General features: G+C 39.3%; 4 protein-coding genes across 7 annotated transcripts; all 4 read left to right on the forward strand.

The window, feature by feature from the left end:
* Nucleotides 1-25258: 25258 nt before the first annotated feature.
* On the forward strand, nt 25259-45318 carry lingo4b (leucine rich repeat and Ig domain containing 4b). Of its 3 annotated transcripts, none has more exons than XM_059338532.1 (3): nt 25259-25361; nt 41566-41681; nt 42151-45318. In XM_059338532.1, exon 3 carries the CDS (start codon nt 42163-42165, stop codon nt 43975-43977), a length of 1815 nt encoding a protein of 604 aa, XP_059194515.1. In that variant the 5' UTR covers nt 25259-25361; nt 41566-41681; nt 42151-42162; the 3' UTR covers nt 43978-45318. The 3 variants fall into 3 exon arrangements, with proteins under 3 accessions (XP_059194515.1, XP_059194516.1, XP_059194517.1); XM_059338533.1 differs by lacking the exon at nt 25259-25361 and adding an exon at nt 39181-39297; XM_059338534.1 differs by lacking the exon at nt 25259-25361 and adding an exon at nt 39621-39649.
* A 7828-nt stretch (nt 45319-53146) lies between these two features.
* On the forward strand, nt 53147-102569 carry si:ch211-113g11.6 (uncharacterized protein LOC559008 homolog). Its single transcript, XM_059338531.1, has 14 exons — nt 53147-53519; nt 62200-62339; nt 65534-65596; nt 70958-71053; nt 71438-71543; nt 76380-76487; nt 76784-76923; nt 78479-78657; nt 81405-81513; nt 81759-81966; nt 96026-96141; nt 97225-97397; nt 97902-97957; nt 98441-102569. The coding sequence occupies exons 1-14, from the start codon at nt 53441-53443 to the stop codon at nt 98785-98787; spliced, it is 1920 nt and encodes a 639-aa protein (XP_059194514.1). The 5' UTR covers nt 53147-53440; the 3' UTR covers nt 98788-102569.
* A 9295-nt stretch (nt 102570-111864) lies between these two features.
* tlr18 (toll-like receptor 18) lies at nt 111865-127202 on the forward strand. Of its 2 annotated transcripts, XM_059338530.1 has the most exons (4): nt 111865-111994; nt 122248-123242; nt 123700-124882; nt 125007-127202. In XM_059338530.1, the coding sequence occupies exons 2-4, from the start codon at nt 122257-122259 to the stop codon at nt 125472-125474; spliced, it is 2637 nt and encodes an 878-aa protein (XP_059194513.1). In that variant the 5' UTR covers nt 111865-111994; nt 122248-122256; the 3' UTR covers nt 125475-127202. The 2 variants fall into 2 exon arrangements, with proteins under 2 accessions (XP_059194513.1, XP_059194512.1); XM_059338529.1 differs by lacking the exon at nt 111865-111994 and having other exon boundaries at nt 121976-123242.
* A 3142-nt stretch (nt 127203-130344) lies between these two features.
* Nucleotides 130345-134802, forward strand: s100a1 (S100 calcium binding protein A1). Its single transcript, XM_059338535.1, has 3 exons — nt 130345-130432; nt 133208-133360; nt 134497-134802. Exons 2-3 carry the CDS (start codon nt 133223-133225, stop codon nt 134671-134673), a joined length of 315 nt encoding a protein of 104 aa, XP_059194518.1. The 5' UTR covers nt 130345-130432; nt 133208-133222; the 3' UTR covers nt 134674-134802.
* The last annotated feature ends 9377 nt before the right edge of the window (nt 134803-144179 follow it).

Consider the following 144179-nt stretch of genomic DNA (forward strand, 5'->3'; position numbering starts at 1 on the left):
GTCTTCAATTAAAGAATTTAACTTCCAACCATTTTTGAGTAGCCTTGACATAAAATGTTTTTTGTTAGCAGATTTGCAGGTATGAAAAATTACTAATCATCCAGTCAATATTGTATATTATGATATTCACACACACGGTCAACTATGCACAGTAAAATCAGCTACCTACAGCCTGGCAGACAAAGCGCAGGGAAGCCTAAACGTTAATTTCAAATTAGCCCCGTGACTACCTGACAGACCATGCGCAGGTCAAACGCGCGGGGTGACAGCAGCCGGCGGCCGGCCAGCATCTAACGGACACTGATGCTGTGGATATATCTACATGGATATCTCTCCTGAGTTTTTGACAGCTGACAGCTTTACTCTCAGGTAAGTCTGCGTTTACTCCGCTTGTCATTAACACTTTTTTTCTGTCAAATCAATCAGGACAAAGTCAGCTTGTTTAACGTGTTTGTCTCAAATTCAAAGTTAAAACGCATGACGTCAGGCGCGGCGCCAACTCGCAAACCTAACATGCTAGAGCTCTTTGCCTGTTGCTGGGGTACTTTAGACAGCTCGGCTTTTGATTGGTGCATTTCACAAGTAGCGCAAACGTGATTGGTTGTTGTACTGACACTTGACAAAACCGACTGTTTCCAGAAATTTCTCCTCTTGTCCCAGCAGGACATTATTCGGCCGACAACCAGGACCTGCTAATGAAGTTAGGTGAGGTAGGTGTAATGGTGACTGAAGTCGCAGCCCAGAGATTCAGAGGTAACAGCATCATGGTAGGTGACATGTTGAGTGCTAACGTTTTTCTCGTTAGCCGCTAGCTAATTCAAAACGGTTACATAGCCCGCCTGCTAACGCAGCTAACGCTTATACAACTTAGTAACTTTAATAACTATGGTCGAATAATATAAAAGGTACATATATATATATATATATATATATATATATATATATAAAAGGAGGCCTTTCCTCCAAAAATGTTCCATCTCTCACTTGGGTGATATCAGCATTATACACAACCGCGGTCCGTTAGTTAAATGTAAAATGGCGCCCTGGGGTAACTTCTTTTCTTAGCTAAAGAAAAATTGCACAAATGGCTCAGCAGGATTGGATATCATTATTGTAAAGTGGCACATGTAACGTTAGCTCACAGGCTAGCCCTACTTTCAAATTCAGTATCAAATGTAATATCCACATTTAACTAGAACATTTCTAGATAAATTGAGTGTGCCTGACTCAGGCCCGTCGCCCCCATACATTAAATATCTGTCAGTGTGCTTGTGTGGTCTACTGTCTGTTAGGAAGAGTTTTCCCTTTTTAACATGGCGGTCTATGAGGCCGTTTGTGGGTGTGGCTGCAGCATCAGTGTGTCCCAAGCCCAAACTATAAGTCTGACAGCTTCAGCAAATGAATGAAAGGACAAATTTTCCTAAATTTCTATGTATAAATTATTTATGTAGAGTGCCATTTGTGGCCTCGGGAGCAGTTTACAAATGTATTTTTCAATAGTTTTTTCTCTATTCTCTATATGACTATATTCGTGCTTGTTTAACTACCCTGAGATGTTTTGCACTTATAGGGGGTGCTGTTGCCCACGACAGCGGGGGCTCTCGGGCTTAAGCCAACAAATTAATGAAAATGAATAAAATTACACTTATTAAAACATGTAGTTGTCTTTAAAACACGCTCTAAACCAACGCATTGTTTTAAATCAGCCTCCCAAAACTTTTAATGTTATCTGCTGCCTCTGTTCCACATTGACATGATTTATTGCTCACATCAATAACAAACAATTAACTAAAAGGGGTAATAGTAGTGGTAATGTACTTTACATATGTATTTGGGGTGTGGTTTCTGAAATTGCTGCGCTAAATATATCAACAGGAAATGCTAACTGTTGTAGAATTTTAATTTTGCATGTCTAAGGTATTGTATTGTATCAAAGGTTCTCAATCTGGCTTAAGGGAAATCCCTGCTGTCTAAACTCTACCTGGAAGCAAGACAAGAGGCTCTCACAGAGGATCTACCAGGTACTGTTTTTAAATAATAAAAATAATGCTGCCTAATCTTAAGGACATTGGAATGTGCCTTGTATTTACTTAAGATAAATCTGGTAAAATAATTGAGCATATTCTAATTGCAGTGGACCAAATGCATAGTTTTAAGTATATCTTATGTCTTGCAGATATCGACTTCAGAGCAACCCTCATCTTTCTGCCACACATCTTCAAGGAGAACATTGAGTGCTTTATTACTCTTGGAAAGGTATGTCTATCCTGCAAGCATCTTTTGTTGACCTCACAACACAAAACATACTTGACAGGACCCCTGATTTAAGGAAACCTTAGATTGTAGGTAGAAAAAAGTAACATTTTAAAACAAAACATCTCAAATTAAAGGGATGCTTTATTCACTTCAAATATTTAATTTCATGTTTGAACCCATTATAGTAGCAAAAGATCTGCAAATGCGTTTCTCAATCTTTGTGTGCGTAATCAGATTTTTACAAATGGTTGCAAATGTACATCTCAAACTGTTTGTCTAAATACAAATTTGCAGATTCTTGTACCATTCACAAATTGAATTGCGCATTTATGAATTTTGTATGCATGTGCAGCTATTTTGCTACCATAATGACTCCATACATACTGTGAGAGGTAAGTAAAGTGATAATTATGCTGTGCTGAATACTGTCTGGATGGTCCCATATAATTGTTAGCTTTCAACCATTATTCAATTGCCCAGTAAATTACTTCTTCGGTACTTACATAAACTGAATTTGAAAACTATATTTTTTAAATGCTTATCAAGTGCATTTGTGCACAATAATATTTAAAATCTTACATTATGGGGCCTGAACTCCACATCAGAACTGACACATTCTAATCAGAACCAACAATTTCAGCCATACAATGTCTAAAGAAAGACAGAATATTCAATAAAAATCAAGAAGGTAGATAATAAATGTGCTTATTATTCTATATAGTGTAAAATTACATTTTATAGTGGAAAGGCTATCATGTTAATCTGATTTGCTTGTCTTTTTTTCTTCTGTTTTTGAATAGTTCCTGCCACTCCATACCCAACTATCCAGTTGACGGATGAAGACTTGAAAATGGCCTTCACTAGGAGAACTCCGAACGCTGTGAAAGTGGACGGCATCGAGTCACAGCTCAGCAATTGACGAGGGAATGTTTTGGCAAATCAAGTACATTTTGAACATCGATACCTTGTGGATTCTTTGTGGTAAAATGTTGGTTCCTTTAATGCATAGAGTGTAAAGGTTGATTGAGAATGGACTTTACTAAAACCAGGTGATGAAATGGACTACCGAATATTTGACACTTATTCTGTGGATAACAGTTTTATGTCACACTTCAACATAGTATTTAAAAATGTACAAAATTGACAAAATCATGTGAAAATCTTAGATCTTCTGTCATGAGTGTTATTTTCATTTATGCAGTTTTAAGGTTGGTGGAGAATGGACTTGCTTGCAATGGACAATTTTACATTGTTTAGTGTAGATCATATATTGTTGAATACACAGTTTTTTGACAAAATTCATAGCAAAGCTCAGTAAAAGAGTTTTGGGAAGTTTAACACATAATAGAGCATGAACTGTTTTAATAATCATTTGAGTCACCCTAATAATACAGTGGAGGCAATTCAAATAAAACGTCTTCTAATATAGCTGGGAAGGAATACATGAAAATTCATGAAGATTGGGCACTTCTGGAAAAGTTATTTATTTTTGGCAGGGTGTTAGATATGGGCCTAATGTTTTCAAAAATCCATGGATACAAGTTGGGGCGGCCCCCCTAGTGGCAGTTATCCATAAAATCCAAAATGGCCCCTGCCGAAAATAACAAAAAAAACCAATACATACTTAAGTATGTATTGAAAATAACACATAAAAAAAATACATACTTAAGTATGTATTGTTTTTTTGTGTTATTTTCAATACATTGTATTGTATACATTGTATTTTCAATACATAAAACGGGACACACACCACATTCACAAAAAAAACAATACATACTTGTTTTATATTTTTGTATTTTGACAAAATGTGACATGAGCCTGAGAGCAGCTGTATTTGTTTTATATTTTTGTATTTTGCTTTAATTTTAAAGTGTTTAATTTGAAATGTGAATGCTGCTAACCTTAACCCAAATAAAAGTGTTTAACTTTTCAATATTGAGTATTGATTTTGCAATTAATTCTAATTACTAAAGATAAGAAATCTTAAAACTCCATGCTCAATTTGTTCTCAAATATGACTCATAATTCTCATATTTAAGAGAAATAATCAAGACATGGATGAGACATTGGATAGACAATGATGAGATCTCTTTTAAGGCTCATACTTCTCAGATTTGTCTCATGAAAGTCTCAGATTCATCTCATGTTCGTCTCTTTAATTATCCTTTAAAATAACTGAGACAGAATTGAGATCAGGGGCATACAATTTTGAGATCTCCTCTGTTTATCCCACTTCTCAAATATTGCTCAAATGGTTTTCTCAACTCAACCTCCTTTGTCTCAGTGATGTCTTGTCTCTTTTTAGCTTATCTCTTGCTCCTAAGGGACCCTTAGGAGAAGTTATTCAGAAACAAATGATCACAGAATGATACGAATATGAGAAGCTTAAATTTATCTCGAGATGAGATTGAACAACAGATGAGCAACACATTTTTCCTATGGGGGGTTCTTTTTCTAACCTTGTCACTTGTTCCAAAAAAAAAAAATCCAGGCTTAGTCAGAAAAAGGATGTGGTGAGTTTTGTGCCAACCGTGTACAAACCAAAAATAAACCAATAAATAGATAAAATAAAGTAAATTAGGCAAATTGCTATATATATACACCTTCAAAACAAAGAAAGAAAACAAAAACAAGTTCGTCAATAACTTGATTTTTGTCAATAATCAACAATTTGAAATGGGCCGTTTGATACTGAGGCTCCGAAGCCTGTTCAGGCTTACATCAAAGCTCCATGATCACGTGTCCGAAGCACCGGAAGTGATGTGACTGATTTGAATCTTTGGCACTGCTTAATTCGTTATAAGGAGATGCAAAATGATCTGTGTTCCCCCCTGCTTCGTAGCGTTACAAGAGATCTTCAATTGCAAGAGAACTGTAATGACGGAGAATGTGTGGTGGGAAAAGATCCTGTGTGTGGGGACACACTTTGATCTTGCCTCACCCACCAAGGTAGGTGTTGTATAGACCCTTTTTCAACCGACGTCACCATTTCAGAACAAACAGGCGATTAAACGTGTGGACTGGTGTTACGTCCCAAATTAAGGTTCAAGAGTAACCATTGATGTTATATAAAAAAACAAAGAAAAACCAGGTGAGTTAAAGAAAAATATAATTTATTTCCACATGGCGAACACAAAACTACTGTCCAATGGACAGCGACAATAACCTAAAATATCCTCCAACTAAAGCACTCTCTGAAAACAGAAACCAAAATTCAAAGACCAAGCACTCATTGGTTTTCACCAACAGCCAACACTTCCACAAACGGCGCAGCTCACAACGCGACAATGGCCCACCAGCCTCGTCTGCCTCAGGCTTCAGTCTATTTAACCCTTAATCAGCAATCGACCACAGGTGTGCCTGGAAACACACAGCAACTGGGAGGAGCAGGATGGACCCTTGGGTCCATCCTGCGTATAAAGTAGGGTCCATATATCGTATAAAGTAGTTTCTGACAAACGTGTCTGTTTAGCCTATTAATTATTAAGATTATAGCCTGTAATAAATGTAGGTTCTGTGCCTCATATGCTCCCAAGAGTTGGTGTATGGAAATAACACCTCATCTATGTTGCGGCATCTTTATGCTAAGCATGACTTGGGATTTCCACCGGCCGCAGAACGGCTACACCGCGGTTTTGCTCCGTCCTCTGCCCGGCGTCAATCCCACCGGGCGCCCTAAACAACAACAACAACAACAACAACAACAACAACAACAAACAGCTTACTTTGCTTCTCTGACGTGGACCATCTATCCTTATAAAAAGAATGTGTGTCATAAATTATTGTATGCTGTTCCACTTCAACAATCAGTCTCTCGTCCTCCATGTCGCTGACCCTCTAATACCCTTTGATTGATTGCTGATCTGGTGCCCCCGGGCAACACGTAATGTTGATATGAAGTAGTTTTAGGCTGCATGAACTGCGTGTTGTGTTTTATTTAGAAAGGGGGCGGAAGAGTATTACCTTGATTCTGTGTCGGATTTCCTGTCTGGTGCGATCTGCTCTGTTGAGCTTGACACAGTTTAGCAAGGACTCACGGCAAAAATAGAAGTGCTAAGGATTGATCACTGCAGAGCGAGAACACTGCTGAGACGTTCCGCGGCGCTCCAGGTGGAAATGGTCTCATTGATTAGAGTAGCAGGGATCAGCAACGGTGACCGTGGCACAGCCGTTCTGCGGCCATTCCACGCCTGGTGGAAATCAGGCTTGAGGAGGCCACAATTTCGCAGCCAAGCACCTCAGGTGAAACCCACTCTGCTGGCCCTTCTGGTATTGTTATTATTCAATACAACCCGTTCTTCTGTTGAATCCTAATAGGATTTAATAGTTGCACACATGTACATCTTGTAGAAATCACCTTTGATATATCTTTTGTCAGTTTCTGTCCTTCATAATTATATATATATAAAAAAACAACTTTTACCTAAAGCTTGGAAATCTGTTCTATTGACTACAATAAAATAAAATATATAATGTTATGTAATCTTTTTTTTTTTTTCTTTCGTCAGTGTGCAGGAAGCAACAGTTGGATAATGCCTTGCACAACCTTGTTACTATGGATGCACAGCCACTGGCTCTGGTGGAAAATTAAGGCTTGAGGGCCTTTGCCAACCTCCTGGATCCCACATACAGAATCCAAAGAAGTGAGGCCCTGAAACAAATGTTGGAAAAAAAATACAGGGCCACCAAAGACCAGGCTGTGGCACAAGTGTCAAAGGTGTCCACTTTCAGCTTAACAGCAGATACGTGGACATCAGTGAACATGAATGCTACTTGGCAATGACCTGCCACTTCATTACAGAAGAGGTCCAGCTTTCAACGGTTTTGCTTGGTGTAAAGCAATTCCCTGATCCCATACTGCAGCAAATATAGCAGAAGCCAAAGACACTCTGATGGCAGAGTGGGGAATCACAGCCAAAGTGAGGAGTCTGGTCACAGACGCAGCACCAAATATGGTGGCATGTGCCAATCTCCTTAATGTCTGCCACATCAACTGTTTAGCTCACATGTTGAATCTGGTGGTGAAGAAGTCACTATTACAGACGTCAGACCTTGATGACATTTGCACCAGGGCATGGAGGATTGTGGCGCATTTGATCAAGCACCACAGCCAAAGAAAAGCTGTCAGAAATACAGCAACAGATGGGAAGACCGGAGCATAAACTCCTACAAGAGAAACCCACTGGAACAGCACATACACAATGCTCCAGAGGCACTATGAGCAGAGGGAGCCACTTGGTGCAGCACTCACCAGTCTGAACACCACCCTCCTCCCATTCTCTGCTGAGGAGTATGAAACAATCAAAGAGTGTCTCTCAGTCCTCCCTCCTTTCCACCAGGCCACTGAGGAGATGTCAACTGAAAAGAGGGTCTCTGGATTGAAAGTGATCCCTATAGTGAAGATGCTGAAGCACCTTTCATTCAGACAGTGTGCTTCAGTTACACACAGAACTGCAAGTAACTTAGTCAGCAATATCCACAACAACCTCCAGGACAAACTTGCAGTCCTGGAAAAAGTCACATCTCTGACTCTAGCAACATTACTGAATCTACGATTTTAAGAGGTGGGCTTCTGTAGCCCCACAAGCTGTCAGGCAGCAGTGGAAAGGCTCAAGTGGCTGGGCTGGTGCAGGTCTAGTGCCTGGACAGCCATGTGGATCCACAATGTGTATCCGGTTGTACCGCCAGTGCCAATGCAGAGGTCCAGAGGTAAAGTTATTTTACTCTGTGTTTTGTATTCCTCTGTTGCTGAAATGATAATTGGCTCTCATATATTTTTTCTTTGTTTATCCAGATATTGAAAGAAAAACTGCTTCCAGGGACCAACGACCCATTAAGTTATTGGATCCTCCACAAGGCAGCTTACCCGCACCTACAAAGACTGGCTCTTCAGTACCTCTCCACACCAGCATCCTCCGAGCTACTCTGCCTTTATTTCAGATGGTTGCGTGTCGCTGAGGGGTCAGAAGGAGGTCGCAGTTAAAATACTGAGGGATACGAGTGCGCTACATACTGTTGTCCGTCAGTCACTTCTTCCATTCTCACCCGATACAAACATGGGAGAGATAATTTTGATGCGTGGTGTGGGAATGAATATTATGCCAGTACCAGCGCATAGAATGGAGTTACGCTGTGGGTTGGTGACTGGTGCTGAGGTGGTGGGGTCACGCCTGGCGTTGCCTGTGGAAGGAGTGGACATAATTCTTGGGAATGACCTGGCAGGAGATTGATTTTGGGCTGAGGCTCCCGTCCCCTAGTGTGGTCCCCCAGGTTCTGGTACCTCTGCCTGCTGTGTCACGGGCTGTGAGGACAGAGTAGGACCCTCGGCTGAGTTGTTTCCAGTTTTTGCAGTGGCTCGAGCGTTGAGTCGGGTGGGAGACGAACCTGCTCAACGCTTGATGGCTGAGGCTAAAGTAGTAGCCATTCAGAAGTTCCCGCTTGCAGTAACTACAAAGGATTTGATGCGTTTCCTTGGCATGGTAGGATATTACAGGACTTCCTGTATAAACTTCTCTTCAGTTGTGGTGCCCCTCATCCATCTTCTGAAGTCCAAAGTTAAGCCAAGGCCCAATGTACATTTGAAAGTGTTAAAACTTTCCTTTGTTGCTCTCCTGTTTTGGCAGTACCGCAGTTTGACAGGTCTTTCACGTTGCAGGTGGATTCATATCATCATTCATATCTTGATATCATCTAATATAGTACAATATAAAACATGCTATTACATCTGCAACAATCTCCTTATGTTTAGAAAGAGTCATTGCCATGAGTTAGCTAGCTAGCATTGCAAGTTAGCTTACTCACATTAGTTAGTCTAGATAGCTACCGCTAAATAACAAGCCTTACTTTAAAACAAACACACTACTAATATATTGATATTTTATAATATAGTTCAACATAAAACATGCCATTGCCTTGACTGCAACGATCTCCTGGGAAGTGATTAAAGTAATCCAAGTCCCGCCTACTAAAAATTTGAAATAATCCATGTTCCGCCTCCTGCTGTCTCTCATTGGGCAGCCGAAAGAACCAATGGCAAGCAATGCTGCCCTCCACTCTGCTAAATATTATGTTTTTCAGATTTATAATGGGGTGGTATTGTTAAAGTATGTTTAATGTATGTTACAATATTTTACGGAGTGCATGTTTAGTCCTTTCTAATGGGGGGGTATTTCTCTTCCTGTGTAGGAGGGGGCCACAGGTCATGCCATTCAGGAGAAGGAAGACCTGAATACAGTCACTGCTGAGGCTATATCAGGTGGCACCCTCCGGGTCTGAGCAGGGAGGCAAACCAGAAAGTGCCTTAACTTGCATTCTACCGAAAAATTCCAGTAGGGGGTGCTAAAACATTTTTGTCCATTCATTTCAATGCAAAATGACAAAATGACATTGATAAACATGCCACATCAGTAGCCATTTTTAAAAACAGATTAAAAACCTATCTTTTTCAACAGCATTCGGTTGAACTGTGTGCGTGCATGTGTGGTTGTGGGAGTGGGTGCACATGTGTGAGTAAGTAAGTGTATATGTGGTGAATATGGCATAGCTTGTCTACCTGCACTCTTCAATTAATTTTTTTAATTGTTTGTTTGTTTTTATGTGTTTTGTTCTGTGTGTTGTTTTTTAACTGTAATTATGTATATACATTGTGAAGCACATTGAATCTGCCTTGTGCTTGAAATGCGCTCTATAAATAAAGTTGAATTGAATTGAATTGAAGTATGATTTGGGGTGTGGCTACCTTTGATTGACAGGTCACTAACAAGGCGAGCCGTCATCAGGAGAGAAGCAGAACAATGTGTATCCATGGCAATGTGTTAAAGTTATATATAACATTATATAGATATAAAAAAAGGACGTCTACCAGTTTGATCTCATTACTTTGAACCCTTTCAAACTGTATTTTCACTTAATGACAGTTTATTTGAACGTTTTGTCCATTAAAAATGTCTTGTTCAGCGTTTGGTTGGACTAACAGACACTCTGAGGAGTCGCTGTTCATTTTTCTAAGGTAAGTAACATACAATTTGTTTTTGTTTTTTGCCAAAACTAACATCCCAGTTAAGGCTCCAGTATGGCTGCTAGAGGGCACCACCAACAACACACTTCGTCCTGATTTCTCCTCTTTCCGAATGCATGTGAATGTTTTTGTTAAAAAGTGAACAAAAAAACGTCCCTGTCATTAACTGTTGCTGCATATATTCTAGAAATAAAAATAGAAATAAAAATTATTTTATTATTATTACTATTTTCAAGCAATACATTTAAAAAAATGCATTTTTTGGTATATTAACTTTTTTGCAAAATGTTTTTTCTCTTTTGTACTGCTCAGTCCTGGAGGGAAATGAAACTAAATTGCTGCTTTAAATGCACTGATTAGTCATCAAGGTCATCTGTAGCCTGCTTTTATTTAACACTTTATTTTGGTAACATGTATTTTCTGCAAATTTACAGTTTTGAAGGCAACTTTAAGGTGAATGGTGCATTCATACCAGTGTTGAACCAGTGCAACTAGAAAAGGAGTGTTGAAACCAAAAAGCAAGAACAGGGATCCAGCATTAGTGCATTAGTGACGGTTAGGGTGTGCACATTGATTAGAATACTGTAGTTCTCTTTAACATTCACACCCCGGGGGGGTCAATGTATCCAAGCGGTACATCCAATATGTTTCCTTTAATCTACACCATTAATCAGTGTCTCCTTACTTCCTGGATTTGCTTGGTGCCAACATGAAAAACTTTTACAAGCACAGTGTAATTATTATTCTAAGAAAGTAATCTGCACCAACACTGGTCACTTTTAAGTTGAGATTGATAGCTTTTCATGTCAATAATGCAACCTGATCGAGTATGAAAGTGCGTTTCATGCATATGGAATTCTGACACTTCAGTTATAGTTTCCAGATAAATGGATGACAAAATGTGTATTCCTATTGCAATTTTTAACAAGTCTGTCTTCAATTTTGTTTCACCCCCAATCTGTCAGTGTGGGTGGTGTTTTAATATACAGCCTGCTGGTGGATCTGTCCCTAAAAGGTGCCAATTCTTTTTTGAGTAATGCTTCTGGACTTTGGCAAGTGTTGCTGATTTTTTTTATTTATATTATATTTTTTAGGGTTTTTCATTTTTTCATTTCCATAATGGTGCATTTGTTAGTGCACTAATATTCTCGTGAAGCTCACGGAAGTGCGAAAATAATGCAGAATCAATGACTTGAGACACGGGTTAAAAGTTTAAAGTTCAAATTTGTGTAAGAGAAAAGAATGCAGAAGAGCCAAAAAAATCATGAATAAGAGGTTCAAGGATGAGGAAACAGGCTGGACAGCTTACTGGCGCAGACAAAGAGGCAGACAGAATTCATGAGGGAGGCTGGTTAATGATAGACAGGTGAAACTAATCAAGAGAAGGTCAGGTAATCAACACAGGTGGGAAACACATGAGTAAGCTATCAGTGTTAAACATCCAGACTTCTTTCATCTAATGAATAAACCCACAAATGACATTTACATTGAATTTGCAAAAACATGCCAGGAGTTCTGTGCTGCATACCTCTTTTAAATTAAATTCTGTTCAGTTGACCTTTTTCAGTCCACATGTCCATTGGGGAAAAAACTAATGAAAATTTTTTTGGATATGCTGCATTTTTGCTTTTTAATAAATAGATATCACCATAAAAACATCCCCAGTTGATAACTTGCATTAATACAAATATTTTTGTAGTCATATTTAATTTAAATGTAATGTTTAAATATGCAAATGTCAAAAATGATCACATTAAATATATGCTTATTTTCCTACATTTCCACGAAATAAATTAGAAAATTGGATAAAGCCAGCTTAAAAATTCATTTTTTATCTGGTTGGTTTTCTGGAGATTTTTTTAATCACAATAAATCAATAATATCAATTTTAAAAAATCAAGCTATGAAAGAACACACTCCTGAGTAAAAACTGTCACAATATAAATAATTATATAATAATTAAATGGAAGGTTTGGTGTATTTAAGTGTTACTGAAGTGGATATTTCTGGCTAGTAGTATGAGGGATACATGGGTACATTCTTAATTTTGGTATTAGAATATTTAGTTTTATGTGTAAATATGCACATTATCTGATGCTAACTTTTGGTTAATTTAGGAGAAAATATAAATACAAAATGCAGTGAAATAAACACCTAAATGTGTATTTTAATGTATTTATTTCCACTGGTTTGAAAAAAGACATGTTATGAAAACAAATTAGCTTAAAAACACAAAACCCACTAATGAACAAAAAAGTATATCTGTTTTTCTCGAGTGGCTTGCCTTAATAAGCAAGATTTCATCTGTTGATAAGTAATTATGTGAATAAATTTGTAAAATAAATGTGATATTAGCATCCACATTAGACATCAACCAGGAAATACACACATGTAGGCAACCAGTCACTGCAGAGGTTTAATTCAGTGACAGTAAACAGAAAACAAAAACATGAATCATGTGCACTCAGACGTGAAGCGTGACTGTGAGCACTGAATCCAGTGCTGACATCTGTAGTGTGTGTGTGTGTGTGTGTGTGAGAGAGAGAGAGAGAGAGAGAGAGAGAGAGAGAGAGAGAGAGAGAGCCTTGGACCGTCAGCTCATTCTGAACCTTCCCTTTTTCCACCTTTGTCACGTGCCTTCGAGAAAATTATTAACGAATCGGAAACGGGCATCAAAGCAAAGTCATTCATGATTCCTGGCATCTAATCTGTTTCTATGGCATCTGTGCCTTCACTTGATGCACACATGTGCCGTGATGTTTAAGGGATTAGTATTTATTCTAAGCGGAGAGAGAGAAAAAAACCCATATCACGCACAATGAAATGAAAGCCCGATTCACAAACACAAGCTGCCACCGCACATTCATAATTTCTCCGATGGTTGATCTGTCACGTGCTGAGCTGTCTTCGCGGATTAGTCGTCGCCATGAGATTTCAAAGTGCCTCACGCTTCTGTCCTTTAATTCATATTTTTAGATGAGGGTTACTTAGAAATTGCTGACACTCGAAAATTAAATGAGCTCAAGGCTCACAGCTTAAGTGATACTCTCTTTATAGTGGTGCCAATATTTTAACCCTAAAGAAGACTTGAGCGCACCGCATTAGCTGGACTCTCATTAAGAAGGCAACAGCTGAGACCTCAACATGGATTTGAAAGCTAAAAGGTCTATTTGTGCTTGTATGCTTCGGTCTGTGGAATAGCATTAGTGTGACCTTTTGAAACCAGTTGATAGTCCATCACAGCTTCCATTCATAAAGATGGAGATTTACATCAGAGGGTTTACGGAAGGTTTAATTGTCAGGAGCTTCAGAGCCATGTTGGAAAATGTTTAATAGAACAATAATAAAAGGGGGATTAAAAATAACTGGCAACCTTTATGACACAACCTCTGCAAGAACAGCGTGTTCCTGCTCTCAATTTTCTGTTTTTTGCAGATTTTTGAATGCAGATTATTCATGTCAATGATATAGTAGTGTTAGGGAACAAGGAGTTCGGTATTTTTCTCAGTTTAATTCCCCAAAATAGCCCCGTTTGTCAAGAATTCGCCCCCATTATGCAACCAATGCATCTTACACTCCTTCCTCTTCACAATCTTGGTTTGAGGGACTGTCTGTTGTTGTTTTCTCTCCGCCTTAGTACAAAAAACATTACAAGAGGGACCGGATCTGCTAAAAAAGAAATAATCCCTGCATAATATTCATGGCTATAAGAACAAGTCGCCCTGCCTGTGCATAGCAGCAGGATGACCAGATGTCACTGGCAGCCATTACAAAAGGATGAGCACTTGAGAAGCCCCCTTTTCTCCTCCTCCCCCTCCTTTCAACTCCCAAAACACTTTCTACTGGCTCTCTGCGCTGAGGTGCATGCTGGGCAGAAGCCAGTGTTGCTTTGCTGATTCAGACATTCAATTTAATATTATATCAGCCAGTCAGCATTGTGGCAGAGAGTTTTCATACAGTTTAATAGACACACTGAGTCAATCTACCTTGAAGCAGTGTTGCCAACTCCTCAGTAAGGAAAGTAGCTATTGGCTTTCCTAAAAGTCGCTAGAAGTCGCTAAATGACATCATCGCCTAATTTGCATAATTTACCATCCGCATGTACTTGTAATGGACGCTGTAGGAGAGAGGAATAACGTTGTAGGAAAGACAAAAAGTGAGTTAAAAAACCCACCCTAAATATGTTTACAACTGCAAGTGCACTGTCTTCTGTCACAATTCCAATCCTCCTCCTCAGGACCGGCAAAACTGATGCAAAAGAGACACTGACTGTAAACCAGCCAGCGGTGACTTTGTGCATTCCCGATTTGCAGAATGAACGCTAAGGGGTTAACATCCCCTCTGGCTCTGTGACTGCAGCTGGGAGAGACTGCTGTGGGAGGACTGTGCCGCTTGTGAGTGCTTTGGGGTGAGGGAGGGCCAGCCGGCAGCCCCCACATCTCGTTAAGAAGAGAAAGAACGAGTCTCCAAAAGTCTCCAGTAACACCAGAAAAAGTTGCTTGATTTGTCGCTGGTCGCTTTTTTGAAAAATAGTCGCTAGGGCGCTCTGAAAAATCACTAAATCTAAGTTGGCAACACTGTATGAAAGTGAAATGCCAGTAGCATGAAAGAAGTTTCATGCTACTGGTTTTAGTGTCACATCCAGCCTGATCTCACAAAATAACCGAAAACTGAAAGCCGAAAACAATGCCAATGTAAACATCATTCAATGGGCGCCCACTGAGTCCATCTTGCTGACGTAGTAGTAATGATTGACGGCGATGCAAAGTTTAAATGGCGGATGTCACATTGGGGCAGGTGGAAGGGTCGACCAAATGGTGGTAACGCCTAACCAGGAATGTTTTTGTTCACAGAAACTGCAGTCTTTTTTAACAGTTGTGAACTATACGTGTATTTAAAATGACGTGTGCACTATTTTTCGAACGCTCTGCACTGTACCGTGAGCCGTAAAACAGTAAAAGTACTAATACCACACTGTGAAATTACTCCACTCCAAGTAAAAGTCCTGGATTCCAAACTTACTGAAGTAAAATAATAAAAGTATCAGCATCAGAATGTACTTAAAATATCAAAAGTAAAAGTCCTCGTTATGCAGAATGGACCCACTCACACTGTTTTATATATTCTAAATATATTATTGTATTATTATTATTATTATTATTGATGCAGGATGCAGTACTAAATTTGCTTAGTTACATCACTGGAACAGCTAAGGGATGTTGTTTGGTCTGTTTTTCACTTTCTGCAAGTTCCATGCATAATTTAATAAAAAGTTCAGGAAAGTTCAGGAAAACATTTACATTTAGGCGATAAAACTACTTGACTAAGGTATGGGTAAAAGAACAGGGCTGGGCTTGGAAACAACTTCTTCCGCACTGGGCTATTGGATGCAGATCTCCTGGTTTCACATGTGGACAGGAGCACCAGTCACCTGGGTCAAAGTCCAGGATTTGTTTGACCCATCCACCACCTATTTAACCCAGCCTAAACTGACTTTAGCGCTCTTCAAATTACGCCTGTCTACGTTTGTTTCGCTATTATTGTGGTGAGGTTTTACATTGGAAAGCTCAGTGCATCTCATACAGAAATTAAAGGGTGTCTCTGTATCTGACATCCTGGGATTGAAAGCGGGCTGGTTTGACTCTGGACAGATGCATTTCAATGGCTCAGTGTCAGAAGCAAGGATATTACTCCAACAGCAAGTTTTATCTTGAAAAAAAAAAAAAACCTAAATGCTGTGTTGTGGTTTTGAATATCATTCCTCTTCATGACTTTAGAAAATGTAAGCATCATTCCTCAATTTTTTTCCCATGACATTAAACAGAGATTACATTGAAAGTTTTCTGTTTTCAACATACAAACACAGAAAAGAAAAAACTGAAGAGGGCACTGGGAGGCAACCAACCTGCAAATTATCCTCCTCACATGCATATGGACACGATGGACGTCAGCTGTTGATTTCTGTCTAGCAAAGCGGCCACATGCTGTTGAGAATCTGGTCACGTTTCTGCCTAATCAAGCAGAAACTGCTCTCTACAAATTACACTAATTTAAAGGGTTTGGGGATGGGAGCAAATTAGGCCGATAGGTACATTGTCAAGCCAAGGAACTGATACAGTTTTACAGCAGATATTTATATTACTTCCCTTAACGGCTGCAGTGTGAATGTATAAACTAAACTGCTCTCTATCGACCAATCACTTGTCTTGTCTTTATAAGTGCTGGTGTTAGTTTTAGGATTTTGACAGGAGCTCCTCCTTGGGGGCCAAAGGTCAGGCTTCAAGATTCCTCCCTTCTAATTGGTACAGTTTCTCTTTGTTTGATTCAGGCAGGTCTGACCTCTCCTGAGGGACCAAATCTAATTAAAGCCCTCTGGAATTCAGTGTCCTCCCAAAACACTGACTGACGCAGTTTCATATTTAGATTGCCAGTTTACCTCCGGGCTAAACTGTACTTTCAATGTACAGCTATTGATTATTTTTCCAAGTCTTACTGCATCCAAAAATGTTTACAAATCAGGGACAGTATCTCAGCATACATCTAATTTATTAAATAGCGGAAGGCTGCTTTTACTATTTTATTGTTTGGATCTTTTCCAGGCAGTTGCACATGTCGAGGCTACCGCAAATATATTCCAACAAGACCTGATTTAACGCTGCTCTGTGCTGACTGTTGTAAAACTTAATAACCTTTTGCACCTTCCTGTGCATCCACTGCAGCCTCCATCCTCTCGTCTGTCAGGAGCTGCTTCCTGCCTGGCAGATGCTTCATGTTCTGCTTCGGGGAAAAGAGGAAGCGCAAGGCTGCCCCGCTCTAATCAGAGAACCACAGGCGAATGAGGATTAATTAAAATGGAAAGTGAGGTTGAGCCCCAATCCAGCATCGCCCACTGGGAGCCAAAAATGCAGAACTCAAAACATCCTGAAAATCTGCTTATGGTCTGAGAAAACAATCTCAGAGTCCCAAGGAAAAGCTCTGATTGCATATACCTTTTCCACAGAGTGGATACTTTATCAAAGTCCTCTCTACAAGGATAAGGTATGAATCTGTTGGAGAAATTAAATAAATATCCCACATTTTACTCTGGCAGGTGTTTGGCTCAATCCCAAATGTTTAAAACTTCAATATGGCTGGATCAATAGGAATAAAAGCCCACATTCACCTTAGTGGCCCCAAATGACAGCATTATTCTTTAAATTTTGATGTGTTGAATGGAGTAGCAATGATTTAAAACATGCTATTATAAAATGTGGTTGTTAAAGAGAGTTGTGCCTCAGGGCAGGTCACAGAAATGGATAAAGTTCATGTTCTGCATAAAGATTCAGCATGAAATTACTTTCTTGTCAGAATGCCCATTAGATTTTGGTATTTCTTGTGAGGATTGGAAAAAATATTTGAAAGTTGAATGGACCAACTGACCATCATTGGTCTCTCATCAGGTGAGAAACAACTTCTGTATGTATTTCTGACAAACACTGACCTCCTTCTGTTTCCTTTGTTCAGACATCCTCAGCGGAAACATACAGTAGGTCATTTTAAGTGTTTGCACCACTGACAGACAGAGATCCCTCCGTTGTTTGGACCAACCTGTGACAAAAAACAACTTTAACGAGCATCAAGAGTTTTGAATCCAACTTGTCGAAGAGAATTTAAATTATTTTCTATCTCCATAGGCAGCCAGGTTTTGCTCTCTGCTCTCACCTCGGTCTCTTTTTGCCTTTTTTTAAGGTGTACTCGTCTGTTCCTGCTGCTCATGAATGGAGCCCTGACAGGCACACATGCTTAAATCCAGAGGGAAGGTCTCTTTGGATGGGTGACTTTGCATTTTAGGCTGGGATGCATTCACTGTGAAAATGTTTCTGCACCCGTTTGCAACAGTTGAATGCTTGAATAGTTCAACTACGGACTTTGAGGTATGTTTGCTCCCATTTGGTGAATGTGTTGGGGCTGAAAACCAACGCAGCTGTGACAAAAACCCACAGGAGCAGTGGTTTTTAAAAAACACCACAATTTACCAGGGGGGCTTTCTTGCAGATGGAGCATTTTACACAGTTTTAAAAACCTTCACAATGTTTCCTGAGATTTATTTGGACGGAGTACACATCAGTGCGTCCATTAAGCTATTTAGTTGGGACCAACACTTTGCAACAGCATGTTCAGTTTTTTACTTTTACCTTGTTCGGGATGCAAAGATATATTAAGTGCAACAAATATTTTACAAAGGGCAAGTAAAGTGATGTAGTGTTTGTGCTCTTGCTTCTATGTTGTGAAGATGAACTTCAGTCTGTAATAAATAGGGACATATTTGGGTGATGAGAACAAAACAAGAGCATTTTTCTGGTCCTCTGTTCTTCAGTTGGCAGTTTAAGGCCTTAAAAGTGAAGCTAATGCGGAAGTGCCTTCAACCTGCATTTATTCTGTTGGCCAGCAGGGGGCGACTCCACTGGTTGCAAAAAGAAGTCTAGTTGTATGAAAGTCTGTATGAAAATGCCCCAACTTTTCATTTGATTTATTACCTCAGTAAATATTCTCACAATAAGTTTATGGTTTCAGTCTTTAGTTTCAAGTTTTTTTTCAATACAGCATATTGTTTATTTTGTAAATTAACAACTTGGAGTAAAATAGGCAGGGTATGCTTCAGGCTAGGGCTACTGTATGATTGACAGGCCACCACCATGACTACCTGTGTTTTTTTGTCTTTGAACTTTGACCCTTTCAGAGTGTGTTTTCAGTTCATCAGATTTCATTCACATTTGCTGCTTACAAATCTCCTGTTCAGTTTACAGTCAGACTAAAATGCACTTTAATGCAGGGGGGTCAAACTGATCCAGGGTCCAGGTGTGCTCAAAGAAGTCAGCTCTTCATTTGAAATAATGATTGTCGACTCTTCAGGCATCGATACCTTTTTTCATCATCTGTTGTACGAAAACGTCGATTTACACAAAGTAAGAGAAGTGTGTGTCCCGGTGATAGTTATAAAGTCCAAGCACACCACTCTCCAGACTGGCTGATGACAGGCTGTCAGCTGAACATTTGCTAACATTCAGCACCGGTCAGCTCAGAGCATCAGAGCAGCCAATAGAAACAAGTAGTGCTACTCTGCTTCACGCTGCCCTGCACTGGACCGCCGTGCATCACACCGCCCTCTGCTATACCATCACAGTTAGTTTTATAGTTAAGTCATTTTTAGACACTGTAAAAGTTTACATACAGTCCTGCTTTTATACTGCCTTACTTTGTGTACAATGACACAGCAACAAACAAAAAAAAGACAAGATAAAAAAAAAAAAGACGTCAAAATGTGAGTCAACTTTGGGGCTTCTTGACCTGAATTATTAACATTTAGTGGCCAGCCTTACTTCACACAAATACATCTCATGTGTTCTCGAGAAGAGAGACTGTCTGAAAGTCTGTGCCGTCATCCCTTATTAAAAACAGGAAATGCCTTGATATTTTGGTGCATAACAGTCAAAAAAAGACAAAAACAACACCTGCAAAAGTCAAGAATAAATATAAATATAGAAGAGAAATGTACAATTTGCATGGCTTGTGGAGTCTAGCCTGTTTTTATGATGGCAGGCTTCCAGTGTCGCCATTCAGAACAGCTATAAACACTTTTCCCATTGGACTTGGTCTGAGAACACTGCGTACCAGATAGTCCTCACAAGTACAGTAAGTACAAATGTGTGTGTGTGCGTGTGCAACGTGCGGTCCATGTTAAGCAGGTGACTTTTCCGCCTGCAGGACGAAGCGTCTTTGTTGTTCTGACTGGAGAGAAAAGGTCAGTCCACTGGGGGGAGGCTAAACTCGAGGGTGATGAGAAGGAGTCACTTTGTTCTGAACAATTCTCATTTTCTCAGCATCGTCTCTCTGAAGTGCTCTGACGAACAGCTGAACACTGTCGGCTCATTCACTTCACAGACTGATATCTGTGTGTGTGACCACAATGATCCTTGTTTGAAAGGATAAATGCCTCCCAGGATGACTGAAGTGAACTGACTTGAACAGATCTGAGAAGTATGGTAGGCTGTCACCACAGCCATTAAGGTTTTAAAACTAGGAATTTAAGTTTTTTTGTTTTGTTTTGGAAGCCTCATTCATGCATGAATGTGTTTGTACTTTAGTGGGAGGAAGAAGGGGGTATTCCTCGCCTCTACTACAGAGTGGGAGCCTACTCATCTTTATTGTACCCAGCTGTTGGTCAATCCAGAGATTTGGCTTACCCACGCATATCTGCCTATCTCTCCCTTCAAGCTGTGATAGTAATGTACTGTCCTGGAAACATGCCAGCACTCACTCAGTGTGGCGGATAAAAAAAAAAAAGTAGAGAGAAAAAAAATCACAAATCCCCTCAGAGCTGACAGCTTGGGGATTTTGCCACCCATATTATTATTATTTGCACGTCTCCGGCACTGTGGATGTGTTTTAACAGTTACTTTGTTGACAAAAAGCTGCTTTTATCTCGCATCAGCCTGTTGGGATTGTAGCTGGGTTCAGAGTGAAGCACTGCTTTGTTATTTTTCTGTACGAAGAACCCTTATCTCGTAGTCTGTCTTTTGTGTATTTCAGTGAAAGAAACACCATATAAATACAAATTCTGATTTATTTCTTGTTGTATTTGGGTCTTATTTTCATATCTTTTGCCATCCTATTTGTTGGTCATGATAACATTGTACTACACGGCAACAGAGCTAAAGGGAAATATGATAGAGCAAGACACAGTTAATGTGGTGAATGACATTTAAAACAGTGGCCCCTAACCTTTGACTTATACTGTATTATGATAATAATGGATATAGGTTGTGGACTCTGGATTTAAAGCCTCCAGTTCTGCATTTGGGCTGTCACCATCTTTTTTTTTTTTTTGCATCCAGTACATGCAAAACGAACAGCCGACTCCTTAGAGTGTATTGTAGTCCAACCGAACTATGAACAACACAAATTTCAGACCAAAATCTTACAATGAAATTTGATAAAGTGAAAACACTGTGAAAGGGGAAAAGTTCTAAGATAAAAGCAGTGCACTGTGAGCGAACATGCTTTATCTTCTATGTTACTCTAAAAGGCACCATAATTTACAAAATGAACATCATGCTGTATTGAAGAAGACTTGAAACTAGCGATTAAAACCATAAAGTCAATAATAAAGATAAAGAATTTAATATATAAGTAATAAAGAAGTCAGAAGTTGGGTCACTTTTCTATTGACTTTCATAAAATTGGACTTCTTTTTGCAACCAGCCGAGTCGCCCCTTAAGTAATCTATATCACAATGTTACCAAAGTGTTTAAAGAAAGAATCTGTCTGTGACCTGTCTAAAACAAGGGACGTTATTTCATTGGATATCATACAAACCAGGATGCAATAATTCATGAGAATATGTTGACAAGGTCCACAAATTCCTGCACTAAATCGCTTAGTAAACCATCCAAAGGTTGACCAAACCGGTAGACTGACTGACTGACTTGCATTGCCACAAAGCTACACCACTACAATGGCTAAAAAAAACATGCAGTAAGCTCTATTCTTTTACAGAATAAAGGCTAAAGTGCAATAAATTAACATTTTATTACTATTCAAGTTGCCAGAAATAAGGAAAAAAAAAACGTTTGCAGGAGTATCATCTTTTTATCTGGGTTGGTGTGTCTTCATTAACATGCGACGGGTTCTCTAAAGTTGTCAATTTAACACGTTTCCAGTCAAACTACTGCCAGCTGAGCACCTGGGTGACTTTAATTAAGCATTCAATTTTATGAGCCAATCTTATAACCATGTTTATAGGTTTATATGCAAACCATCAAACTCTGCAAAGTACAGAAACTTCATTTATCAAAGATGTGCAGCAGAGTCAAAAAAAGGTGCAGTTTTTAATTTGTAAATTGAAAGAAATCATGCAAAACACAAAACTAGTATTTGACTGAATGTTTCATTTCCTGCTAGTGGTTGTCAAGACTTCAGTTATTACCAGTGATGGAAAGTATTCAGATCCTTCACTTCAGTAAAAGTACAAATACCACACTGTGAAACTACTCCATCAAGATATAGGTAAAGTATCAAAAGTATGCAGAATTGACCGGACCCACATTGTAATATAGAAAACAGTGTATATACACACGTGGACAAAATTGTTGGTACCCCTCGGTTAATAAAAGAAAAACTCACAATGGTCAGAGAAATAACTTGATTCTGACAAAAGTAATAATAAATAAAAATTCTATGAAAATTAACCAATGAAAGTCAGACATTGCTTTTGAACCATGCTTCAACAGAATTATTTAAAAAAAAATAAACTCATGAAACAGGCTTGGACAAAAATGATGGTACCCTTAACTTCATATTTTGTTGCACAATCTTTTGAGGCAATCACTGCAATCAAATGATCCCTGTAACTGTCAATGAGACTTCTGCACCTCTCGGCAGGTATTTTGGCCCACTCCTCATGAGCAAACTGCTCCAGTTATCTCAGGTTTGAAGGGTGCCTTTTCCAGACGGCATGTTTCAGCTCCTTCCAAAGATGCTCAATAGGATTTAGGTCGGGGCTCATAGAAGGCCACTTTAGAATGGTCCAATGTTTTCCTCTTAGCCATTCTTGGGTGTTTCTAGCTGTGTTTTGGGCCATTATCCTGTTGCAAGACCCATGACCTGTGACTGAGACCAAGCTTTCTGACACTGGCCAGCACATTTCTCTCTAGAATCCCTTGATTGTCTTGAGAAAGACAGAAAGAAGTCTTGAGCAAAGCAGCCCCAGGCCAGAACATAATATGGCCTCCACTATGTTTCACAGTAGGGACAGTGTTCTTTTCTTAACATGCTTCATTTTTTCGTCTGTGAACATAGAGCTGATGTGCCTTGGCAAAAATTGCCATTTTTGTCTCATCTTTCCATAGAACATTCTCCCAGAAGCTTTGTGGCTTGTCAACAAATTCCAGTCTGGCTTTTTTATGATTTGTTTTCAACAGTGGTGTCCTCCATGGTCGTCTCCCATCAAGTCCACTTCGGCTCAAACAACGACGGATGGTGCGATCTGAAACTGATGTTCCTTGAGCTTGAAGTTCACCTTTAATCCCTTTATAAGTTTTTCTGGGCTCTTTTGTTACCATTCATATTATCCGTCTCTTTGATTTGTCATCAATTTTCCTCCTGCGGCCACGTCCAGGGAGGTTGGCTACAGTCCCATGGATCTTAAATTTCTGAATATTATGTGCAACTGTAGTCACATCAAGCTGCTTGGAGATGGTCTTATAGCCTTTACCTTTAACATGCTTGTCTATATATTTTTTTAAATCTCCTGAGACAACTCTTTCCTTCGCTTCCTCTGGTCCATGTTGAGTGTGGTACACACCATGTCACCAAACAGCACAGTGACTACCTGTACCCCTATATATAGGCCCACTGACTGATTACAATATTGTAGAGACGTCTGATGCTAATAAGTGGACACACCTTGATTTAACATGTCCCTTTGGTCACATTATTTTCAGTCTTTTCTAGGGGTGCCATCATTTTTGTCCAAGCCTGTTTCATGAGTTTATTTTTTAAAATAATGCTGTTGAACCGCGGTTCAAAATCAATGTTGGATTTTCATTGGTTAATTTTCATAGAATTTTTATTTATTATTACTATTGTCAGATTCAAGTTATTTCTGTGACCATTGTGGGTTTTTCTTTTATTAACTAAGGGGTACCAACAATGTTGTCCACGTGTGTAGAGTAAATGTACTTAGTTACATTCCACAAATGGTTATTACTCACAGAAAGTGGTCTTATACATATTCTAGTATATCTAGTTTACTACCAAATCCATGTCAATATCAATGTTTTTATATTCTATATCTTTGCAAAAAATTAATTTCATCATTCAGTATTGCAGGTTTTCCTGAAATAACTTGTTTTTGATCATCATAATCCTAATTTTTTGTTTTAATTTCTTACTTTTTGAATAACCCCCCCCCACCACCACCTTTTTTTTATCACACGCTTCTAATGCACAAGGTCATATAGAAGGTGTTTATATGTTGTGCATCAAAGGGTCCCCAATTCATCAATCACCACTTTAAAACCTGACAAAAAAAAAGACACAAATATTAACTATACTATTTTGTTAAATTGGTGTTTTTCCAATGGAAATTATTATTTGGTGGCTCTAATAAGTCTCAAATGTTCAAATATGTGATTTTCCAATGTAATATAGTGGTTAAAACAACTCTTTTAAAGTTAAACCTTAAAAAGAAGACAAACATAGTTACACATACACTCAACTTATTAATTTAGTGTATCACTTTTTGTGTCACCCTTCTAACACACAAGGTCATTTTTGACCCATGTGTGTAAACTTGTAACAATACAAAAACTATTTTTCTTCATAAAGCATGAAAGGAAAAATGTATATAATGATCTGTTGTAATAATAATAAAACAGATATTCAAACACACATCCAGCATGAAATAACATGGGAAATGAATGCAGGTCATTTTGTTGTCATGTCATCATGTTGTGCATTAGAAGGTGTTTATATGTTGTGCATAAAGGGTTAAAAGCGAAAATGGAGTTTTAAAAAAAGTAACGAGTTTCTTCGTGTGTAACGGAGCCATTCCTCGTTACAATACTGGTTACATGGGGATTTAAGGAATTACGGCCACAACACATGGCGCGGATCCAGCCTTAAATCTGAGGGTTTTTGCTCCCGCTGAGCAGCGGAGGGATGGAGATGCGGAGGGCGCAGCATCAGCAGAACCGGGCAGAGCGCAGCAGCTTCTCCTCGGCATCAGCACACACAACAAGGCTCACACAGACACAGCCGACCTAAATTATTTTAGTAGCGCAATTATCCCCCAAAACTCCCCCGAGGTATTCGGCAGTCGGAAAAAAAAAAGGAAATTAATGAAGAAGGAGGGCGAAGTCAGTTGCGCGACTGTGATGCGACAGATGTTGGAAAAGTCTGCTTGAATGTAGGCAGAAGAGGAAGAGGAGGAAGAGGAAGAGGAGGGAAAGTGTCCTGTACAGAGATGTTTTCCTGCTGGAGACGGACGATGAGCGTTGAAGAGGTGGAAGCTTTGTTGCGATGTTGCATTCTTTGAAAGCTTCAGCTGGTGAGTTCACTTTCTGATTCACGATTTCTCTACTTTGTTTGCATTTCGATACTTGTTCCTAAAAGAAAAAAAACAACCTCCACTTTTCACGTTTACCTCAGTTTCACTTGTTTGAACTGTATGTATGCATACACCTGTTTTAGGTGTATGCATCATTGCCATCATAGTTATTTATAGCACTCTATACGTGCCTATATGGTACATAGGACTGTATGATATTCATTATCCCCCATTTATTCTAATGGAAACACTTTAATAATCATCAGCGTGTTCCTGCTGGTGCTGCTTTAAGTGTGTCAGTGTGTTCTGTTGTAGCATTTGTGCAGTTTTTGTTGTTGTTGTTGTTGGTTTTTTTTCAACTAGGCTTACTGACATCCAAAGGGATATAACTCAAGACTTAATTATTTTCTTGGTTTATTCAAATTATAAAAAACAGACAAAACCTTGAAAATGAGCAGATTGGAAGTAGCTGATAGTGGTGTATATGGTTTCATACCTGAAGCAGTTTTCTGTTTATATGTTGTTGTTGACTAGTTGTTGTTTTTTTAACTTTGTATTTTTATGGTGGTTTGCACTCATCTGGATATGTTGACAAAAAGGGTTATGACCTATTTCGATGTTTAGGTGTGGGGGCTTATCTTTCTTTTTTTATGTCGTCCAAACCAAGTCTCATCAATGACGAATCCCAACATAAAAAAATATAAACTCATATTGTGTCTGGTAAATGAGAAGTTTGAATACTGCCCTTTATTCATATTTTACTTTGTGTGATTATATTAGGTCTCTTGAAACCGTCCTCTGCAGAAAACTAGAAAATGTGCCATTACTACTTTACTATTCAGCTGCTTTGTTGTTTATGTAAATCCATCTTTTTGTTGTTGTTGTTGTTTTTGTGTTAGTAACACTCTGTCCATGTGAATAGTAATCCTCTGGATATTTTGTTCCATAAACCTAAAAAGGGCCAGAACAGACTGTGTTTTAACTGCGTTTCAGCAGGATTACAGACATCACTAACTGCAGCCTCATTTCCCCCCTGGGACAGTGTGAGGCTTTTAAAAAATCAAGATGCTTCACTCTCTCAGGGACTCTGATCAAACCTTTTTTTTTTTGTCACCTATCATTTTTCAAAACTTGGCTCCTCCTGTTAGATTCGATTATCATCTCACCTGCAGTGTGATGTAAGCAAGGATCAGCATTTCAGTGAGAGGTAGAGGTGAACTCAGACCTCAGCAGCAAACTCTCTGTCCTCTCCTGCTGTCATAATGAGGACACACTCACATCAGTTGCAGTGTGGCTCTGGAGGAGCAGATCACCATCAAGGGAGTACCAAGGATTTGACGCTTGGGATTCTGCCAAATGGGCAATTTAATCAGAGGGCATTTTATGCACAGGAAGTATGTCAGTCTCCTTGTTAGGGGATGATTTATCTGCACTGTTATATTGGGCAGCTGCTCCAGACTTTAATTGATTTCAGCTTCAGGCAAAGAAGTATATGACGAGTCTTTAACTAGTTTCTTTGCTTTGCCTTCAATGCAGCTTTGTCTCTATGCAGTGTATTGTGGCTGAAGAAGACTGTCCCCACACCAAAATGACCCCATCAGTTGTTTGTACAGCAGCTTAAAATAACCCATACCACTGTTTTGTCCTTACCGGGGCCCTCTAGTGGCTGTAGCAACTATGAAGGACGCCAAGGTGGAAGTGATGTTTTGAGGATACAGAGTATAAAGAACAACATGGTCCATGATGGCTGGGTAGGAAGGGTTGGTGGATGGGTCAATCAAACACAGGGCATTCACCCAACAGACTGGTGTTTGTGTCCCCAGTAAAGTACCAAAATTATTATTATTATTTACATTAAATTTGTCAGTAAACTTTTGTGCATAGCCTGTGCTAGCTACGTCATGTCCTATATCAATTTTTACCTACATAACTACCTTATGTCTGTCCGTTATGTTACACCATCAATCTTTTCTGAAGCCTAACCCTTGGGTTTTGATTCCTAAACTTAATACCAGCAACACGTTTCAAGAAAGTTTCATGCTTGATAAGCAACTACAGTTGCACAAAAGTCAGGGGTCTCCATTGGCATATTTTGTGTTACATAATGCACCAAACTCTTTCAATGAGAGACAGCCCTGGAGGGCAGACGGGCCAGTCTAGTTCCTGGACTCTTCCGTGCTGTTGTAACACGTGCAGAATGTGTCTCAGCATTGTCTTGCAGGAACAAGCAGGGACATGCCTGGAAAAGACGTTGTCTGGATGGCAGCATGTGTTGCTTGATAACCTGTTTGTACCTTTGAGCATTAATGGTGTCTTCACAGATGTGACTCGTCAGACCACAGCACACTTTATCACCTTGTGTCAGCCCAGAGAAGTAGGCGGCGTTTCTGGATGTTATTGATATCTGGCTTTCTCTTTGCATGCTTGAGTCCTGACCTTTATGTTTGTAGATATAGTGACAGATGGTGTTTACAGAAAACAGTTTTTTTAAGTGTTCCTGAGCCCATGTATGCCCTTTATACAATCACATCAGTTTTCAATGCAGTTGAAGGAATCGAAAGTTACAGGTTTCAAATTTTAATGCTTTTATTGATGGTAATCCTGAAATTCCTTGCAATTGTGCACCGAGAAACGTTTTTCCTAAACTGTTGGATTGCTTGTTCATGCAGTTTTACACAAAGTGATGATCCTTGCCCAATCGTTTTTGCGAACAACTGAGTCTTTTGGGATGCCTCTTTCATACCCAGTCATAATACTATCACATTTAACCTTTGGGATGTTACAAACAGGTGATTTTTTAGAGGTTTTCACAACTTTCTTTTGTTGCACTTGTTCCAACTTTTTTTGAAATGGGATCAAATACTGAATACGTCTATATTTAAAACAAACAGCCTGCTTACACACAAGAGCTGCGTACACACTTTTTGAATAATTCCTCATGTTTAAATATATTCCAGATTAGCCATCAATGACTGTAGCAAAAAAATATTTTTAAAATATCCTTCCCCAAAAAGCCACATCCTGCTTGCACAGTCATTGTCATCTTTTGACAAAAAGAGAAAAGTGGGTGACAGAGTATTTCACTGCAGCTTTGACTTCTTTCCAAATGCAGCACCTTAATTCCAGGCTTAGCCAAAGATGTTGGCGAGCTGTCTGCAAGAAGATGTATCTGAGCCTGGAACAATGCATCTGCACATCTACCCACCACATGTTCAGTCTTAACAGTAATAAGATTAACATCACAGTCATGTTCAGGACTGTTTGGTAGAGGATAAATGTTGTCTTTTCCACATAAAGTGATTTCTGAGTTGGGTTAGTGGTCTTTTCATCTGAGCAACAACCAAGGGGCAGAATCTGTGTTGCACTGCACTTCTGAACCCACTGTGCATAAAAGCACTATTTAGGCCACACCGCCATTTGAAGTCTTTTTGAAGATGAAGAGAAAGATCCGATGTTGACAGCCACTGGAGGAATGTCGGGGCATGAATAAAGAGTTGAATGGCACTGGCCTGGGGCTTTTGTCAGCAGCATCCTTGTGTTGTTTGGCCATGAGAAAAGGATCTTTGGGCGGTTTCTTTTATGTTGCATGTTTTCTTTCATGCCATGTTTCCTTTTTTGAGATCCTTGTCCTTTCCAGTTTCATTATGTTCTTGTTTTCATTTCATGGGCTTCTTGCCTTAGATTATAATATATGCATATTATGCCTTTTTAAAGACCAACAGAACTGAAGCAGGACTGAAAAACATTGTATTCATTTTTGTTCAGTAGATTAAATTATAGGAGGAATTAGTGTTAGCTATTCATTGTTCAAATCACATATGCTCAGTCGCATGGTTCTCATCCAGAGGAAACAGGGAAATGGAGCCAAACACATTTGAGGAAGTTTAGCAGAATCAAAGGGGCAATGAATAGGATTGGCAACTTGTTAGCAAAAGGGACACAGGTTGGGAATTTTTGCAAAGCTATGGCATAAACAGTCTGACAAACTAGTGTGTGAAGTGGCAGGTATATATGCTGTTGCCTAATGAGACAACAAGGGGCAGGTGTGGCAGGGAGGAACTGGCTTGGGTGATTGACAAGGAGCAGGAAAGTCTGGTGGCATCTGGTGGACAGGTTGGAAATGACAAGATGTGGAAGCTGCAGGGAAACAGCAGCCCCATTCAGTGAAGTCCTGCATACTTAACATAGAAAAAAACACTCTTTTTGGTATCCATTTGTCAAGTTGTCGTTTGTTGAGGCATGAGGCTTTAAGGAAAAAATGATAGATACCTATAAAGAACATTATTTTAAAAAACAATTAATGAGAGTCAGAATCACCCAACAGCACCTGAACCACAGCTCTCCAGTGACAGAATCAGGGGCAGCGATGTAATACAGTTGTGTTTGGCCCTGGTGCAAAATTTATTCCGGCCCACAGTAGTGCATGCTTCTGCACACACACACACACACACACGGAGAGGCTCACCTCCGATGCCAAACAGCCTTTGATCAGCAGTGCTTCGGCTAGCAGTCTACTCATTATCCTCATTCGTACGATTAATTGAATAAAGACTACAAAGCCATGCAAAAGACTCAGAATCTTTGAAGAAAGAGAGGGAGAGAGATCGGTGTGAGGTAGTGCGATGCAGTCAGGAGGAGGCTTTCTGCACCTCCAGTAGAGCCGTTCAGAACAGGTACAAACACTTGCGATTTTAAGATACAAAGTACGAAATTGTCCTTGTCAATCACATCGACTCAATCATACAGGACAGCCCTCCCATTTCTCATTCTACTATTTCCTGACAAACTGCTCTTGTTGCTATTGGAATCATTCCTTTCTGTCAAATAGAGGAGAATATTAAATGTAAAAAGCCACCATTATCGTGCTGCATGTTCAATAATGATTTCATATCCACTTTCTATGCCTATTTAGCCAAGGTCGTGTGGGCTGGAGCATACTTAGCATGCAATGGGCCAGAGGCAGGGTCCTTGGAGAGGTGCTCAGTCCTACACAGAGGTCCAATCATACCTTATCAAAAGAATAACTAAAAGTAATTCATGTATGATGATGTCAGTGATGTAATTAGGGGCTGCTGAGAGGATAAGTGGAAGCAGTCAAATGGTCTTTCTTTAACTCCATCAGCTCCTGCTGGCTGGTCAAAATGATTTTACTGTTTCCTCCAAGTGCATCAAGTCCTCTTTGTGAAAGGACAAAATTCAAAGACTATTATCAACAAACACAATGACAGTGTTGGTAATTTGTTCCAATGCTTGAAACAATTGATGTTCAAGCATTCTTGACAAGTGACCTCTGGCAGTCGTACAACGGTCCTCTCTCAGGAGTAAAGCCAGAAGGAGTGTGTTGTTGTAATACCACCACAAAACCTTTTAAAGGGTGTCTCAGTGAGTTTTTCCTCATTCAGATCAAGGATTAATGGATAAAAAATGTTGTGGCTCCACCGATTTGGATTTGACTTGACTTAGGGGGAGGTCAGGGTGGATAGTCCGCTGTACAAAGAATTCAACTTCATCACAAGGAATCTGTCTCCAACATTCAGTGCTTCTTTCTTTTAACCTTTTAAGTAGTTGTCCACGTATGTCATAGAACACTGTCATTTTTGGAGCAATCCTTTGAGTTGCTTAGAAAGGCACTGACAAATGAAAAAATTCTTTACATTCTTTTTGGGACAGTTATTATATTTTATCTACACCGCAGAATAGTGGTACCACAGCTTCAGAAAAACAGAGCAAAACAAATGTACTTGAAAAACTAGAATTACAGTCTCACGGTTGTACGCCATGCAGCCAAGTTGGAGTTCCAGCCTGTTCTCCCTTCAGAAAACGTCAATATAGGTTGTATGTACATGCAGTGAAATTGGAGCTATATTCATGTATTACCCCGTCCGCTGCAATGTGTCCGCGGCCATCTTGCTGACGTAATAGTGATTAACGGTGATGAAAGTTAAAATGCCAGATTCCAGCATTCAGTTGGAGGCTGGACGGGTTGAACAAACAGCGGACTTTCACAGAGGAGTTTTTAACTTAAGTTACGTGAATCAGGTTTTTGAAAGTAGCTTGCGGTAGTCACGTGACCCTTGTAACTACTTCACTTCCAGCATTCCCGTACATTTATTTACTGTTTAAACTGTATTTATGACGCCTTACCAGGAAGTTTTTTGCCCTAAACCTAGGTTAGTGGTTTTATAAAGTAAATCCACAGAAACTGCAGCCTTTTTTTACAACCATGAGACCGTATGTGTATGTATAATGACGTGTATGCTATTTTTAGAGCGCGTCGCTGTACCGCGAGCCGCGACACGTACATACAGGTCGTAAAGTGCGGTACTGACACACAACCTCTTCTGTCATTTAGGCTAATGTGGATGTTGCTGCAAAGAAGCAACAATAAAGAAAAAATTGGACGCTTCACACACATCTTCCATCCAGCTACAAGATTAGCGTCACCATACAGTATCATACCAAATGTGAAATATGGTCACAATCTCTTTATCTGTCCCTCAGTTATGATTTTAAATTATGGCCCAAAAAGTTTTTTCTGATGTCACAGAGAAGCTGACTTTTAAACTTTTTTGATATAAAATGTCATCACGTCATCATTTTAGACATTTGAGTGGCATTTTGTCGTAATTTGCGTATTCATTTTTGAGTTATGCCCAAAAAACATGTATCTAAGATCACAGTGACCATGACCTTTGACCTCTGAAAATCCAATTAGTTCATCTGTGTGTCAACATTTGCGCTACAATTGAGGAAATTCCTTCCAGGCGTTCCTGAGATGAAGGGAAAGTTAAAGGGGTTACAGCAGCTGAGTGACAGCATAGATCAGGGATGGGCAACTTAAATGCTGGAGGGGCCACAATTTTTAATGGACACTATCACAGGGCCACATATAGGACCGTGCACTTAACCAGATATGATAAAACTGCAATTTTAAATATATTTACAGTGCAGTAACTTAACATATTTCATGCTCAAATGCATGTATAACAGTATAAATGGGAATAAAAAAGGTTTGAAAAAAATAAAAAACTGTGATTTCTTTTTTTTTTCAGTGCAAGAACAGCAGACCAACATTAAGTGCAAGAAGTAATTTTATGCATTTCTACACTGCACTTTTAAGATGTTGCCCATCCCTGGCATAGATAATGCTACATATATATTCATTGTTTTCTGTGGCAAGTGATAGCAGTGTGTAGTTTACACAGTGAAAGAAATAAACATTTTTGTAGTAGCAGTTGCTTAAAGAAGCAGTAACAAACACGTCAGTGGCTGTGGCGAATCGAGTCTGTGACCTGCCAAATACAGGATGCCTCCCATCCACCCCCTCCCCATGTACAGCACTGATGACATGACCCCCCCGTCGTCTCTGCCTTTGTGCCAGCTCAGTGGGGAACCAGGTGGGATTGTGAATCGGCCACGTTGGATTAGCATGCAGGCTGGTAAGTGTGCCAAAGAGGAAAAAGCTCCACCTGCACACTAGAGAGAGGGGAGATTATGGATTTGATCGCTTTTCTGTGAAATAGAAAAACAAAAATACAAGAGTGATTTCTTCCTGCTTTAGCCTCCATCATTTCCTCTTGACCTCCAGAACTGAAATACTCCTCGAGCCACGAAAAAGTGCCTGAACAGCTTTCTCTGACATAACCTTTAGTTTATTAGTATAAAGAGTCCTTATGCAGACACTTGAAGTTCTTGGATGAATATGCAAAGTATTGTACTTGAATATAGTGTCACTCGAGAAGCTATTTCCATTTTTGATACATTGTTCCGACATTACATATTCCCTTTTCCTCTTTGGTGCTCATTACTCTTGCTGTTTTTTCTCTCAGTTAAATTCTTTCACTCCCTTTCTTCTTCTTGAAATGTCCCCTTTACTGCTTTCCTCTTCTATTTCTTGTTATTGCTTTCTCTCTCTCATTTTCTCTCTTTTCCTTTTTTTGGCTCCTTTTTTCAGACTTTGTTCATTGTGCGATTTTTCACCTTCTTGTTTTCGCTCCATTTCTTCTCATTGCCTTCCTCCAGTTTCTCATTCTGTTACTTTTCCTCTATGTTTTCCTGCTTTTTCACTTTATTGGGTTTTTGTTTCTTTCAATTATCTCAAAAAACTCCTTTTTTCGCTTCTACTTTCAGCATCTTTACTTCTGATACTACTTCTATCATTTCTTCTTCTCTTCTTCTTCTACCACTAGACTTTAGGGATTTCACTTTTTGTCAAAGAGTTCTTTTAAAACAGAATACATGATTTCCGAAAACAAACACCAGCAGCCTCCTGGACCACGTTTCATTAGGAGTGTACTGCAGTTGAAGCCCGCAGTCAGTCAGTCAGTCAGTATGTAGCCCTGATGAAGTTGGATGCATGTTTGACCTGTTCCAGGTTAAGAGCCCTCTGTGTCCCATCAGTCAGCTCCACTTTAATGCGTGACCTCCCATCATCCCTCTGATGTACTTCGATGGATTCGACGCATCACCGCTGTTAGTTGAGACGACCTAATTTGTCACATCACATAGGCGCTGCACTGAGACTAATTCCCTTCCCTCATTTATTTGTGCTATTATTAATATTGCAGACGGCGCACTTTGCGTGACGTCGCACAGAGTCTTAACTCTCTCCTCATCAGAATGAGGAATTACAGCAGAGTGCTTTACCCAACACGCAGTCTGGAACAAGACCGACGTGAGTGGATCTGTCACTGTGACCCACTTCCACCACACGTTACATGGGTGTAAATACTCAAACACACCCACACTTATAATGCGTCAGTCCCTCTCTCTCTTTATCTGTCTTTTCTCTCACAAAAATATTTACTTTTTTACATGCAAATCATTACTTTTGACCTCTTTTTTTATTGTATTTTACATTTGGTTGCTAAATTGCATAGGGTAAGAGCAGATGATTAAAGAATCAGACAGAGAAAATGGCACATTTCATTACAGGTCAAATCAATTTGAGTGATAATTAAATGCATATGGCAACAAGTTGAAGCAACAAAAGAAAAGAAAAACCACTCACACACTCAAATTGACAAACTGTGCATTTACCCTCCAACACACAAATCACAGACACACACTGTAATTAATTGCAAGCCAGAGAAATTGACCCGTTTTCAGCTCATTTCTGTACGTGCACACTGTTGTAACACACAGTTTTGCATTACGCATAACAGTCAAGTGAAATAAATATGTTTCAATGTTTAGGCACAGAGGAAAAACAATTAATATAATCCCGTTTGTCACACACACACACACACACACACACACACACAGTTCTCTTTATCTCTCCCTCCACATGCCAACTCCAACAATACAAGCAGCCAAACACACCCTTCCTTGGTCACATTAGTATTCATGGGTCTGCATTTTCCTCACAGCCTTTAAAAAAAAAAAGCAAAACCATCGAATTAGAAATGGCTTTCTCAACAACGATACAGTCCGTTAAATGTTTTGCAATGAGCAGAAATATTATGTAATGTAGACATGAATTATGTAAAGATTACATTCCTCCAAACAAACAGGATTATGTCATAACAACAGATGCTCACCTGTCCACCATCCAGTCATTCACCAAATTTGGCAAATAAGTTAAACAGTGAGCATGTGATGATTTAATACTGGACTGATATATCCGTAACAATATTTAAAAATGCTGAAAAAAATAATGTTCACATTCTTTTAATGTCAGTTTTTGATGTTTTTTCACACCTTTTGCGATTATTAATTATGATTTTTTACCCTTGCTGCTGTATCAAAGTCATACAATTTTGGTTTTCAAAGCAGCTCCCCCTTCATAATTATTTATTATTGTACAACCTTGATTTCAAAAAGAGCTTGGATGAGTTTAAAAGGTGAACAGAATGTAATCATTCGCTCATCCTTTATGAAATATATTCAGTTGAAAACTTTACAAAGATAGTAAATCTTCTATTTAAACTGATTTCTTTTTAGAAATAGAGACTCTTAAGTCTGAATTTGATGCAATCTGTTTACACAGTGTCTCTCCTTTTTTGGATTCTGTATTTTTAAGTAAAGTAGTTAAGTGATGTTACTTCAAATAACATTGTTGACTTTTGTTTTGACACCGGACAGAAACCTGTGTCTCCTGATGAAAGTCCTGGTTTGTTTGACCCACCCCCCCCAAAGAACTTTTCATGCTTTAAACTCTGTTTCCTAGCTTCTCCCTTCACTTTCACACTTTCCCCTTAGTTAGTGCTATTCATAATTACAGCTGATAGAGGAGGCCACCACCAACACACGTTAATACAGACGCTCATTCAATGAGCTGATAACAACCTACTGGACCTACTAGAAGCAGACCCCTACACGCCCAAATTTATGGGATGATCACTGCTAATAAACACCTATTCAATTGGGCCAATATATCCAAACAAGGTGTCTGTTTTTGAGCCATATTTTTGCACTTTTTCAACAATTTTTTCAACATAAACTTAGAAATATACACATGTCACCTGTTTGTTTCTAAATAAGAATCAGTTCATATAGAAATGGTATACTATTTTTGAGCAATTAGCAGTCTTAATAAACTATAAATCCATTTTATTATATTATCCAAAATGCCTTTAGTTCTATATGTAGCAACCTTTGCTGGGATGGTTGAGATTGAGTTCTCTGTTCAGACAGAATTGTAGAAAAGATGGGGTCAAGACAAGTCAAGCTGCCTCTCATTTGTGTCCACCATTTACTTTTGATCTGTGGCAGACTGCTATTGTAGTGGTTAAATTGTTCTCTGTTGTTTCCCTTGCATCTCAGACATTTATTTGTTTATTTAACATAGATACGGCTCCCGACATGGCCTTGTTTACAAGTCCTTTCCCCGACAAACCCAGAGGGGAAAAAACCAGGGGACTTTTGTTTTCCTGCTATGCACCCGACAGCTGTTCTGCCAGCAAACCTTTTAATATTTGCTGCTTGCATGCAGGAGGTCTCAGGGGCCGTCACACTGCAGCAGGTGCCAGAAGCCCATAAAAAAGAGAAACACACACACACAAACTCCATCACGAACTCAAACACACTTTTAACAATTTCAAGCACACACAGTCACACTGAAAACACACAAAAGTGCAAAGACACAAGCTCACGGTCTGTGATCCCCACACTGTTGTTCTGTTCCAGCCGCTTTAATTGGGGATTTGAGCCAGGCTCTTGTCTTTCTCACTGTGACGAGCTAAAAATAGCTCTTTGACAAGTGTCAGAAAACCCAGCCGGGCTCAGACTGTGCATTCTCTGTCAGATGGGCTGCTTGGCACAGGGATTCATGCTCAGGGCTTCAAAACTCAGAGGAGAACAAAGACTGTCAACCTGCGGCCCATGTGAGGTCATGCTCCTGTTTAATGCACCTGTTGCAAGGGACGTTTTCACTTAAAATCGTGCTTTCACATGCCGCTGCAGGTCCCACAAGTTACAGGCAGAGATTGAAAGTTGAGGAGCGGCAGATACTTAAAGAGCCGAGCCCAGAGAGAGCTCTTTCTCAAAGCTAATGAAGCCGTAATGTAGGTGAGAAGAAGGGTTCAAGTCATCTGAGAATCATTGCCTCTACTTTGCTCCCGGCCCTGTTACAGCAAGATAATGATATGTGTCGCTGATTATGATCCTGAGCAGGAATCCTCTTGTTAGCAGTTTTTAGTGGATGATATGAAACCTTAAAAATGTTCCATCAGTGCTGAGATGCTGAAAAAGTCTTGATAAAACACTCGCCTGCACGCTAAAAACATTAATGATGTGATTCCCAATAAAATCATCTGTTTGATTGTTTTTTTAATTTCATTAGTTGTTTGATTAATATAATCCAGTCATAATCCGAACCGTCGAGGGAACATAAAGCAACTCCGGGGAGCAGAGCGACGGCTAAATCTGCAGCTGTGTGCAGTCGGTGAAGAAAGTCCTAATTTTAACACGGGGTGGCAACTGTCCACAGATTGATGTAAGGCGATAAGGGCCCGAGCGGAGAGACTTGATGAGTTTTGTCTGATGACAGAGGAGAGGAAGCAAACACAGACACAGTCGGGGAAGTTAAATGATTTCAAAGAATTAAGTGTGGGAGTTCACCCAAAAGACGACAGGACACCATGGCCAGAAGAGGTTACATCTGATTGTTTGCATTTTAGGCATTGTGAGGGTTTGTTAGGTAAGACTTGGCTCTGGCTTGGCCTCAGGTTGTTTTTGAGTTATGCAAAAAGGTTACAGGGGAGGTTCATGTTGGTCAATCCAATCCAAGAAGCACCCAGATGGACAGACGTCCCTCAGTCATCAAACAACATTATTATGAAACTAAAGAGAGACGATCAATGGACTTCTCTGGAAATAATCTTTTCATGATTTCTGGCTGAAAACTCAAACCAGCGTAACAACAATAAACAAAGTCACATTTACTTGTTTCTGCAGATGGCCGACCAAACCACATTATTATTGAACTGCATTAAACAGAAATAGTAAACAAACTTCTAAGAAACACCAGCAGGAGGAGGAAGAAAGGCAGGAAAGAGTGTGACTGATACAAAAATGTTATAGAGATTCTACAATTTCATTACACCGAACAGAAAAAAACTCAAAGCAACATAAAGACAAACACATAATGTTACAACAGTCGCTCTTTTGACAGGCTCTGCATGACAAAAATCTAAAAAAAAATATATATAATATCTACGTTTTCAGTTTGAGGAAATCTTTTTACAATAAACAGAGAGACATTATGAAATTAAACAGTGAATTTCTCAGTTGTTAGTGATAAATAAAGAACATCTTGCTACATTTTTCACCCAAATTCTGCTTGTTTATTTCCAGCCTGTAATTTCCAGGATTAATCTAAATGTATGGACACAGAACAAAGGGACTGTCCCAGTGATAGGAGTGTAAAAACAGTATGGTTATAAAAATAGATTCCTTTTTATTTGACATGTAGCAGCTTATATTATATTCTTAAAGGGATGAATTGTTTTCTGCAGCAGCTCTTTAAGTGACTGTTGTCTGCTCTAATTTGAAACGGCATCATTAATAGAAACAACCAGTGGCTGTGCGTAATAGAAAATAGTTAGTATAATTAACAGTGTAACAGGACACTCATGTGACTCCGCTCCACTCAGGGTGACAAATATATGTTGAGATTACTAACGCATTCATCCCCCTTACTTTCTAATTTGACGGACGGGGTCACTCCCGGGCGGGACTCCGGGGTCGTGACCTTTGTCTGGATCGTAGCTTTATGATGTGTGGGGGGACGCAGAGGAGGAAAAATCCTGAGACCTGATTGGCTGGAAGGACTGAGAAACTGACAGCCCACCCGCCTGAGATATCACACACCTGCCAGTCTCTGTCTCTCACAAGTCGGCCCAGTGGGGGATTAACAATTTTAAATAGTGAGCCCCTCCCATGTATAACAGATCTAAAGAGAGTGATGTGAAGGCTAAAAGCTGATATTTGTTATTTCTTTTAAAAGTCATATAGTTCTTTGAAGTAAAAACCACCTAATCTTGCTCCCTCTGATTAAACACTGGCCCCTGCTTGGCCCCCACAGTAAAACTGGTCTAGAACCACCACTGGAAATACTGCACAAAAAAACAAGACAAAATGTAATAAAAGGTCTTACAGATTGTTATACCACAATTGTGGCCAGGAAAATGTCCCCCTGATCAGTCGTAAGCGGCTAAAGTTTAATAAAAAAGGTCAGTATCGGTGTCTGGTGTGTCAGACATATCGGTCCAACAGGAGTCCTGGGAGTCTAAGAGCACAAGTGTTGGGTTGTGAGTCAGCGCTCCCAGCCAGCCAGTATAAGAGCGGTTTGCATGAGGAGAAGGGATGAGATAAAGACTGTGCAGCTCTGGGACTGTCGACAACTCTGCCACTCAGAGGAGAAGCTGCAGCGAGGGCGAGTCCACACACTGGAAACTGCCTGATGGTGGAGAAGGAGAAGCTGCAGCTGCTGCAGGTTAGACTTAGCCTGGCATTTGGATTGTCTTAGCTGTATTTTTGAAGTATGATTTGTATCTGAGCTTTGAGTTTCCGGTGCACTTGTGGGACATTGTGTAGGTGCTGTGTGAAGAATCAGAGTTGTTTTTCCAGGTTGGTCGCCTCTGGTCCTCAAACAGTGGCGGGTCTCAGCGGTGGCTGTTGGAGAGGGAAATACATAATTTACATCACATACTTTCTCAGCACCTGTTTATTCAACCAGAAAGGCCAGACTCTGGCAGGATAATGTAATTATGTAATATTTTACCGTGCAGCAATTTCACTGTAGTGAGTGGGACACTTTTTGGACTCCTTTCTTCAAAAATGTGCAGGTTGGTTTCGTTCTTACACTATTATGTCTGCATGATTTGTCTCAGAATCTATGATTTTATCTGGTTTTGTGCTCGTCTTTCTACTTGAGATATGAAAGTATTGGTTTATTTGGTACTACGTATGTCTTCTAAACTGAATTGTGATTTTTTAAAATTTGTTTAATCTCCATTATTCCAACACAATTTATTATTTAAGTTTATTCTCACGACTACTTCAGATGAGAGATTTCATAGCTGAATCTCTTATTCATAATATGCTTTCTATTCACGTCAGTAGTTATTTTAATTAATTTAAACTTTATTACCACAAAAGGGTCCATAGAAATAAAACCAATTAGAGCAGATTAGGCATACTTTTGTGAAATGTTTGACATCAGTATCTCACTGTGAGACAAAGAGCAAATTAATGTAATTTAAAAGTATAAGGGATTCTTTCATATAGATTTGGCTGAACTTAATTATACATTAGTCATTATTGTAAAAGACTCCAGTGCAAAAATACAAAGATTAATTAATCAAAGAACAAAAAATTCTGACAAAGTGAGGTCAAGTATCATCCCCAAATGACAAATTTCTCTCAAAGCTCTTTTGCAAATTCTAGCGTACTATATCTGTCGACTGTAAAAATGGCATTAATCAGCACAAAACCTCAGGCAGAGCAACAGAGTCTCTCTTCCAGGAAAAACAAACATGCACGGGTCTTATATTATATAAACGGGAGACAGAGCTTCCATTTTTACCTGGATTTGTCTACATCTTATTATATACTCTTGTCTGTTTTTACTTTATTTTAAACTCCTTTTATTCTGTAAATCTATATCGCCCTCGCCCTGTTGCTGGCTCTGGCTCCAGTTGGCGTGCCTAAATCCAGATGCCTGGGCCAGGGGGCAAAGCTCTCATCTCACTGAGGCCTCATCTGCACTATCAGAGACGCAGCGCATGAGGCTGGCCGCACTAATACTTTGTATTTATTTATTTCGTTTTCAGGCCAGATCATATATGGACACTTCCATGGGCATTAAGTACTTTTAATGGTACTTTTCCAGTCTTTGGAAGGATAAAATGTCCAGAGTAAAAAGTGAGATGTATTCTTTGATAATCAGTTAAGTAGGGATTTTGTTGTCTGCTGTACAGAGATGTAGGCCGATCTTATCAGCTGCGACATCTGCTTCACACTGGACACTCTCTGCTGCCCGACGTCTACTTTTTATCGTGTTCTCTCTGATATCAAATGAGGAGTAGGAAAACACGTACCGAGGGAGTGCCTGAAATGAATTATGGGACACAGTCATCAGCAGAAATAAGGTCACCATGTTATTGTCTCTTCTGGCTCTTCGTCATACACCTGAGGACGTTGTGGAGGTGGAGGAGTTTAATATGGCATCCACCACTATATTAACCCAACTCAAATAAATAGCAAGCTCAAAACGAAAAAGCAAAAATTAGAAACGGTTTGTCTTTCCTTCATTTGAGATCCACATTGGTACCCCCGTCACACTTCTCCGTGATACCAGCTGGCACAGCATGAATCATTTGAAACCAGGACAGGACCGCCCGCTCAGAATGTAGTATTTGTAGGTGGTTTTTAATTCATCTTGTTTGTCCTGGTTTTCCTCTTTGGCAGCTGGAGCACAAAGCTGATGAGACGGACAGTGACAGTTTTTTCTTACATCAGTTTTTTGCAAAAGTTTTCTCATTTTCTATTTTAAGCTATAACTTATGGACATAACACCACACCAATACACTTGGGGGTATATTACTTTAGCCTGAAGGAGAACAGCTGTTTATATTCGCTGTTAAAACCAAGTGTTTTCATATGCTGTTTTGTGTTTGAACATCAAGTTAAACTTAAAAGTCTTAAACTCTAAGTCTAAAACTTGTATCTCTCTCTCTGTCTCTTTCTTTGTTCTGCTCAGGCCACTCTAAAGGGCATGTTATTGAAGGAACCACATCTCTACAGAGGACTTAACTCAAGTCAGATTCCAACTTGACTGCCACTGGTTATGAGCATCTGCACTCCGAGACTGATACGGTAAACACAATCATATCTTGCTTGCTTGTTTTAACTCTGTATTTCTTTCTTAATTAGGATTTTCCTCTTTCCTGTATTGCTATTTATCAATCTTTATTGTTTTGGTGTTGGACATATTGACCAGAGCGATGTCTGTAGAAAGAAAATAGTTCCTGCTGCACATGAAACTACTCACGACACGGTCTGTGGATAATATTGAGTAACAAGGATGATTTCAGGAAAGAGACATTGCTGTTGAGTTTGAGAATGTATTTTTTTGTTGCTTTGAGCGCCATAAAATAAGTGTAATCTAGTTTTATTATTTAGATAAAAGGCAGGCCAATATCTCCAACACTGACTGATAAAAAGCACTACAGATAAGAGGAAAAATATGTATTTTTGAGATGAGAGTGAACTATCCCATTAGCATATCTCTATTTATTGCCAAAAACATCCAAGCTAATGTCTTTATGTGTGTGTCTCTTCTCAGGCTGGGGGTAAGATGTTTGTGGAGTCAGTCGTCCGATGGGGGGCTTGGAGCATCCTGCTCCACTTTGGACTGGGTGTATCTGCAGGAAGCTGTCCTCCACGCTGTGTGTGTCGACCTGAGGCTAAAGAAGTCATCTGCTCTGGCAAACATTTGAACTCAGTGCCAGAGGGCTTTTCCAGCGATGCCAGGCGTTTGGATCTATCCCACAATAAGATTAAGACTGTCGGGCGCCGCCAGTTCTCTGGTCTCCTACAGCTTCAAGAGTTGGATCTCAGTGATAACATAATCTCCATGATTGAGGTGGAGGCTTTCCAGGGCCTACAGAATCTCAGGACGCTTCGGATTAAGAATAACCGTCTCAAGATTATCCCGGTTGGGGTGTTTTCTGGCCTTTCCAGTCTGCGATTTTTGGATCTGAGCCAGAATGAGATCCTGGTGTTCCTGGACTATACCTTCAAAGAAATGGTGAACCTGCAAACACTGGATGCTGAGGAGAATGACTTAGTCTTCATCTCCCAGCGGGCTTTTTATGGACTGCAGAATCTGCAGGAGCTCAATTTAGACCGCAGCAATCTGACCTCTGTTCCTACAGAGGCATTGTCCCAGCTCCAGAGCCTGACACGTCTTCGCATGCTGCGCCTCACCATTTCTACTCTTCCCAACAACGCTTTCCGGCGACTACACCGTCTGCGCAGCCTCTTGATTGCAAACTGGCCAGCACTGGACACTGTGGCTAGCAACAGCCTGATTGGTCTTAATTTGACCTCGCTCATCATCAGCAGCTGCAACCTCAGTGTTGTTCCTTACGCAGCACTTCGTCACCTGGTTTATCTGCGCTACCTGGACTTGTCCTACAACCCCATTACTATTATCCAAGGTAATCTGCTCGGGGACCTCCTGAGACTCCAGGAGTTACACCTAGCAGGCGGGAGCTTGCTACGAATAGAGCCGGGGGCCTTTCGGGGACTGGCCTATTTTCGGATGCTTAACGTTACATCCAACCTGCTCACTACTTTGGAGGAGAGCGTCTTCCACTCTGTGGGGAATCTTCAGGTTTTGCGGTTGGACGGGAATCCCCTCGCATGTGACTGCCGCCTTCTCTGGGTTGTCCGCCGACGATTGCGCTTGAACTTTGACGGGCATCAGCCCACGTGTTCGTCTCCCGATGCAGTGAGACAGCGTGAATTCAGAGACTTCTCAGAGAAGGAGCTGCCGAGGCTGTTTACCTGCCGCCCTGCCCGTATCATGGACCGTAGGCCGCAGGAGGCGAGAGTAGAAGAGGGCACGACAGTTCTCTTCTCCTGTAAGGCTGATGGAGATCCATTCCCGTCTATCACCTGGATCTCATCCCATAAGAATGTGGTTTCTCCAACAGGACGAATCAGAGTTTTAGCCAATGGAACTCTAGAAGTACGTTTTGCCCAAGTTCAGGACAGCGGGACTTATCAGTGCCTGGCGGGCAACGCCGCAGGCAACGACAGCCTGACTGTCGGTCTGTACGTGAAGGGGCTCCCTCGGAACCGAACCATCCCCTTCTTCTCAGAGGAGGGCTGGCAGGAGCCTTCAAACTCCCAAGCTGCCAACTCCTCAGCTCAAATGGCCAAACCGTACCCGTTTGATGCAAAGACCTTGATCATCGCCACCACCATGGGCTTCCTGTCTTTCCTCAGCTCAGTGGCCATCTGTTTTGTCTTCATGTTCTTCTGGAGCCAGAGCAAAGGTCAGATCAAGCACACGGCGACAATTGACTTTGTTCCTCGGTCTTCAATGGGTGGTGGAGGAGGGGACGGAGGTGACGGTGGCAGATTCACCATGAAACTTATTTAAAGCCAAGGAAGAGGTGAAAGGGGTCTCCATATTGACTGAGTTCTTCTGCACTATGGACCCCTCCCACTGGGACACTCAAGGACCTCTGTTCAAAACCTCTCTTGAAGGTGAATGAGAGCCAGTTTGTTGGGCTTGAGCTCGCCCTTTCTAATTTTAGAGTGGAAAGTTACATCTCAGCACCCACTTTGCTAACAAATGAATATCTCATGATCCTGGAATAGAAAGATGTTAACAGATTTTAGGCAGAGCTCTCTCTCATGGTTGCTGTGCATTTGTTTTCACCAACTTTAAATAAGAAAATGACCACTTGTCTAGCACAGTTGTAATTTTTTAAGTTGCATGTAATTACAAACTACTTTTAATATTCACAGTTTTTGGGATTAACACGTGAAGACACAGCTTTCTGCAATGTCAAACACATCAGGTGCTTATTTAATCATCCATGTTGTACAAGTGTATTCAGCTTAATGTCTTCACTTGCCAATACAAGCCAAGAAAACATTTGCCCTTTTGAACCTTGGGCTGCTATTTCTGCTTACCCACAGAGGATCATGTCAAAGACTGCCAATTCAGCAGTGGCTTTAAGTGTATGTGACTACAAAGCTTTTGATAGTTGCAATAAATATATGGAATAGTCTAGCCAGAAAAAAAGTGAACCCATCATCAAATTTTGGACATTTTGGAGCTTTGCAGTATGCTTCAGGAATGCTGCATTGGAGTTTTGCTTTCTGTCATGAGAACTGCTTACTTTGTAGTGTAGCAGTGCAAAAGGGACTGTTAGCATCCCATAATGTACATAGGAATGTATCCTTTCCCATTTTATTTAAAAAACAAACAAACAAACAAGTATGTCAGGTCCAAATCACTGGATCACTGTCTTTCTTTTGCATTATTTTATCATGTAATTGCAATAGATGACTTTTTGTTCTATCAGAAGATTCCCCCTTTTTATACTCAAGAAACCACTTTTTTTTATTTTCTACCCACACAAAACACTGATAAATATGTGCCTCAGTAACATTCTCACCGTGGACAGAGAGAATGCTCACCTGATCATTGCTATCTTGTAAATATTTAGGTCACGGGCGTTTCTGTGCACTGGCTTTATTCTATCATTTTATCTAGTTCTGGGGATTAGTGTCACTCAAATACGGCACTCTTGTGTATAAACGTAACTGTGAAGATGCACTACGCACAACGTAATGCTTTATTTTGCCAGGAAAAGAGGATATAAATGATGCAGATGTCTAGCATTGACAGATTTGTTTATTTGCCATCTTGTTCATACATGACAGATTCTTTTTTTCATTTTACTTTATTAAATGCCTATATTTAAACCTGCCTTGTGTCTGTGGATTGCCTTCGAATTGTTTCATGTAAAATATTTTGGAATGCGATCAAATGGGTAAAAAAAAACCAAACTGATCCAATCATCTTAAAACCAATCTCTCAGTGGATCTTCATCTGAAATGACTCAATTGTTGGGAAATTGGCAAGAGTACATTTTCTTGCATAACCAAAGCACTTAATCTCTGCACTGTGAGTGCATTGTGAGGACTTTGTATTCCAATTTGAGACAGAAAGTGGCCTTGTTGCCCCTTTGTAAGACAACAAAGCTACAGCTGGCAGTTGGCCACGCAATGTACGCTCGTCTTCTTGTGAAGACGAAAGATTATGTGTGCAGAGGAATACTACTGTGGCTGGCTGTTTGTCTCTCAGAGCCACGTTTAACCGAGGCTAAAATGCCAACAACTCTCTTTAGACATTTACTGATAGTTTCTGTCTCCTCTGCTGCATATCCTTCACTGCTAACTCCCCATTAAAAACAGAACATTACACTTGAAAGTGATGAACCAAACGTTATCCAATGAATTACTCTCACTTCACCTTAGTACAGTTTAAAGACTTGCAGTGCAGAGAGAGATTCACTGGACAGAAAATCACTTTGTCTGTCTAATGCAGTTGCCCGGAATAATCCAAAAAAAAAGAAAGAAAGGAAACTGATAATCACGTGTACGAGCAGAGATTTAAACCCTTTGGATTACCTCTGCATGTCTCAATCTGTTATATAGGTCTGTCTGGCTGGTGCTATCCTCCGGCCCAGCTTGGCCTGTCATATTATCTATTTTAATACAACTATTTGCTCCCATTGGACAGAAAGCCAAAGGGGCAGATTAAAGTGGTGTTTATAAGCCACTCCCCCCCCCACCCCATGACTGGCATGGACACGCCAGTAAGAACATTATGGTCTGTTCGCATCTGCTGTTATGTTCGTTTCAGGCTCCTCCTCTGGTTTGACGGTGGAGTTGGAGCATTTCTTTACAACAGGAGATGCATTACACATTTACGTTGTAGGCATTTGGATGACACTGTTATGCAGAGTGACAGGGGAATAGGCTTAAATGATTAGATGACCTAAATTACAAGCAGCTAACAGCAAGGGTGGCAAAGCTGGAAATAGAAAAACAAGTAAAAAGCAGAACTGCATTTCTCTTTTAGCCCCGTGTGTCAAATACACTTTTTTTAAATTATTGACTCAAATAAATATTTGAGATGTGCTTTTCCTTATTGAATACTAAATCTACTTTTCTTCCTTCAATATCAATTTTTGTGCACTTATTTGTTTGAATAGGAGCTACATCTGAATCTCTATTCAACCTTAAGTCCTTTATCATTATTCTCTCTGCAGTTATTCAAATAACTCTGCCTGCAGCCCTCACTTTTCTCAACCATCATTTTCCTGCTTGTGACTCAGCCGGGGTCGAACTGTGCTGGACGACGGTGGCCTCTGCAGCCCTTCAGCAAGGAGATTAGCGGTGACAAGAGGTCCTTGAAAAGATGAGAGAGAGGAGGAGAAACCTTTTTAGATGAATTACCATGACAAAAGTGGGCATGAGTCTACATGTTAAATGAAAAAAAATCTCTCATCTCTGTAGTGGCTTCAGACACACACTCCCATTGGTACAAGAAATACCATTTTAATTTCTCGTATGATCAGTAAAACTAGGCTTGCCTATAAAGATGTTTTTTTTAGTGGCTGAGATCTATACTGCCAGACCTCCTTCACCTTTCAGTCTAGACTGATCTCAGCTGTAAAAAAGCTCAGCTGTTTGCAGCCACAGCTGAATACTGATTTTGATGGAAGTAATGCTTTAACATACTGAAAGGCGATTGGTTTGTTAGTTGAATTTAATGCTGTTTTTGCATAGACGTCCATGTGTCAAGACTTTTAGATCTTTGTGCATCAGGATTTCAATTTGACAGGTAAGTGGTTGTTGTTTTGGTTTATTTCTGATCAGAAAATAGTAAATAGCCACATTTACAGTTTGCCTCTCTTTCAAACACACCTATATAGCCCTACAAAGCCTAACTGCAGTAACTATGCAAAGGGTAAAACTGAGAAAAACTGCTTTAAAGTTTTTTAAGGTTTCTTTAACTGGCCAGCCAAATGGGTTATAGGTAGGTGGATGATATAACACTTATTTCTACATGTATTTATGTCATTTTTATGCCAACAATTATGAAGATTTATTTGACCTTTGACCCCAAAACAGCTTTTTCTTTCAGCTTTTATATTTTGTTTTCAGTGACAAAACATTTTAAAATGGATTTTTTTACAAGAGTATTTTAAAGTGTCTCTATTCAAATATTTGTGTATTTTAGACTTAATATTATGAAGTGATGTTATATTTTAGACTTAATATAATTTTTCCCACTTTTTTTTTTTTACTTAATCACTATCTAAATAATAATTTTCCTTTCAAATAAACTTATAATTTCTATTATTCTTGTCTTCACCATTCAACACAATGAAGAAATACAAGGCTGCACTGTCTCACAGTCAAAGTTTAGCTTTAGTTTTGAGTTGGAATTTGTAGTTACTGCAATTTTTATATCATTATTTCTTTGAAATTAAGCAAAATTGAAATCTAAAACTTTGTCACAAGATAAAACAGACATCAAGGAGTTAATTTTAGTTATAACTCAATTTCGCCCAAAAATGTAGTTATTGCAGTTAGGCTTTGTAGGGCAGTATAGACTGACGGGAGTGTGACACTACACTGAATTGGAGTTCAGTAGTCATTTTCAAGGACATACAGACTGACCCACTGACCCTATGATTAGTGCAATGGTCCACCTCCAAACCATTAACCCTACATTAGGTTTGTATTTTGGCTATACCCAGTCTGAAGTTAATTTCTTCTGACTAAGAAAAAAGAAAACAGCTTCAGTTGAGTCATTATTCACCACCTCTGCTTATCAAATGATCCTGCAGAGTAAATGCAATTCTTTTTGTATTATACCATAATTGGAAACCTTTTGTTGACACTAGAGAAGATGTTTAAACAGCTTTATTTTCTTTGGAGGTTTTCATTATCTATACATGTTAACTTTTGTGTATAAAAGTGAGATGTTTTTAAAGCCCTGCAGGGATTCTGTCTCGCCTGTTGAATGAAGTAATCAGTGTCTCTATTTGTATTCTATCACATAGCTTCACCGCTGTAAAATTGATTTAACTTAATATAGACTTCATATTATTGCAAGTGTGAATGTGAAATACTTGTATATTCACAGTGTCACCCTGCAGTCCACTGGTTTAAATTGATTTTTTTTACCATGAAGGGGTGCTAAACCTATTTTTTTCTGCATTTCAAAAACATGCATCAATTCATATCATTATCTAGTGCTCCGTAAGTTAATCAAAGTCAGGGACGATCAGAATGATCACACACACATACATCTTTGTACTTCTACCTTTGTGAGGACTCTTAATGACATGATCCATTCCCTAGTGGCAAGGGGTCTGCAACCTTTACTAACTAAAGAGCCATTGTTGACCCAAAAAAAGAGAAAAATATCATAATGGAGCCACAAACCTTATTTTGAGCCTTACAATGAAGATGAAACAGCCTATTAAGTCTAAAGTACACTACCAACAATACTAATAGGTCATAATTAAGATTTATTTGTATGATATTGTCAGAATGCAGCCAGGACCCAAGTGCAAATGAGAGGCTGGACAACAAAGAAATATCTCAGGAGATTTGGAATCGAAGGGAGACCAAAACTAGACTTGATGTTGGCAAAATGTAAAGGTTAATAGACTTTCTTAAGCTGTGGTGAAATTTTAGTTGACTAAAATGTAAAAGTAACATAAAATATAATGCCGTATAGAAGCATCACATTTTTATAATTGAAGAATACAAATTGCTTTCGGCCTACACCAGCAATCAGTGACAATTAAAATGTAAAGAAATAGAAAATACATTTTATTTGGTATAATTTTTTGGTCATAGCCACAGGGAGCCACTGCAGATTGCCTACCTCTGCCCTAGCCCCTTACCCTAACCTTAACCTTCAAAACTAAATACCTAACCCTAACCCTGATCCACAATACTTCCAGAGCACTTAGGTCGTCTAACCAGCTGCTCCTGGTCGTACCGCGGTCCAGACTCTGGACTCGTGGGGACAGAGCCTTCTCTGTTGCCGCCCCAAAGCTGTGGAACAGCCTACCTCTCCAGGTCAGAGCTGCACAGTCTGTTGAGCACTTTAAAACATTATTAAAAACCTATTTATTCTCCTTGGCGTTCAGTCCCAGCTAGGCAAGAATCCTTGGCTTTCTTTTACTTTTATTTTTCTTTTCTATCTGTTTTTGGATTTAGTTTTTATTACTATTTTATTGTTTTACTGTTTTTTAGTATTTTATTGTTTTTATTTATGACTATTTGTGTATGATTTTGTTCTATTTTAATAACTGTACAGCACTTTGGTCAACTGAGGTTGTTTTTAAATGTGCTCTATAAATAAACTTTGACTTGACTTTGACTTATCCTAACCTGAACCCTAACACCGAGTGTTCACCTTCAAACAGGCCTTTGAAATGCAAACTGGCCAAAAATGTCTTCACATCTAAAATGTCCTCACTTTGTTGGTTAAAAACACTGGTCCTCACTATGTAGGAAGGAGAACACTCTCTCACACACACACACCCACCCACACACACACACACACACACACACACACAAGCCCCTTACCCTGACCTTAACCTTCACAACCACATGCCTCATCCCTTACATAAACCTATTTGAAACCAATATCTCACACTGCCATGCTGATTCCATAACGGTTCACTGTTGCCTTAAGGCTAAGGTTGTTGCCTCAGGGCAACAGTTGCATTTTAACAAGTTTCCATTATTTAATTAGACAATAAATTGCATGAAACTATAAAAAAATGAAGGTTTACTCACCTATTAGTTGGAATAAGTTTATTTCCAGATGGAAAAGGTCCAGGAAATTATGTTTTGAGAGCTTTTTGTGGCGCGAAATGGCGAAACAGTTTCATTTGGAAAGGCTGTAAAAACGTGTTTCAATATGGCCTCCTGAAAGTCATGTGAAAAAATTAAAGCATTGCTGTTGGTTCCCTATGATATTCCGTCTTTTTAAAAGTATTGCATCATTGTGGAAATTTGACAGTCCAAAAATGGATATGTTGCCTGAGGTATTGATTAACCCTATAAAGCCAAGTGTATCATATTAGATACAGTTATTTTTGAGACCTCTACATCATCAAAAACCTGATGTATACATGTGTTGAAGATAAACAAACTGAGCAACAAATTACACAAAAATACCAGATGTAGCAAAAATGATATGCAGGTTCCACCAATGGATCAGTCATTGCTGCATTAAAAAACTTCATATCTGCAGATGTATGATGTTGTGTTATATGGAAAAAATATGTATTTTGCATGATTGAGGAAAAAGGATAAGTCAAAGTCTTAATAGGTTAAATATGTTAGGGTTTATATGTTTTTGTTAGTTCGAGAAAAACAAACTTTGGAGCAACAAAATGCACAAAAAGACCTGATGTATCAAATATGATACAAATTAGAATTCATATATGCAATTTATTTATTTCTTAAAACTCGTCAGCAGGTTAATAAGCACTCAGTTTTTACAAAAATTGAATTTTCTGGCAATTATTTCATGGTTCAGGCTTTATAGGGTTAAAACCAAAATGTCCTCACTTTGTTGGTTTAAACTTTGGTCCTAACTATGTAAGAAGAGGGATGAATCTTGAATCTATCTCATTTCCAATTTGATGTATGAATTTTCAGCCTTTTTTATGCTGTATCATGTTTTCATTTAGGGCTTGCTATCAGAATAAACTGTACCTGTACCTTCCATTTGTTTTTCTTGCTTTGAGATGGAACGTGTTCTAAGTTATAATTAGGGTATATCTTTTTAGTTTTTAATTTTTGTTTTATATAGGCTGCACAGACAGGTATTTCCATATTTATCAGGCATGATATTTCCTTATTTTATTTTTAATCTAACAGTTTCTCATGTTATTGCAGGTTTGTTTACATCAGCAATGTGAAGAAATAAAGTACATTAAGTGAATTAAGTATTTCTAGTGTTAAGCTCTATTATTAAAATCTGTTAATCAGAGTTTTAAAAACAAAAAAAGATAAGAAATAGAAAAACACAGGATAAGATATTTTTTTAAGTGATGAAGTGATTGCTTGTTCATAATGATTGTTTAAAGGCAAAAATCTGTGCACCAAACTCAAACAAAAAAATAGCAAACAAAAAGAGAGAATACATATAATACACCTGCACTTTATGCAAACGACTGCATGGCATCTTCATTTCTTTCTCCTGACATTGTAACCTTAAAGGAAAAGAGCACACCTCCTACCAGAGACAGCTAATCAGTGTAGTGAGAGCAGGTAGTCAGGAGACAGATGACTGTTGTTGTAATGATTTAGGAGGCAAAATCATTAGCCTGGAGTGAGCAAACAATGATTGAACATCTTCCTTTTGCTGCCATCTTGTGGTTGAAATTTCTCCACCACAACGTTACACTAACACTGACTGCATGATACTAAAATGACATCACTGTGTAGTGAGGTCATATGTGCAACAGACAAGTTTAAACACATAGGTTTCGTCAACAATAATTATATCTGATTAATGTTAACTCAGTAAGCAAGGTGAGCCGAAAGAGAAAGTCAACACTGTGACCAAAGAAATCAGATTAATACTTATTTATTGTGTTCTAGCTGAGCTTCAACATTCAAATAAAACACTTTATACACCTGGCTGCTAACAAATAATCAAAACATTGGTACAGAATCTCTTTTTCAAGATTTTATAGCATGATTGAGGTTAAGTATGTGTGCGTTGTAGTGGGTTCGTTTTAATGTCTAAACAACTGAATTTCAATCCCCGTAGAGTTTGTTCTTACATTCCTGACTGAACCAAAAGAGATGCTGATTTAAGGGGCAACATTAAGAGACGATTAAGTCTTTTGAAGCATGTTAAAAAAGGGAAATTGCCCTCCTAGTGGGTTGTTTTTTTCCAGGTTTGTTCCTACCAAGGACCCACCTGTGTGTGGCATATAGAGCTTTCTAAATTGAGGAAATACAAGAACGTCTTTCCTCCGTTTTTCAAAATTGCTCCATGCTGATTTTTTCCTGTAAGAAGCTCTCGCTGCAAGAAGATTTCTCATAGAAACCCAGATGACACTTTATATGGAGCCAAACACAGAGAGAGCAATCTCCTGAAAATGGAAGCATCTGTTTGGTTGCTTCCACTAACAGGCATTCACCAGTTAGAGTGGTTAAATTTTTCAAATTTGAGTCAATTAACTTCACAAATGCAAACGCAGCAGAGCCAAAGTGCTGATTCATTCCCATTCAGGCACTCAGGCACTATTGACACATATTGATTAGACATTACAGTAGGAGCAGTTGCTGAGGCAATATCATTATTGGGTGTTGGTGTGAGGGGCTGTGTGCAAACACAAAATGGCCCTGAGAATGGCCGATAGGCTCATATATCATGTCACAATTATAATGTGAAATGAGAAAATGTTCTGCATATGCATAAGGATGTGGAATTGTTTTGGCCTGATTTCAGTCGAATTAGAAAAGAATGTATGAAATGTTTTTAAAAAGCTGGACCCTGAAAGAGAAAACGATGTGTTCATCATTGTATAAAAAGATGCGAAATGCAGATAACATCATGTCATTCATTTTTATGATTCATTTTAACAGTCAGATTCAAGAAAATATGTGTGGAAATCATATTTCACCAGCAGCAACAGGTATGACGCTTGCAATTATAAACCCAAAGTGATGTCTTTGTAGGCTCTTTTTTTTTTTTTGCAATCCCACTTTTCATTCCTGCGTCCCTGCTGAAAGGCTACACTCCCCCCTCTGCCTTTTGTTTCCGAGGTGGAGCCTGATACCCCGACTTCTCCAAACTGAACTGCCGGCGAAGCAGACGGACAAGATAGGACTGGGACGCAGCAGTCGGTGGCACAGATCTGGGACGCAGCAGATCGGAGAGGGAACATTAAGGGCGGCTGCAAGGAAGGAGAAGGATTTTGTGGAGCGCTTCTGACGGTTTACGCATCTTTTGAAAACCGGCTACACGCGGAAAAGCTTCAAGAAAGATGAATTCTTTCATCCTACTGTCGCTTTTTGCCACGATTATCGCCGCAAAGTCACCTCGGCTGAAATTTGTTGTGCACGGTAAGCAGTGCTGTAATTACTGGATGTTGTCTGGTTTTACCACAAGTCGTTCGCCAATAATTTATGTCGCCAAGCATGTTTTATTAATATATGTAAGATGCATGATATGACAGTGAACGGGTGAATGGATGAGTGGATGAATGAACGGAGTGAGAGTTTTCACGCGGTGATGTGGCCAGTTATTTTCCACTTCTTCTCCTCATTAACCAGTGCTGCCTTGTCCTTGCAAAAGATGCACAAACAGAACCAATAAAGCCATATTGACGGGGCAACCTCTGGATTAATCTCCTTAAACACCGCCCTCCCCCCACTGACCGAGTAGTAAATTACGCGCTCCACCATCCAGGCCCCGCACACATGTTCACAGGCGATAGCAGCACGAACATCTGGAGAAAAAACTATTTTTTGCTGTATTTTATTAATGTGAACAAGGCATCATGTACAAAATATGGTTTGTGTGGTTTCTTAGCGCGCTTGGTCATTTGTTTCTATTCAATTTCAAGGTTGCATCGTGCTCACACTCGCCCAAAGGCACATTTGGATGATTTGAATCTGATTTGTGCAACTTGTGGCTTTTCTTTCGGTCTCTTCGACAACTTGTATGTTCGCTTTATTTGAGTGCACTGCAAGTTCTCATCGTTTTTTAAATGCACCGTCGCTGCTTGTATCAGTTCGGGCCACCGAGGCTCTAATTGGCCACAGTCCCTTCATATCCTCACCTCCAGGCGCACCGAGCGGAATAAAACCAGAGGCACTTAAAAACAACCTCTCCCCTGCCTGCTCCCGGAGTAACATGGCGCCTGTTCGCCCTGAACTCACTGCGAGGCTGTACCCTTTTAAACACCCGCCTGCCACCGCTGAAAAGCGTCGTTATTGTGAAATATGACTCTTTGGAGGTTGACACAGTCGCTGTAGATCCCGCGTCCTTGCGGAGCTGCAATGCGGGACACGGCAGCTGCTTCACACTGCAGCAGAGGAGACCGGCTCCGGGAAAGAGAGGGGTGCTTTAGGGTAGCAGCCGCCAGATATACATTATGTACATTTAGAAATATAGGCTACACACATAGAGAGAGCGATGAAAGAGAAGGTAGGGCACTGAATGGAAAATTCCAAGCAGACTCCTCGTTATCTATTCCACTCACGTCTTTTTACACCTCACACACTCCTCTAATGTATTCAGCAATCAGTAGAGATGGGGGCTGTGTGTCAAGTTATCTGTGTCTGTATCCCGCCCCTCCCCGCGGATGAACACAGTACAAAACGCACAAGATGACGGCCCCGGACGTGCAAGTCATATCAATCAAACTCATTGTTACGCAATTTGCAGGGTGAAGCTATAAATGCATGTCGTTATAGGGCACACGCGCGCGCACACGCACGAACACAGGTAGAAAATTGTCAGGGGAAATCCATCAAAGGCGCAGTTTGAGCCCCGAAGTGCAAAACAACCTGCACAAGAATCTGGAGCCTCTTCAGAGCTGGCGCTGTTTCAGCACCGCGGACAGCGCCGAGGTCCTCACAGGGCAAAGTTGGCAGGTCCTCATACCTTTAAGGAACTTTTCACGGCTGCAACCAGGTTTTAAGATTTAAAAATATTATTTTAGGTGTATTTAAAATGCACACCATGCAGGAATTGTCCCTTACTGTTTGCAAACACCAAATTCAAATTTGGCCCCTCCCTCCTCAGTGGCTCAGAGGAAGTGAAAAGCAAACCCCAGAGTCACTCTCGCTTTGCCCGCTTGACATTTAATCTTGCTATATTTACGATTTTTTAGAGGGCGCCGTGTTCGCTATTTTGTAGCTTCATGGCCAAAGGGTGATGTCCAGATGTGTGCAGAAAAGAGAAAATACAGGCATCCTCTCTGCAGATACAAACACCACTGCACACCTCTAGTTGGTCATAAGTGATGATTGAAAGGGATTACCTCTGTATAAATCCATATCTTGTTTTTGACCAAATCCTGCATAGTATGCCTTTAAGGGTTGAAGTCAGACATGCTGTGATGGGGTGATTTATTGTAGGGGCTGGGGAGAATGCATTACACCGCATTCATTTGGCAGACACTTTTGTTCAAAGCTATTACAATAAGTGCATCCAACCTCAGAACAAGACGTCATCAAAAATCATGAGTGCATCCCTCGTAAACAACAACTTGGAGTATCTTGCAATAAATTCTACCTTCATGATGGTTTTAATTTCCAGGTTATGTTGAAGCTGTTTAAGATAGTTTAGTCTACACTTATTAATATAAATGGGATAGACAAATAGTATAATCCTCAGTATAACGCAGTGCACCATAAATGGAAGCCTCCAAAACACCAATTATGTAGAATCAGTACTACTCTAAAACAGTCTAATTATACATTATAACTGTAATGAAGTTTGGATTTATTGCAGGTCTGTTAAGACTGCATTACTTTAGCCAGGTGTACTGGAGAGTGATGGTGATACACTCTTTGTAGAAATTAAACTGTTGTCAGGATATGAAATAAACAGATACTGTGCCATAGAGGAACAAATAATATTTAGTATTGATTAATATTGATACACAAAAAACAACACTACGGTGTCCTTTTTTATTACTCACACGTTTAACATGTTATCTCCTTAGTTAATGTGTTCAATTAATGGCTAACCATGTAGGCATGGAGCAACATTAGCGTCCAATTAGAGCCGTGTTTCTGTCTGTCCACCCCATGGATTTAAGTCCAATATTTACTCTGATTTCAGCACTGTTTTGGTCCTCAGAAACCCATTCATCCATCCAGCTGAAACTGATTGTAGTTGACATTGGGCGAGAGGCCGATACACCCTGGACAAGTCGTCAAATTATCACAAGGTGTAAAATAAATAAAATATAGACGTTGTCTCCGTGATGTCACCATATGTTACCCACAAAAGGTGCTCAGCACCTGATTCCTCCTCACTGACAGCTAATCCCCCCTCAAAAATAGGGGGGGAAAGAGATGGAGCATGGGTGAGCGGAGGAGTGCTGAATGTGATGGCAAGCCACCTGTGAGGGCACAAAGCAACCATGCCTTTAATTATGCATAACTTAATATGAATTAAACAGGTGAGTTCAATAACAACTCACCCCGCTTACAGTTGTCATGTACAGGAAATTATCAAGACAGACCAAAACTGTTTAGTACCAGGCTGTAAACATGTTAATTTCAGCTGTAAATTTGGCCATTTTAATATTTTAATATTACTGGACAGACTCCCTTTTGGAGCCAGCCTCAAGTGGCCAGTCTAGGAATTGCAGATTTTAGCAATTCTGTATTTGCTTCACTTTTCGGCATCAGAGGTTGCAGCTTGTGGCAGATAACCACTCACACTCAACAATTAACCCTCAACAACTGCATGTCTTTGGACTTATCACCTACCCTTTCCCCCCACAAAAACTACTCATAGTGAGACGTAACCAAAACAGCGAAGTTGCAAAACAAAAAACCCAACACAATGAGCTAAAAGATGCTTAAAACTGCAGAGTAGGGTGATAATTTTTTGTTGATGTATCACTATAAGTGACCCTCATTGTTGTTAGACATTTAATCCAATCACAAATTAAAAAATATTTCTAGTAAATTGGGCAATTTAATATTTCAATATCAGAGGACTGTTGACCTTTTGGAGCCAGTCTCAAGTGGCCAGTTGAGGAATTACATTTTTTTTTTTAAATTTATTTAGCATTTCTGCATTTGCTTCAATTTTCAGCATCAGAAGTTGCAGCTTGTGGTAGATAACCACTCACACTCACTCACAGCTACAGAAAATTTAGAGTCAACAATTAACCGTTACAGCTGCATGACTTTGGACTTATCAGCAACCTTTTCTCCCCCAAAACTGCTCATACTGAGACGGAATCTAAACAGTAAAGTTGCAGACCAAAAAAACGAAAACAATGAGCTGAAAGATGCTGAAAACTGCATAGTAGGGTGATAATTTTGTGTCGATTAATCACTTTAAGTGACCCCCATTGTTGTGAGACATTTAATCAAATCATGAATTAGAAAATACTTCTAAAAGCAAACATAATATAATATTTTACATGCATGTGAAGTATTCAGGCATGAAAATATGAGAAAGGTTGTGGGGGTGTTATGGGGACTGCAGGATTAGGATTACACAGTGAATAGGAATAGGAGAGTAAACCAAAGTCTGCCTGGCTTTCTGTACAGTATGTGCACAAACCTTCTTTTGAATATGTCTGCTTGAGAGTGACAAGGATATCAAAAGGCAGAGAGAAGCAAAGCGGGACAAACACGAGGAGAGAATCTAAATCAGAGACATCAAAGGGGAGAAAGAGGAGACAAATGCAAAGAAAGAGACAGGGAGCCAGTGAAGGACTGGAAGTGAGACAGGAGCTCATCTCGAGACTAATTTGACATCTACAGCTGCATCCAAAATATCAGAACATTTCGCCAAAGTTCAGGTGTTGTTTGTGTTGACCTTCTCCCTCAGTTGGAAGCCTGAACACCTCAGTGCCCTATTGAACCATGAGCGTGATAGATTTTTTGTCAGGTTCATAATGGAGGACCTTGAGGTGCTTCTGCAAAACAACTTTGCAGTGAAATATTCTATTTTAAATAAAATAGCAGCTGTTATATGATGCCAGAACAGGAACACTTCAAAGCTTCTAGATCAAGGCCTGTTTTACTTTGCCTCTGCTGTTTTGTTTTTTTAATATTCAGAATGCTTTGTTCATGTACAAGTGAGAACTAGTCCCAAAAATAATATCAGTGCTTTTCTCTGATTAGCACATTTCATAGTGCAATTAAGAATTTGCTTCTTTAAAAGTGGCTCACTAATTTGAAGATATTTTAACTCCATTCAGGGAGTACATGCTCCTCTGAGGGGAAGGGAACTCTGCAAACCTTGAGTTTAATGAAGGCCTTTAAAGAAAACAAAGCTGTTTTTCTTGCTTCCTGAAAAGCTGACCTTTTGAAAATTCAAGGTTGTCACCCTGCAGCAACGATTAAATGTCTGAGGAAAAAGGGAAAAGAAACACATGCTCAGTGAGAGAGAAGTTAGGAGCTGAAATTACATCAACAAAAGGACATTTCAGCTGTATATGTGTGACCCTTTTGAAGTTGTGTTAAGAAAGACATGGAGTAGGTCTCTGCTTAAAGAGCTGTACGTTCTGTCCCTGCGGTGTATTCATGGTTGTTTAAAGAACTGGGACAGCATCTCTGACAGTCAAACACTTTGTCTAATCAGGGATAGGTGGGGGAGGGGCTTAGCTATGGTGATCATTTAAGGTGCCTTGTTGAGCTTGCTTGTAATATAAGTTTTTGTGTGTTAACCTACATTCAGTTTCACTCACATAAATGCATCATGTTTGTACCTTGGGGCCTAACAGAAACCGCAAATGCATTTTCTTCCTCCTAAACATGTGCAAAGCTGTTTTAAAATGTGGAAACCCACACTGTTTACATCAGTGTTCATAATCTTCTTTCACTGATCTACTGCCAACTGTAGATTAGTGCAACAGTGTCAGGAATGTGTATATTTGTACATTTGTAAGCATGTTCTGACTTTTCAAAGCAGCAAATTAAATGAAAACAGTGCTCCCCGACATGAGTGGTCATAAACTCCACAGAATACCTTTAATAGGTTGATTCAAACATTCTGTCACAACTGAACTCTCAACAGAAACAAGTGCATTGGTTTTAAAACTTGAAATGTGAATTCAATCCAAACTGGAAAGCTGAGAGAGGTTGGATGAAAATATTGGCTCCATGGTTAGCTTTAAGCAAGCTTCTATCTTGTTGTGCTTAGTTGTCTGTAAAGTCTTGTTAAATGTAGTAAATTAAATGAAAAATGTAATGAAAAAAGGCACAGCAAGATACTTTAAAATGTTGCCAGTTGTTTGATTTCATTTCAACAGCAGCAGCAGCAGCCGGCAAAGATTGTTGGCATTGTACGCTTCTGCAAATGACAGATACGATAATCTGTAACATTTTCTTTTCTTCCGTAAAAGCTATACAATATTAAAAGCTGTGGTGCTCCGGTGTTGGGAGGGTGGGAGCAACCCAGGACTTTAAACCAAGAGAGCTGTGTTTGTGTCTCGTTGGACGTTTTGTTTGGAATTAGTGGTTCTTAAGCCTAACACTTATATTTTGTGCCTTAACTCAACCAAAGTGTTTTGAGGAGGTTGTTGAAATGAGCAATGCGCTCTCCATTTATTCAACAATGAAGCTACTGTATTAAGCACTGCTTGCAAAACTAGAACAGAGCTATTTTTCAGTCCCTGCGGCTGGGGTGAAATAGGGACAGAGTAGTCATGGCATGGTGAACTCGTCATTGAGGAATTTGGAACTGCAGAGGCGTTCAAACTTCCCCTTGGGAGACAAAAGAGGCTCCAGTGATTTAGTCAGAAGTTATGGTTTGGCAAAAGTGAATAATAACTCCATTATGAAAAATTGTTTGTACATGTTGGGCTTATGTGATCTGGATGGAAATTGGAGTCAAGATGGATGTTAGTCACTTGCTACTTTTATCTGTTAATTTTAAATTGGCATCAGTATTTTTGACATCAATAATAATGAAATATTTCAGAATATAGAAGGAATAAAAACTGATAAGTCTGGTGTCTGAAGGTGGAGCTGAAGTTAAGATTTATGAGAAAAAACGAATTTAGAGAAAACGGCCATTAAAGGTTTTTATACAGTCTTAATGTTAATTACTATTTGAAGACACAATATTGACTTTAATTCATATCAAGAACAATATAGAACGTGTAGAACATATAATATTGTGCAGTAGATGGGAACTTTCCAACGCCGCCTGTGATGACGAGGTTTGCACTATGTTTGCCATACTACATTTTGCAATAGATCGCTTTTAGCAAATTTCGGAGAAATCTACAGGCACAAAGGGACAAATATAGGAAAAATATACACCTGATTGTATATTTTGGATGTTTTTCTTTCCACTATTCTGAAAGAAGAAGAAAAATAGCCCAAAACCTTTAAACTGACCAGTGCATGAAAATTATTTTGGAAAGTCTCGCCTTAAAATCAGCCTTAAAATCTTCTGACTTTGTTTTTGGACAGACATGTATTAAGCTCCAACAGAGGGAAACTTCATCTGTTGTTAAAGTGAGAGTGACTGTGGATCCATCAGCCACATTGACCTTCCTTTTGCATTCTTTACTTCTCTTCTGAAGTACAGGCAACATCAATTAGATCCCCGCCAATCAGAGAGGCCACTGTTTCCATAGAAACTTAGTTGGTTGGCTAGCAACCTGTACCAGTGATCACCACCACTTCATCCTGGCTTTGCTGTCAGACTGGATGTCTTTTTTTATTTCAGGAATGAGAGGAGAAAATCATTACAAAAACCATGTAACCCTGAGCGTATAATCACTTCTTGTGAATGATGAGTGTATCTTTTTATAGTGAGCAAATGAGAAAATGCATCATTAGTTTGGAATTAGATTTTGAACTCTTGATGTATTTTTGTTGCAGATGAAATTGAAAATTAAAAGCCTGTTTTCTGCAAGATTTTGCACGTTATTATTATTAGTTTTTAATCTATTGTCAGGAGCTCTTGCAGGTAGCTGGTTGTTTTTTTCCCCAAAGCTTTTAAGCTCTTCAGACTGGAATCTTCTGAAATATCGCTCTACAAAATAAAATGTATCATACAGCAGAGACTAGATGAAAGGAAAAGGCTGGCAGACTTATTAAAGATCATAGAACTTTCTAGTTTTATAAACCTGTCTTTGAATTATATAGCATTTATTACTAGATATGGCCGTTCTTTTTTTTTTTTCTTTTTTTCCAGAGCTCTTTAATATTTAGTCATTTCAGTCTATTTTTAAAAGCAGGCACAGTTGCAGTGTAGATAAGTGTGAGTCTGATTGGATGGATGAATCAGAAATGTCAAATTACACTTCTGAGAGTTCTGGAGGTGTCTTGAGAGTAATTCAACTGAGCATCTGTGATGGGATTTTTCCACATGATTATTTCAGTGATATTTATGCTCCCACCAATGCCCTTTTCCTCTAACACCCAGGCCAGGTTTCTGTAAAGGCTCCCTGTTTAATCTAAAGCCACAAAGGGCAGTAACATCAAAATGGATGTTTTGGAAAATCAAACCAGTTCATATTCAGGAGCCCTCGAGCTGGATCCCACACCTACAGCAGATTAAATGCAGATTAAAATCCAGAGATCTGGCTCTTTGCCATCAGGACTTCACCTGCCTGAGGAGCTTAGAACCTAAATCTGGATCATCTTTTTAAATATCAATTCTACTTCATGCATTGACCTTTTGTTGTTGTCTCTGACCTGTTCTTCATGACTCTTTATTGCAGCACCTTGTTGTTGTTTTGCTTTAGATGTTAATTCGATCGATTCCGTGTCATTTGTAAATTGCTTTTTAACTCTGATTGGAAAAAATACTGCATTTATTCTTCTTCCTTCTCCTCTGTGCCATTCTTAATTACCTGGTAAGTAAATAAATTAGGGGTAATAGTAAGGGAAATGAGTAATAATTAAACACAGCAGAAGCAATGTGATGGTATAAAATCTCAAATGGTTTCTGTTGTTGATTAGGTTCAGTTAATTTATAACATTTATTACCACGGGGCATATTATCACTGCACAAACAAAAACATACATTAAAACAATGTACTCAGCTCATCATCTCTCTAATATACTTTGTTTTGATCCACAGAGCCCCCCAGGTTCCACTTCATCAAACCTGAGAACTACATCAGCATGTATCACCAGGAGGGGAGCGACACGCTGTATGTGGGCGGCCAGGCGATGATCTATGTGTTGACGTTCTCTAACAGAAGGGTCCGCGACCTGCAGGTATAATTTACTTTTAGCTGATTTCGCTGTCTTGTACACAGACACTCTAATGGGATGTTTTGGTGGATTTAATCTCTCAGCTCGACAGTCTTTTGTAATGGGAAACCACTCTTCTGCCTGTTGAGAGTAGTTATAGAGATAAGTTACCAAGAACCAGTCAGTCCACTTCAAAAACCACTTTGGGAAGGGTGAACCAGAGTTAAAGGCCCTGCACATCCTATACACACCTCCTGTTGTCTGATTAAACCTCCTCTAAGGACTGTTTGGGAGAGTACAGTGTGTGCTTGATCAACATCTCCAACCAAAAGTAAAGAAGTCTCTAATGAAATGAACCATTTTATATTTCTGTTCGTGTACGGATCAAACAAACAAGCTGTGTCAATTAGTGAGGTGTTGGTGCTGTAGGTGTATTTACTTAATGTCTCGGGGAACACAGGGAATAACATAACAAGTTTACCCAAAACCTTTGCAAAGAACAGAAACAAAATGACAAGAAAAGGCTGCTGAAACACTTCATTTCTGTATATGGAAGTGGCTGACAAAGATAAACCAATTAATATTGTAGAAATGGAAGCAAAAAACACCTCAGAATTAGAAAGTAAGAACTCAGTTTTGGAGAGAGGATGGTTTCAGCAAAAGTGGACCAACTTTTGCTTTATTGGAACTTTGGGAACACATAAACTGATCATACTTATCTGCAAAAAGGTTTATTTGGTGCTCAAGGAATTTAATGTATGAGAGCTACCGTAAATCCTTCGACAACTTCATGGGTGAAGAGAGCAACCCTACGGCTGAACAGCTGCAACGAGACTTATCTCCCCGAGAGTCAGTCTTCACAAATCTTGTGAAAAGTAGTGAAGGTGTAGTACAGGCAAGCCCTGTGGTAAATCATAAAATTGCTCAGTGGAGTTGGCGCTTCACTGCTGGAGAGCTCGTGCAGCACGGCTCGGTAAAAGCCGCCCTGCAAAATGTTAATCTGGGTCCCTGAATTGGCATTAAGTCTTCAAAACTTTAAGGGCTTTTGGTCGACAGAAACAAACAAAAAAGCGAAAGTAAAGCTTCGTTAAAAGCAAAGAGACTGATTAGATAGGTCCTCCTCCTAGTCAGCAAAAGACAAAGGATGAGTAAGCAGAGTTGTATCAAGATTCTACTACAAAAAAAAGTTTCACTAGTTACAAACTCAACAGCAGCACCGGCTCAACAAACAGCTCTGAGAGCTCTGTTCTGGGAGTTAATGTACAGCTCCACTGACGATAAAATCAAGTTTAGGTGTGGGTGATCCAGCCTCTCAAAGAGAGGTTTGGCAGAGCTGAAACACAATGAGAGATAGCTGTCTTCCAAGAGAAGAGGCCAAAGGAAAGTTAGTTGTTTCCCCCACTGCTTCACTCCAAATACTGTTCTCCAGTTCTGCTGAAAAACAACAAATATAGTCTCCCTCCTGCTGTGAGGGCAGAGAGAGATGGCCAGGCTACAGCTGACCCAGATCAGCAGAGGAAGTCGGGTCATGCATACATTAACAAGCTCGGCATATCTCTTCTCGTGAGGAAAGCAAACCTCATTCACTGAGCTAATAATGTCAACATAGGCTCAAGATTACACAGTGTGTGGGCTGCAGTGTCAGCGCTGACTAGCCTGACAAATTGAAGAGACTGTAGCTCCATGTTTCATCCAAATATGACTGCGCCCTATTTTTCACTATGATTGCAGGCTTAGTGTTGGGATTTCCTCGGTGGAGATGAAGAGACAGGTGGGAAAACAACATTTGGTGATGTGCTTGGCATTGAAGGACTGTTCTGACTGTTTGATGGTTGTTTTTCTTACTCACGCAGTTAAATGACGTTTTGTCAGGTTGTTTCCACTTCGGGTTAGTTCAGTTGAGTGTAACAGTAGATAAATAGCATAGATTGATGGCCTCTTTTGTGAGATAACATTATAACCTTTTTTATTAAAGAGTCACTTAACTCATTTTATCCACTTTGCAATGGAAAACAATGCTTGTTTCACTGTCGGGCACAAGCAGTTTACTCAAAAGGTTAATTTCATTCTGCTGCGTCTTCTATTGCTCTATCCACCTACATGTTCTGAGAGCAACAAGTTCATGGCAGCACAGGAATGAGTTCTTAAACCAGGACGAAAGTTAGCATGTTAGCACCCTGGGGTCTATCAGACTCAATGAGGACTCTGAATGTGTTGGTGGTTAGAAGCTGAAATAAGCCCAGTGGTTAACACAAGCTGAAGAGTACTAAATACCCCCACTTGTGAATTTTTAAGTTTTAATGTGTACTTAAAGAGGCCATTGCTAACAAGTGGCTAAATGAGACGACAGCGGTTGTCAGGAACATAAAACAGGAACTCTGACGCTAGTCCGCTTCACAGTCCTCTTGTTGTGTTTTTTTTGTGCTTTTGCAAACTCTTGTAGATTGTAGATTGGGTTAATAAACAATTTATTCAGCTAAAGGTTCACTAGAATGTCAACACTGCTGGTTAGCTTGTCGGAGAGCATCTGAAGCTAACAGTAGTGATGTAGAAGTCAGAAGTAAATCGCTAACGTTATGCTAGAGACCACAGTTGGCTGTTGGCTAAGTTAGTTAGTTTGCTCTCTATTCTTTGGAATAAACAATTTATTTAGCTACAGATTCTTTAGCTTGCCAAAACTGCTGGTTAGCTTGTCAGAGAGTGTCAAGCTAACGGTAGGTTAGCTATAGCATAACGTTAGCTTTTTACTTCTGTCAGCCATATTAACACTTCAAACATCATAAAAGTGGTGTTCGTTTGTGAAGATTAACCTGCTGAACAAAAGGCATCAGCATCAGAAACTTTTATTTTCAAAAAATCCAAAATCCAATGCAAATATCCCATAGTGAATTCTCAATTAACCTCATTGTTGGCCTACAAAAATACGTATATCCATACATTTTGTTTGCTCTCTATTCTTTTGAGGGTTGGTGTTAGGAATTCTGGGAAATGTGAAGTATGGTGGCAAGTTGAGGGAACATGGGTACAACAAGAACATAAGTGACAAAGTTAGTGACAAAATAAGACCTTGAATGCATCACAATGTGCTGTTATCTAAGAAACTTGATGTTTTCTGTGAGGATTGTGATTTAGCTGCTGCAGCAAGGTCGCACTTTTCTTGCTGAAACAGGGCAGTGTGAAAGAACTTGGCACAAACTAAACAATACTTCCTCCCACAGATCCCAGCGGCATCTGACCAGACTGCAATTGATACCTGCAAGGCAAAGGCTGCACCACTCGAGGTAGAAACTCATCCTCGCCGTCAGCACTTCTATCACCTCTGCAAAGCCCTCTCCTCCTCCTCCATCAGTGTGTTATCATTATCGATATCATCGTGTTTCTCATCATCATGTTCATCACCATCATCTGCAGCGAGGTTTGTGATGAAATGTTCAATTTTAATTCAGTTATTCAGGTTTGTGTAAATGTTTTGCTGGGACATAAGGGACAGAATAATTCAAATACACACAGCAAATACAAATAAATCCATAAATATTTGTAATTTATACAGATGAGATAAAATTACTCAGGAGAGAGGTTCACCTCAAAACAAACAAATACAGATGAGTGAGCTGGTGATAATTGCAGTGCATAATTCCAAGAGATTCCATAGAGAGACTCAGCCAATACCAAGAGATTATTACAATATTCAACCCGAAATAAGTCTAAGTGTCGACGAGCTTCAAACTAATGAAATGCTCCGAGGCTCAGGAATAAGCTTTAGAAGTGGGATACAGAGCTGCTGGATATGCTTGTCATAGAAAATAAAGAAATCCAAGTGACAAAAAGGTGCCTGGCAAGAGAATCAAAGGTTGATCAAAGAATTAAAGGTTGTACTTGCTGTACTTTCAAGACCAAAACCTTCTTCTTCAAGTTTATATCAATTAATAATTTCCACATTCATTTTGACATCGTTTCATAATTAAAAGGAAATTAACAGGACCATTGAAACTAATTTTCCACTTATTCTCAGGGTCAAATTCTGCATTTGCTCAATGGCTGAAAAGAGAATTCATTTTCACCTCCCCACTCAGCCAAATGCACTACTTCAGATATTTCAAGTATGACTATACTGGCTTAATGTGAACACTTAAGGGCAAATTAAAATTCCAGCATTTGTTTAACCAGGAGGATTATGTCTGTCTGCAAGGGATTTTTAAAGTAAAACACACAGAACCAAGTCCAACGTCTATGCTGCTGTCCATGTTTATTTTTGGAGTGTGGACCTGAGTCAAATGACTTGGACTAGGACTTTAACACCAGTGACTCACTTGATTTCAAGCCTTTTGAGATATCAAGATCATTCATTCATTCATTCACTTGAGTATTTATACATTTCTATACAATATGGCAACTATCTCAGTTTTATATACAACCCACTACAATATCAGCAATATAATCTATTAAGAGAAGAGTGATGGAACTTGAGTACAATTTCAGCACTAATTTTTATACTGTATAAACTTGTTTTCATAAGTAGATACACATTTTTCAATGCATTTTTTGTCAATGTTAATGTATTAAAACTACTGTTGTTGAAATGGCATTACATTTAATGAAGAGCATATTATTACTTGGTTGAGACTCACAACTCAAAGTTTAGGACTTGGGACTTGCCTCTTTTGACTTGAGGTTTGCTTGCATGTTTCAAAACAAAGCCCATCTTTGCACTCTGTCCCACTGTTTTCTGGTTTTCGAGTAAATCAGGACCAAGATATAGCTTTAAGCCCATGTTGCCACAGTCATAGTCAATATTATAGGTTTTATTGTGCCCACTGCCCCAAAAATACTTTTTCCTATTCTCAATCAATCAAGAATGAATGTAAAATGATGACATTTTCCCCCCCGACCATTACAATCACTGTATAGATGACTGTATACATCATCAGAATCTAAACAATTAGGGAAAATTATATTTTTATAATCTCAAAGATTCGTATCAGTTGATTATTTTCATGTCACTGATGTGTGAGAAGCCAACAGTACAGTATCTTGGGTCTTAGGGTGCGTATTAAAAACCTTGTGATGACATTTCTAGGTAAAATTATGGTTAAATTTAAAAAGGTGGTTACAAGAGTTTGATTGCTGACAACAGAAAAGAACTGACACCTTGCTAAACACTGTCGATCTATTTGTAACATCAGGGCTTTGAAAGCTGCCAATTTGTTTCACATTTGATTTACTTCAGCTGTATCACACAGACAGCCCTTTAGTCTCCAGTCCAGAAATGTCTGTCAGGCCTCTAACTGCAGTCAGATTTAACAAAGAAGTGATATTCCTATTTAAAACACATAATGTATTCTCTGTAATGGCAACTGGAGTCTATTGTGGAAACCATGAGCAGGCTGCCACCAGGACAGGAGAACTTTTGCATTTCAATTGGATTAGAAGTCTACCATTTTAACATTTCCACTCGTATCTAACATCGTCTAAAACCCATCACAGTTGTGAGCGAACATCAAAGAAAAGTGTTCCTGGAGTTGTGTTGCACAAAACAAAGAGGGCACTGTCTTCCCTGCACACACAGAGCTGAGGCTTCCAGGGAGCCTGGCAGTGGCAGATGGTGGAAAATGAGAACGTACTGAGTGATGCAGTAAATCTTCCCCAATAAAGCCAATGGCGCTGGGAAGGGGAATGAAGGACAGGAGGCAACATCCTTCAGTGATAGACAGACAAGAGGTTTGTGCAAAACATTCCCTGTGGAGTGAGATGGAGGTAGGAGGTGGGAAACAGTGGGTAGCATGCATAATTTGATAGACAAATTGTATTTCCAGGTCCACCTCAACTTCACTTTGTCCAAACACAGTTTCTGAAAGCTGAACCCAACAAGTAAAGACACTGAAGGGTAGAACAGGAGGAGCAAAATGTTATTTTAATGCCAAACGGCACCAAACAGCAGCAAAATGTGGCCTGCAGCTGAAAGCTGAAAGTTGGGGATAGTTAAGCTTTTGAATTGCAGCCAGAGATTACTCTCAGTAAAAAGAGTCCTGTGACATGTTGATCTATGTTACATAAGATTTCCCCCCCCTGCCTGAAACACAAAAGCATGTCACCTAGCTGCAGAAAAATAGAATTTTTGCAGCACGCCACATTTCCCCATTGCTTGTTGGGTTTTTGTCATGAATCTTACTTTTCACCCAAAAAGACCCAATTATCAACTCTCACAGAGGGTTTTCAGGTGTCGGATGAGCTATGGAGAGGTTTGCTAAAAGGCGTACTAACTGATTTTTACACTTACAGATCAGTAAGTAGTCCCAAGGAGTATTAGGAGTCCTCTGCGCCTCTAGAGAAGCTTTGTAAAGTCTGAGAAAGGCACTCAAGTTTCTTCATGCAACTCCAAAAACATTGGACTTTGATTTTTTTTTTTTTAGGTTTGGATGCTTTTAAAACAAAAGCCTTTCACCTGTGTATTCTGAACCGTATAGCCAGAGAAAAAGAGCTTGATTTAAAAAAAATTACTTTATTTATCCCCGAGGGTAAATTCAGTTAGTCTGTGTGCTCTTGAAGAATGAGACAGCATGGCTGTAGGAGCAAAGGATCTTTTGTATCTCTCTGTCCTGCAATGGAGAGAGAGGAGCCGTCCACTGCTTTTTGGTCCATAAAGGTGTTGTGTAGCGGATGATCCGGGTATTTCAAGATGGCCTCGAACATCTTGACAGTGCATCTCTCCACCACCTCCTCCAGTGAGTCCAACCTGGCTCCAACCACAGAACCAGCTCTTTAGACCAGTCTGTCCAACCGCCTGATAAAACATCTGTAGCATCTTACTACAGATGTCCAGAGATCTGAGCTTCCTTAAGAAAAAGAGCTGCCCCATTTTGTAGAGAGCGTCAATAAGTTGGACTAGTCCCTAAACACTATCCAGGTATACACCTAGATACTTATAACTTGGCACCACCCCCATGTCCACCCCACAGTTATTCACTGGTTGAAGGGGGGGCCTGAGCCTGCGGAAATCTGTGATCATTTCCTTCGTCTTTGAGGTGTTCAGGAGGAGATAGTTCTTGTGACTCCAGTCACTGAAGGCTTTTATCAGATCCCTATATTCAGATTCCTGTCCATTCCTGATACACGCCACAATAGCGGTGTCGTCCGAGTACTTCTGGATGTGGCAGGACTCGTTGTTGTATTTGAAGTCCGCTGTGTACAGTGTGAACAGGAATGGAGCCAGAACAGTCCCCTGTGGAGCCCCTGTGCTGCTCATTAATGTCCCAGAAATACTGTTCCCCAACCTGAGGAGAATTTTGTTTAGTATATTTATGTCCATATGTACATTTATACAAACCTTGCTTTGTACAATATTGGTGCATTGCAACAGTTTGGTTAAGGATCAGGAAAGATTGAGTTTACAGTATAAACCTGCACAAAAAAACATCTCTGCCTTTACTTACTGCCTCACAACATAAAAGGCACACTACTACCTGCACTGGTGCTGGATGTTGGCTTTGGGTATAAATCATGAGGTGTGAAATGATTAAATATGGATGTTGTTCCTTGGGATACGAGGCTGGTATTCCAATGAGCATTGTTTCTTTTTTAGTGTTGAGAGCTTCTTGCCCAGCAGTGCAGTAAAACAGCATAACACGACGCATCACAGAGCTGCGTTATCCTGATCAAAAAGGAATCTACTGAAGGAAACAACGGTTGCAGGTTGACATCAGATGTCCGCAACAACACCAACTTATGCTATCTGGCAGAATAACATACGAGTATGTCTCTAAACCTGACCCTGACCTCATTTAAACAAGCACTAATGTTACTTCCTCACTCGTAAAAAAAAATACTTTGCAAACATTCCCAAACTCAAAGTATTTCTCTCAAGAATATAAGCACACAAAGTAAAAAGTGTACCGCCACACACAAATTACCCAGCCTACCCATTCGCCAACACATCCACCTACACGTCCACCTACACACACTTACACAAGCTCTGGCCCTGCTTTTTGGACTTACTGATGCACTTCCACCGTCTCCAGTTTCTACCATCCTTGTTTTCATCAGAGATTTTTGATTTGATTGTTTTTTTAAGATCACCTTTTTATTAAAGACAACAAACACCTCTGCAACCTAAAATTTTGAATTTACCCCTAAAGGTTTTAGTCAATATTCATTTCATCCTCCATCCAGTAATGCCTTTGAGATAGCAGTCACTTTCTGTACTTAATGAATAAGTGATGCATATGCAGTATAGTACTGCTGTACTGCAGGGCTAAGCCTCCTGTGTGTTGTCTGCCAAAAATGTTCAGAGGATGGATTGCCTCCAATTTTTCTTAAATCTCTCTCTCTCTCTGAGCAATCCGCTTTTTCTCTCGTAATCTTTTTTGTGTTGCTTTGTCTCCCTATCCCTCCATCCCACCTTCCTCTCTTCCTCTGTTTGTTTCTTCTGTCCCTTGGTCCTGTCTCGTTCTCTCGCTCCCTTTGTGCTGCCTCTTTCTCTCTAATCACTTTTCACTTATTCTCCACTGGTTTTTTAAACCTATTTTGCCTTTCTGTCCCTGCATCTTTAATCCCTCTCCCAATCTATGTGTTTTTCTCCCTTCTGCTCTCGCCTTGCCTCATTTTCTGCCTTTGTCCCTCTCTTTCACTGCCTTTCGCTCTCACAGCTGGAGTGTGATAATTTCATCACCGTCATTCAGAAAGTAAACGACACAATCATAATATGTGGAACGAATGCAGGAAGCCCCAGGTGCTGGATGCTGGTAAGAGTTTCTTCAGACAAATTCCTTGAAATGCTATTATGCTCTATATTATTTTGCAGCCGCTGCAAATGTCCCACTTTATATTGGTTGCTGCCGTCTTGGAGCCTAAACAGTCTCAAGATCGATTGCAATTAGCTATTATGTATTTGCTCATTTATTTCTTCTGCGTGTGAGATGAAGGCCGGGAGTTATTTATTGCTACGAGGATGTTTTCACTCAGTAATAAATATGTGCCCCCATGGATGGGTTGAAATCTTCCAAACCCTGTGTGGTGACAAAAAGATAACGGAGTGTTATAATGCATAATGATGCATGCCTGGAATGAACAGCGTATCAAATGCCAGACTTCCTCCTGGCTCACACATCTCCACCCTCTCCCTGCAGGTAAATGACACTGTGCTGACTGACGTCCAGGGCAACGGGCAGATAGCGTCGGCCTCTGATATCTCCCCACCCTACCCTTCCCAGAGGTCCATCAGCCTGCCTGCAGGTAACAAATGCAAAAAGGAAATTACAGTTCGGCTTGCAGGAGTTCATAATTCACTGGATGGAAAAAATAATCAACCCTTCTTGAAGTATTCTTGACAAAGAAGTGTTGCATATTTGCCACTGAACCTGCTGAACCCTGTAATCAGCAGCTGGAGGCAGAGCACAGGTGATCCGAGTTCAGGTCGTTAGCCTCATGTGTGTGAATTTAGACCTGATAGTTTTCTCGTCACATTAGCACATTAATGTGAAATTACTTTGCAAATTGCCCAACTGCTGCAACAACTAGCTAGTAAAATAGATTTACTACCTCACTAAGCAAAAACAAAACACAAAGAAGAATTCACACCATCCTTCGAAAAGTGACAGTATCAGTATGTATTAAAGTGACAGTATCAGTATGTATTATTCCTCAAATCATGATCTTCTAACCTTAACTATGGTATTTTTCAGCCGAAATCCATTTGAAACTTTAGCCATATCAGTATCAATTTATGAAATAGACATGGGGATCATTTTGGTAACAGTGCATGTGTCTACATGCACAAAATACTCAGTTTGCCCTATAAGGTGTTAACGTGAAGCTGATGAACATTAAGATTCCATTAATATTTACCTCTTTTTCTCCTCTATGTTGCAATATTTGTGCATATCCAAAAACATGTTGACTTACAAGTGTTTTATAATGTTTAAAAGTAGATGTGTTTCCCTTTTCATCCATAAATGCTGGGCTTTTACTTTGGGCATGCATTTGTACCCCAGCCTTGCAAACCTTTGTGTAGAGCATACAGAGCTGACTGTAAACAGGCAATAGACTGTGTGATGCAACAAAAACCTCAACTGAGACACATATTCCACATCTGAATGTAAAAAGGCAGAATATGTCCAAACTGAAATTATATTTCAGTTTGGACACATATTATAATTAATTTGAAAGGTGCTATATTTCTATAGCACCTTTCAAAACCAGGGTTACAAGGTGCTTTACAAAATACATTAACATGGAGGCAATACAACAGGTAAAACAAAAATAACAGAACATCAAAAATAGTGAACAAGCATTTAGATAAAATAATAGAGTAAAAAATTAAAATATGTGTAAGAACATTAGAAATCATTGCACAAATGCCAGTCTGTACAAGTGGGTTTTTAAAAGTTTTTTAAAATGATAAACAGACTCTAGATATATGATCATATATCAAATATATATCAAATATGATATATACGACCTGTATCAAATTCAGAATACTCTTTTTCTGAATAATAATTAAATAAATGTGTCCAATGTTCAACCGATATTGTTTTTTTGGAAGGCAATTACAAACTGTATGTCGTGGCTCAATTTGTTTAAAACTGGCTGCAATAGTCATACAAAGACATATATTAACTTAAATATATGTATTAAGCAATTTGACACAATAATAGCTTCTTCTTTTTTGCACATTGCACATTTGCATATCAAAATGATCCAAAGAGCTCAGGTCCCACAAGGAAAACCTCTTATTATTCCACTCAAATAAATCAAATTCGGTGCAAGATTTTGCCATCCTGAAATGCGAGTACTATATTCCGAGACCCAAATAGAAGGAATAACAGTAATCATTACTCCTGGAAGAAACTAATCAAGACGACTGAAAAAAAACATTGGGGAAAAAGAGAAGTTGAGTCTTTTGAAATGGTGACAGTTACTTTATTATTTTAGATACCTTATTTTGGAACAAAAACATCCTCAATCCTCAGCAAAGACACTTGTGAGTCCCGGGCTCCCAGGAGTGATCTGTTTCATCTATCACTCTCTATTCATAACATGCAAATGAGGAGATGCTTTTATCTCAAACACCTCACAATATTTTAAAAAGCCAATCTTCTACAAGGTTGGTGTGTTAATGAATCATGTACTACTTGGCTCAAACATATGTCCTCTACCTTAAACAAGATCTAAAGTCTTTTGTGTTCCCGAACATAATGCTCTGTGCTTATTATTCAAAATACGCAGTACGCCTGTGTTTGGAGTTGATCCTGGGGGAGCTTGTATTTCTGTTTTCATTTTACATATCACTAAATTCTTCAGAGAATTGAACTCAGGAGAATAATTTCTGAATTACAAACCCTTCATCTTTTAAATCAATATTACAATAAAAGGTGCCTCACTATGAGAAGGCTATTGAGGAGTGACTGGTGCAGTTTTATCAAGGTCCTTATCCGTCACTGTTAGATTTTTAGCTGCAAATAAGAAGAACTTGTTTATTAATCCCTCTTGGGGATATTAAACTTTTCAAGCTTTAAAGTGTTAGTGCAAACACATCAGTTTTATTTAATTAGCTCCAAATCACAAACTTGTCTCAAAGCCCTTTTTAATCTGTTCAGTTTTCAAACCCTTGATTCAGATATTAAAAAAAAAAATCCTGTCTTGTAACTTCCCACCCCCACACACCCCAAAAAAAATGTTTAACGAGAAGAAACAGGCCGACATGGTCACATGGTTGTAATGATGTTATTTATGTGCCTTAAAAGATCATTCTGTATGTAGTATGTCAAACATAGCATCACCAGGGGATCACACCACCCTGAGTGCCAAACACACAAGAGTCAGCCATCTGCCGTTTGTGCATTCACATGGAAAAACCATGTAAAGCATTGCTAAAATGGAGATGTTATACAACTGACTGCACAAACAGCTTAAAAATGAATAAATTCAAAAACAAGTTTTACAGAGAAAACAAGGATAGGGCTGTGTAAAAATTGACCATTTCGTAGCGGTCTAGTGATCCAGAATATCCTTCAAGTTCTACTGGTTTTGATCTGCCCGATCCGGACATTATCACACTATTGAATGGACGCTTATCATCACATGAGTATGGGCAATTAGGGGCCTACTCTACCTTCTAGTAGGTTTTTTTGATTAGCCCATTCCATGCCTGGTTGCTGTTTCATTGCATCTGACTTTCAGTTTTGTTTAGGCATTGAAAAAGGCCAAACTTTTGTTTAGTTTAGGCTACAAAAGGACTCCACTAAAGTTGGAGCTAAAAAGTTTCGAGTCATGTGTTATAAAAGATCGTTATGTGCTTTTATTTTACTTTTTTAACTAAGTAGCTACGAGGACGATGTTGATACACAAAGTTTATTGGGATGCACTCCATGCCCCATACATCCTGAGTCCTTGTGGCAGAGGATTCAGGTCCTGTTCCTGAATCTCTTCCCAAATGTCTTTTCCCTCCATTCTCTTTCACCATCTAATGAAGCATGAAAACGCCCCAAAATAACAAAATACACAACACATGGAAGTCAAAGTCCTTGGTTAGTTTGACCCATCTGCCCACCCTAAGAGCTACTTTACATGCTATATGAGCCCCGTTTCCATTACACGCATTAGTCCCACAAGTCACCCCGCCCAAATACCATGCGTCTATTTCAATGCCACGAAAACATTTAGCAAATGTTTTGATCATGAGGACACTGACACGAGCGGTGTCGACTAACTCAGGTGCAAAAACGTCAAGCCTGCGGAAAAAAAAATGTGAAAATCGTTCAATCAGCCTGAAGGCAATTTCTGGACGTTCCAAAAGACCCTGCCTCAGACAAGTGCTAACATCACCCAGATAAATCGCCCACTACTCAGTCTAAAAGCGAAGGGCAATCAAAGAAACTATTTCTGCCACTAGAGGGCGCTGCCAACAACAGTCCATTGCATGGGCTGATTACAACCTACTACAAGCTGGAGCAGGCCTCGACTCGCCCATGCTTACACCAGGTGACAAATGCCCATTCAATAGTCTGATAACAAAATCTGCTGTTTGATCTGACTGAAAAAACCTTTAAAATGACATATGTATGTACTGCATAGGCACTGCAGGTTTAGTTTCCTTCCATTGCTCCCCAGTGTCACAGTACATACATTTTTATCTCAGGAAACTCAATATCTGGCCACATTTCAGCATCCGCAGACTACCGACTGTCTGGAACATTGTTTCAGCCTGTGTCGCTGCCAAAGGCAATATTTTGAAGGGTTTCATTATTTCCATCCCAGCGACACAGCTGTCCTTATTCAATCAAATATCATGTTTTGCAAAACCAGCTCAATCAGACTGAACAACATGCACTTGTTAGGGGTGTAATTCATCAATTTCACAAGGTCACCACGTAGAACTTAAGAGCCTTGCACGTCTCCACGGGGAATGGAACTCCTAATTGTGTGATATCGAGCAGCGCAGGGTCACATTAACTAAATAAAGATGTTTCAAATTAAAACGACCTTCCAGTGGTCACAGTGCACGTTGAGGGACGGACACATTGTCTGTTTGTTGAAACCGTCCAATGCCGATGAATAGTTTATAGAGACACTCGAGGAATTAGTGAGAGGATAGTTTGCGCTGCAGGACGCTCTTTCCAGATGGAGATCGATTGTTGGAGCAACGAGCCGAGCCTTTTCTTGAGTTGAGCTGCGTTCTAATAACGATCAGTCCTGATTAAGATGTTACTGCTACGATTTCAAATGCTTCCCCTCTGCATTGCTATGGAGACGGAGCTCTAAGTGGGGTTGCAGGAAAGTGGTGATTGGTGGCTGCTCATCAGTGCAGTCAGCTATTCTGTCTTGATGTCTTCTTTGCTCTCCTCCCTTGTTTTTTAATTCAGTCTTTGGCCTCCTGGGCCTCCTTTTTTCTGTCTTCACTCTTCCCTCTCTGTGTTTAATGTTCCCTCTTTGTATCTCCTTCTCCTCCAGCTTCGGTGAATCCCCCACTGTGTCACTTCAATCTCTCCCTCTCTCTCTGAACCTTGTACCTTTTTTTCTTACCCACTGCTCACCCTCTCGTCTCTGTCTTTTTTTCTCTGGCTGTCTCAGATGGGAGCCTGTATTCTGCGATGTCGTCGGTGGCAGGTCACGCCGGCTCTATCCGCCGTACGTTTGGCTCCCAGAAACTCCTGAAGACAGAGAACATTTGGCTGCTGAGTGAGTAGGAGGAGGGGAGTCACGCACAACCATACAGGTTTAGACTAATGAATATGGAGATGGTGGGCGGTACTCTCTGTAAATCACCCACTATGATATCCATGGGAAAAATAACATGTGGGTGTATTCACTGTCACAGGGTTTATGGTTTGGGTCACTTTATTTACAGCGGTAAAATGCGAACACATAATAGCAGCCATTTACACTCATATTCCTATACTATCCTGCAGTCTTTTTTATATAATTGGCTACAAAATGACAGTTTCTCAGTGGGTACGTTGATATCTCATTATTAGATCCACAGTTTGCTGGTGCAGCCATAATCCCGTCTTCACTGAAGTACAAGGAGGAGATCTACTTCTTCTTCAGCGAAATCAACAAGACAGCCAGAGTGGACGAGGAACCTTACAGGGCTCGTATTGGCCGGATCTGCACGGTAAAAGCCCCACTGTCATGCCTGTGTTCGGGGAAATGTATTAGGTCTTTTGTCACACTGCATACTAGAGGTGGGAATCAGCAGAGGACCCACGCTAGGGTTTTATCCCGATACTTGAGTCACAATATATTATTGGAATACAATATATTGCGATCGATTTAGCTGTTTAATTGCATTTTGTGTGCACAAAATTAAATTAAATCAAGAATTGTTTTGTCAAATAAGAGAAAATTCTCAGTCTATTCATCTCACCAACAAAGTATTCAGTCAAACTGAACTGATATCAAACATGTATGGATGACAACAACTGCAGCATTTTATCAATTTTTTAAAAACTAAGCTTCACTGCTCTGAACTCATTTTGAATGAACCATCAGAAAAATATCATAAATTTACAGGCACCATGTGTGTCAGGATGTAAGGCTGCAGATTCCTTAGATCTTCTAGTTTCATATGATACCAGTATCTCCTGCCCGCTACACCCTCCGGAAAAAACAAAAATGTTGAAAATACTGACGGCCGTCGGAACGTTACATTTCGATACTTGGTGGCCACGAATCAATACAATATTGCAACACAAAATATCGAGATACTATGCTGTATTGATTTTTTTCTCCCACCTCTACTGCATACCCATATTTCTGAGTTGTGAGCAGGCAATAAAATTGTTTCATTTGAATATTTTCATAAGCCTGGAGAATTATATATGAATATGGTATTTTGAAAGTGAATTGCTAATGAAATAAACTAAGAAACAGAACGCTTTGAATTTCAAAAGAATCCCAAATGTGCTGTGCAGATGCAACATAACACACGTACTACCGTCATATAGAAATTATTTCCGGCTGTCCACTTTCCACTTTTATATCCCGAACAGTAAATTGGCACAGAATATATTTGTAGGATTTAGAAAAGCTCTGCACACTTCAGAGCTGCTGCTCCTGCTGCTTTGCTCTGGGCAGAAACCTGAAAGCATTTCTTAACATTTCCAATCAGAGATGTCAAAGCAGGTGTTTCCCAATCAGCTGTCAAATGCAGAACACCTGCTGCCCTGTTGGTGCTGCTGTGATTCATGGCTTACACTCTGAATTAATCTTGAAAATTAACATTTAAAACATCCAAATCAAAGGATAAATGATAAGAGCAGAAAAGGAAAGTTTTGTGTGATGATTATCTATCTTTTGTGGAGTTTCTCCATCTGCTAATTAAATGAATATTTCAACATTTTGTCAAACTCTTCTTAAATAATACTTCTTTCCCCTCTTGCGAGAATTTACTTTTCATCTCTTTGCTCTGACACATTCCTTAGATAGCTTTTGATTTAGTTAGGTGGATTTTATTAACCTAGGCTGCACACATTGTGCTTAATGCTCAGACATAAAACAAGCAACATATTTGCATATTGCTATGATGAGGTGAAAGGACTCCTGGCGTCCTGGCGAAGGGGTCGGTGTCACATCCTGACGGGGGACACAATGACAAATTCTAAATCAATTTGGCAACCTGGCTGCCCTATTATGTCTTTGTTGTCACTGTGGTTTAATGTTATTTCCAGGTGGATGAAGGCGGCATCAAAGCTCTGCTGGCAGAGTCATGGACCACCTTCATGAAGGCCCGGGTGATGTGTGGGGCAGGAAACACCCAGCAGCAGTACAACAACATGAAGCAGGCGGTGGTGCTGACAGCTCAGGACAAGAGGGCTGGAGTCCTGTATGGCCTGTTCTCCAATGCATGGTGAGCTGGGACAGAAAAACACTTTGCATGCCTCCACAGTTTAACTACTAATTACAATGTAAAGGAAAGAAGGCACAAAAAAGCTTTGTTGTATTGCATAAAGTTACAAATATGCAAGTAAAAAGGAGGAGTTTCAGAGAAGCATAATTCCAGCGCGATATGTTTCTGAAGTTTCTGCTTATGCAATTTAATAACAGGGACTTAAATAAAGTTCTTCCGACTTCCGACTATTTTGTTTAGTTGGCCAAAATAAACTAATTATGGGTCAGGATCATGCAGCAAACCTGGTATATGGACACTTATGCTGAGGAGAAGTCAAGGCAGTTTTACACTTAGTTAAGGATAATGAATGAATGAATGAATTATTGTTTTGACTGCTTATCCAAACTCGGGTCGCGGGGGGCTGGAGCTAATCCCAGCTGACATTGGATGAGAGGCGGGGTACACCCTGGACAGGTCTCCAGACTATCACAGGGCTGACACATAGAGACAGACAACCATTCATACGCTTAGTCAAAAAAAAAAGAGAAAAAATACCAGAATGGAGCCGTAAACCTTATTCTGAGCTTTAAAATCAAGATAAAACAGCATACTGAGTCTAAATTAGCCTACTATCATTACTAATAGTTCTTAATGAGCATTTATTGACATGATGTTGTCACAATGCAGCAACATGAGGCTGGACACAGAAGATATATCTCAGGAGATTTGGAATTGAAACTAGACTTGAAGTTGGTAAATTTTGGAGATTAAGATACGGGGCCGCAGACTTTCATAAGCAGTGATGCACATTTTAGTTGAATAAAATGTTAAAAACATTTTATTTAGTAAGCTACATATTTTTACGACTGAAGAATGCAAATTGCTTTGGGCCTACACCAATGATAAATGGAAATTCAAATGTAAAGAAATAATCATTTTATTTAGTATACCTTTTGTTGCACACCAAACAAGTTCAATGGAGTGAATTCTCAGTGTTCCCAAGCACTGTACAGTATAATATGGAGGAGAGTGAGCATAATCTAGAGTTAAATATTGATGTCAGACTTAATGAGTTATATTCAGAAAATGTGTTTGATCTGTCAGAACATTCGAATAATTCAATGAAACAAACTGATAACACAATAAATGAAACAAAGCTAAAGAATAACACAGTAACTGACACTCAGCCACCCACACAGCGGTACACACCACATACCAGCACCACCTACTGACATGCTGACACACAATATACACACCCTCCAGTTTCTCATTATGTCAGGATTTTATAAAACTGTCTTGTCTGTTTTTATTTTCTCATCTGTCTGTAAGAGCAGTTTTCTGTGGGAATAACAATTCGCCGAGTAATTGTTCACAAAGTTGCAAGTCATGTTCCTGCGATTACAGCTGTCACACTTCTGATTAAAGTACAGGCGTCATCGTCTGCAGGGTGTTGCTAAAATAAAGGCTGTAATTGTTTACAAATGGAAATACTGTCAGATCTAATATTTGCACATTTTAAATTACAAAGTTTTTATACTGAAATACATGAATAGTTATCAGTCATATAAGCTGAGGTATGTATATGCAAATATACAAATGCAAAATCCTACAACCAATACGAGCAAGGAGGTGTATGACATGGCACTACAACACATGCAAGTTGGGGTGGTGCTTAGTCCATTTCAAAGCAGGAGAAAGTAGCTGTGTGGTCGTGTTTCTGGAAACATTTACAAAATCTTGATTCATATTTGATCATGCCTGTGTAGTTTGACAGTTTGATCTGAGTTTAATAAGTTCCACTGAATGCTGCTCATTAGATGTGGGAATCAGCAGAGGCCCCACGATACTTGAGTCACGATACGATATTAGTGCATTAGTGATTTTAAGCATTTTGAGATATAATGATTATTTCGATTTAACTGTTTAACCGCATTTTGTGTCCACAAAATTTTGCAGCGTTATTTTGACAACTTCCTCGACACGATATCCTAACGGTGCCTATAGATTCTTTCGATTTTCTTGTTTCATATGAAACCAATATATATTAAAAAAATAAAGAAAAATAAGAAAACACTGCCGGTCTGCCGGCCGTCGGTACACTTGATGCCAATACTTGGCAGCCATGAAGCGATATAAATGGTTTTCATTTGCCCGCCGAAGCCCAGGCCATGTCGAAATCTGTCTAAATGTGAGAGGGAACAGAGCAAATAAAACGCAAGCTCTGATTTCCAGGCTACAACCTCACATCTACAAGTGTATTTCATTTTGGCAGATTGTTATTACTGTATTTCTTTTTCTTATGAAGTTTAAATGACAATACACATTTTCCTTCATTTCCTTCAGATACATTTTAAAGAGTGTTACATTTTTATTTGAAGTTCTAGTTTCCATTCACAACTATACCGAACAAATGGATTAGATAAAAAGAAAAGAAAGTTAAGAGAAACTTCTAAACTGTATAGATCTTTGTCTGCATACACTGTCCATGCCGCAGTGACATGGATTTGTTTAAAATGTCAATTCATCTTCTTGTAAAAGAAGAAGTCACTAATGTTAGACCTATTAAACACTTGAAAGGGAATTGCAGTATACATTTGTTCACTCTAAGGGGTCTACTGCTGTAGAACAAGACAGGGATTATAGATATTTTACTGTTTTGAGGCAATGGATCGGATGTGAATTTCTGGTGTCCCTGCATGTCCCTCATAACTGCTCGCCCTACTTTTATTGTAGCTGTAATTACTATTCTCTCTGCCTTTGTTCAGGGGCAGAACAGTGATTTGTGCCTACTCCATCGAAGATATTGACCAGGCTTTCTCCACATCCAAGCTGAAGGGCTACAGCAGTCCATTCATCGGCAGTCGCCCCGGCATGGTAAGAAAAAAAATCAAGATTTTTTCCTTTTTGTCACTCTAATCTGAGAAAAACAGCGCTGAGATAAAAGAAATGTGCAATTGCATGAGTCAGCCTTTATTTCAGAGGTGAAAAGATTGCAGTGCTATTTTTTGAAAGGCACGAGTTAATAAAAGAGAAGCAATTTCAAGCTCTTTGTTCAAGGGCATTTTGTTTATTCAAGAGCCCAGCCTGGTCTGAATTGATTACATCACTTCTCCTCCCAGTGTGTCCGCAAAAACTCGACAGCAGGAGGTCACAATGACATCAAGAACCTCGGGGTGATCAGATACCACCCAGAAATTGAGGACGTGATCCGGCCTGTCGGCGTGGCTCCACTCGATCTGCCCACAGACGACCAAATCACACACACCGTGGCAGACATCGTCCTGGCGGTCAACGACGAGCACTACAGCGTCCTGTACCTCGGAACAGGTGTGTGTGTTTGTGTGTGCATGTATAAGTATGTGTTAAAGCTTCAACAGAGCCCTCATTCTGTTTTGTGCTTTCCTGCAGTCCGACAGATTCCATTTTCAATTTAACCCATTTAAGCCGGGAAAGCATTATCGCATTTCTACCATTAAAGCCGGGAAATCGGATACGCTGTTTTGTAGTATTTGTAGTTTTTGCCACCTATTTTCGGTCTCTTGGCCAATGAATTGCATCAGAATACATGTGGGAGTGTCGCAATGCAACATGGGACTTTTCCAGAACTGAAATCATGGCGGAAGACGACTATAGCGGAGGGAGCTCAGATATAACAGCTATAAGCTCTCAAATACTTTTTGAATTTCATTTCTATCTGCTACAGAGGCTGAAAAATCTATTATTTAGTAGACGTTGACACTTCTGCTGAATTTCCAGAAAAACTTAAGGTTTTAGGAGGTTTTACAGGCATTTTTTCCAGGTGTTTTAGGCCTAAATGGGTTAAGGAACTAGTGCAGTGCCACTAGGAAGTATGTATTCGTTAGCATGCTTATCGTGAGATAGTACATTACGTAGTATGCTGCACTAAAAGTACATTAACATGAATCCAATTAGCTGATATACTATATTGCATGTAAGTATCTCATATCAAATGATTATGGGCATTACGCTAAGCAACATGAATGTCATCCGTAAAACATAGTAATGCAACATAAGTGAATAAAGCTAAATCTCCGCTTAGCATGCTAATCGCGAATAACAGAATTTGCACATTACATGCAGACCACTACAAAGTCTGCAACTCCAAAAGATAGGTAGGCTAAATAGACTTACAGATGAGATGAGTCAGCTCCCTAAAAGGCGTACGATTGGAAACAGTGCAATGGCGCAACACGTCCTACGTAAATAATGATATTTTGAAAAAATGAATTGAGGATGCGCTTGCCATGATACGAAATATTAGGTCAGTCTGACTAACAGTCAGTGAGATATGCCCTAGACACACACACACACACACACACACGCTTCTTGCTTTTATAGATTCTTTGCCGCATTAAGGCCAGCAACCAAGCTGGCCAATCACAGTTCTTGTCATCTTCACATGGAATCTCTGTAGCCACAGTCAGCTGCAGGGTAGCTTATGGCAGCTATTGTAAGTTTGTTGGTTTTGTGGCTACAGGGTTTTATTGTTAATGCACAACTGTAAATCAACCTTAACTCACTCTTATCCGTACCTGGATCCTAATAGTGACATTATAATACATGATTAATCCTTGACTTTCCACTCGCTAACCGTGTTTGAAGATCGCTGACAAAAGTGTCAGATCAGAGGCAAATGACAACTTGCTTCTTTGTTACGTCTGAATTTTCAAAGACAAGATCTGAGAGATGTCCAAAAGATATCCAACAGGTTAAATATCAGGGTCTGTCTGAAATCCTGTAGCATGAAACTTGATTTGATTGGCAGTGACAGCAGTGATGACATGAAGATTTGGGGCAAGGGAGATATCAGGGGGGCAGCTTTGTATCACTTTGTAACAGAAAACCAGCACTGATAGCGATGAGAAGGGCTCCTAAAGGTGCTTGGACTCATAAGTGGAAGAAAATTTAGTTAAACTTTGGCAGGAGGCCGATGCTTTTTTTATGAGCGCACAAACAACTTGGATCAAACACTTCCCAAACGATGTTTTTTCCCCACATCTTAGCACGTGTGTGCTTAAATCTGAGTTGGTGCAAATCACAACAAACATTCATGCGATCAATAGGGGAATCTGACGACTGCTAAATATAATCTTAACCTGAACCTGTTAGGTGTTTACAATTAAGATGTGATCATTTTCTGGCAAGTAGAGGGCAGATAAACTCCAAAACAAATGGACAGACATTTAGCCATGTCATGTTAATGCCTTAAATAGTAACTCCAGCTTAGGTTTTCACCAACAATAGCCTAATAACCCATCACGATCACAGACATCACAACCCACGTTTGTGGGGTTTTTAGCTCTGATTTGGCCTCCAACAAAAGAAAGTCACCAAAAAACAATGGTGCCTAAGGTCTGGGCTGAAAAACATCTGTCTCTTCAGCTCATAGACATTTCATTTCAGCTCCAGTTAGTTGATAATTTTGTCTTTTTGCTCTTTGGTGTATGGCATGTAGTGCCCAATTGGTTTATCCGTGTTTTTCTACTGAAAACATCTGCCTGCTGCTGCTGGAAATGCAAGTTACATTAGATAGTTGAAAAAAATATTAAAAATAAAAGATTAAGGTTGTTAAAGCATGCATTTTTGTATTATCTCACTCATGTGCCTGAATCTGATTTGCTCTGCTCTGTCAGTTGGTTATTCTGGCAATAAGAGTGAATGCAGAGAGGGGGAATGCTGTTCTCTGCAACTGATTAAAATGCACAACAGCATTTGTTCTCATATATCAGAGCAAGTGAGTCATACAACCCAAGGTTCTACCAGCTACAAGCGGATAAAAAGTAATAAAAAAACATCACAGGCATTTTAATTTATGACCCTCTACTGTGCAAAAATAAAACATACAGCTGAGAGGTGCACTTAAATGATGACTTTGAGCACTGAGTAGTGGAGAATGTGGAAAATTGACAGACGGTCAAAACCCATTCTGTTCAAAATCTATTCAAACGATTCCTGGCCCTCACACGACTGTTTCTATTTGATCAAAGCAGCAATGCTGAGGCGCTGCTGTTGCCCATAGCAGTTACTCCAAAAATTGCCTTGTGCCTCAGGGAGATTGCTATGGTAACCATCACAAGTCATATGCTCATGTGTGCATGAATGTCTCACTACGCTGAAGTTCACCGAATGATGCACCAGTGTCATCTCTCTGAGCACAATTTCTCACTCCTGCAGTGAATATGTTCTTGTCATTCATCGGGCACTTCTGGCTTTGGCTCTAATAATAGCTCATAAAAAAACAACGTGGTGTTAAAAAAGACAGGATGGCCTCTCGCTGTGGGGTTTACTAACTGTGTCAGTGATGGGAAGGAGAGGATGGAGAGCTGAGGGTCTCTGTGGTGGCCTAAAAAGAAACTAGAGCAGTGTGAGTCTCCCCATCTGAGGCCAGAGGAACAGGTTGTACTGGAGAGCTGCTGCTCAACACTCAAGGAATATTTCCTGTTTATTAACATTTTTATTTTTTTTAAGAGCCTGGCCTGTTAAAGATTAACTGTAGCCCATCACTCTGGAATATTTCTGCTCTTTTGATTTGGGAAAAAAACTAAACTTGGCCTCCTCTGATCTTTTCTGAATTCCATTTTGATCGTATTCCCTTTTCCTCCTGTTCAATATTGCATCACCTTCACATCAGGGCACCAGCTATTAATATTCACAGGATCGTAACAAGTCAGGCTCATCAATCTGCATAATTAATTCCAAACATGCCCTTGTATCTCTACAACTGATGAAGAGAAGCTCTTTCCTTGAAATAATCTAATCTTTAGTGAGTGGAGCAGACAGACGGACAGCTCCTCCTGATGGATTGTTGCATTAGGGCAGTTTAAACCAATCAAAAGAGGAGAAGTGGCGGGAGTCCACCTCTGGACCAGTGACAGTGAAATCGAAGCCGATGCATTTTGGGTAGCCCTGGGACATTAGTCTTCCCTGGTGCTGGAAATTCCAATAAATCTCCTTCACGAAGCCGAGTTCAGAGACACAAACCACACCGTTAATCTAAACCGGTGGCTCATATTAGTGTGGGAGCCTGGAGGGCAAATATAGTATTCAAACAATAAATATCTTCAAAGAGGATGAGATCACCCTCAATGAAGCTCCCTCTGCTGAGGACCAGTTATAGCCTGGTTTCTATAAATGTATTAAGTGAGCTCTAAATGAACCGTGGTGCATGTTTCCTGTTCGGTCTGATTCATCTCTGGTGGGAACGCTGTCATTCAATGTCACTCTGATGCAGAACAAAGAACCACATCAAGTCTCTGCTGTACTGAATACTTTCAAGCTTCATTAATGACGATAATGATTCAAATATGAGTCAACATTTGAATGCTTTTTTGGATCACTGTTTATTCTGTTTACATCTGGTATTTCTGCACAGGCACAGATGGAGATTAGACCACTGGAATATTTTTAGTAGTATACTATTGGTAGAATTAGAGTCCAGTGGAGGCTGCAAAGGATTATATCATATAATCCAAACATTTCCAACTCCAGAGCAAGGAGTCCAGAAATCAAAATCTATTGAAAAAATTCAGATATTATTGCTAAAATTCAGATCATGTGCACATCAAACTTATTACTTCGGTCATATGTCACAGTTTAGCGCTCTCAAAACATTTAACTTATTTATACAGTGAACATGTTTTAGGTTCAACATTTTTTCTACAAAATAACAGTAAAATAAGAAACCCTTTCTGATATTTGTGGTGTCGTCCCGGGGGAATTCCTCTCTCCTTTAAAAGTTTCCTCCAGTGTTTCCAGCTGGAGTGACCTGAATGAACTTTATTCCATTGAGTGTTTCTTTTTGTTTTCTTTTGTGCAGATTAATTTAGCAGTCTTTTTTGGCCTTTTGCTTGCGGGGCTTTTGTTGCCCTTGCAGTGACCAACAGCAACACTGTCTGTCTCTCCTCTGAGCAGGGGCTGCACATAAACTAGGTAAATAACACAACAGACTCTGCTTTTGTTCATTGAGAGTGAGGTTTCACAGCGTGCAGGGCTCAGCCACTGCGGTTACACACAGTTCAGCGGAGTGGAGGAGAGATGCACAGCAGAGAGTTTAAGAATTGACTTCAGATGCACTCATTGTGCTCCTGTTCGTGAAACAAGTAAAAACACCAGTGTGACAGCAGACGTACAACAAAGCCATGGATCAAGCTCAATATTGTTCAACAATACTGGTAAAATAAAAAAGGCCTTGTTAAGCCCCAATAATGAGCCTTTGAGATCATATTGGAACATACCCAGAAATTTGACTTATGCAAAAATCTATTTTGGCTTTAAAACCATGATGAAACAAGTCATTTTAAAAAGAAAAAAAAGGGGGTGATGTTTAAAGAAGTTGAAAAACCTAATTTTATCTGATGAATCACTTAAACACAAAATTGAGGACGTTTTTAAATATTGTTTTGAGGTTGATGACATCATAAAATATGATTATAGACAATTGAAGCATCATCCAAAACCCTCCAATGTAAAATAAATATGAAATAAAAAGATGAGGTACAGCCCTAGACAAGTCCATTTAAAAATGTTGGGTGGAGATCTGCTTCCAAACATACACCGTTGTTTGTTTGTCGTTAGAATGCAAAGCAGACCAGCTGGCCAATATGTACCGCGTGCATGAATCTAAAAGTTAAACCAAATGTTTTTTTTTATTTGTGTGTTGATTATGGCAGCTATTTTCCTCATGTCTCCATTCTCCAATTGAATGGTGTCAGGGGGATGAGATATAACATATTGCAGACTCGAGTATCTTAAAGTTATCTCAGATGGATAACCACAAAAAATACAAGCAATTGGACGGGAAAGGGGGGATATCTAAATAAGGCAATATGAAGAGAAATAAGCTCCTTTCAATAAAAAGGCTTGGATAAGAAGGAGGGAGAAATGAACCACCACTGCTGCTGCTGAGCAGCTGACTAAAAGAATAACTAATGGCCCTAATAAACAAGGCCTTTAAACAACACAGGGAGCTGGGTTCAACAATGACCCAGGGCAAAGAACCAACACTGGAAGACAAGAGAAATCACTAGGAATAATTACTAAGTGCAGAACATGGAAGAGGAGATGCTGTCACTGCCTCTGAACCTGAGACAGTGAGTCAGCCCAGAGCACTGGAGCCCAGTTACATAGATAGGCCTCACACACTAGGTCCAGATCAGGACAATCAGACACACACCTGACACTGACTGAGCTGATCACAGATCACACTCAATGGCTGTGTCCCAATGTCAAGGAAGGATGCTCAAACAGCTGGATTTGAAGGATACGACGTCATCGTCATCCGCCGAAGGACTGTCTCAATGTCCAGGATCCTCCGGAGTCCTTCTTCGGCCCAAATTCCAAGGATGCATGTGTACATCCTCCGTGCGCTCCGACTACCCATAATGCCTTGCGCATACCGGTCTACATGGAGATTTAAAAATGCCGTAGAAGTGTAGAAACAGCGACGCCAGCGGCGCAATATGCATTTAAATAAGTATTTTCAGTTTACACTGAATGCTATCACATAACTTACAAAATGTGCGTTCAAAGTCAAGCAAAACATATCCATAAACAAATGCCAGAATATTTAGCAAAAGATAATAAACATCATCTTGATACATTGCCGGTTAAGTTAATTAATGCTGTCTCAGTCGCTAAAGTTATTGTTAATTCATTTATTGTGTTTACAGGGACCGAAAGTCCGCTATTATCTGTTATTGTTATTTATAAATAACTGTTATTGTACTGTACTGTAAAATACATTTTTTTTTTAAATCACAGAACACATCTCCATGGTGAGTTATGCGCCGCTGCTTTTATGAAACTAAGTAGTGGCCAAATTCAGCCAGGATCAGTGAAATATTCAGGTTTCATCCACTTTATGGCTTTTACTTGCTAAATCGTGGAGATTCAACCTTAAAGCATCTTCTTCCATTTTCACAAATATGTGGCAGAGTGCTGATGCCAAAGACACATCATGTTATGAGATGATTTTGAAATTGCGGCGCTGAATTTAAGCAGGACGTCCAATTACGCAGTGACGCATAGCTGCACACTTGTTACACTAGTGAAAGGAAGGACTCCTGCCTCGCCTCCGGAGGACTCGACTCCGAAGGAAGGATCCTACCACGGAAGGATCCTTGACTTTGGGATACAGCTAATGAGTGGAAGGTGTGAGTTCCCCTCACAGCCAGAGATTCTGTTGCTGCTCTGTGGATTGAGCCCCATTTAATTTTTAGATGGCGCACTGCTTATAGGTCTTTAATTTAAAGACATCATGGAGTGGAAACTGTGAAGACATAAAATACATGCTGGGATTAACATGGTTAGATAATCAGATTGAGTCTCTTTTTCAAGAGAGACTTGTGCAAGACTGAAGATGCAGTTCAAGCATAGACAAACATAAATAACCACACAATAAAACAACATTCTTGACTTTAGTTTGAAGACCTAACTCACATACTTATCTCCACCCTCGTGTTTCATGCATCACTGAGGTTTTTTTTTTGCATGATGTATATTGCAAAATTTGCATCTCCTTCGTTACATATTCAACTAATTAAAGCAAACACTCTTCAACCGATCAACACTTTAGCTCAAGTAGAGTGACCAGACGGTGGCTGCCATGCTCAAGGGCACTTAAAGGGGGTTGTTATAAAAGTAGAGAACATTACTCATCTAATTTCCCCACACTCACCGTCGTCTGGCGAAGCACTTGGAGGCTAAAGGAATTCATTTTAAAATGTTGACCTAGAACAAACTGACGGGGTGGTGCCATGCCGAGTCCTAATTAGCTAAATAGCTAGCTGTATACACTGACTTTTAAATTCTTTCTAACAAGTCTCGTGGGACTTCCCCTGCGAGAGTCGGGCTGACAGAAAACTGCAGGATTTGACACAGTTAATTTCTCCATCTTTTGATCACCAGACAGCAAATAATTCAGCAGAATAATAACCAGCTACTTCAATATCTGTCAGCTTGAAAAGTGACAGACTGCGATATTCTGTGCAAGCACTTGCAAAATGTCTCCATTCTCATGTAAAAGACTCGACGTGGTGCAGCAGTTTAGTTCATTCTCAGTCGATCTGGAATAAATTTGTATTTCTTTGATGTCTTAAATGATTGTGACCTGATTTTCTATAGACAACACTCGGGAGGATTATTTTGCAGCGTCTCGGTTGTAGTGATATGTCCTTTTTCTGATAAATGTCCTCCTTCGAACGTGCTGGGGTTTGATGTCCCAGTTAATGGTTAGTACTATTTTAAGTATTTTTGGGGGGTTTCATTGGAGTCCTTTTTGATCAGAAGTGTCTTACATCAGGCTGGAAGATGTAAAGACAGCATTGCAATTAATAAAGGAGTCAATTCTGGGGTACGTCAAGACCAGGCCTTTTGACAGAAAATCCAAGGCTGAAGCAAAAATGATTTTTATACAGAACAGTATGACGCCAGTGAAAAACTTTCAATGGCACTTTTACTTTGTATTTTCAGTGCTAACATTTTGAGAGTGCTCTTTGTATCCTTTGTGAAACCAAAAGTCACTTTACTTATGTAACATACTTGTTTGAACCAAAACTATGAGTATTTTTATGAATGTAACCAAGTAGTTTTGTTTGAATTCACAATGTTAACCACATATTTAAAATGGTGACAGTGTGTCTGTGTGATTAGTAGGGAACAAGAACAGGGCAGTTAAATGACATGTTAAAAGTTTTGACACACTAGTCCATTAAGTGACGTCATTGGGGCTGCTTTCACAGCCCAATGTTTAGTCCATTTTAATCGAACTCTGCTGTGGTTGAGTCCTTGTTACGGTCTGTTTTGTTGCTTGTGAATGCTCCAATCATACAGGTCTGAGACCTCCTGCAGAGAGGGTCTCTGTCCGTTTCCAAACGGACCCTTCTGCAGTTCGATTGCACTGTGAATGTAATCTGACCAGAATCAGACCCAATTAAAGGAAATGAACCAAAAGTGGATTGTGGGCTACCTGCGCAAGCATTTTGTGACATGCAAACAGATTATAGCATAAAGATGACATTCATGTCCTTAAGTGTCACTCTGTAGGCCACCACTGAGCTAAAGCTAATTTTTCACTGCAGAATCATCAAAATATTGCTCTAAATAACATTTACCTTCATGGTAGCAGCATCAAGGCACGCCTTCTCTGACATTATTGACGACCCAGAGCCTCAATAGGAGCTTGTTCTGAGCGTTTCTCTCCATTCACCAGAGCAGATTACGCTCGGTGTAATCAAACATACTTTTTGCGCTCGGTTCCACGTTGCTTTGTTTATTTCCATGTTTACATTTTTCACAGCCAAATTTCCAACCAATAAGAAATAATAGTGCGAGTAGATTTGCAGCTTTCCACCTTCTTACACGCCCCTCTTCAAAACGTTCTTTTTTATTTGGTCCACTTATATTTCTGCACAGTTAAAGCAAACCAGACTTAACACAAAATATACCCAATGTATCAATTTCACTCTGATTCAGACTAACCAAACGGACTTGGGTTTTGAAAGCGGCCTTTTATGCTTTTCTGAGATCACATTGTAAGGTTAGGGAGATGTCTTTGTTATGGAAAACAAACTACAGAAAATGAGATGTTGTACATTGCCATCCACTACACCTTACACTCCTCTTTACTACATCAAGGACATATTACGTTGCACATTCAACATTTGCACCACAGAGTCGTTCAACATGAATCTCAGACTTGGGATGGTGAGCTGTAGAAAGCAAAGTGGACCCACAATTTAAGGATTAAAACATCAAAATCCTGTAGAATTGCCTATTCCTGTCACCTGAGGTGTTTTGTTAAAAATTGCAATCAACACATTGCAAAGATTACAGCTTATGTCAACGTATTATCATGAAGGAGTATTTTACAATTGTGTTATTTATATGATATCCTACGAAATGTGACGTTTGATGAGTGCTGTTTTCAACACGTTGCTGACCACAGCACATTGTTTAAGGCTGTAAAAAAACACAAAATCACTTTCCTAAAGTTAGGGAAAAATGGGCTTAAAAGATGTGACTTCTGGGACACAAACACTGACCTTGTGGTTGAAACAGTGGGGGTTTGACCCATCCACCACCCCTCCCCCACCCATCACTAACCTATTTGTCTTTCACCATCACAACTTCGTAACTGGTGAAATTGTCCAAATTTATACAACAAATTCCAGTACATGACTTTTCATAGACCTGCCTATGTTCAGTCAAAACACACAGTTTTTCTACGCCTGGTTTAGTGGAAATAAATAGTTGAACCATTTTTGTTTTCTGCTCAGAATACATTTAAGAACATGGCCTGTGGTGTGTGTGTGGCTTGTGAAAGATGCAAAGAAAAGTCAGAGGTGACAACTCAGAAGAAACTTAAACCAAAATCACTGAGACGCTGCAAGTCAACTGGCTCTGCTGACAGCTAGAGCCAACAGTGTCAGATATATTAGTAAAATCTAGGGCCCACTATGTGTGAGTTCTGGCTGTGAGCACATTGTGTCAAGGCCCTAAAGAGCAGCAAAGAGCTGTGACAGGTTGTAGACCTTTGCTCCGGCTTCCCTCTGGCTCTTAGTTAGTCACTGGGACTCCAGACAGGTTGGAAATGAAACAAAAAGAACAGGCAGTAGTGAAAGATTTCTCTCCCCTCCGTAACTCACTGACAGATTGACCACCAGAAGAAGTAAAACAGCTTGGACTTTATTCAGACATGGAGGCGATACAGCAGAAAAGATCCCCTTAGGGATGGAGGAAATGTCAAAGCCATTCACTTTGTTTCAACTTGACTTTATGATTGAGATCGGAAGCTATTTCCTTTTCACACAGTGTGAGATTAAAGCTTAAAGGTTAGAGAGAGGCGGACCAAGGTGGATGGAAAAATTAGTGAGACTGCCACTCGGTATTTAATGTGCAGAGAGTTGAGAAAAGGGAAACAGAGATTCTTAACAAAAGAAGACGAGTTTGAATCTTGGAGGTGGTAAAATGTGTATTTTAGCTGTTGGCCTTTTGTCCGTATATTATATAATAAGCGTGTGCACGGTATGGATGTAAAAAGGTTCTTGGTAAGGTGTTTACTGCAAAGGAATGTGTGCACTCAGCAAACTCTCCCTGGATAAAGAAAACAAAAGAACAGATTCTCTCAGCAGATGCTGCCTGAGTTCAGCATTGTCACCCTTTTCCCCTCTCAGAATGTCTTGCTGCTATCTTTGTACTGATACACTGTTTTGATAAAAGGGCTGAAAATAGCTGTAGACAGGATTAAAGAATCATATGAGAATAAACTGGATGAAATGGGGGACGTTATCTTTGACTACAGAAAAAGAAAATATTTGAAGTTTATGAAAAAGACACAAGACAGTTTCGGGACAAAATAAGTCTAAGTGACAGCAAGAAGCCACCTGCCTAATTACAAATGAGAAAGTGGCTCACGGAGAGAGGGAGCGCTCAGGAAATGAAGATGGAAGATAAAAAGGTATCACTGTAATCACATTTTCACAGTGGGGAAGGTAAAATAATCTGAGACGTGACAAAAGACTAAACAAGTTAGAAAGTGTTTCTACGGGGAGCCTTTAAATCTGTCAAGTCATTATTTGGAGAGGAAGGAGCAGTCGTCTGGAGGCAATGAGTCACAGAATGCAAATAGTGAGGCTGGAGGAACATTTTCATTGGCTTTCAGTCCGATGAAATATCCCTGCGCTCAGCACCAAAAAGGTACTAGGCAATAAAGAAATATTGAGCAGAGCATGAGTCTGTGCAGTCTGTGAGAGTGATGCTGCACTTAGCTGTCTGCTGCTGTAATAGCCTATTGCACAAATAGAGTGATGGCTCACAGCTACAACAATGACTCAAAATCAAGCTGCATGCGAGACAGCACTATTGACCAACAGTGAAAATTTCACTAAAGGTCAGTGTTGGGGGTTACACATTATGTTTGTCTGTAACATTACTGTTCCTACATTTAGTAACCCCATTATAGTTACTAATCAATCAATGATGCTGTTACCTGTGTTGAACAAGTTCTGTAATTAAGCACAGCGACGGGGTCCAGTGCTCAGCATCGAGCAGCTCCTCTGCCCGGCAGTCTAGCTGAACAGGTTTTCAGATAAAGGACTGGAGTGACTTGTCCTCATGAGGTTTAACCACCGCTTCAGTGATAAACACGTCAAATGAAGTGGATTAGTCTCCTAAAAGCCGGGGTTTGGTGGAGCGACTCAAGTGCCAGTTAAATGCAGTTCATATGCCATCAAAACATGCTCTTCTTCCTTTTCAGACTGTCATAACCCAATCATCATTGACCTTAGATTGCAAATTACATGAAATTATGTCTCCGGCGTTTTTTTTGTGGTAACCAAAATTAACAATTTGTAACAAATTACTTTCTAAAGTGGGTAAATAAGGGTTATGTTTGAAACTTTTTCTTTTTTTAAACTTTTTTTTTGCTCAGTGGAATTGTTTGGAAAACAGGAAAACAGATTCAGAGGCAGACTTCACTTGGACCGATGATAGTTGGAGCAAATATCCATGCAGACTTTGGGCCATGTGTTCATTTGTGCAGCACTGAAAACTATTTTTCCGTATTGAAAACACAAGCAAACAAGTTCCAAAAGAGGAATACAATTTTTTGCAATTGTTAAAGCAAGTAATCAGAGCAGATACAGAAAAGGAGGCACACGCAGATTGTGATTGTTGCTTATTAAGCTGTTTACTTGCTGTAAGTCATTGCTGGACTATTATTAAACAGGACAAAAAAACATTACGAACAATGCAGGGATTTGTATGTAAGAAATGCATAAAATGACATGTCACCCTGTATTGTTTTGTGCACCTATTCATGATTATTGAGTATCCCCCTCTGTGCATCAACTGTGAGGACCTTACTACCCTTCCCGAGGTGTCCTTTATGTCGCTTTAAAAAACTCAATGCAACCCGTAGTCCAAAAAATATAGAACGCTGTGTAAAACAGAATGTTTCAAATACAAAATTCAGAGTGTATATTTACCAAAACAAGCGTGAATTAAATTAAACATAAAATATAAAATTTAAAAATGTACAAAGACAGTCAAAAAGGATAAGCAAATTATCACATTCTGTTGTATTTAAATTTTAGACAACATTGCACCTTTTTTTTTAAATCAGGGTTGTAGATTTTTAAACAGAACTGATGGAGGAAAAAACGCTCCGGCAGCTATTTCTCCACACAATGACCAATTAGTGAGAACATTAGGCCTGTTTCAAGCCACAACCTGGGCCAAGGAATGTGACAGGAAGAGAGTCCATGCATGCAAAACACTCAGGGTGGATGTAAGCTGAAGGAAGAGAGAGACAGAATGAACACATGGGCAGCTTTTATAGCCTCAGGGCTCAGGTGAGCTTAATGAGCTGACGACCCTGCATGTCCACACTCTTTGCTTTTACAGTGGTTCTATGCTGGAATACCTGGCCTGAGGTCTGCTAGGTGGTAATTCCATTTAAACATAAATCAATTAAGAAATTAGTAACATGTAAGCATAAAAATGGGATAATGAGGGTCCGGAGGCTGGATTTCGACACAGGGCGCCAATAAGGCAGGACCCACCTTTGGGCCTACATCATGTCAGATGATATTGTGCTCTAGTGGTGCATAATATATTCTTATTAAACCAGAAGAAACCAGTTCACATAGTCTTGGAATTATCAGGCCGCTGGAGTTCTGGTGCTTGGATTAGTTTGCTCAGTTTGTAGATTTCACACTATAGGGTTGCAGGGTTACAGCCAAATGATTCAGCTCAGTTCATTATGTCAATTCACTCATCTGCCGCTATGGAAAAGATCCCATCTTGAGGAATAGAATAGAAGCTTTTTTGGACTTTGAATGCACCCACTTTCGAGTCAGGGAGGAAACTTGGCATTGACATTGTATGATCGATCCAAAATTGACCCGGAGTCCAAAAGTTACTTCATCCACTGCTGAATGTTTTCATGGCGTTCTACAGAGCTCATCCTCTTTACTTAACCCGACCATCAGCAGCCCGAGCAACACACTTCCCTTTATTGAATTACTGGAGTGTAGTAGTGTGCATTTGGCTCCATTCAAAGTTGAGGTTAAACAAGTACACTTATCCAGAGCTGCTCTGCCTTCACAAACGCATGTTCAAAAAAAATCTGATATTCCGCCTTTGGCCCTGCAGCCTACCTTAAGAGTGGAAGCTGTCCAAGTCAAATCTATGAATTTATAAAAGACTTTGGACAGCACAACAAGGGCTGCAACTCGGACAACTCAACAATGCACCACATGCTACACAGAGGGGGAGAACTTTTGTGTCAGTGTGCACATGCAGATGAATTTAGAAGACCGCAGACCCGAAATGATTTACACTGTCTTCTCCTTCTTTATTTCTACAGATCAAGGCAAAGTCCTTAAAGTGCTTCACTCCAGCGAGGGCGTCTTCATCATATCTCAGTACTCTCTGTTCCTCAATGAGGGCCCCGTTCTAAACATGGCCATCGACTCCCAAAAGGTACGGCGAACGATAACATGACAGTTTCACCATAGACAAAATGAAATATGAATTATAACTTTTAGTGTTTATTCAGAATTAGCTGCTGTCATTAAGGGTAAGATGGTCAGACTGAGGCTACAGCAACATCATTTTAACTAAATTAGGTTTAGTTAAATTAGATTTTAGACTTAAATTAGACTTTTCATTCAAGGCAATTTTATGCAGAAAAAGAAACTGAAAAGAAAACTATTAAAACAAACAGAAACTATTTTATAATGATAAGAAAGAAACAGAAAAATACATGATATGACATTTGACATTTCTTGCTGAGCAGAAAGATATTCATGATAATTAATCGCCTGTTGTTTTTGTTTTTTATTATTGGATTGCTGTGGCTGTTTGATCTTCCGTTTGGGATTTTAGAAAATATTAAATATCCTCCAGTTATGTTTTTTTTTAAAGAAATTCTACATTTTGGGTTTTTAGTTTTTATTGTCCCATGTTGGTTTGAAAGCTGTTTCAGAGGTTTTGCTTCCCTGAAAAGAATACACATTTGTGGAAGACAGTGAAAGTGTTTTCAATTATTTGAAAAACATTTTTGTGTGCAGTGGTGTAATGTAAATAAGTACATTTATTGTACTTAAGCACAATTTTGAGCTACTTGAGTATTTCCATTTAGGTAACTTTATACTTCTACACCACTTAGTTTTTAGGCAAATATTGTATTTTTTACTCCACTACATTTAGTTGCCAGCTTTAATTACTATTCAGGCTGTGATTTAACATGAAAAACATTATCAATTTAAAGTGATGATTATAAATTTAATCACAAAACAGTATACTAGTTAAAATGTGGCTGTTTTCACAAATACATCAATAACAATGATCCAATAATGTATTTGGAATATATAAAACATTTCGCAAAGGAAGTACTTTTACTTTTGAAGTACATTTTGATGCTGATACTTTTCTTTACTTTTACTTAAGTAAAGGATCTGAGTACTTGTAGTTGTTATGTCACAGGATTGACTGATGACACAACACTGGCTGATTGTTCCAGTAGTATTGGTGACACAGTCTATTGCATCTTCTCTTCTGTAGGGACACCTGTATGTTGGGACGGCGATGGAGATCCAACGGCTGCCGCTGGCTGACTGTGGTCGCTATGGTGACACTTGCAGGGAGTGCATCCTTTCCAGGGATCCATACTGCGGCTGGGATAGGTCCAGGAGGAAGTGCATCCCTATCCCACCTGGATACAATGTCACCACTGGGTAAGATTAGACATGATGTCACTGCTGCAGACCTATTGTCTGTTTTTGCATGAGACGACAAAAGAGAAGAGGGCACACATTGGCGATTTCAAAATCCATATTAGTACTACCACATCTCAAGGAAATGTGCAATTAAAGAAATACCTCCTTATGTTCTAGCTGACAGTCATTGGCCAGGAGGTGATGAACCTTTCTTGAACTGCAGTTTAAAGAAAAACAAGATGATCACCAAAAAAATGCATGAACTAACACTGTGTTTTTCTTGTTTAGAAAATTGCTTTGGCTTTAATGGATCTTGTGCATTTCCAATTTTAAGAGCGAATATGAAAATCAGTCATGTGCTGTAATAAGCCTCTGACTCCTACTTCACCCCCTGACATCGTTGAATGATTTGTTTCAGCATGTTTTAATTTGCAAGTAACAGTAGGTTGATGTGGAGGCTCATAAGCCATTTGTGAAACTATTTAATGCTGCTAATTTGTCCTCTTTATTATTTTCCAACAGGACGCTCATTCAGAATCTGGACCATTCAAACTCCTCGGTTTGTGGGGAAGCTGCTGGTGAGGCCTTATCTGCTCTCTCCCACTCTCTCTGTGTATCTTAATTAAACCAAAATAGGAACCTTTCTGAGCAGCTACAGTAAAAAGATGATTATCATATAATTGAGCAGAGTCCAAAAACCCGCAGGGAGATATTTTTTTTAAAATTTTACATCATGGCTTGCCCTGTTTTAAAGCTCAAAACCCAGTTATAACCTCAACTAATCACGACAATTACTCCCCTCTGAAGGGACGGCTATCTCCTTAAGTGATCTGATTTTAACATTGCTTTTATATCCAGCTATGTAGGTGTCACATGTTCCACCTGTGATACAAAAGTTTTTTATTTCCCAGGAAAATAATACTTGGCGATAAGAAGAAATATGTTTTAATCATTAATTGATATCTTCGAGCAAAGGAATTATACAAAATCAACATTAAAAGTGTAGGATTAAAGGATATTGGTATATCATAAAATAAATCTTAATTTCTTTGTCCCTACAGCTCTAAAGCAGCGTCGCACTTCCCCCAGAGAGGTGATAGTGCAGTCCAACACCTCCATCTTTCTCCCTTGCCCTGTGCGCTCCTTCCACGCCACCTACCGCTGGGAGAAAGACAACTGTGTCAAGAACTATCCCTGCCTCTTCTCCGGGGACTTCTGTGTCCTGGGGCCGGTTATCGACACGCCCCTGAAGGAAGGCGTCTTCCGCTGCATGGCCACCGAGGACGGATTCAAGGTGGAGGTTATCTCTTTCAGGCTGGTGAACGACGGCAGGCTCCTGGCCGCCTCCCTGGCCTCCACCTTGGGGCCGTCGCTCCTGCTCGCCATGGCTACCCTGTGGCTCCATTAACTGCAGCTACCGCTAATGCTAACCCCTCATCCTTACTGGCTCCCAATGACAGGAAAGACAAGGAGCCTCTGTTAGGAGGTGAGGTTCGCAGAGCATTGGAGTACATGGTTGGGTTGAAAATTCAACTTTTTCCATATTGATTTTTGGAAAAAGAATCCAGAAAATGTGAATGGGGTACAAAATTCAGTTTTTTGCATAAAGTAACATATCTGCAGCTGCAGCTGTCTTAAGATTTACTGTCCATGTTTGACATGTCTTGCAAGTCCAATCCAGATTCAACCATAATCAGATGCTTTGCGAACCTTTCCTCTCTGACTCAAAACATATCGTATGAGTTGGGCAAAAAAAACACCAATACCAGGCCAATTCTTTTTACCATTTCTCTACTTAATTTCAAATTGACTTGACTGTGCTTATTTGTGAATATATAAACCTTTAATACCGCTCTTACATCTCTTCATTCATCTTGTTAACCTTAATTGGTATAGCTCATTAGTACTTAGAAAAATGTCTGGTATTGAGATTTAAAAAGCCTTAACACTCCTGGGACATAAACTCCTAAGCACAATTTTGCAGTCGAGGCAGAATACTGCAGCCTCGGTTGGACTTAGCGCTATAATTAGCGCAGCTGAGTCTAACAACATCGCTGGGAGGAAGTGTCAGCTTTTTGACAGGAAGTAGGCGGATGGGCAAGAGCTCATTCTCGAACATCACTGTGTCTCAGCACCTCCTCCTCAGACGAGGCAGTTTCTTGCATCTTTTTATCAGATGGTATCAGACATCGTCATTACGCCTTGTTCACAGCTTTGTCCGTTGTTTTTCTTTTTACATGACATCGTCTTTCCTCCTCCCCAGAGCATCAGAAACAAAACACTCGCCCTTAACAGGATATGAAAAACACAGCATCGCCTACAGATCCTTTGGAGAGTGAGTTACTAAATATTAGCAGTGAGGGGCAAACTGCTCTCGGAATCTTTTAAACATGAATTCATCCCTATTAATCAACATGAAAGTTTAAAATCTGCGTTTTTTCTGCTAGGTAATTTATTGTGGCGAGATGGCTGCAAGTTATGTGAAACGGCAGTAACCTTTTGTTCTAATTCTGAGCCTCAAATGTCCATCAGTTTTTAGGAAACGAGCAAATCTGCTGCAAATGACATTCAATTTCTGTCAACCCGACAATGCGTAAAGATGTGAACAAGGTGTTGCGCCACAGCAATTTCAATAAACAAACACATCATCATAAGGGCAGATGAAGCTAAATGGAACTGCATATTAGGCTTGCATTTTATAGTTTGCTTGGAGAAAAAAAAAGGCTTGTACTTAAATCTGTGAAGTGTGTTCTGTATTTTATTGCTCTGCAGATGCTGATTTCTACCATTGCTGCCTACGTATGTGACACTTTGTCTTGGTTGTTTGGGTTTTGATGCCATAGTTAGAAGGTGATGTGTAACCATTGACTGCTTTACCTCTTTCCCCAGGGACATTGGTGCCAAAAGACAAGAAAATGGTTATTGTGTCAAATTTGTATCTCTATGCTGTGAACAAAAAGGCTTGACAGATTCCAACAACACGCTTCACTGGTGTACAGCAGCAACCACAACCAGAGGTGAGCGCTGTGGCGTTAGCATGACGCTAAGTCTGCAGCATCTTCCTTTAACCTCTCTTCTGATCACTCAAACTTTATTACGACTAAAAGGCAGATTAGAGCTGAATGTAAAAATAAATAAGAGTTATGAATGTAGCTGAAGTTTCACAGCACTGGAATGCCAAACCTTATGAATACTGATCAGCTGACTGAAGGAGGAGGCTTGTGCAATGATGAATTATGCAGCGGATTAGCATGTTCTCCAGAGCTTTGAGAATTATCATTCAGAAGTGTTACATAAATCTGGCCGTGCCGAGCCTTCCACAGTGGCAGAGTTGTCATTAATAGCAAATTAGACAATGGAGCCGGATCGTCTTGCACCGTATTAAAGAATTTATTTTACACCGTTAGGGATATGAGCAGCGAGCATGTTCTCAGCTGTGAAAATCTCAAGGTAGCGGCGATATATCTCACTCAGCTCGGTTGTGTGTTGCTGCTCGGGGATCTGCTTGCTTCCTGCATTGCACTGACGCTGGCTACTGACTGTGCCAAGAAAAGAAAAAAAATGAAAGCTATGTTGAGCCACCTCATCCTCCCTACGCTTCTTATGTTCATTTGCAAAATCCCTCGTCGCTTACCTGCCGTAATATTTTGTCCTGAACAAACTCTGAGCGTGTCTGCAATGTGTCTCTCAAACTCACAAACACAACCCTAGTGCAGGTTGGACATGCATATTAATCGTCTTTGTGTCTCTGTGTCGCCACCAGGGTGGGAAATTAACACCAGCCACCGGCCAAGTGCTGGTAAACATTTAGGAGAGGCTCTTAATGATGGCAGGAAACTAACTCAACATCCACAGGCGTGTTCAAGGCATATTCCTGTATAGCCTCCTTTATACTGTAACTATAGCTGTGGTATATGGGTTGTTGTTTTCACAGGCCCCTATGAGAGGAGGATAAGGCAAACAAACCTGATATCGTAAGCTTCTTCACTGTCTCCCAAGTCCATACTATATACCAGTAGAGACTGCATTTGTTCAAATGATTAAACCAACTTATTGTATGTTTAGGTTTTCCAAATAGGTGCCCTCTTGCAGTCAAAATTAGAAGTAGCATGACAGTGAACTGCTGCAAAATCGGCAGAATAACAGGTGGTTACCATTGATTTTTCCTTAACCTTAACAAAGTCATTTTAGGGTGCTTTCACAACCCAAAGTTTAGTCCGTTTCAATTGAACTCTGACGCGGTTAAGTCCTTGTTACAGTTACTTGTGAACGCTCCAATCGTACTCTGGTGTGGACCAAAACAACAGGTCCAAGACCACTTACGAGAGGGGATCTCGGTCCGTTTACAAACAAACCCTAGTGTCGTCGCTTGCACTGTGAATGTAATCCGACAGAATTACAGGAAATGAAGCGGATTGCCAATGTTTGCTTTACATTTGGACTGAAGAACACATGCAGGAGATGCCGAAGTCCACAAAAACAACAATGTTTATGAAATAATTCGATATCAACCGAAGGAGAAAGGATTCATGTACACGATAGATCAGTGCAGAGTCAAGGTAAAAAAAACAACTTTGACAGCAATATTCCATGCTGTCACTGCCAACTTTCCAACCAATAAGAAATAATACTTCAAGTATATATCCAGCCCTCTGCCTTCGTACATGCCCCTCTGCAAATTTTTATATTTATACACTGTTAAAGCAAACCAGACTAAATACAAAACTAACCAAAAGTATCAATTTCACTCTGGTTCAGACTAACCTAACAAACTGGAAACTAAAACCTTTCACAATCTGAAAAGTTAACCAGACCTTAGGGATAGAGGTAAAATATTCTCTTTTTCAAATATATGTACATTTATTTGGCAGATGCATATTGTACAAAAGAGCATGCATGTGTGTCTTATAGTGTGGATTTGGGACACAGGCATTGTTGACTTTGTGAGTGTTAAAACCTGATCAGATAGTTGTTGCTGTGCAGGCCTGATTGCATTTCCCCTCTCCATGTGGAGCAGCACTGCTCCTCAGGCAGGTGGAATCAGGCTTTCATCATTCAGCACTGTGCCCAGTCATCATCCTCAACTCCACAAGGCTTTTGCTTTAATGTCAACACTATTCCCGCTAATGCGCGGAATAAGGATTTATAGCATTTACCAACACTTGCCGTCTTCAAATCTCAAGTCCTTGCTTTGATATGGATACTCACACGGCCGCTTTATTGAAATTCAGTTATCACTCACTCGCATCCGTCATCGTCAGCCAGTGTGATAAAGGCTAATCGCCTTCAAAGCAAGCTCTTGATTTGCCTTCAGGAAACCAATTTAATAGATCACGCTATCTGCTGTAAACGAATCAACGTCGAGTGAAGCGGGTGGCTGTTTTGTTTGCTCTGGGGTTTTTGAGTGTCAAGTACTGTACATGATGTGTGCCCTCGATTCTGTGTCTTGATATATCTAATTTTAAAAGTAACATGCCAAACTCTATTATATATAATTAAAAAAAAAAGAAGAGATTTATATTGGTGCCATGCCAGTCTAATGCCATCTCATAACATGTATTTTTAAAAAGAAACAGATATCTATAGTGCGATAGATATTCATGTAACAAACCCATATTGACATGTGTTTCCCTGAACATGTGCGGTGAAAATTAATAAAATATAAGTATAAAGAAATGATTTACTGTGTTTATTTCAAAGCACTGATCCCTAATTTAGCTTGAAATTTCATTAATTTACCCACTGATGATGATGTTATCGAGGTATTTAATTAGATTTTAAGGTGGTAATTGACGGATCATTGTATATTAAGGTATTATGACACAAATTAGGAGATTTTAAACGAGGGAATAAAGCCATTAACTTGCACCTCACGAGAGGCGATGATTTAATTGATTTACTTTACGACTTAAGGGGTACCTTTCATGGTGTTTACTCAACTTTAAGGGATTTTCAGCCTTTTAAAAGCCAAGTCATCAATGCAGGAAACTCTCTCAAGGACCATTAGTACATTGCAATCCATTCATTTCAATTCAATTTGAGGGCAACTCCAGATCAGTGCAGTTACAAAAGAAAACATTGAAGAAACAGACAGACTAACAAATACTTTAAAAATAATTGATAGTTAGGTATAAGATGTTAATGTACTATGAGGCATTTAGAGTTCTGATGACCCAGGGAAATAAACTGACTAGTCTAATTGTTCTGCTTTTGATACACCTGTATCTTGATTTCCCTGGCTCTGCTGATTGTATCCATGAATTCCTCCCATTATTTACCTTGACTAAACCGATGAGATACTTGAAGATTGGACAAGAATCCCTTAAAATATAATCAAAGGGATGATTTCTTGAATCACAGGTCAGAATGAGTGGAAATGAGTCAAGCAACAATGTTTTTTTTATTAAACAATGTATTATTGTTTTCAAAGAACATTTACACCCAGTGACAAACATCACACAAACGTTCAATGAAATATCTATAAGAAAGGCAAATGGAAATGCACAATACAACATAAATTACTAAATATTATAACAGTAAAAATCAGCGTTGAAACAAGTAAGGTAATAAAAATAACAAAATACTTGGGCAGGAGCAATGTTAATATAATTAGCATACACATGCTTCCATGTGTTTATATATACATACATACATACATACATACATACATACATACATACAGAGAGAGAGAGAGAGAGAGAGATGCAAACACAGGCTCAGCTTTATATAAATCCACACATTCAATATCAGATCCGGTGATTCTTTCCTCAGTACACACTTGAACAGAATCACAGATTGTAAGAGATGAGGTTCTGCATATGTAAAAATCAACACAAAACACATACAATCTAATAATTCCACAGTCTTTGTCAGTATATAAAAAACACCTAACAATATCATCATGAATTCTGGTTTTAACCAAAATCCCTACCCCAATACCACAATTGTTTTGAAATTGAAATGTTTCTTAGTGGTTGGGTTTACACCTTTTCAATAGAAGGTGCATGTAAACTTTCACACAAGCAGAATATTGTGGAAATTATGCAAACCAGATCACAAAATGGTTGACACAGCCTGTTGAAGGTTGCTGTCAAGACAAGCAGGTTGCATCACCATCTGCTGGCCAACATTTGATGTATTGACAAGAATATGTAGTAACAATTACAACCTCTTCAGTATTGTTAGTCCATTGAAATGACTCAGAAATAATCCACTCTCTCCTTACTATTGCTTAAACCTCAAGATGATTCCAGGTTTGTATTGTTTTTTTGCTCCCATGTTGTTTCTGCTGGAGCCTCGTAGTCCCTGATCGATGGGATTTTTTTGAGTCTGGAGCCAGAAATGAACTCCGCCAATCAGCACTAATGTGACATGGGGATCAAACCTGTTCGCTCCAATAATCAGAGATGATGTAACTCTGGCCAGCGGGCTCTATGACAGGACTTGAAAAGAATCACTCTCATGATGATGAATGTTTTATAGCTAGAATTTTCATTTATATCCATCTGAAGAGTATTTAGTTAGACTGCTGCTATCCCTCTTAATTTTATGATGAATTGAATTATGCAGACCAATTAAAGCACTGAGGTCTATTTCACATTTAATTATGAAGGTTCGTCAAGGAGGATGAGTTTATACACTGAGATCTTCTCTGCATGGAAGTTAGTCTTTAGGGTTTTATGCTGGAAAGCTCTTTTACCCAGAAATGCTGTTAGTTTTAGGCAACAAAACTACTTGGTTAGGTTTAGGAGAAAGTCATGTGGGTTTAAACAGACAAGTTGATTGTTGTCAGAAATAAAAATTAAAATGTGATGTTTAAGTATCACATGATTTGAATGGTTAACTTCTCTTTTATCCTAATGTAACCTATTTCATTGACTGGACTGAACCATAATGGTCCCGATATATTTAAGTTCCTTTTGTCATCTTATTTTGAAGGGTAAATGTGCAGAAGTGTGTTGTGTTGATGAGCTGGTGACAGCGAGTGGAACAAATAGTGTTTTGGCTGCACATGCATCTCCCTTTGTTATTTTATATTCTCTCAAGTAGAGGCACAATGCTCGGCTACACTAATAAACTTTCCACATGATTTGTATCTATGAAATAGAAAGAAACCACTTGTGTCCTTAGTAGCAGTATTACTCTTGCTCATAAAATATGAAACGTTTATCTTCTGGCTTTATTTTGAAAGTGTAACTGTACATTACATATTTAGTCCACAGATGTAGAGAAAGGTGTTTTTCCTAACTGACAGTGCCACAGTCTCATATCGAACATCTATGCACATCACTTCTTGAAGCGAAAGGCCACTGACCAACAAGGTTATAATAGTTTTGGATTCTTCGTTAGTTTTAGTTTTAATTTCATTGTGAATTTTTGTTTTCAAATTCAGTTAGTTTTAATTCGTTTTTAGAGTGAGTTTTCAAGTTTTAGTTTAATTTTTAATTTTTGAAAATGCTTAGTTTAGTTTTCATTGGTTTTAGTGTTAGTTTTAGTTTTTTGTAATGCGCTATGTGTTGGGTGCAAGATTCAAAGAGGTCATTATAAATTTTGCCTTTATTTCCTTTGGCATATCCATCTTAGCCTCATTAAAGTGATTAACTCTTACAGTTCCAGGTGTATTGAATTTTGGTTCGTGTTGTTTGATCCCAGAGATTGCCCTTGTTTAGGGACTTCTGGACCAGCTTCCCACTAAGGGGTCAGATTCCTTTTCCTGAGGAAATTATCTCAGCAGGTATTTTGGGAACCTGTAATTCAAGCTGGTGGTGAGGAGACTTGCCTAGCTTCTGACTGCCTTGGTCCGGACACCTATCCTGCTTACTCCAGAATGGAACCTGTTGAGAAACCCTGGAATACAGATACCAAGCTGGCCACGCCCGTTTAATAGCAGCTCTCCTCTTATTGATCTGTGCACTTGGTGAATTGCTAGGTTAATTTTAGTGGCTGTGAAAATAAGCCTCAAGGATAGTTAAAATTTCTTTGGCTAGAGTAACCGATAAAAACCTAGTTATCACACACCACCTTTTAATACCAAAAGATTAAAAAATCTAAGGACCACTACTTCACTTTAAATGCAATTGAAAATGTATTGATAGTATAGCAAGGTGCAAGCTTACAGCATAAATTGATTCCAAAATGATTAGTTAAAATATTCAAAAATCTCAACCATAAAATGATTATCATCTACTTAATGTCTTACCATGATATCCTAACTGCCTGTGTTGAATGAAGCTGTAGCTGGGTATTAAACCTGAAGGTTTTGGAGAAGGAGACGTGAGAGTTGTCTGGCCAAGTAACTCTTTTGCAATGCCCGGCTTCAGGCCTCAGCTGTGGCTCTCCACTCTGTCCAAAGTCGGAGCGATCCTTGACTGGTCCCTTGGTCCTGGCGTCAGTGAGAACTCAGAAAGAAGACTTCTTTAATCTATCATCGACTGGCGGAATGGTCACCCTTCTTCTCACTCGTCCCTCTTCTTCACTGGTCAAATTGGAAATCTTCTTTCTCACTCTGTCTTCTTCTTGATTGTAGAACTGGAGTCTTTTCCCCCGATGTGGTCGATCAGGCGTCGTCTTCAGCTCTTGAGAGTCGGTTGAAGAGTCTTGCAGCTCCCCGAGAAGGATGACCAAGATTGTTTCTTGTGTTACAGCTTCTATACTCTGCGGCTCCTTCTTTCAGAGCATTTCCTCCTTGCCACTCCTCACCAGTCCTCTCATTGGTTACATCTCTCTTCTGGTTTCCACTGTTGCCATGGCACGATCTCTCGGACCGTCCCTTTCACCTCTTCTTCACTTGCTTCCTTCGGCCCAACACGTTGCGCACGTACACCATGTCTCGGCTTGATCCTTCCTCTTTGGAGTTTCCCTTCTTCTACTGGCTTTGCCCTGTCTCAATCACTTTATTACAAAATTTCTAACGATCAATCCGGTTACCACACATACTGATACAAACTGACCGTTATTGCATTCATTTCAACAGTTTTTCCATCAAATCACATCAACATTGTAACTCATCATTTTACATACAATCATCATCAACTTTTCATTAGCATCATTTTCACAATAATCATGCTAAATCATACTAGATCAACATCAATCATTACAGTGCCATTCGTGCATCACATCATTTATTAGGAAAGCGCCCAACTGTCACCAACTGTTGTTACCCTGCTGGAAAGTCCCTGATTTCCACAGCGTCATACCACTTAGCTGTGTGTGGGGCGAGTAGAGATCTCAACTCACTTGACAGTTTATAGACATCCCAGTCTCAGTAAACATATTTACCAATGTGTTGCATGTTCTAATAGAAACACTGGATTATGTATGAAAAAAGACGAAAACGAAGGACATTTTCACTATCATTTTAGTTAGTTTTAGTTTTGTAACCACACAATACAGTTTCAGTTAGTTATCGTTTTTTAAAAACTCTTGTTTTTACTTTTATTTCAGTTAACGGAAATGTTTTTTCAATTCTAGTTTTCGTTATTTTGTTAGTTTTAGTTAACTATAATAACCTTGGTTGGTAATGAGAATGTGTTGTGTCAGACTATTCAATGGGCGTTTAGCAGTACTTATCATCCCATCAGTATGGATGAGTAGAGGCCTACTCTACCTGTTAGTAGGTTGTTGTAAGCTCATTCAATGTGCTGCTATATGAACGTGTATTGTTTGGCAGCGCCCTCTAGTGGCTGTAGTAATTATTCACCAAGCGCAGGCGGAAGTGATGTTGAGTATCAAAGCGGAGAGGAAAGTAAGGGATGTGTACAAACAAGGAGGATGTGTCGATCTCCTGCAACCGGTAAGGGCTCCTGTTCCATTTTATGGGACAAGTATTTTCTCCTGGATAACCATCACAGTTTTGAACATGTGGTTAATGTTGTCAATAATGCAAAACCTTTTGGTTAGATTTAGGTAGAGATTGCGGTTTGGGCCGAAATGACATTTTTTATGTAACTGGTTCAAATAAGTATGCTTGTTAAAACTTTATTTTAAACCACAAATAAGAAACAATATTTCTAAACAAACCACTGTCAACACAACACTCTAGTTTCATCATTTGTTTTCCTTGCCACATGTGTAGTTCTTGCAAGCAGTGAATCACAACAACCTCCGGATTTGTGATGACTGAATGAGTAAAAAGCACCTGAAACCAAACTGAATCTTGTAAATATGAGGTTTTTTTTTTGAAGGAAAGACAGGGGACCTTTTCCAGGAATGTGATAACAGTGTGAGCGGCAAGACCAGACAGTAACACAGTTCTACAAAGTGAAGATTTGATATTTCGGTCATAAAATGATAAAATCCTCTCCACAGGATGGTGAGAGATGCAGCAGTTCGATATAACTTTGTTTTTTCCAGAGGAAGGCTTGTGACTGCTATAAAATATTGATTCAAAATCGACTTTTCAACCTCGACCACATAGCAGCCGTTCTGACTATAACTCAGTGTTAAATTGATATGTTTTGCTATCTTTTCAGTTTAACATTTTGGGAAATATTCTTATTTTCTTACTTTCTGGGAGTGAGATGACAAGATGCTTGAGATAAAAGAGGTAAAAGCTGCCTGTTGTCAATCAATTCCCAATCTTTCCACTCAAGAACAGAGAGGTGCTTTTTATCAAACACCCTGATTATGAGTCTCTATCTCACCCTGCAAGCTCGCTTGTTTCCCAACAGATGTCTGCCTATCAACTCTATTCATACTTTCTGGCTGAAATCAGCACAAGGAACCATTAAATATAAATCCTCCTTTCTTTCACATTGGTTTGGCACATCCATTCTTCTGCAGTTATCAGCAGCATACACCAATGCAAACAAGGACTATCTATTTTATACACCAAAAAACACACACCCAGCTGAGAAGTTCACATGTCAATCTTCTCAGTGGTTGCATTGGCAGAAGCACAGACACAGAAATAGATTTTAAACCCATGCCCAGAAAATAAATCAAACAATATTCCATTGTAATTGTTTCCAGATGTCACGTCCCTCAACACAAAGAGGTAATCTGAGCATGACAAACAAAACTGCTTGTTTTGTGCTAAAGGGTTAGTTCACCCAAATGACTTTGGTGGAGAGCATTTCCAATAAAGAATGGTCTCCATTGGTCGATAGCATTAGAAACAATAAGGGGAAAAAACAAAGTAATCAGCAGTATTCAGGTTTGGTTGTGGTTAAGCATATCAGAAAAGTTGCAGTCAGGTATACATTTTGGTGCAGGTTATGGTAAGGGAAAACATAAATTATGTTGTGGCTGCAGCGTAAAGTTGATGTCCTCATGATGCCATTAGCACTGGACATGGACTAATGACTTATGGGTCAGGACAACAGGACATTCTTGTCCTTTAAGATTCCCAGGTTGTCCATACAGTCAGTCTACCCATTCAAGGCTGGTTTCCCCTCAAAAACGACAATAGGGCAATTGTACAGGCAGGAAAATATGACTCATATTTATGTTTTAGACTGTCCACCACCTCCATCTTGCTGACATAGTAGTAGGGATTGACAGCGATGCAGAGTTTAAATGAAACGGCTGATTTTCTTATGGAATATCTATTATACATTGTCAGCAACCATCACTACTGTGTTCCAGTGGCACATTGTGTTAATCCACGTTTATAGTGGTGAAAGGCTCATTGATCATTAAAACACCTGAGCATTATGTTAACACAGCTGGAAACTGTTTTGCGCTTATTTGAGAAGCAATAAAATGATCCTTCCTCAGGCTGGTTGAGTATGGTAAAGTTGGAGATTTGTACAAATTAAATGTATATACTATATTTTCGATTCATTTTGTAATTCATTTCATGAATAAAACATTTTAATGGAAAACAACACAGACATTTTCTGGGTGACTCTAAACCTTTGAGCACTGGTGTTATATATCAGGCATAGAGTACATGATGGAAAGGCATATTAATAAGGCTCATCACACTCACTGTTTCTTTTATTTTCTTTCCTTATTTTAGCTTAACTCCACTCTCATGCTGTCAAAACGGTGCTCAATGAAGCCATCATTCATTGACTAGTGTGTTGAGGGAGTTGTCTGTCTGTCTGGTTAAGGAAGGAGAACACGTTTACAGAAGGGTGCCTTTGGTGTTAGATGCCAAGATCTCTGACAAAGCAGTATTTGAAAATCTGGGTCGATCCAGCCCATCATGTCTGCAGGAAGAGTGAAGTAGTACATAGGAAACTGAAAGATGATAATGAAAGATGATAAATAAAGATGTTGGGGCGGCTGTGGCTCAATTGGTAGAGCAGTCGCCTACCGGATCGGAAGGTTGGTGGTTCGATCCCAGACCATGGCAGCCTACATGTCGAAGTATCCTTGAGCAAGATACTGAACCCAAAATTGCTCCTGATGCTGCGTTCATCTGTGTGTAAATGAACTCCCAATGGTGGCAGGTGGCACCAGTGTGCCCTGGTAGCCTCGGCCACCAGTGTGAATGTATGTAGTGTAAAGCCCTTTGAGTAAAAGCGCTGTATAAATGCACTCCATTTACCATTTATGTTGATGATTGGCATTCTGAACTTCTCCAAACTTTGACCAAACCTATTAATGTAAGAGCAGTGACCTGACCTGAACATGAGGCCTTTTTGAAATAGGCTTGATGCACCAGGGTTTTTAGGGGAACTGCAAGAAAAAAAAACATGATAAAAACAAACACTGGTCATGTAGAGATTGCAGAAACAAAAACAACTTCCATTTTCTCAACAGATTATGTTCAGCTGTATCTTTGACAGCTCTCCAAAATTCTGTTGTGTGCAAGTGCTCTATGCACCTGGCACAATACCTTCATTCATTTCTGAAGGTCTTGCAACACAAGATTTAATTAAATAGTAACAAGCCTCCTGCATACTTGAGCTGCTCCAGAAGATTCACAGTTTCAACAGAAATAGCAGCCAACTTCTCTATGCCTTGTGAGAGGACAGTCAGGATTGATAAAGTGACAGTTTAAAGCATAAAAAGTACCAACAATGGATATAATTTTCAGTTCTTCCACTGATCTTTTTGTTTCACTACTAGCTATTTTTCCATCATCTACAATTAATGTTACCCGCACCTGTCAAACATGTTGATGATGAGTTTTTTTTAAATCAATCACTCATATTTTGAGCACCAAAGATAAATGGGTTTGAGCCAGAAATCGATATTTCAAAACCTGGACAAATGAAACCAAGTATTTCTGCATGGCTGGAATAATGGCCTCAATAATGTCAACAACAGCTCTGAACGTAGCGACGGTTTTCTTCTTTTGCTGTCTCCAAGTTGTTTTTCAGTTAAGACAGCAGAGCTAGATCTTTAACAAATGTGAAGCTTCTGAGGCAGAAGAAAATCCTTCCCCTGACATTTTACACATCCCAGGCAAAACACACACACATGCACGCACACACACACACACACACACACACACACACACAGATTAAAGAGGGAGTGAGAGAGAGAGAGAGAGAGAGAGGCAGACACAGAGAGGGAAAATAACCGAGCTGACAGAGTTGCCACAGGCTAACTCATCCAGCGTTGAGTCACTTCTCACCCAGCGTCTAACACAAAGCACAGGTTAAAATCTGCTGTGAAAAAGTCAAACTGGAAAATAAGTCGATTCTGACCCCCATCTCAAGGTGAGTTTAAAGAATTTGTGTCTCTAATGTCTGTTTCAAACTTGTTTTGACTCTTAATATACAAGTGATTATCTTCATGTTTGTTGTAGATTAAATCTGCTGCATTCAGGATTTTTTAAGGACTTCAGGGTATTATCACGCAAACATCAAACTTTAATAACAATTACTTCTCTCCATCAGGACATGACTAAAGCAATTCATAGCATTAAGGTTTTTATATTTCTCAATGATAAAGAGTGTGTAAACAGTCTCTGAATAAAGAATGACTCATCCCTAATTAGTCAGCACTGGCCAGAAAGCCGTCACATACAGTCATCCTGGAATTTTTATTGTTTCGTTTTCGTCTGTTTAATTTTTAAGTGTTTTGGGAATGGGACTGTGAAATAACTAATAAACATGAGAGGCAACTGCTAAGATAACCCACAAGTTGCTGATTGCCAGTCAGCATAACTGTCCAGGTTAGACCTCTTTGCTGATTCCAGTCATTAAAAAACAGTTGTAGTTGTTAGTTTCCCAAACATGGCTTTTAACAATCCACTTGTCTGACAAGCTGAGAGGATTTGAAGGACTATTATATATTTAACAATTTGTTGTTCTACATTATTGGTGGTAATGTGCCGGGAGAAAAGTACGGCTCTTTCACTTTCCCCACTCAGACTTTTCTTGGTGTTTCAGGGTTCAGGGGCCACACTAGCAACTTATGTCACATTCAGTAAATGTGTCACATGGGTAAGCACTATGACAGGATTAGGCTTGTGCTATTTTATCTCATGAGCCACACCATCATGGACGACATTTTGATTTCAGAGGTGGGGGCGACACAAGTATCTTTAATAAAACTCAAACTCTTTCAGTTCACTGTGTTTTCAAGTAGTTCTTCTAGTTTTCTATTGTTACTTTTATGTTTACTGTTCCCTTTTTTGGTTCCCTATTCCAGGCACCATGCCACTATAGCGTGACACTGTAGTGGCATGGTGCCTGGAATAGCAATGTTGGGTGTTGGTGGCTTAGGAATACCTTCTAGACTGTGCTTACAGTAAGAGGAAACTTTATATCCTTACAAAAAGTAGATAGGTTGGCAGGAAATATAGAGTGTTGATAATACATACCATAATCAATAAGTCAAAATCTGTTTTATGACCAAATACCTATGCCAAATACCTGTACAACTAATAGCATCCCCATCAATTTCAGCTACTGTTGCATAATATTCCACATAAATTGTTGACATAATAGAAAAGATAAACTAAGCATAGTCTTATCTCTTAAGACAGTCTTCTCCTCAGGCAATCAGCCTGCTAATTGTTGGCACCTGTGACGCTCCATTGGTAAATAAGCTTATTTGGGGCAGTTTTGCACAGCTGTTACTGCCTCTCTGATAATGTCAGTGGAGTTTCCTCTACAACACTGTGAGGCATATATATATTGGACATGTGTTTGGTAGGATAAATGTTTTTAAAGGATAACAAGCTGTTGAGAGTGAGCTGAAGTTGTGGCCAAAGCTTCAATGGTTTCTCTGGGATTTGTTTGTACTGAACTCACCGATTCCCTGCTGCTGTTTTGCTCTCTTAGATCTTTTTCAAACTATTTTGTGTTGCATGGTGTCATTTATCTCAGTCCTTTACTGCTTGTTGTAACTTCAGTTATTTTAAAAGTTCATGTTGAAACCTATAAAGCCAAACCAGCTTTTCAAGCTTCCCTTTTGATCTTGCCACTCCTATAGAATGACATGAAGCATTAACCACTCATGCGTGTAGTGCAGTGTTCACATACAGTCCATGTAGTGACTAAGCCACACTACAACTTACCGGTAGTGAACCCCAGACTCACAATTTATATTTGCACCTGTGAATTATTATTTACTGGACCACTTGAGTTCAAAAGCAGCTGCCTTATATTGTCAAATTAAAAAAATACTTATCAAACTCACCTCACATACACGACACCAAAGGCTGGTTGGCATTAGTTTGGTATTACTTGACCATAAAAATATGTTTTAATACCGTAAAATCTTGGCTCCACTTGTCCTGGTATTATTCATTAATTGATAACTCATTTACTGGCCAGTTCACACAGCACAGGTGATGGTAAATAGGTGGAGTCACATCACATTAACACAATACACATTGTTCTTTGCTGAGTAATGTTCCATTTTGGAGGTCACATTGGAAAATATTTAGATTTCTGTGAAGCAAAGATAACGATCTTGCAGTGAGACAACCTTCTTTTTGTGTTATTTTTATCCTTGAAACCACTGCTATTGAGGGAGTACAAGACTCATTGAGGCACTCTTTAAAAAAAATTGTATCCCTGACACTACATTTGTAGCAAATGTTTATAAATTCCTATGAACAATTGAAACAAAACATGATTCCTGTGTGCCGGACATATTACTCTCAAAGCAAATATTTTGGCTTGTCCTGCTAGGAAATGACAAAGGCCCTCTTTATTTTTGTGTGAAGCAATGAGTAGTAAACGTGAGTCAGCATTTGCAAGTCAAAACCGCTGGCACTGACACCAAAAAAACATCATTTAAAGGAAGTTGCGTGAGTAGTGATACCCGTTTGAGGTGTCCGGTGTCTTTATTTATTGTTCTCTGTTGTGATTTTCCAGCTAATGACTTGTCATTTTCCTTTTGAAAGATGGTTTTCTGCCAACATTGCATGGTGCAAGTTTAGAGGGTCACTTTACCCATCTGTTTTATACCCTTCCCTTGTAGCTTCTTGCCCTGCAAATAGTTTTGGTTCAATTTTTCTAGGTTGTAAATATCTGTCTATGAAGACAGTTTTCATTTAATTTAATTATTAAAACTGTTGACAGCATGTCCTGCCATTTATCCAGAGTAATGAGGTCACTGGCTCTGAGAAAAAGCAGCTGCTGTTTTTGCTTTGAGCACAGAACATTAATTAATTTCATAATATGGGGACAGCAGCTAAAATCTCAGATATGGCCATATAAGAACTTGGGTAACAAACATTTAATCTGGTTCTAGTTTATGGTTAAATACCACTAGGTACGAGTGGAAAATGATAAAATGTTCCCAGCTGGAGTACAAGTCCGACTGTGTTTGTCCCTATAGAACATAAACACAGAGCATCATTAAACTAGAGTAGAGAAAACTCATCAAGTCTGCTGCCAGATAAATGTGTCGTATGGAGGCAGTGACTTCAGTGCTGCCAACACATGTCAATGAAAAAGCTGTTTGCCACCAACTATTGACTGTTGGGTAAATATCAGACACAGTAATAGAGCTTTGAGCTCATTGGATGACGCCATTCATGGCATATCAGAGAGATATCGTAGTTTAATCAATGACAGAGCCATTTATTGTTTCTTTCAAAGCCTGGTTATTAATTTAGTGCCAACACTGTGGAGCCCAAAGTGCAGCATGTACATTGCATTGGGTTGCTATGTACCAGTATTACTCTGCTTCTTTACTCCTGGAAGCTTAAGCAGCAATAATAGGTCCATTTTGTCATTTATTTTATTAGTCTATATCTTAGCCAGACATTTATTAATATTTGCTGTGAGAAACATTTTAAAAATGTTAAAATTGAGTTTGGTAGATGAGTGAATCATGGACATTACAACATCTTTAAATGTCAACATCTCTTATTTTTCCATGCATTCACAACATTTTACAGTTAATATGCAATAATGGCCATAACGATCAAAAATATGACCATACCCACCTGTCCTGTTTACATGTCGTGTTTACAAAGCTACTGTTGAGGGTTGTATTTTCAGTGACATATGGAATCAACATAGAGCAAAATCTTTATTAATATTTTTTTTACGATGGTGATTGTAGGAAAGACTCAGTTTAAGTTGTACTTGAAGGAGAACTCTTGCCTGATAAATCACATCATGTGATGTCACTTCAGTCTCAATGGCTGGGTCTTGAGATTACAAGTTTGAAAAAGCTCTTCATCTCCAACCCAACTGCCAATGGTCTTGGTGCATTTTGGGTTTTTGATAACAAATTAAAATGCATGGAATAAAAAATCTCTAGCTCTGCCAAATTGATTTGGACCTTTTGTTTTTTAATAAAAAAAACATTGCTCCAGGGACTAGCCTCCTAATGATTTAGGTTGAGAGATTTAAGCTTGACTCATTTTAAGGACATTGTGAAATAGCACTTTTTATGGCTTGTGTGTCATTGCTTTTATTGAGGTCAGGGAGTGTACTTTTTAAACAATAAGACGAGCTGTCAAGCTTGTTTTGTTTACTATTTCATACCACAAGGTCGAATCATTTAGCGTCAGTTTGCATCCTTCTGTTGCAACACCTGTTCAACTGGGTACATAGCTTTCATGAATCCTGTCATGTTTAAATCTATAGTTGACACTTCCTGGCAACAATGACAACAATTGTTCATCTACCTCTTGGATGCAAAGAAAACAAATATTTCCCCTTTCTTTGTGTTCTTGGGGGTTTCCCAGTTGTTCTTCCAGTTTGTGCTATATGTACCTTCCAGTGGGCCTACCTGCACGTGAACAATATTGACCAGGAAAAGAGCCATATGTTTCGTGTGTACACACAATAGAGCTTCATATGTGGTTGTTTAGACTGCAAGACCTAGAAATCTTAAAACCCATAAACTTCACGTGTGTTGACGTTGAAGTGATTGCAACACTCCTCACCACTGGAGCTGCTTGCATAGTTGTGCACATTCCTGGCACAGATAAGAATGCATGCACCACAGAACAGGAAACAAGTAAAAGGAAAAAAAGTTCTCTATATCCTGATGCTAAATTTCCATCCAGGCAGGTTAATGTCAAACCAGCTTGAGGTCATGAACTTACAATTCTGAACATATGTAGGTTAGGAACACACAGGTTTAGTTGACCTCCCATGCCTCTGTTTCTTCTGTTCGCTTGAGGCATGACCAGATGCCTTGTAAACAGAGAAAGTAAAGAATGCATGGTGTTTATCTGACCTTAACGTCTTTAGAGCTTGATGACCCATGGCTGCAGGTTTGGTCATGTGAAAGATAAGGGTTTAACAGGCAGGTATTGGTGAGAAAAAAGGCCCCAGTTATATTTTTTCCATCAAATTTCCATCAATCAGGGCTGTAGACGTGAGACTCGACCTCTGACCTTTGACCTGACCTGGCTGTTGTGAGTCTTGACTCAACGTCCTGACAGTGTGATTTTGGGCTGTCACCGTTAAAAGCTGACATTTATTATTATTATTATTAATAATAATAATAATAATAATAATAATAATAATAATAATAATAAAAATAACAATTAGGGCCGGGACTCGGTTAAAAAAATGAATCTTATTAATTAGAGGCTTTGTAATTAATTAATCGAAATTAAGCACATTTTAATCGCATATAAGAATTTGACCTGAGAACAGTGAGAAGTAACTTTTTTCAAATGGATTTTTAGTATACCATTGAATAATGACTGAATACATAAGCTTAAGCAACAAAAATATTGTTTATTTTTGTTCAAGTCCAACAGACCAGTGCAATTTGTGCCATTAAGTGTAGCAATAGCATATTTAGAAATAAAGTACATTTCAGAAATTCAGGTAGCCTATAGGTAGGTAGACCTTCTGTAAACTAGAATACTTTGGTTTTTTAAGTGAAACACAATCCATGCTACCGCACTAGCCGCTAGCCGCTATATGTTTTGCATTGAGGTGATACTTGAGGCTCGATGTGCTGCGGTGATATGTGAATTCCTTGTTGCATAGCAACATAACCATGCTCTTATCGACGCTTCCATCCATTGTTTTTGTTTTGGGCCAACCAAAGCGTCTCATCAGCTTCTTCGTTCATGTTCACTGTGGTTTGTTGTTGTCTGAACTCATGAACGGTAGTTGGTGCTCCAGTATAATCGGTCCGCCTGAAACTCATCCAGTGAGAAATGTTCCGCGGTGCAAAAATAAGTGTGATTAAAATGCATCAATTTTTTTAACGCTTTAATTTTTGCGTAATTAATTAATCTTAATTAACGTGTTAAAGTCCCGGCCCTAATAATAATAATAATAATAATAATAATAATAATAATAATGCATTTTATTTGGAAGGTGCCTTTCTTGGCACTCAAGGACGCCGTACAAAAAGATAGAAAAATAAACAACAATAAAATACAGAGAATTAAGAATAATACAATGAAATAGATTGGACAGGGCAATTGTCATCACAAGGAATAGGCAGTTTTAAACAGATGTGTTTTGAGTTGTGATTTGAAATGGGGGAGTGAGTCAATGTTTCTGAATTGGGCTGGTGGTGACTTCCAGAGGCGGGGAGCAGAGCGGAATGCTCTGCTCCCCATGGTGGTGAGACGGGCGGATGGGACAGACAGGTGTAGGGAGGAAGAGGATCTGAGGGAGCGGGAGGGAGTGGGAACATGGAGGAGGTTGGACAGATATGGGGGGGGGGGCGAGGTTGTGAATAGCCTTGAAAGATACCAGTTATCATTTGTGAGAGAAACATGATGAAATATTCGATATTTATAATCTGAAACAGTAGTCTTAGATCACAAGATAAAGGTTACATCAGAATTCTGAATGTCAGAAATGTCGCACTGACCAGACCATTTTCATTCCTAGGTGGTCAAATAGAGACACACAAGGCACCCTTTCACATCTGTAAGAGATGTACTTGGCTTTTTACTAACGCCAATGTAAACCCATCTGCACAGGGCAAGTGCTCAAGTCAGGTCAGGTATTATAAAGAGCTAGAAGGTTAGAAAAGAGAGGAGGGTGGGGTGGATGGATATGTCGGCAAACACACAGGAGACCACTGTTTGTTGCCTTCTGGGTTTCACATGGGCCAGATTTACATTTACTACCGTATTTTCTCAATTTAAAGCCGGGCCCCTATTAATGACTGGCCTCATTTAGTAACCGGGTGTAAAAACAATTTTTAGAGCCTCTTTTATAATCCCGGGGGTCTTACCGGTGTTATGTCAAAGACTGTCCCCCTGTCGATATGTGTCCCCCTTACCTTAACCTGCACCAACCTGACCCCTGACCCCAACCAGTCCTCCTTTAAGTTGTTAACATGACCCCAAGTTTACCTTAACCCCAAACAGTTCTCTCTACAAGGCCTAACCTTAAACTTAAATCCTAACTCCAACCGCGGAGGTGATGCTACGGGGTAGATTTCGACACAACACCTGTATTTTGAAGTTTGGCCACACAAGTTAGTACTGTAGGTAAATATGGTTGTTTCTCCCGCTGTCCTAGTCATTCTATGTAAAGTCGAGCCATTCTTCTGGGCTTTTTAGTAGTTTAGACATTTTAAATCCTGCTTGAAATGAACATTCAGCGTGCTGTTCATTGTTTGTTTACATCCGAGTACTTCCAATATGGCTGACATCCGGGTCACTGGCTACAATGCGCTGTGTAAAACACTCTAAAAAGTGCCGGTCAGAGCTGCTCTGATTTTCTTTTTTTAATAAAAGCCTCCTTCAAATAATAGCCTGCCCCTATTATTAGCCGGGTCCCAAACTGATTTTTTATTAATAGAAGCCCCGGCTACTATTTGAGGAAATACGGTACTTAACTTACTCAACCTGAGTTACAAGCTTACTAACTTTAAACCAAATAATGGTATACCAAGTAGTTTTGTTTAACCACAACTGTTTTAACTGTGACTGCAATGAAATGTCATAGTTTATTGTGTAGTGCTACCTAGTGCATTAAAACCTGACCAAGCATCCGTATGTGATGAGCTGGGAATGAGAATGGGTTTAATTAACTTATCACAACTGTTTCGACCCTTAGTCAGTGTGGCTTAGTGTGTTAGGACTCTGCTTGATCATGTTAATATGTTGTAGGTTTATCTTGCAGCCACTCGTTATTTCAACAGTGTTTCTGTCTACTAGTTACTACTTACATGACATGTTTAAACGGTATTCCTAAACCAGGTCCCTTAGGTCACAACATAAACAACTACTACTGAAACCGACCGTCAGAACAAAGCAAGGTGAAGCAGCTTTTAGCCACTATGGCGCTCTGGAAAAAGCTTCCAGAGACCATCAAAAACGGCCAAACTATCGTCATTTCCAAAACAAAAGTTAAGAACAAACTCTTTTTGGATGCTTTCTGCAGTGAATGCACATTGTTTTTATGTTTTTATATTTTATGTCTTTTTTTATTCTCTCATTTACTTTTAAACTGCCTCTTTGCTGTTTGGGGTTCCATGTATATATATATATATATATATATATATATAACTTTTTACTTTTATTATTGCTAAAATAGTGTATGGTTCCATTTTTTATGGTTTCTTTTTTTGTGTGAAGCACATTGAATTGCTACGTGTATGAAATGCGCTATATACATAAATATGCCTTGCCTTGCCTAGTTTGGTAGAAAATACTACAATACCCATGCGTCTCTTAAATTTCCCCCACACATTTTAAAACTGCCATTAACACCCTGGAAACCTTTCAATGTTTAAGTCATGTGCAAAAGACCAGAAACTCCTTCATGCTGCAAACATGAAACTATTTATATAGTCTGAGACAAAACTGTATCGATTCCAGAAGCTTTTTAACTGCAGGGTGATATTAGAAGAATACTTTACAACTGTGCAGCAGTGCCTGTCATGTGTGGAGTTTCACAATTCAATATTATTGATATTCCTCTAATCTGGTGTCACTTTCCAGTAACAGCCATCTACTGTTGACCAGATTAGATAGAGTGTTTCTGGTTTCCTCATTGAAGCAGCATCACGGCTGCTGTTTTCTCTCCCAGACATGTCAAGGAAGGAAGACCATTAAACACAGGGTGACATTAATCCAGTCAAACAATACGATATTTAATTAGGTATCTTATGTTTATCTACAAAACCTGCAAACAATGACTCATTCAGATGTCTGTTGACCTGAGAAGAATGAGGAATAATGTAAGTTTTATCACATGTTTATCTTAATTATGTTGTAAATAATTCCCCTAAAAGGCATTGGTTTTGCAGCTGCTGTAAAGTGAGTTTAATTTAGTTTCAATTCTGAATCAAACACATTTTTAATAAAGTATATTGATCCCTTACTCTGTGGCAGCGTGGGCAACCTCCAGAATAAACCAGATTACCTACAACAATAGGGAAACAATATATTTGTACACCCACATCCACACAGACATAAATGTTTATTCAAGTCACGTCACTCCTGGACCAGATAAAGCTAACGCTGTTTGTTTAACTGGGGTTATAAAGTTTGATGGCTCCTCCACGTGAGGGTCAAAACACTGTGCAGCCTTGGACCAGGAATATAAATAAAGGTTTCAGGAGAGGGGATTTGAAAGAGTCTGCGTTAACAGCCTTAAGCAGGAAACTAGTCCTAAGAGGGTAAGTACTGCACAGCCTTTAATGCTGTGAGTGCTTTTGTATGAGGGGGGAACAATGAAAATGTCTATTTTTTATAGATGAGTCCGTCTTTTTCTCTGCAGATTTGCTGCCTGAGAGCACATAATGATGTAGATGTAGGTAGAGCGATGTGTGTAGCCTGTTGTCTGTTGTGTCTTGCAAGGTTCACTTACCCTGCAGAACAAACAAAATGTCAGTTTATTCTGCAAAGGAAAAGTCATGATTTAATAGGAAATGACAGAAAATTGATCAAAGATCTTGAAGAAGTTGAGATAAAGATTTGCTTCTTTCCTCTGTCACATCATGCCTCTATCATCTTGATTTTGCTGCTGTCTCTCGGTGCTATATTTAGCTCTTTGGGGTTTCTTTATCTGGGTGAAAAAGTAGAACTTTCCTCTATTTGGCAGGGAAAAAATCTCATGCATCTTACAGGAGTTATATGCTGTTTTTATTTTTCAGAGAATAGGTGCAACATTCTGGGATTTTTGGGTGGGCAATGCTTCCTCCCTCCACTTCTCTTTACACAGAGGAAACAAGAGTGGCTGTGTTTCTGTGAATATGTAGTATGAGCAGTTTTTACTGGTAAAAAGTGAGTCTTTTGCTCAATTTTGAGGCATTTTTATGCTTACAGATGAGTTGAATTAAAGGTAGAAGTATTTCCTTCTGAGATACTGGAGATACTGGAAGAGAAGTGCAAACTTAAACAAAAAGAAACAGAGAGAGTGCCAGTAGTTCTTATCTCTTGTACTAGAGCAAATGCACTCCCTGCATCTCTGCAGATAAGGATTAACACTTTCATGGAGCTCATGTAAAAATAAATTCTTCTGCTTACAAAAACAATGTAATTATCCTGCCACTTGCATTCATTCGAATAAAGAAGGAAATGCCAATGTTTAATCTCTAATTTTCTTGCTTTCTTTAGTCCGTCACGATGATTTGGAAATTGATGATTTGTAGTGCTCTCTTCCTTGAAGCACTCACATCTCCGACTCCATCTTCGCCCACCACTGCCAGCTCTGACAGAGGCCGCTGTCACATCTACAACTCTGGCCGCTCTGCAGACTGTTTGGGAAGACAGCTCAACAGTATCCCATGGAGACACTTTCCATCCACACTGGAAGACATAGATCTCTCCTACAATAAACTCCAAGCTGTTCATGCTGATGATTTCCTCCACCTCCCTCAGCTCCGCATCCTTCAGCTGCAATTCAATAACATTTCACACATTGACAAGGATGCTTTTAAGAACAACGAACTACTGGAGCATCTTGACATCTTCAATAACTCCCTGCAGGAAATTCCTGCCACAGCTCTGACTCCTCTCATGAATCTGAGAAAGCTGTACATGTCCAATAACCTTTACAAACATGCTACTTTGGCTGATAGCTTCTCCAGATTTGTCAAACTCCAAGTTCTGTCTATGGGCGGCCCTCTGGTGATGGGTCTAAAGAAAGGCGATTTTAAGCCACTGAAGAATATCAGGTTGCAAGGTTTTGCTATCAAATGTTCCTCCAATCTGAGTTACTACGAGCCTGGAAGTTTGGAAGACATCCAGACCATGCAGATGGGCTTTGATATGGCCATAGATCAACTGCCAAATGCTCTTCCTCGCATGCTGCTTGACCTCGCCAACAAGACCTTCAGCGTCATCCAGTTCCGCAATCTCTTTGAGTTCATGTACTACATGGGCAAGGAGGACATTTTCCAAGGTTTAAAAGGCATCACAGCCCATCAGCTCATCTTCCACAGAGGTAAATTTAATGAGAATCTCCTCAGGATGGCTTTAATGAACTTACAAGTTGCCCCTATCAAAAACGTGAGACTTCAGTACATCGACTTTGCCCGTTCACCCACATTTGTCGATAATGGAGAAGGATCTAGCATCACAGACCTGGTGCTGGATAAGTTGGATCTTTGGTGAGTTTTTTTTTTTTTTTGCCCTCATGTTTCATTTCATGTGTGAAAATTGGTTAATTTAGTCTGAAATTTAGCACTTGCTAATGTCATATGTTGCTAAACACTGGCCCATGATTTGTCACAATGCAGTTTCTACAGTGTTTAAATGTCAATTCTAGTGCTGTTTGTAGAGTTTAAGCTTACAAAGTATTTAGTCCCTCTTGGAATTCACAATCTTGCAATCACAAGAATTCATGCAAATTCAACCATATCCCACAATATGTGCAAAATCTCCCAATTCTTAAAACCCTGAATTTTCCACGGATAATTTGGTTAAACTAGAAGAATACTTGCCAGTTCAACCAACTTCATGAAATCTCATAGAGCCCTTGGCCCCAGGCTATATCACTCTGACCAAACTCCTTGGGGAACTTTTCACTTACACATTCAAAACATTACAAATCTGTTTTTCTTGTAGGTATATCAGCAACCCTGATGTGCTGCGATTTGACTGGCGCTTCACCTGGTTCAACAAAATCAAGCAATTGTCTATTCAACATGTGTACTTCAACTCCGTGCCTTGTGACGCCTGGGTCGAAATGGAAGGTGTGGAGGTTCTGGATGTCTCTGATAATCGTCTACAGAATCAGTTTCTCTTTAACCAGCTGTGTGATTACAAGGGCACCATGCCAAATCTTCACACCTTCAAACTGAGCACCAATGAGCTGACCAGTTTAAAAGACTTGTCGTCACTAACAAGGGAGTTCCAGCAGCTTCAGGTGTTGGATTTTAGCAACAACAAACTGGGATCTGCTGAAACCAGTCGGGACTGCGTTTGGCAAAAAAACATAATTCGGGTTATTGCTCATCACAATAACTTTGTAAGTGAAGCCGTCCGCTGTCTGCCCACCACAGTGCACTACTTGGACCTGTCCTACTGTGACCTGGACCAGCTGGACATGACATACTTTGAGAAAGCAACCAACCTGAAAGAGCTCCTGCTGAGTGGAAATAAAATCAAGTTCATCCCATCTAAGTGGAAAAGTCCGTCACTGCGGTCACTAGCTTTGGATGGGAATTCGTTTGATCTTATTAGCAAGAAATCTTTCCAGGAGATGCCTCAACTGTCTCAGTTGAAGGCAGGGAACAACCCTTACCATTGCTCTTGTGACCTTCATGCTTTTGTTCAGGACACATTGTCAAAGGGTAAAGTAAACCTCACAGACTGGCCTTGGAACTACAAATGTTACCACCCAGAGGCCCTGCTCAACACAGAGATAGCCAACTTCTTCCCAGGCAAAGTTGCATGTGATATCAGACTAGTTATCATCATCTGTGTTGCAACTACAGCAGCTGTGATCTTGATATTGATGCTGATTTGCTATATTTTTGACCTCCCGTGGTACACTAAAGCCACGTATCAGATCATCAGGGCCAAATACAGAGCTCAAAAGGAAAAAGCAGCAGGGGAACCAGAGACTTTTACCTTTCACGCCTTCATATCCTACAGCCACTCTGATGCAGACTGGGTGAAGGAAGAGCTCTTGCCCTGTTTGGAGAATAACAGGAACTCCTATCGTCTGTGTATACATGAGAGGGACTTCATGCCGGGACGGTGGATCATCGATAACATCATTGACAACATTGAAAGCAGTCGAAAGGTACAAAAATAGATTTATAATAGACTTGTACAAGCCAGAATACAAAATACATCCAACACAACCAATAGAATAAATAAATTACAGTCAACTGTAATGCATGCTTTCTTTTTCTTTCTTTTTGTAGGTAATATTTGTCCTCTCCCGGCACTTCGTTAACAGTGAATGGTGCAACTATGAGCTGTACTTTGCACAGCAGAGAGCAATGGGAAAGACTTTCAGTGACGTCATCCTTGTGGTGAAGGAGCCTTTGGATCCTAAATCTTTGCCCAGCAAGTACTGCAAGCTGAAGAAGATGCTGAGTACCAAGACGTACCTGGAGTGGCCCCAGCAGGTCAACCAACAGGCGTTTTTCTGGGCACAGCTGAGAAGTGTGCTGGGCAAGCCAACAATGACTCGAGAGAGGGGGCACAGTGTTAAGAGCAGAACCTCATCTGTGGGAGGCGTTTCTGTGGTTGGGCCCCCCATAGAGGATTGGAGGCCAGAAGCAGGAAATCCGAATGTGGACAAAGAAGCAGAAGCCAAAAACGAAAGTATGAATAGGAATAATGATGAGCTGTCAAATCAGAGACACATCCCTGTGGTGGCACTTTGACAAAAATGTTACAAAGTGAAGCTTTAACTTTTCTTCAGTACTGTCTTGGTGAAGGATTGAACTCAGATAACCTTTTGTTTGTGGGTTATACCAAAAGCTGGGAGCAAAAGCCAACATCTCATTATGATGACAATAACACGAAACCCTGCCTGCCTGTGGCATTCTGTCATGTTATCCCCGAGGGCCGAGCTGATGCCCTCTGCTCCGCTCTCCCTCTGAGCATCTCAGGCCGGATGCCCAGCTGACAGCCGCTGAAAGGCCACAAACTCAGCGGCTCGAATGAGATCTCCCATGTCGCACTCTGGATAACAAGCGAGGTGCCAGGAAGATGTGGTGACAGGAGCCACATTGTGAAAAGGCCGTGTTCTGTTACATTCCTGGCCATCAGGTATGAGATCATGAGTGTTCAACTCTAATGTTCCAGGGTCAAGTCAAAGGCCATCACAAGGGAATCTTGGTGGATCTTTAGATTCAGCACTCGAGCTAGCTCTTTAAGAAAATGTGGATTCATAGAAATCCAGCACTTTGTATTTGTATCAGTGCTTTGAGAGAATTTTCCTTAACCTGTTCTCATCATCATGCTTGGTTAGATCCCCTTGCCATCACTTTTTAGCACACTGGGTGGCGTCTATCCTCTATGGTTTTTAAACATGATGTTAACATTAAGTTTAGGAGAAAAATTGAAATACAAATACTTACTTTTACGCAAACCATAATCTGAGTATCCTTTGTACGTTCAGCAGTATATGTGAATAGGTCAACACTGACCTTTGTTTGTGTCCCATATCAAACCAGTTCCCTCCTGGATGAAAGTTATGCATTGTATTGTGACCCATACAACCCCCTTGTCCTCCTCACGTTGCCGACTATGTCACTCTTTATACTATATCACCTGACCTCCGGAGCCCTGAGGGTCTAATATTGCTGCAGATAGGTTACATTGGAGTTAAAAAGCCAGCTGTGTTTTATCCGGTCTAAATAATATCTAAATATTATCCGGTCTTAAGTCTAAATGGTGTCACATGCATCAGTAATGTCTTATGTTTTCTTCCCTGTATTTAACAGTTACATGTATGGTCAGGGAATCACTCATTTGATTGCTGCCAAATATCTTTCTTAACTTGATAAGAATGTGCTGCATGCCTTAGTCATGTTGAGTCACTGCTTTCAGAGGTGGTCAGCAGCTGCTTTTTGTATTTTTTAATTGATGGATTTGAGTTGCATACTGTGATGATTCATGTTTCTTGAAAGCATTTTTAAAAAATGTAAACACAATTTTTTTTTCTAAATGACTTCACCCCTTTCATGTTCAGTATTTAGTCAGTATTGTGTAACAGTTTAAGAACATTCCCTTCTCATCTCTCACACGTTTACATGAGGCCATTTGTAGAGTTTGCAAATGGCCAGTAGATGACACCATTGAACTTATTACTTTCAGTTTGATGTCCCAGTGAGAGAGAGAGAGGGGGAGAGAGATGTAAAATGCACTGTGCAATAAATGCACTTTCCAAATATAAAGGAAGCTGGCATGAAAGACAACATATGTTTATTATTTATGCAGACACCTAGTATGTCTTTACTGTATTTCTGTATTCTTTGCCTGAGTTATTATGTTTTAAAAAGGCTGCATTACCTCATTGCCTCATTTGTATTACTTTTAAAATGCTGGACATTAATTATTTTCATTTTGATGTATTATTGTGTAATCAAATAAAATATAACAGTTTTTTTCATGGCTATAAAAGTGTTTTTATGTTGGACCACTGTCAAACATCCACTACTTGTTGGTCTTGATCAGTAATCAGAGATGGTTGCTTTGGTTTCCCACACAAAAGACAGCGAGCAGCTCTTTTTCACACATCCACATGGTCTCAGTTAATCAAGTCAAAGAAAAGGGTTTCATCTTTACTCCTGATCAAACCAAGAAGAGAACATATATCTCTGATCTGGGAAAGTTTCAGGTTTTCATTAATAATGTAGCCAACTGTTGGATGTGGAAACATTACTTTGAAATTAAAATGTCTTTCATGGTCTGGTATTATCTTGAAACAGTTTACACTGACAACATGGAAATTACTTCACCACATCAGTGAGATTTTCATCCATCCATCCATCCATCCATCCATTATATGCGTAGTTTGTGCTTGTGTCCCTTATGGAAAACTGAGAAGCAACTTATGCCTTACAAGATCATCTCATGCTTTAACTGTTACAATGTCACAAGGGATGGACCTAAACACAGGACACCCACACAGAGGAAGTTGAAGTTTAAGGAGGTTTATTGCAGGTCAACAGGGAATGGTGGGTGGGCGGAAAGGAGATTAAGGTTGGCCTCGGCACAGGGATGACAGTGGATGGCAGACCGGGCTGAATTAGGGTGAGTGGCGTGGGCAGGCTGGGGTTGTATGGGGATAACAGGCAAGGAAACCAAGCAGGCAGATGTGGAAAAAGGGGAGAAAAAAAGCAATTAAAGCCTGGCTGGGAAACAACACAGACACAGTTCTCATAACTAGACTAGTGAGGCCTGAAACAAATGACTGCCACAGTAGTCTGAGACAACAATCTGGCACCAAGTGGGAAAAGAGCTGGTTTGATATGCTGGAGAGGGGATGAGCTGATTGCAGGCAGGTGTGTTGGAAGAGAAGGGATCAGGGAGAGTCAGAGAGGTGACGAGCAGATTGATCGTAGCTGTTTAGGTTGAAGAGGGACCCAGGAACCAGGAGAGTGACAGGGAAAGCACTCAGACAAAGAGGCAGACAGATGGGAGAACAGAAGACAAGGGGAAGTGGGAAACAACTCTGGGAGTCCGTGACAGGAGCCTAACTCCTGTGACCTTTTTTTTTTTTTAATTTGCAGTACTATATCAAATGTAGGCCTCAGTTTAATATTTGCCAAGAACTATGCAAATATCCATAAACTGTTTATATCAGTCAACTAGAGCTACTGATGTAAATCAACCCCAACGCTTTGCATTCAGTCAAAGGAGGATTTCAGTTTACCGGCCTGCACTTAATTTATATTGCAAGTGAAGTTTCACTGTCATTCAAGCGTAATCATTCCCTTAATTGCAAATGATGTCCCAGGAAAGCATTAGTCACACCTAATAAGCAAAACTAAGGCCCAATAAAATGAACACAGGCAATACACAGGGAAACTCTATGGCAGGAAAGAAGAAATTGCCTCAGCCTGTTTCTTTTTTTGTCACTACACAGTTAACACAATCAGCTTTTTTACAAGTATGTGTGCACATATAATGGATTTTCCATGTTTTTGCATTGCTTTAAATGCACATAAATATACATAATGGGAAATAGAAAGGCAATTGGAGAGTGAAGTCCTCCAAGACCCTGACCTACCTCAGTGCTTAAATTTACATAAGAGGTTATACAAATTGATACACATTTCTTATGATGATCTTAGAAATGTGTCTGTTCTGTGTTGTGAAATGCTTTCAGTTTTAAAATGTGACCATTCAGTGTTAAACATGTGTTTAATGTTGTAAAACAGGACTACTTGGTTAAGTTTAGGGAAAATAACATGGTTTGGGTTAAAATAACTACTTATATGTGTGACGACATGATGTAGTCTCAAAGAACATGATAAAGAGGTTGACCTTTGATCTCTGTGGTGTTTTTTGAGCTATACGTCAACCCCAACCTCCTACCATAACGGACTTTCTCACTCTTAATAGTCATCGCCTAACTTTTGCTCCTGTAATAATTACTACTGGCAGAAGCTGCCAAATAACAATAACTGAGTTTTAACAAGATGTGCCTCCTGGCTCATGATTACCTGGATAATACCACAAATAACACAAATGATCTTGCTTTATTTTCCATATGTACAAAGTAGTAGATGAGAACAGCCTATTTTGCAATGGGTTCTTTCTTGGCCAAAACTACACCCTTCCACCTAGTTTCACTAAATCAGGCCAGAAGCTTTTTCATAATCCTGCAAAAAACACAGAAACAATCAAACTGATCTGTAAACAAAGCTGGACATATTAATGTAGGGAATAAACAACTCTGTAAATATTGAAAGAGTGAATATGTATATGCATGCATGCATGCATAGTACAGCATGTGGGGAAAAAAAGACAATGACAGTGCAAATAGTTAAAAAACACTGTGCATTTTAACTGTGAGGATAAAATCATACCAGCACCAGAGGATTATTCTCAACTTTATTTATAAATCCCTTTAAAACAGCCACAGCTGATACAAAATGCTGTACATGGCAGGACTGACCAACAATAAAAACAGAGAACAAGTAAAAACAACTAAAACAGAGCGAGTCTCATGCTGGGTAAAAACCAGTAAATAAAAGTGAGTTTTCAAATTAATTTTAAAAACCATGAAGAACAGATAATAATAATAATAATAATAATAATAATAATAATAATAATTATTATTATTATTATTATTATTATTATAAAAAACTTTAGAGATAAAAACACAGTGGATGACATAAAAATTACAATAAAACAATAAAACAACAAAGAAAGTAAAGTGCAATGCAGACATGTTGGAATTACAAATGTCAAAACATAGTTAAAGTGGCACGAGCTGGGGGAGATAAAAACAACTAAAACAGAGCAAAGGCTCATGTTGAGTTAAAAGCCAGTGAATAAAAATGGATTTTAAGATTACTTTTAAAAACGGACAGTGAACAGTCCTGATGTGCAAGGGTAAATTGTTCCTTCTGCACCTAAATGGTCATGATCCGTGTTATTGGTCACAGCATGCGTCTCCTGCTATGAGAAGGAAACATATAAGGTATAATAAACCGTCTCTGGTTGCCTTACATGGCCGGCTGCTCACCTGTGCAGCAGCTGATGTTGCTGCTGCCAGAGGGAGGCGCCTATCTGATCGTGATTCATTTGCACACAGGTGAGAGGAGCCCTTATAACGGATGGGATGAGAGCTGAAGTCATTTCCAGCAGCAGCTGTTAGCGTCAGGTGAGTTTGTGTTCGTGTGTTTTATATCTGCAGAAAGATTAGAAGTGTCAGATCTGTGAGTTTTTTTATGATTATGATTTTCATATAGAGTGGCATACGCAGTCTGGTTTTTAACATTTCCAAAAATGTTCGTGCTTTCGTCTCAGTCTCAGTTAATTAACACCAGCTTTGCATTTGACATTCAAAGGCTTTTAATTAGCTCCCTGATCGCAGCGGGAATAAATGATTAACGGCAATCATCGAGACTAATTATGGGAATGTGGCGCCGCGTCATTCAGAAAAGTGATGTAGCACTTCTGGCTCTCAAACTGTAGAGTGAGAGTTGGTTCTTCACACACTGCATTATTAACGAGAGCACGTCTCTGCTCATATCCAGATAAGAACCATCAGATATTCAAATGATGAAACATGACCAACAGTTAATCCTCCTGCATGGAGGCATCAGGTAGTTTATGTAAGGTAATGCAAGCCACGATCTAAATCTGTTCCATGTGCAGACTGCTGCAGGAGGTCTGCCCTTTGTCCTGCACTGGTTCAGTGAGGGTGGAGGTGAGATGACTCAGGCCCCCTGTAGCAGCTTCTCAGGTGTCTGATAGTTTAAATATCTAACCTACACCTGCCCTGCGCTGTTTTAACCCTCACTGTCGTTCCAGATCCCCCTCCACCCTTTTATTGGCATCAAGTTTAGCGCAGATATCGGTCGGTTTCTCAATAGTTTGGTTTGAGAGCTGTGTTTATTAGGTGACTCAGACCTAAGACGTGGGCACATTTTTATTTTTTTAATAAGATTGTGTGCTCCCGCTTTTGATGTCATTTTCTACGTTCTTAGGGGACTTTTATTCAGTGTTTTCTGATGATTGATGCCCTCCCACATGAGAAAAGTGAGAAATATTAGCCAAAAAGTTTGTAAGTGTACTTCAACTGAATCCAAATGATGTTCATAATGGGGTCATCCCTATGTTCCCCGGGACCCAGGACCAGTTCTAGGCAACATCTATGAGGGGGCAGTCAGAAATGTGAAGGGGGCATCATGTGGACACATCATGTTCCAGCACTTTTTTTTTCTGTGCTTATAGTAACGATGCTTTCTTTATTGGTCTATGTGTCCAACCCCAACCTGGAGAAGTGGATTACACTTTGTCAGACCTCTACCTTCAGACGTGTCCAGGTGTCCCACCTGAAGACTAAGCTCCTGCTGGTTTAGCTCTTAAGGTCACTGAGGCACGCAAACCCCCTGACCACAATAAGGTGGCAATCCCTCAGGGGGGGAAACAGAAAAATAAAATAAATGGATAAAATAAAACATCCTTCATCCAGATTTCAACTAACAATCGTGCATCTTGTGTCCCTTTTTCAGCTGATTTTTCCGCTACTGCCGATCATTTTGTCAAATTGTAATGTGTATATTAAAATGTGCTTTCTCAACTTCTAAAATTTTGATTTGGGGGGGCAAGACATTTATTTAAGGGGGCTCTGCTCCCTCTTGCCCCTGTGTAGAGCCGGCCTTGCTGGGACCTATGTTCCCCACTCGGTGGAACATGGGACCCTTTTTCAGAAAAAGGGTCCTATGTTCCCTTCTGTTGCAGGGTTGGGGTTAGCTCGAGACCTGCAGGTTTGCCACCCCTGACCTAATCTTTCTTCATCTAGGTCTATTGGCATATGCACGTCAAACAGCCCGTAGGCCTATTTGCCATGGAATTTGGCAGTAATTGTGGAAAAAAGTAACAGACCGGGGAAGATGGGACCCTTTTTGGGAAAAGCGGGGGAAAAGGGTCCTATGTTCCCCAGTCTCATACAAAGAGGGGAACATAGGACCAGGGGAACATAGACACGCTTCCGTTAGTAACATGTAAAGAATGGTGCCTCAAACATGTATGTAAAAAATGTTGCAAATTTCTTTCTCCAGCTTCTTGAATGTGAATATATTTTGCTTTCTTTACTCCTATGACAAGTATGTTTAACTTTGGGAAACACGGATTAACATTTTAATTTTATAGACCAAATAACAAATTGATTAGTGGGGAGAATAAGACGTATTAATTGACAATTAAAAAGAATTGGTAGTTGCAGCTCTAATATCTTTCAGCAATAGTGATGCCACTTTAATTCCTCCATCGGTATTTGTTCATGTTAATTGACTAACATTTTCAAGAGACCTTATAGAATAAGCCAAGCTTGAGATAACTGAAGCAATGTTTTTTCACAGTGCATAAAAATAACAGCACACAATAGCTATCCTCTACAGTCTGAAGAAGATAGTTTGACAGATGATGAACCTGAAAGCTGAAACATAATTAAACTGCGGTGCAGCCTGCAGAGGAGCTTCAGAGATTTGAGGTGATGGTTGCTTGAGGCAAGTCAAAGCATGCACAGGCTCTTCCATTTTTATTATTTCCTTTACAGTTTTTGTTTCAGGAAAAGTTTGCATCTTGTGTGCCAGTACTTAAAAACTTCCCCGAACCATCTCACCCTCTGCCCTTCAGCTCCACCACAAAGTTACATCTTTGGCAACTTGATAACTGGAGTGATTTTCTTTTTTTCCTTTCCAGCCTCCCGCTGAAAGTCATTTTATCCTCCTGCACTCAAGACTTTTTTTTTCTAGGACCAGAGCTGATGGAGGCTGCTGGTCCTCTGCATACAGATCTGAATCACACCTTTTTGATCTGACCTAACCCGTCTAAGATGATTTTTTTTTTTTCCCAGCAGAAAATTGCTGAAATGCCATTTCTCTTATGTCTTTTATTTTTAATAGTGACTCTGATTTGTTCTTTCCAGGAATTAATCTGAAAAATGACTCTCCTGGAAACTGCTATGGAGGACCTCATTAAAGTGTTCCACTCCTATTCTGGAAGAGAAGGTGACAAGCACAAGCTGAGCAAAGCAGAGATGAGGTGCCTGTTAAAAGAACAACTCACTGATTTCCTGACAGTGAGTATCTTAAAGTTGTCACCTTACAATAATTACAATGATAAATACAATAAAATTACATACTAGTAAGTTGCTGCTCCTGTATCTGGGATGCAGCTTTCAGCATTTCAGCTTCTCTATCTTCTTATTAACAGTTCCTTGAGAGCAGCTACAGCTAATAACTCAGCTACCTTGATGATGCATATCGCCCTCTTCAACTAGTACAAACCTGCCAATAGATTGACCAACCTGTATTTGGTTTTGGGATACTTTCTTTCATCAGGTCCAAAAAAATAGGTTCTTGTCAATAAATGTATAGTATGCAAGAACTTTGGAAGTTCATGATTGGTCCAGACTTCTTATACGAGTCCACCTTACAATAAATAAGTTGTGTTACAAATAGGGCAGACTGTTCTTATTCCCAGGTCATCTGATACTTTGTCACGTCCCTCAGTGTCTAATATCAACTTACAAGCAGTGATAGAAAGTAACTAAGTACATTTACTCAAGTACTGTACATAAGTAAAGTACAAGAACCTCAAATTTGTACTTGAGTATTTCCATTTTATGTAACTTTATACTTCTACTCCACTTAATTAATTACAAACAACAACATACAAATTAAACCTCATATTAAGTAATTAAAATGAAAATGCTGCTAATATGTGGAATATATAAAAAACAATCTGAGTAGATCAGTGCTGAATAACGAGTACTTTTACTTTTGATACTTAAAGTGCATGTTAATGTTGATACTTTTGTACTTTTACTTCACTACAAGTAAAAGTCCTCGAATTCAAAACTTACTGGAGTAATTTTACAGTGTGGTATTAGTACTTTTACTTAACTAAAGGATCTGAATACTTCTTCCACCACTGCTTACAAGGCATTATTTAGGATCTGTTTGAGAAGCACTCTAGTGTAAAACAATCAGCCGCACTGAACACTCAGAACAAGTGCACAGGAAGTCAGGTGCTGGAGTATAATGAGTGAGCGTCTGCGTCAGGTGAAGGGACAGGCCAAACAAACACAGGACTTTCATCCAGGAGACTGAATTATTTAGGTTGACTTCTTGTTTCACATGGGACCCTACCACAGCTTAACTTTTGTAAATACAATTGTCTCTGGCTCAGTTTTCATGATGTGTCTGTTTTTAGGCTAGCAAGGACGCCATGGTGGTTGAGAAGATCATGGCTGACCTTGATGATGACGGGGACGGTGAAGTGGACTTCAAGGAGTTTGTCACCCTGGTCGCTGTGCTGACTGTCGCCTGCAATGAATTTTTCTGTCATGAGGAAGATTCAACCAAGGACTGCTGTTCCAAGAACGTCTAATATTACACATGTAATCAATAACCCTTTCTTTACATCATTTATATATCAACAATGTGAAGTCATTATATGGATGCACCTTAATCACATCTAAATAAAAATCAAATAAAAAAATAAATCATTGCAAACCAACTCTGTTTTCTTTTTGTCCTTACATTTTTCCATCTTAACATGTAAGAAGGGTGTTTCCACACATTTTCCCCCTAGAGCTATAATGGAAGGAAGGAGCTGGTAGTAGGGGATCAAGGAGAAAGCATGACAAATGCACTTTTATTCATTTTATAGCCAGGCTCCCTGGTGCACCTGTGGCACAGTTGGGCATGTGATGGGTTTAGAAAGAACTGTCCTGGGGGAATTTTATGCGAAGCAAAAAGTTTTAAGAGGGTCACAACTTAAGTAGAGATGTGAACTATTTTAAGTCTGTCTCAAACTGTCCTGACAGGAAAAAAAATGACAGGTTTGAAGTGTCCAGAGGTTCAGGGGGTCTGGTTATTTTACAGTAGACTGTTGGTGTTTGCAATTGTGGCGCAACAGAGTTTGAGTTGAATTGAGTTGCGCAACTTCACTCTAGATTCTAGAGTGAAGTTGCACTCCCGGTTGCACTAAGTTGCACTAACCATGCTCATATCTTAAACTTAGTATTAACAGACTAAGCTGAACTGAATGCCATAGCTATTCATTGAAAAAAAACAGCATTATCATGTGAACAAATTTGTTACAATTAACTAAATTGCACAGATCACCAAATAGAAAATATTAAAGTATCAAAACAAGGAAGAATTAAGTGAGTGATTTCAACTTTTTAATAAATCTTTTGGAATCTGATTCATTTAGCATATGAGATATTTATTTATCCCAAACTGGGAAATTAATGTAACAGCAGCAGCAAAAATTAATTAATTAAAGTACAGCATACAAAATATTGAAAATATTATTGAAAAACAATCCATAAACAAACTATAAAACAAACAAATGTACATATTAAAAATAAATCAGTAAGTGCAGTTGTATGAGAGTCCAGTGTAATCTGTCAGACAGGTGAAGTGTTATACAGTTGAATTGCTTGTGGGAGGAAAGACTTCGAGACATCGCTTTGTTTTTTTCCTATGATGTCATCATTGGCCATAATCGATTTAGCTTTTCATCTAATAATGCTTTAAATTGTGAATTAGGCTGCTCAACCTTTTCAAATTCCTGGAAGTTAAGGAGCGATGACCTCTGACCCCTGAGGTGAACAATGCCACGCTTGCCAACACAAACTGTACTGATTTCATCAATATCTGGTCTCACTCTGAGCTAAACTGAAAACCTGGCAGCCCTGATGGTATAAACTATTTCTTATTGTCACAAAATAAAGAAGCTAGATCTTATTAGACAAACCTGACCCAAGGTGTTAAATTTTAAATATGTGAAATTCTTAATACCACAGTCTAATCAGCACTGCTATGTTGGACAGAAAATAGGCTTTGGCTCGAGCAGGTTTGCAGTATTTGACGTAAAGAATTCACTTTTACGTCTATATAATTTTTCTTCATGCCAGTGCACTGTAAGACCTGTTCACATTACAAACTCACTGGCAACCTTGAGCGCCACCCAGTGTGTGACAGTGGTAAATCACGTGAGCCAGCTGTCAAAGTGCTGACGTCATCCCTTCCTACCGCGCGCTGCTCCTCCGGCAGCTCTGCTCCTCCTGTTTTCTTCTGAAAAGGCAAAAGCTGGCACATTAAGTGACATCAGGCCTGGAGACAGTCTTTCATTCATCAGGCACATTTTGGCTGTGCATTTCACAGAAATATCACTGTCAGGTCAGTTTGAAAACACATAAAAACAGACATATAATGAAGCAACAGAGGCATTTATGTTATTATGAGAGCATTTGCAAACCATTTGAATTCCTCCCTGAATGTGTTTCGTCTTTGTATAGATAAGAGTTGCATGGCGTGCATACATCAGATAATTTATGGTGAATATAGAGGGATTCAGTCATGCATTTCCTCTGAAACGACATGCTGAATAATCAGAAGAATTCAATTATTGAGCTGCTGAAATCTAAGAGATAAACAAATATGGATAACTACATGTTATTCCACCCAATAACTTACTACTACTTACTTACTACTTACTCTGTCTAGTAGCACAAAAGTAGTCAAACTTAAAGAAACTGTTAAATCCCGATAATACATGGAACTTGAATATCACTCTTGAAAATATGTGGTTCGTTATCCCAAGACATTTCAAAAAGAGAAATGTCAAATTTGAGAGCTCTTTGCTGAAGACTGCAAGTGTATATGCTAATACTAATCAAAAATGACACTGAGAATGTTGACATGTCACTCAAAAAACATCTCCTGATTACAGTTCAGTCAGTGAGCCTCAGAAAAAAAATGCTCATCGTGACTCAAACTGCAGCAGCGACATGTGACAGGCTCACAGGGCGGCCACACATCCTCTGTCTTCATTAGCACAAGTAGGGCAAAGAAGCATTTAAGGTTAAATGCAGCCCTTATTAAGCAAGTAGACAATGTAGTCTGGAGAAACTCAATACAGGCCCTTACAAAGTTGTGAAGCCCCATTAATTATATAACAGTAGCCTGTCTGACAGCCATTTATATGCAGAGATCTTGTGGTGTTTTAAGTGTTATACGAGAGGACCACCTTGGAAATAAGTCCTCACTGAAACAGTAGGAAAAAATGCATTATGTATCAAAACTTAAACATCAAAATAAGTAATAAATAATGCATCATTTATTGTGATGGTATTCTTTTCCCCAATTCTCTTATTATTGAACGGTCCAGATCCTAAAAAATCTCTTATTTTATAAAAACGGATAAAAAAAAAACACTGTCTCATTCTGCCAGTTTGCAAAAGACTTCACTCAGAATGTTTGCATATGAAGGAAATCATTAATAACTGAATATTATAAAGCCAGTTAACGCGTGAAACAACATGAAGGCAACCTGGAGCTCCCCCCAGTGTCTGATGGGAGTTTTTCATGTCAGCCTGCCGCTCCTGACGTCATCCTTACAGTCCAACAGCGCGTTGCTCACCCAGCAGCTGTGCGCCTTCTGTTTTGTGCTGAAATGAAAATGCTGGCGGTGCATTCAGAAGCTCTGAGGCATCAGCTTTCATTCATCAGACACTTTCTGGCTGTGCATGTCAAAGAAACAGTACTGTAAGGTCACTTCGACAGATAAAGCAGATAAAACAGACATTTATTGAAGCAACACGCTGCAGGCAAACAGCGGCTTTCATGCAATTTTGAGGGACTTTGAAAACCATTTGAATTTTCCTCTGCTTTGGTTTGCTTTCTTTATAAATAGGGTGGTGTTACTCGTACTTCAGGTGCATAATGACTCCTGGTCTGACCTTTTCCAGAGTAATTCAGTCATCCAGTTTCTTTATAATGAGACACAAGGCTGGAAAAGCTGACTGAGCTGCATGTTGAAGACACTCATGCTGCATCTCCTGACCCACTGTTGAACCAGATATTAAAAAAAAAAAAAAAAAAAAAATATATATATATATATATATATATATATATATATATATATATATATATATATATATATATATATATATATATTATATCTGGTTATATATTGTATGGTATATATAGTATTATGAAGAGAAAATGAACTATTACCACTGATTCAATCATTTTGCTTCATTTATACTAATTTGAATTGTACTTCATCATCAATGGGGCTATATTTTTCAGTTTTAATCAAATGTTTGATAAGAAAATGCATGAGTGGTAATTTCTGGAAACAGTTGTCTGAAATAGTATTTTCTTATCAAACATATCTCATTTTCAGCTGTGACAATTCTTTCATTAAGACTTTTTGGCTTATTAATATTTAAAAATGTATTATCACACTTTATCACTCTGTTTTTTTAAAAAGTACCCAAACTAATGCAGCAGAACTAGCTATATCATCTTTTTTTAATCCACAAGAGCCACCAAGAGCATTCGATTTGTGATTAATGTAGCTCAGATTATCCAATACTTAAAGAAAATTCTTAAGTTTTAGGGTGATATTGTTTCAGAGGGGTCATTTGTGACCAAAAACTGTAATCAACCCTTTCATTACCTGCATCTCCTTTTGCCATTTGCCCTGTAGCAATGAGGCATGGACCGATTTCTGTTGTTGAACATCCTCTGTGAAAACAAGGACACAATAATAGAAATAAAACACATGTGATATCATTTTTGGATCATTTAGTAGCTGTCAAGTACAAACTATTAAAGCTCTCCCTTCTCATAATCTAGCGCCTACAGTTAAGTAGTCTTTGCCTTACAAAGAGATAAGGAGCACTGAGTTCAGAGGTCTGGTAAGCTCGCTTCTTTCTCTCTACAAACCCATAAATTATATTCAGCTCCAACCGATGCTGATTCAAGTGACATCACTGCAGGCAATTCATCAGAAGTTGGAACAAAGCTGTATGAAGCATTTTGCACAAATATGCAGAACTCCCCAATACCTAAAAAGACTTTTGTGTGTAAAATCAGAACACCTGCTTTGTAAGATCATCTAACTTGAACCACTGAACCAGTAGGGCAGTTTTACAGGTGTTGCTGAGTCACTCTGCATCATCCATCATGTAATCTGCCTCTGCTCTGTATCTCTCATGCTTGATCTCTTTCTAAGCCACAGGAACAATGTGTTTATAGGTTGTGACCGTGCACTGCACGTTTAATTTTTCATGTTGCTTTTTTTTCGAGAAGATTTATTCTCATTAATTTAGCTTTTATTACCGGGTTACTTTGGAACCTTGTTGGACATTTTTTTGACCTGATATGAAAGTAATGTCTCAAAAGGTCCTTTTGGAGGCCTTCCACTGACTCGGTTTCTCTGAGATTATGTGGGAGGTTGTTTTTGTTTGTTGTTTGCCCCTTAAGATAAACAAACATGATATACAGCGAAACAAATACAGCAACTTATTCCTCACAAAACAATCTCTACAATAACCCAAAAGATGATTAAACATGATTATAAATTAAATGAGTGCAAAAGCATTTAAATATATAGAAAAAATATTTTAATTGTTTTCATGTTGACTGTATTTTTCAGTTACATCGGTTTTAAACAGTGGTGGGTAGTAACTAAGTACATTTACTCACTGTATTAAAGTACAATTTTGAGGTACTTGTACTTTACTTGAGTATTTCCATTTTGTGTATATTTTTACTTCTACTCCACTACATTTTTAAGCATATATTGTACTTTTTACTCCACTACATTTAGCTGCCAGCTTTACTTTTCAGATCAAGAATTAACATAAAATATATGATTAATTTAAAGTGATTAGACTTCTTTTTTTTATTATTAAATCTTATAACAGTTTATAAAGTAATTAAATGAGCCCTGTCTTTACAAAATAAAAACACTGCTTACATAAAAGCATCAATACAAATAATGAAATAATATATTTAGTATATATAAAACCGTCTGAGTGGGTCCATTCTGTATAACAAGTACTTTTACTTTTAGAACTTTAAGTATATTTTGATGCTGATAATTTTGTACTTTTACTTCAGTAAGGTTTTGAACGCAGGACTTTTACTTGTAGTGGAGTAATTTCAGTGTGGTATTAGTTATTTTACTTAAGTAAGAAATCTTAATACTTTTTACAACACTGATTTTATATCAACAATAAATAAAAATTAAAGTTACCAGGACTCATGTATGAGCTTTTCTAGCGATCCACCTGGATAAGTCCATAGCAGCAGCTCTTCGAAGTTTGTGCACCCTCCATCCCAATGTCATTTTAAAAAGGTGTCCCAAGTTTTATAAAATGTGAAAGGTCTGACCTTTAGCCAGTCAGAGGCTCTCAGAGAGGTGAGTTCTCTTAAACCATGAAACCACTCTGAGAGCTTGGGTGGTCCAGTGGTCAGAGGGCACAACAGCTCCTTTTGAAACAGAAAGGCCTGGAAACAAAATGTCAAAATCAAACCTGTACGTGAGAGGGATACAGTGGAAAAAAGCTAAAACTGGTGTAATGTGTGATCTACATTTAATGTTTTATTCCATTTGTATCCTCAAAATCCTAATCAAAATCCTCAAATCCTCAATTCACTCTGAAAGGATGTAATCAAAAACAGAAACATTATCTTTTATGTGTAGCTTTGAAAGTTAAAGATAAGGAAATTGCAAAAAGGCTATCAAACCAGCATTAAATAAAAAAACTATTTGGGAGAAAGCACTCCACTCATGCATTGCAGGCACAGGTGTAGTCAGTTTTGGGCTCAATTTAAATTTTAGAATCTGCTAAATAAATCAGATTTTTACCAAGCACTATGAATGTGGGGACCTCCAGATAGAGACACTCCTGAAATATAAAGCAGTGAGTTTGCATATCGTGCAGTCGAGCTGCAAGATTTATAGTTTTTTCTTCTTCGAAGTGCTTTATAAATATATACCAAAGGGGGCATGCTGTCCTTGTTGCTGCTGGGATTCTCTTCTGAGAGAGGGCCAACCCACACTCCTGTACAAGTCACAGTGTTCAGTTTTAAAGCCATCTGCCACATGAATCTCAGATCGCTATGATACAAAACAGTAAAGTGTAGATAGCACATACTGCAGCTATGAGAGAGATTCACTATTGAGACTGCTGGGGCCCAGTTTTCAGTTAAAAGCCTAAAATACTAAATGTCTGTGTCTTTATGTCTCTAAGGTAGAGAGAGATACAAGATAAAAATGTCAAAATGGAAAAGCTGTCCTCAGAGACACTCAGGATACTGACATTATACTCTATAAATATATAAAAGGATAAATTCCCAGCAGGCAGAGGTGAAATTGATACAGGATAGCCTTACATCTTTTGTCTTCATTAACACACACGGCTAAGTAGCATTTAAGGTTAAACGCAGCCCTTAAAAGGAGTGCACACACTGCAGTCTGCAGGAACTCAATACTGGCTCTTACAACGACTTCTTCAATAATGTAACAGCAGCTTGTCTGACAGCTATTTATGCAGAAATTCCTCAGAAGCACCAGCTCTGATGGCAGAATAGTGCAGCCGTGAGCAGAGACTGTAAAATGCAAAGCAGCGATATGGTTCGTTGGATAAAGATAGAGAGAAGGGGACATACAGAGTTGAAAGTCCACAACCAATCAGCAACTTTATAAATATGCATAAATAGTGCCATCAAGTGTCTGCATGTTGCACCTGCAGGCTCAGGACTGTGGACAGTGGTGTGCTTAAAGCTGATATCAAGTCAGATTAAGCAAAACATTTTTTTAGGGAATAATCATGTTGAAAACTCAAAATACAACACGTTCACGAGCCCTTTGAGCCAATTACCTTTTTTCTGTTATATATTAAAAACAGCTTCTTTCTGTGCAGCTATCATCTTACATTACACTGTCTGATGACCGATCTCACCCTTAAAAATGATATTGCTGCAATAGCACCTAATCCTCAAAGACTCACATCTCTTTAAACCTCTGAAGTCCAGAAGATTTTGGTTCAAATTTGTCAACTTCCTATGCATTCGTTTCTGTCTGTATTCAGCATCTTTCAGTCTGTCTTTACATCACATGCATGGCTCCTTTTTTTCCCACACAAACTTGGCTATCAGTCAGATTTTTCATTTTATTTTAATTAACAATGTATAAAGCTGCCAGGAACCGAAAATACAAACAAAAGACACAGGTGTCTATGGAAATGTATCATTTATATATATATATTTTTTTTTTACCATTTATATACACAAAACATCAGAAAAAAGAGTCTATTTGCATGTAAATTAAAAATAGCAATAGTTTTCATTGAAGAGAAAATTTCAAAGAAAATTCACATTTTAAAAATGGTCGAGAAACATAAATGGCACACTGTGAAAGTTCCTATGATTGCACTTTAAACTGGCTTTCTCAGCTTGTCTACATATCATATATAAATAAAGTTATTACTGTAAATAAAACATGTAAATATGATGTACAATAAATAGATGGACTCCAGAGGCTTTAACAGTCATGTTGTACATGCACTCACCCCTGCAGCTATGTGGACTAAAAATTAATTTCAGTTCAGCCAAGTTTAAGAGAGAAAACTGGTGGTGGCTGAACCTGTTTGTCTTTTGATACCAAAATGAGATTGACGTGCATTTATCAGCTGACAGCCAAAATGTCTCTGTCTCTGCTGTGGAATGTGAGGGTTTTAACTAAACTCATCTACACTTTTGTAACCAACTTGCAGTTTCTGCATTCTTGAAGGCAGTGGTGTACGAACTGAAAGTGACAGATTAAAAACAAGGCACATCTAATCGCTCTGCCCTGATTTGAGGGAAGACAAGATAAGTTCAGACAGGTGTCTTATCTGGTGTTCAGCAGTCACAAGACTGTTTAGATAGTCTGCTTATCTGAACAGAAGTGTGTTGGATTAAAGATTTGTGTTTAGGTTATGCAACATGAAAATTGTTGTTGTTGCCCTGTGAAAACCATGTACCATCTTTTTCAGGAGCATAGAAATGTTTACAGCTTTGAAACAATGCATTAATCCATTGGGTTTCATTTAGTTTGAGAGGCGGGGATTTTTTTTTCTCGACTATAATCAAAATTAGAACTGTTCTTGACTTTGTGATGTTGGATTGACTCCAGACTGTGCATAGTCAGAGCAAAAGTTTTTTGAGTTTGAGGTCATAATCAAGAGGCATTTCTACCAGCCAGTGATAGGGCAGTTAAGGGCTTTGTTGATAGATGGGCATACAATTTGGTGTACTTGTCATATTAAATTGTAATCACTTCAATGATGCCTTAACTTTTAATATTGGCCCAACATCCAAATACCTGCAAAACTAATGACATTCCCTTCAGCCTCAATTCATATGAAATCTTACATACTATAAATGTTGTTGTTTTTGACTGTGTGAAGCAGTCACACTGTCACTGTTCTAAACATGTAATAGCTGCAGATTTAAACATGTGGTTAATGTTGTGAAATGGAACTACTTTGTTAGGTTAAAAGGACCAAAAGCACTTAGTTACATTTAAAAAGATAAAAAAAGAAGAAGATCATAGCAGTGGTTAAAACTGCTACAACTATTTGACTTAGTAACGTACGTAAGTTTACAAATATTACAAGTTTTTGATTAAAATGTATTTTTGGTTTCACAAAAGGAAACAAACACCGGGCTCCACTGTCAAAGTCCTGTGGCTTTTAATCCATCCATCCACTTAGACCTCCTCATGTGCGGACTTTGTCGCTCTTAATAAGTCACTTTACTCCCTCTTTGCTTCTGTCGTAATTACAATGGCCACTAGGGGTCCCCAATGAGAAACATGCAACTGTATGTGTTGAATAAGCTGTGCCTTATTATTACAGTTATGAGGGTTGTATACAAATTAAAGTGAAGTATTTCTGTTAGGTATAAGGCCACAAATAAGAACTGAATAAGCTTGACATGCTTATCATGTGTGCAATGTCACTGGGAGCATGACAGTATGCTGATGTCAGCATTTGGCTCAAAGAGAGTGAATATAGACACTTTAAACCTTCTGCTGAGCCA

The sequence above is a fragment of the Centropristis striata genome, chromosome 8 (assembly GCF_030273125.1).
Source record: "Centropristis striata isolate RG_2023a ecotype Rhode Island chromosome 8, C.striata_1.0, whole genome shotgun sequence".
NCBI classification, from domain to species: domain Eukaryota; kingdom Metazoa; phylum Chordata; class Actinopteri; order Perciformes; family Serranidae; genus Centropristis; species Centropristis striata.

What these genes read in the sequence shown, in the direction of transcription:
- lingo4b (XM_059338532.1), top strand. Translation starts at nt 42,163, where the DNA reads ATGTTTGTGGAGTCAGTCGTCCGATGGGGGGCTTGGAGCATCCTGCTC.
- si:ch211-113g11.6 (XM_059338531.1), top strand. Translation starts at nt 53,441, where the DNA reads ATGAATTCTTTCATCCTACTGTCGCTTTTTGCCACGATTATCGCCGCA. An exon ending in CGTCCTGTACCTCGGAACAG is followed by an intron (nt 81,967 to 96,025) that starts GTGTGTGTGTTT and finishes TTATTTCTACAG; the next exon opens with ATCAAGGCAAAGTCCTTAAA. An exon ending in TGGCCATCGACTCCCAAAAG is followed by an intron (nt 96,142 to 97,224) that starts GTACGGCGAACG and finishes TCTCTTCTGTAG; the next exon opens with GGACACCTGTATGTTGGGAC.
- tlr18 (XM_059338530.1), top strand. Translation starts at nt 122,257, where the DNA reads ATGATTTGGAAATTGATGATTTGTAGTGCTCTCTTCCTTGAAGCACTC. An exon ending in CTGGATAAGTTGGATCTTTG is followed by an intron (nt 123,243 to 123,699) that starts GTGAGTTTTTTT and finishes TTTTTCTTGTAG; the next exon opens with GTATATCAGCAACCCTGATG. An exon ending in ACATTGAAAGCAGTCGAAAG is followed by an intron (nt 124,883 to 125,006) that starts GTACAAAAATAG and finishes TTCTTTTTGTAG; the next exon opens with GTAATATTTGTCCTCTCCCG.
- s100a1 (XM_059338535.1), top strand. Translation starts at nt 133,223, where the DNA reads ATGACTCTCCTGGAAACTGCTATGGAGGACCTCATTAAAGTGTTCCAC. An exon ending in AACTCACTGATTTCCTGACA is followed by an intron (nt 133,361 to 134,496) that starts GTGAGTATCTTA and finishes GTCTGTTTTTAG; the next exon opens with GCTAGCAAGGACGCCATGGT.